Raw genomic sequence first — 144,179 nt, forward strand, 5'->3', positions numbered from 1 at the left:
TCTAACTGGTTCAAGCTAAATCAGATCGTATGAGGCGTTTATGGTGACAAAGTTTTGTTTAAAGTCATATCTGTACAGCTTTGAATTAAGTGTTTCATTTTCCAAAGATCTGAGGGGTTCTGCTACTTGTGTGTGTGGTTGTGTGAATTGTGTAGCGTTTTGATAAAACGAGCCCTGTTTTCAAAATCGTGTTTAAGCAATCGTAAAAAAAAAAAAAAAAAAAGTATTACTATGTATTTTTTAAATTTTGTACATAACATCAGAAAAGTGAATTTGTTTGGCCATGATAATCTTTTTTTTAACATTCTGTGTTATTGCTAATTACTAATCACAGTTAACAGTGTATATTGCAAAATTCATACAAAGTAATTTTTACTTACTAACTAACAGTGAGGAGTATTGCCACTGTGTCCTGAGTCGACCTTTTTCTTTTTTACTACCTTTCTATTAAAATTTCACTTTACTGGTGATATAAATTATAGTGTAGTGTTTTCAGTTAATTTAATAGTGTATAAATAATGTTCAACTTTGCAGTGCATGTTTTAGCTAGTGTCTTTTTTTCTCATGCTTATAAATGGTGAAAAACTTCTCATATTCTTTTTTTAGTGGTTACTTTGTGACTGGCCAGGGACTACAGATGAAAAATACTCTCTTGACTAACTCTGGCACATTTACATCAATGTTTGTTAATGTACACTGTCCCTATGAAATAAACCAATACACAAATAAACCATTTACTTTAGCTTTTGCCTTAACAAAGCTGACAAAAGGACACAATCACTGATGATTAAGCCAGGTGTAAGGCTTCTCCTGATTTGACCGCCCTTATCTTGTCATTGTAAACACTGGATGCTGCACTAAAGGCTGGCCCATAGCCAATTTTTACACCAGGGCGCCCAAAATGGGATAATCAGGACCCTGCCAAGTCAGTGAATCCCTTAAAACCATAAACCATAGACTCTGGAGGATTTGGCATTGTCAAAAGACACCTTTGACAGAGTAACAGAAAGCAATATAACAAGTAATGTAACTAATAACTGCTGCTGATTAGTTCTTATCCAAATAATGATATTACTTTTCAGTCAGAAATGAGTACTGAGTGACTGATAACATGCTATGCTATGTCCAAGTAAACTGCCCAACGCTGACCAGCAGACTAACCATTACAGACAGAAACACTTAGACATAATGAAATGGATTGACTGGAGAAAGGACTGATGGTTGAAATCGATGAAGACATTAACGTCATCAAAACCGTACGTCTTCCCAGGGAACACTTTAGGAATGTTGCAGCGGTCAGGTGTCTCCAGGGTGCGGGTTGAGGCCACGTGATTCACTGTGCCATTTCTTCCATGGATTTTCGTCACATTGCTGAAAATGATGCTGTGCAGAGACACCACGTCCACAGTCCCGACTAGCACTAAAGAAGGACACAAATATTAAATTTACAAATCCATATGTATTCATAGACAGCAGTCAAAATTATAAACTGATTACTGTCTTACTTTCTTTGCAAAGATCTGTTTCATTCAGATTGTTCACTGACTCAAGTCTGGACTCTGAAAGGAAACATCACACACACACACATTATACACACATTATTGCTGAAATCAAGGAACTAGAATATAAATCACTTCTGTGAGGGAGTGTCCAAGCATCACACAACTGACCTTTAATCATCCTCTTCTGATGATGTCCTGGTCGGTGCAGTGGACTGCAGCAAACATCCTAGTTACAAAGTAGATAAAAAGTATTTTTATGAACAATATAAATTAAACTACCCCTGTGAAATGAGGTAAAATTAGCAATAGGGATGTAACAATGCATCGCAAGGCAATTAAAAATCTAAAAAAATGTGTGGAAACTGAAAATGGCATCGTAATTCATTTTTCATCTCAACCTATTTCAAAGAGCCAAGCGTCTAAGACTGTGTGAAACTGGCCTGACCTGGAAAGAAAAGGGTATGTGTGCTTCTGGCTGGATATACCATGCATAATTTTGCGCAGTAGTGTTAAGGGGATGGAGGAGTGAGGATGGGAGGAGGAGATGAGGATAATATATTGCATGCTCTTGCGCTTTCACTCCTCGAACCAGGAGATCTGTCTCCTGGCTTTGAAAATCTTTTCGTCCTGGTGAATCTGCCATCATGCTGCCATTGCTTGCACTCCTGGTGCACGTGCTTCTTAAAGGTGATGAGAGCTGACTTTTTTTTTTAAAATATACTTGTCAAACATGTCGAACTATGGAGTTGTTCAAGGAATATTTTGTAACTTTTGACAAAGGTAGCTGTTTAGATCCTCTTTTCAATCCCTCTGTACTTTTATACATTAAAGATTTCCACAAAATTCAGAATTTTCCTTTAAATGTTTTCATCTTTTTAGGTATATTTTGGGTCATAGATGTAATTTGAAATGGTCACAAGTAAAGCAGCCTGGACAGTGATGATAGTCAAACCTACGTTTGCATTTTGCAAAGTGGATCCACAGCACCGTGCCTCATGTCCAAACGTGCCTAACAGTGACAGGTTGTATAGTGTCCCAGCGCAGCACTTCTGATGTTTTGTACTGTGGTAGGCGTGAATCCCACAGCAGTGCGTGTTTTCATCTTTGGGATGTCTGGGTGGAAAAACAGAGCCTGTAATTAATATCAAATCAGATGAGTGCCAAGTTATTATTATTATTATTATTATTATCCATTATCCATCCATCTTCAGAGGGTTCCACCAGACGTTCCCAACAGACCCTCACAATACATTTGGGCCTGCCAAGTCTGTCCAGCTTTCTCCTCCACCAGTGGATCCAACTCACCACCAGGTGGTGATCAGTTGACAGCTCAGCCCCTCTCTTCACCCAAGTGTCCAAGACATATGGCCGAAGGTCAAATGACACAACCATAAAGTCGATCACTGACCTCTGACCTATTATTATTGTTGTTGTTGTCGTTGTTGTTGTTTTATTTTGTAAGGAAAGAACATTTTACATTCAAAACCAGGGCTGGGAGGGTTACTTTAAAAATGCATTCCGATTAATCTGTCAACAATTTTCTCCAACAATCAATTAGATGATTGGTCCAGAAAATGGCAGACAATGGTAAAAATGTTGATCAGTGTTTTCAAAAGCCGAAGATGATGTCCTCAAATGTCTTGTTTTGTCCAAAACCCAAAGATATTCAGTTTACTATCAGAGAGGAACCTGAAAAATATTCACATTTGAGAAGTGCTGATGTCTTTGTTACAACAACGTGACATTAATCAAGTCAATAATGTCTTTCGTATTACAACTTGGTACTGTACTCTGTTGCGAAGCAGCCCTTCAACATTAATGACATCTTTATGACAAGTCCAAACTGTACTACTTTGCTTGACTTCAAGGAAAATATTAATGACACACTTATAACAATCTCATGACAGCCAATGTCAAAACCAACCACATATAACACTTTAATGTAATGTAAAAACATAAAGCTAAACAGTTTCTTTAAGTTTGATTATGTCAAGCTGTCATAACAAAAACATTGACAGGTTATGGTGTCTTGATTAATGTCAAGTTCTCATGACAAAGACTTCACATTTACATTAAAAGTGACATAATTCACTGAATGACACATACTCACTATAGTCATAAACATTCATAAAGTTCATGACATGACATGACAGTGTAATGACAGTGTTATGCACACCCCTTCAATAAAGTGTTAACAAAATAATAATAAAACAAAAAAATATTTGCACTGATTATATTAAAGTAATGAGTTGGTTTCCTCAAACCAGCATTTACACTGATTAAAAATATTCTCACAGGAAAAAAAGAAGGATTCAGCCTACAAACGTCACTGGAGAGGGTGAGGCAAGTTTCCCACAGGAAAAAAAAACTAACAGAAAGTATCCACCCAGCTAAGCATATTGGAAAATATTATGAGTACGTTATTTGATCTACCCAAGCCTCCCACTTGGATCAGTGCAAACTAATAAAATGGGAGAAAAATCTGAGATGTGAGCCAATATCTGGCTGATGTAAATTTCTGTACGGACTAAACAAGAAAACAAGAAAGTATCTCTTTGCACTAAAAATGCAGCTGACAAGCATCTTTATGTGGCCTGCTGAGCATCAGTTCATTCTTAGCCACAAGGGGCAAAACAACTCCGAAACAGGCTGACACACAGCAGCCTTGAAATATTGTCATGTTATCAGATCAAAGATTGCAAAAGAGCCATAACATGCAAATGCACAAGTATGTGACGAACAAACACGAGCAGAATTGAGAGACACGAAAACATCCGTGAACCCAGTTGGACAGACATTCCTTGGCTCGAGAGCTTGGTGCCTTTTTCCAGCTTACAGATCAAACAGAAATGAGACACGGGGTCAGTGTAAGTACTGGAATGTCCTGTCTCGCATAGCTGTCTGAAATCAGCCGCCACTCCTGTCTGGATTTGTCTGTATCCTCGCACATTCAAAGGGCGCAAAAATTAATTGCTCCCAGATGGGCTCCTAACTGTGGAAAGCAAACTCTGAACAAACACATACCAGACACTGCAAAATGCCAAGCTGAATGAAAAAGGTTTCCCTGTTTCACTGCACGTCACCAGTACTTTAATGGACATGTGTAAACAAGTATGCATGCATGATCACCTGTGTCCATCGCAGCAGATCTCAGTGCGAGGCCGATAGACTTCTGTCCCACAGCAGTAATGTCCAAGTGAGCCATGAATCTGAAACCAACATGTAGTCCATTTAATAGGGTTGTAAGGAGCGTTGACCTTTATACATTTCTCTCCATTCTCTGTCTTCATACAACAGAGAGCTCTGTGCTGTGCCAAGCTGTACAGTGTCCGTCCACAGCACTTAGAGATTCAGAGAAAATACAGTAAAGAGTGCAGCAATAAAGACACAGATACACTCACATGTAAGAACATATATATGCATGCATTCTGACAAAATATGATAAAATATAGAGCCCTAAAACAAAAAAATCTAATGCAAATACTAATCTCTACACATAAACTGTGCTCAGGTTGTTTCAGTCTTACCATGGCATTGTTACTTTATCCTTTTATATATGCAGTTGCTGTTAGCGATGCCAGTGATAGCAGAGATTCTTACCTATTAAACCCAAAACACCCTCACTCGCTGTATAAATGGAGCTGGGTGGAGCTCCGAGGTCTCTCTGCGACGTTGCACCAAAACAGCAGAGTCTTTTTTTTAACAGTGATGCTTTACTGTTAGTTCTCAAATCATACATAATTATTTGCATTAATTATATTGAACTAATGTGTCAAAACATTTTTTAGAAAATTTTGTTTTTTGTTTGTTTTTTTTGGAAAAGAGCAATGGAAACACATAAGCTGACAGACGTCAGTGGAAAGGGCGGTTTTAGTTTCCCACAGGAAAAAAAAACACAGAAAGACTGCAGAAAGCCTCCACCCAGCTGAGCAGATCAAAAAAATGTCATTAGTACATTACTTGACACATCCAAGGCTTCTGCTCAGATACGTGGCCATCACAGCAGACATGTGTATGTGGGTTATACACAGTGGGGAAAACATCACATCCACCTAAACAGACAGGCACACATATATTTAACACCTACAATTTAAAATGTCATTTCTCAAGACAATACACTCTTGCAAACATGCACATCAGAGCAAAATGTGGGAAAACACCTGGCAGATGCAGGAACATATAAATCACACATTCCTCTCATATTCTTCTGTGCTACTTTCCAGCTATACAGGTCAACAAAATACCAAACACGAAGAGTTTCCACTCTTTTATTCAGTGCAAAAACTCCCAAGCCTCCAAGTCTAAACAGTAAGGAGACGAGAGCAGAGGCTCCAGAAGTAATTACTCAGTCTGATGTGATGATTGCAGCATCAGGGGAGGAGCTGCATGTATCCACTGTCCGTGCTGCAGATGTTGCCCTTAGATGTCATCATTTCTGTCTGGAAACTTTTGTGGAGACAGTCAGAGGACAGGAAAGGTGTCGGCTGGTGAAGATATTTTAACTCTCCATTCATACTTTCCAGCTGAACAAGAGTTCACGTCTGTCTTCAGAATGCTGTTTTCTGCTGTTGAATTCTGTGCTTATTGTGCACTTTATTTTGTTTTCTATTGTTACATTATAATATTTTTTTGTGTACTGTGTGCTCTAATTGTAATTGTACACTTCTATTTCTATAGTTGTATTTTAATACTTTAGTGCTTTCTTGGCAAACCTCGGTTGTTTTAAATGTGCTATATAGATAAACTTGACCTTGACCTTTTGTTTTACTCTTTCTGTACATGCGCAACTCAACAGCCTTTAATGTGGCTTCCTCCTGTCTGCTGTCACCTTCTTTAAGGTGTGGTAATAAATACAAATCACTTCCCAAAAATTTCAGTGTAGACAAGGGTGAGGTACATTTACTTGACACTGTCCTCACAAGAAAAACAACAAGGACAACAGCCTTGTTCCCTGTTTAAGACTGACAATCAACAGGGCTCCCTAAAAACACGGTATTTCACCCAGGGGCAGTGTCTTACCTCCTGTCTTACCTCACACAGATGTTTTGGGCCTGATGGGGGTTTTCTCTGACTCACTTTGGGTCATCGAGCAAAACTGTAACCTAAAAAGTTGTCTATTAACCTAAAATTTACAGTGTACTAGTATGTACTGATACACATGTTGGTTGGATATAAAGTTACAGAGTAACAAGCTGGGAACTTAAAATAATTTATACTGTTGGGATTTTTTTTTACTTTTAACAGGCACCTATTGTGTTATAACAAAACAGTATGACCTACTGAACGACCATCAGGTGTCTGGAAAGAATTTCTATATATATGAACGTGACCAACCTTGAGACAGGCACACATAGATGACGCTCCGGAGAGAACACAGAATTTATCAAGTATTACAGTGCCCTTGGCTGTGAGATGGAGATGGTGTTTTGTTCCGCATACATGTCTATTAGGGGTGTGTATCTCGCTGACTGAGATGGATTCCATATGTATCTCAACACATGTTCAACGATATAATATATCTTAGAAATTTTTAAATGGCCAACAATTCGGTTCAGCTCGATTCAGCTCTGTCACAATACGATACGATATGATGCAACGCAAGACAATGTGTCAGTTTTGATTCAATTAATGCTACATGTGTAGAGTGCTGTTAGTTGCAAAAAGAAATCCTGGTAGTTTTACTAAATATAGTAACAGAAAAGGAGACAATACAGTGGTGTTAACATCTTATTATGAGTCTCATGTGTAACTGAGATATTGTGGCCTAAATGAAAATCTCTGAACAAACTTTAGAACTGTTTAAAATATTTTAGTAGTAAGGTGATCTGCTGCGGTTTCATATGAAGAGTGCTGTGGTTTTGATTAGTGTTGGGGAACAGTGATGCTCCATGTTACCTACGCTCTCAGTGACATGACGTCTCTGTGGGTCAGACTCGTGTCTCTGTACTCCGCTGTCAGACATGTTTTGGTGTAAATGATTCGCAGCAGTGTTTCTCATCTTTCTTACAAAACTAAAACTTATTCTACACTTGCGCCTTATGAAAGTTTGGTGGTGCGACACAATGTCGCTTCTGTCGCTGTTTTTAGCACAGTCTGTTTCAAGGACATGAAGAAGAGACACAGGAGAGGGAGGAGGGAGCGCTTGTTTTGAGTGATCGTGGCATCAGGCATCTACCTGGTTTTGAGCTCCAGTCCTGCGTGCTCTATTTTGCCCTTCCATTTTGCCAAATCGACCCTCAATCAGCAGAATCCCGCATTAGCAAAGCTGAAAATGATATCTCGGCGCCCTTCAAAAGAAAGTTCAAGAGCTCACGCTGAAGTTTGATGACCTTGAAAACAGACACAGAAGATCAAATCTACAGCTGGTTGGTTTGCCCAAGAAAGCTGAAGGTGGAGACGTGATCGCATTCCTCCAAACCTGACTGGCCGAAATCTTCGGACCAGACGTGTTTCCTAATCCCGTTGTTATTGAACGTGCCCACCGGCAGCCCGGTCAACAAGAAGCTTCTCATCATGAAGTTTCTTAACTATCAAGACAAAGTTCGAGTAATGAGAGCTACTCGACAAAAAGGAAAAGTGATCGGTGTATCAGGACCACCAAGTCATGTTTTTTCCAGACCTGTCCGTGGAGGTACAGAAACAACGGAGACAATATAACAGTGTGAAGCAGCAACTCTGGGATTGTGAACATGATCAAGTTGCTATAAGTGGGGAGGGATATCTGTGTAAGTTGGATCACAGGGGACAGGGAGGGTTAAGAAGTTCGTGCTGTTATGAATGTTAATAATAAATCATCAAATCCTCAAATAATGAATACACTTTTTGAATCATATCATACACAGTTATATTCTTCAGAATGCTCAGTGACTAATGAATCTCTTCAAAAAAATTTTGGGCAAGATGGGCTACTTACAGACATCTATAAAACTTTCAAGAACAAGCAAAAATTACCATTATTAGATATGTTTGTAGAAAACTTCAATTCTGGCAAACTTCCACCATCCTTATGTAATGCACTTATAATTTTGATACTGAAATTTCTAATTGCTAAAATATTAGCACGTTGGCTTGAAAGATACCTGCCTTTTCTTTCTGATCCAGACCAAAATGGGTTTGTTAAGGGACGCCAAGCTTTCCACTGTGTCTGCAGGGTTCTACATGTTATTTATACAAAGTCAGAACATCCAGATACAGCAGTACTTTCATTGGATGCAGAAAAAGCGTTCAATCGAACTGAGCATCAATACTTTAGTACTTTACTAGTACTTGCACGTTTTGGCTTTGGTCACTATTTTTCTAATTAAAGTTTTGTATAATAACTCGGTTGCATCAGTATTAACAAATGATATTATATCCAAGCCATTTAATCTTTCAATTTCACGCCAAGACTGTCCCCTTTCACCTCTTCTGTTTGTGATTGCAACTGAGCCCTTGGGTATTGCCATTAGTAGTAATCAGAATATTACAGGCTGCTTGTTCTTTTGTTGCCTGTGGTCGGAAAGTTTCAGAGTCGACAGAGACACAGTTTCGGCATAAACATAGTAAAAACCGCACTGTGCAAGAGGAGACAAAGCAACACTGTGCTGCTGCCAGAGGAGTGCCCACTATGATTACAGCGTGGGAATCAATTACGAAATAATATATTTGTGTGTATTTCTCACTGTCTGCCTTATGGTCTGAATAACTCACTAGATTTGTCGCTATTTTTTAAATTAATAAATTTAATACTTTGGCAGGAGAAAGAGACTCATGGGTATAGGTAGGGAGCAGACAAAACCACTGTGTTACATAATGAGGAGGAGCATGCAAGGGACAGTTCAGTGATCAGAATAATGGCAGGGACATGTCCCTACCGCCCCAATCCAATTCTGCACCCTGGATTGACATGTATGATTCCAGTAAGTCCAGAGAGAAACCAGGATGGATAGAGAGATTTGTGAAATGGTGCACTGACAGTCTGACTGAAACTCACTATCAGCACAACCAGTGAGTCATATTTCTCGTATGGTCTGGTCTGGTTGGCAACAACAGATGATTCTGATAGAACTCAAAGTTATAGCCACGACAGTAAATGATGCCTCAATGCAGTCAGTAGCCGTCACAGTAAGTCCCTCGAGGCGTTCTTGCTTGCGACTGATGGTGCTAAAAACGTGTAATTAAATTGCACACTGATGCAGTTACGACACACTATTTGTCTATAGAGACTGCTAACTCAGCTCTAACCGCCTTCTCACGTGTGCCAAATGGCAGGTTATCAGATAACAACCCACACCCATAGATGCAACCCACACACATTCACAACAATAATGCCTTCACCTGGGGAGCACTTTGTCTGGTCTCTCTCACAGCAGCGGGATTCATTCAGATTGTAACATGCCGATCCACAGAGACTTGTTTGTGATTCAGTGCTAGTGATGTACAGAAACAGAAGAGAAGAGAAAAAAAAAACAAAAGAAAAAGATAAGCAGAATAAACATATAAGCAGTACACATTACCTGAACATGATAATACAACACAAAGCATGAAAACTCACTTATTTGTACAGCAAAAAAGAGTGTGTGACACTGGTGCTAATATGACTAGTTGTCATGGTTTTGGATTTTTGTTGATTTCCTGTTTTATTTTGGTAGTCTTGCTTCTCCTGTCTTTGTTCTTTTCCCCACTCTTTTTGATTGTGATGTGTTTCACCTGTTTACCCTCCTGTCTCTCATTAGTTCTCCCTATTTAGCCCCTGTGTTCGTGAGTGTCTTTGTGAGTTCGTGCTTGGTCTTCATGTATGTCAGCCTGCGTCCTGTGTGTCTCCCTCCTGTGATTCTTCTGTTTTTTTCCCCTGGCTTGTTTTTGTGTTTGCTTTTTGGATTCTGTTTCGTTACCTCTGGATTTTGACCTCCCTGCGTTTCTTGTAAGCCCTTGTTTTGTTGTTGTATTTTATTAAACCCTTTTTGAACTGCTCTCCTTGCGTCATCTGCATTCGGGTCCTCCCCCTTATGAAACCACAACACTACGCAATGATCCGTGTTTTCATTGTTCATCTAGTAGAGCTACACGCAGGTCCACATTGTTGACATGCTGCCCATTCTAGTGGTGGAGGGTTTTTTGTTTTGTTTGTTTTTCTGACCCAGTGTTTTCTATTATTGCTTGCACACTAGAATTAAAAATAACACACAGTTAGTGAAACCTCAGCCCAGATCTGCACGATTACAAACACATTTTCAACCTCACACTTTTTTCAAAATACTAAACGGTGTTTTTCAAATCACTAAACACACTAATCTACATTAGACATAGATATTTAGTATTATGTCGCTTCTTTGTCCTATCAAAACACTGCCTTTCAAAACACCGCACAATTCAAACAGTGAATCAAACACAGTTGTCAGGTGCACAGACACTCAGCTGCTTAACTATAAACTATAAACTACAGAAAGGCAGCAGGTGAGTTTACCTGTACCAGTTTTATCAAATGTGCACCACTGGTTGACCATGTTGTATGGTGTGTTTATACTGAGAGAGGCTGCACAGAGAGTTCAGCCCGACCAACAGTGACTTGAATATTTCGACATGAGCACAGGTGAAAAAAACAACTTTCCTCTAAAATCAGTACAATGTAGGTCAGAGTCTAACTCATACATTATGTTTAGTATCCACAGAATGAATGGTCAGTTCTGATTTTCAGTGCAAAATGCAAACTTTGGAAATGCACGGATGAATTTTCATCAGTGTGTAGCACTGATTTGTGTTGTCTTTGATCCATATATTCATGTACACAGTGGTTCCCAAACTGGGGGTCAGAGCCACTGCAGCAGGGTGCAGAGGACCAGGGGAGAAATATAGAGTGAAACAAAGTTGAATGAATACGATTTATATCGGTGAAATAAACAGATACAAGTTTGATGATTCTATTCTTCTAAACTCTATTTCACAAAAAATAATCTTTTGAATCTTTTTGTTGAGCAGTGCCACTCCTAATTATTGTGAAGTGGGGGGTGCAAACTTTTTTAAGCTTCTGAAAAGGGGGCATGCCCATTGCCCGAACAATATCTCTTAAAAAAAACAGACTGCTCATCTAAAAAGTAGAAATGTTAAATGTGTTGATAGATTGAGCACAGCAGTGTCTAACTGGTTCAAACAAAATCAGACAGTATGAGGCATGTGTGTGCTGTATGGTGACAAAGTTGGGTTTTTACTCATTGTTGTACAATTTTGAATGAAGGGTTTCATTCTGCAAAAGATCTGAGGTGTCCTGCTATTTGTGTGTGGTTGGGGGAATTGTGCTTGCATTTTATTGTATTTTTATGTCAATATTTGTTTCTGATGATGAATAAAATGTGCTGTGCTTTGCTGTTTTTAATGTCATATGCACATCCTTTTGTACAACTAACAAGAGATTTCTGACCATTTTATGGTAAAACATGAGCTTGTTGTCTCCAACATTGAGTTGAAATAACCTTACTTTAGTTTGGATAAATAACCCAACAATAATATAAAAAAACAGCACTAAGATTGGGTCAAAACAACTCATTGGTAACAGGTAAAGTTAACCAAGTATCGTGTCAATGCAATGCTGATCCAGACTGGGTCAATACATATAACTACTTGATTTTTACTGTAAAGGGTGGTTTGATGATTGTCAGTGTGTGGCAAAAATAAAGTTATGTTAGTCTGTGCACGCTAATTAAAATCTTTGATTGACTTACCAGTTGGGTTGAGGTCCAGGTTTCTTTAAAACAAACAAACAAAAAACACAAAAATGTAAATGTCAGTATCTCAAACAGCAACTCACTATGTCACTGCTCTGTCCCTGATCTTCACTGATCAATGTAAGGCAATGCAATACAACATTAGTATGTCTTTAAACATTATTATGATCCATTAATGGATGTTTTTTTTGTGATAGCTTAACTTGTCATCTTAAGAAAACAAGGTCTGTTATCTTGGGACAACAAGACAATGAAGCCATTATCGAGAGCAAACAAAAGGTTTCCTTTCATAAATAATGTTTACCAGATAACAGGAACGCCATGTGAGTGTAACAGTCATTTACTGTAAACCAGCCATTCATTCTGGAAATTCATATTAGGTCTCTTACTGTAAACTTGGTAGTGAAAGGCTCTAGAATTGGCAGTGACAGAATATAGTTTGTGATGCCCACAGTCAACGCCCCTAAAGTCTGCAGGCTAGCCAAGTAGAGATTGTTACACAAAACCAAATGCGTCTGACACAAGACACGAGTCCCAGAGGGAGAACAATATTTATGCCTTATAAATAATATTGACAAAAATAAAATAGTAATGTTATGGCACATAATGGCTTTCTGCCTTTTTGCAGTATATGCTCACACTATCGACGACATGACTACAAAACAGCCAAATGAGGTCGGCTACATTATCGCATAGTCGCCAGTGAAGGGTTAGGATTAAATAGAACTGGAAACTGGCTGATGGCAAGAATAGGTTTTTCCTTCACTATTCACACGACACAGAAATTGTTGGGAAATGGGAAGCAGAAGCGCTGAGACAAAAACTTTAAACTGGTTCAAAAACTGGGGCGCTGATAAGAGTTTGATTTGTTCTATGACATGCAGCGAACAGTGTCCAACATCAGTTTCTGGCTTCAGGTCGCTGGCTTCCAGTAAAAATAACCTGTGGCCTGACCTGTTTCTCAACTACAAATGAACAGTCACGTCAACCACATAAATCAATCACATAAACAGAAAGTCATTAGAATAAAAAGTTGGTTCTTACCTGCTGTTGCGAAGCTGGGGGCACAAAGAAAGTGTTTTATGAGAATGTGGGTGTAAGAAAAACAAAACACAATTCATTACCTCATCAGTTTCAACGCTGAGGATCCTGTGTTGATGACTCATCCTGCATGTTCAGACTTTTGTACTAATTTCTCTGTGGCTCGTGGAAATTTACACTTTAGACCCTGGAAAGTCTACTGAACTGAAACCACTGAAAATGAAATCTTGATTGGACTTAGTTTAGTTTAGTCTACTCAACGGTGACAAAGCTGAACACATTCTTTCCTCAAGTAGAAATGCAGATATTTGTGGGGGGAAAAAAACTCTGGTAAAAGTAGAAATATTCATTCAGCTTCCCCTCTGAAGGACATTTCTACCAGTAATTATAATTGTGTTTAAATATAGAGAGTGGGACGAACTTGTAAGAAAAATAAATACTCAAGTAAAGTAGTACAAAGTAAGTACAGATACAGTAACTCTGCTGAAAAACAGTAACAAAGTACTTGTACTTAGTTACTTCCAGACTCTGCATCTGGTTAATGGGGTTTAGATAATTAAATAAAGGATATCAGGAATTGTAAAATTATTTAAAGGGCCTTATATTCAAGTAGGGTCTACTGTCAAAAAAGTGTCTGTAATTATTTAAAGTTACTATTTTTTAATTGTAAAACCTTAGAGAGATTTGGATGGAACTGAAGACGCACTTGATTGGTTGACACAGCAACTGTGTTCCTTGAGGGGTTTGTAGGCCTTTGGTTCACAAAAAATAAATAAATTAATTAAAAAAAATTTAAATGATATTTAGTAGAGTAAGATGCACATATGCCAGTTTGGTACTTGCATGTACACTGAACGTGCATACAGTGTCATACTGGCTACTGTATTTGTTTCATATCCTATTTTAATTGGCTGGTTTGTAGATGCTTTAATTAAAGTCTATTTTCTGCAGGATTTTATAAAAATAACAGCGTTGCAGGTTTACTGACATGTCTGTGCTTGCATATGTTTTTTTTTTATATTTACATTTTAGGGCTGCGATGCAACAGACATTCATTGCTCAGTCTGACATGCTTCAAGATATCATATAGTCTGATGTAGATTGCAACCATGATTTTATAAGACCCATCTCACACAGTGTGACATGCTGTTTTGTCACAGTGTATAAAAGTCTTAAGAACTGATGTTCAGACGTACCTGAGTTGGTGACACAGAAAGTGGAATTGATAAGATCTATCTGAAGAGTTTTATTGATGTGACAGCAGCAATGAGTCCTAGGATCAAACTGGTTCTGTCCGCAGCATTGGTGATGATTGGATTCCTTTTTCAGGATCATTCTCCTACCGATCGGACCACAACACATCTGCTTATCGGCATCAATAGCCTCTGTGGAAAAGATGTAGATGATGTTTCTTTTCATTGAGATGCTGTGTTGTTTGGATCTTATGTAGAATTCTTTTAAATACAGATTTTTATGCCTCCGCCTGCCGAAGGTGCCGGGCTGGAGGCATACTGTTCTCCAGTTGTCCGTCCTTCCGTCCATCCGTCACAGATTTTTGTTTGCGCGATAACTTTTGAACGGGTGGACGAATTTGCACCAAATCTTGTGTGCTAACACTCTATAACAGGTACATGAACTAATTAATTGATTTTGATATATTTTTGAATGACTATGTTGGATACTATTAGGTAATAAAGGTAATAGCTCTTTCCTTGCAATCTTTTCTCATTAACTGTATACTTTATCAATAAAGCAATAATTCTCAAACTCCTGGGACACTTGCAAATAGGATTTATAATGAATCAATGCTTTCAATCAGGTGTAGGGAACACAAAAAGTCACAGTTGTATGAAACTGTTGCAGGCGGAGGCATCAGAATCGACGCTTTGGCGTCGACTTCTACCCGTTTTCATTTTCACTGAATGAAAAAGTTTGTTTTGGGATTTTTGTCTCAGCTCTACTCACCGTTATCACAGAATTTGGCATTTGGTGCAGGTTTGGCTACAACAGTTGACTGACATCTGTGTTCCTTGAGGGGTTTGTAGGCCTTTGGTTCACAGTGAGCTGTAAAGGTAAAAATCAAGTCAACATACAGCACAACCTAAACATACATACATAAGACCCATCTCACACAGTGTGACATGCTGTTTTGTCACAGTGTATAAAAGTCTTAAGAAGTGATGTTCAGACGTACCTGAGTTGGTGACACAGAAAGTGGAATTGATAAGATCTATCTGAAGAGTTTTATTGATGTGACAGCAGCAATGAGTCCTAGGATCAAACTGGTTCTGTCCGCAGCATCGGTGATGATTGGATTCCTTTTTCAGGATCATTCTTCTACCGATCGGACCACAACACATCTGCTTCTTGGCATCAAAAGCCTCTGTGGAAAAGATGTAGATGATGTTTCTTTTCATTGAGATGCTGTGTTGTTTGGATCTTATGTAGAATTCTTTTAAATACAGATTTTTATGCCTCCGCCCGCCGAAGGTGCCGGGCTGGAGGCATACTGTTCTCCAGTTGTCCGTCCTTCCGTCCTTCCGTCCGTCCGTCCGTCCGTCCGTCCTTACCTCACAGATTTTTGTTTGCGCGATAACTTTTGAACGGCTGGACGGATTTGCACCAAATCTTATGTGCTAACACTCTATAACAGGTACATGAACTGATTAATTGATTTGATATATTTTTGAATGACTATGTTGGATACTATTGGGTAATAAAGGTAATAGCTCTTTCCTTGCAATCTTTTCTCATTAACTGTATACTTTATCAATAAAGCAATAATTCTCAAACTCCTGGGACACTTGCAAATAGGATTTATAATGAATCAATGCTTTCAATCAGGTGTAGGGAACACAAAAAGTCACAGTTGTATGAAACTGTTGCAGGCGGAGGCATCAGAATCGACGCTTTGGCGTCAACTTCTACCCGTTTTCATTTTCACTGAATGAAAAAGTTTGTTTTGGGATTTTTGTCTCAGCTCTACTCACCGTTATCACAGAATTTGGCATTTGTTGCAGGTTTGGCTACAACAGTTGACTGACATCTGTGTTCCTTGAGGGGTTTGTAGGCCTTTGGTTCACAGTGAGCTGTAAAGGTAAAAATCAAGTCAACATACAGCGCAAACATACACAATCAAGTTGCTCCACTGCCATTAAAAAAAAAAAAAATAAATAAATAAAAATTTAAATGATATTTAGTAGAGTAAGATGTACATATGCCAGTTTGGTACTTGCATGTACACTGAACGTGCATACAGTGTCATACTGGCTACTGTATTTGTTTCATATCCTGTTTTAATTGGCTGGTTTGTAGATGCTTTAATTAAAGTCTATTTTCTGCAGGATTTTATAAAAATAACAGCGTTGCAGGTTTACTGACATGTCTGTGCTTGCATATGTTTTTTTTTTATATTTACATTTTAGGGCTGCGATGCAACAGACATTCATTGCTCAGTCTGACATGCTTCAAGATATCATATAGTCTGATGTAGATTGCAACCATGATTTTATAAGACCCATCTCACACAGTGTGACATGCTGTTTTGTCACAGTGTATAAAAGTCTTAAGAAGTGATGTTCAGACGTACCTGAGTTGGTGACACAGAAAGTGGAATTGATAAGATCTATCTGAAGAGTTTCATTGATGTGACAGCAGCAATGAGTCCTAGGATTGTAGTGGTTCTGTCCGCAGCATCTGTGATGATTGGATTCCTTTTTCAGGATCATTCTCCTACCGATCGGACCACAACACATCTGCTTCTTGGCATCAAAAGCCTCTGTGGAAAACATCAGGATGATACTTTAAACTGTATGACTTTTACTGCAGTCACAACACAGCCCACAGGCTATTACATATCCTGCTGACCACAGATACAATTATATTGTACAAAAATAGAACAGAACAGAATACCTGTTATGTCTAAGGGATAAGGGATAAGCCACTTCACATCAGATGGTTTTCTGCATCGTGCTTTCAAATTATTTAACACAAGTTGATTATCACCCTTATAGCATGGTTATTTTCCTGTCATATAAAATAAAAGCATTCACAGATTTTTTTTTTTTTTTTTGGTGATAGTGTTGTAATCAAAGCCAAAAGTTATGACACAAGAGTTTTCCCTTCTCATGATAAAGAATAATTCTAGTCCTTTTTACAACCAAACTAGTTCTAGTTAGGAAGCGGCACTTCTTAACTAGAAGCATTGTGAGCAAATGACTGTCCACAGTGGCAGGCTTCCTCCTTCTGTAGATGAGTGAATTAGGTGTCTGATTTTTTAAAAATTAATAACTACCTTATTTTTCTTAAATCAGCCTTGTTTTTATACAGTTGGAGACAGTTTACTTACTTGTAACTCCCAAATGTTCCCTTTTTTCATTGCAAGTGAACGAAATACAAAGATTTGACAATTTTAGACAATGGCATTCCTATAGAAAGGCTGTTGTGGATCATATACAAGGTGACACTTCTTCTAAACCATGTTAATTAATTGCTCATCCTCCCTTTCAACAGTTTTGATTAGGGGAAACAGAAACGCCAAGGTTTGATTTGATTCTAACCAGATACAAAAGGCTGGAGGTATGAGAAATGTCACTGAAATAGAGCCAGACTGGGCAATTTTTCAAGCAAGTCACTAGGGGTGGGGGAAATTTCCGATTCTTAGATGCATCGCGATTCGGACGTGGACGAATCTGAATCGATTCACAAACGTCCAAATTTCGATTATTTAAATCTGTTAATTAAAGTGATACAGAAGCTTCTAAATAATGTGGAACTAAGAAGCGCGGTACGCGTCATCGCCGGGACACTTTGGGACGCGCACCTGGAGCGACACGCGCACAGCGGAAAACAAACATGGCCGACCGGCAGCCACCTCGCCATGAGGTCCGAACAGCTCCTTCTAATTTAAAAGCAGCCGTGTGGAAACACTTCGGCTTCTACAACGTCGACGGCGGAAGCGAACTGGACAAGAGCCATGTTATATGTAAGCTGTGTCGAGCTAAAATAAAATACTTTGGCAACACAACAAACATGAGAAGCCGTAACTCGATTCCACCCGACGGAGGAGTCGGGGAGACGGCAGGCTGCTGTTGCTGCGGCTACTAGTGGCTACTGTTGGTACTTTCCAGTTTGCACATATTTCCAATAGTTTAATAAAATATAATCGAAATGAATTCTTATTACAAATGCGCTGTTTTTAAAAATTGCAAGTGACGAATGCTTATTCAGTGAGACAAAAAGAAATGTGTTTGTGAAAAAGTGCATCAATATACATAAAGATGCATCAATAATCGTTTTATAATCGAATCGTAGCCCCTGAATCGTAATCGTAATCGAATCGGCAGGTGCCCAAAGATTCCCACCCCTACAAGTCACACAATTAGCTGTTCCTTAACTGGTGGTGTGAGCCTTAACAGCTGTGCTCTTTGATGTCACTATAGTTATAAGTTGGGAATTTCAAATGGTGATTAAATTTCAGCCGAACTACCCGTGCATTCAACACACACCTGCCGGCCAACCAGAAAAAAATATTGGGCCGTGATATCAGGGGTGATCAGGGGTAGCACTCCTAGCAGCACTAATTTTGTTGTATTCTGTACAATGACAATAATAGCTTTCTTTGTATTGTGTCAGAAAATAAAAGCAGATTTTAATACTGTGTAAACAAACATTTGGATCATAGGTGTCTATACTGAAAATTAATCGACACTTCCCAGACAATCGGAACTGAGAATAATTAGTAGGAATTGTATAAATTACAATGACGACACCAGTACATTTATTTTTTTCAGTGTATACTGTATGTTTATACTGTATATAAGTATGTTTTTCAGTTGTGTCCAGCTATACTCACCCTTATCACAACACTTGGCATTTGGCACAGGTTTGGTTACGACAGTTGCGTCACAGCATGTTTCACTGAGTGAGTTGTATGCCTTCGGTCCACAGCAGGATGACACCTCTTGACTGAGACCCTCTGTAATATAAGCTGTAAAAACAAGTCATCATATAAACAGAAATGAAATCCAGATACAGACACCATCACCACAGTAGCGGCTGAACGTGCGTGTTACAGCAGGGTCATGAGACTGTGATCAAAAGTAGACGGGACCCAACACAAAGCCAGTGCTCGTTTTGGTTGCCCCCATGGCTGTATCTTTGAGTCTCTATGTTTATATTACTTGAAGGAGTACATGTGTAAGAGTGCGTTGGCCTCTGTGTAGGTTTTTGTGATGTGCATATAAGGAGAAAAAGAAAGAGGGACTTTGAACTTTTACTTCAAAATCAAGCTCACATTTTGTTTCAAAATACAATTGAGTTTGAAAGCCTATGTGTGAGCATTTGCATGCGTGTGTGTGGGTAGATGAGTGATGGGTGAAACATCAGTGAGCGTCAGAGACTGCTGCCTGCACAATATAATGTCTATCCCTGGACACTGAGAGTGAGAGTGGGAGTGGAACACACACATTGTGAGAACAGGCGTTAACTCATCAGGAGCGGAACTGAGAAATCCAGTAGGAAATCCAGCAGTTCAGAGAGGGATGAAAAGTTCAGTAACGACCACATGCAAGAGCCGCACAGGCAATGACGAAATGAGAGGCACTTGAAAGCCTGTGATCAGTTGGATCACATTTTAAAGGAAGTGCTGTTTTCCTGTGGGGGTTAGAGATCTTAAACAAGAGAGGCCGCTGCTCTTTGAATATGTGCTGGCAACATTGATGATTAATACCATATGATGGGAAAAGTAACAATTCTCCCACTGAAGCAGTTCCTTGTACTTTTTATATAGCACTACTATATAGCATGTTATCCTTACTACATGATGTACCATACATCATACAAAGGTGAGTGAGACACAAAAAGAACTGTGGCAATGGTTTTGATTGTGAGGTAACACCAAAAATACAATGTATAAAAATTAGGTCTGTCAAACGAAAAAATTAACTTGATTAATTGCAATACTACTCTGTGATTAATCACGATTAATCACAGTTAAAATACTACATATTATATATACTAATATTACTTGTATTTTCTTCTATTCTTTCTTATATAGTATTGAAGGATGCAATACCGTTAATCCATTACAATTTAAGAATGCAATTTTACAGATTGGTGAAAAATAATAACACATCATAGTTGTTTATTTTTTCACATCAGCACTACATTTTGATCAGTGTATTAAATAAATGCCCATGTATCCGTCTGCAGACCTCAACTTTCACAAACAAGTCCCCTCTATACAGTCTATGGTCACTTCGTTGTGAATGGAGAATATTGTCCCCCTGAAGCTGCCGTACATCTGACAGGCCACCATCTGTCATAGGAAACGCTTGCGGAGTTACAACTAGTCTGATTGTCACTGTCACTGACACTGTCAAACCAAGAGTTTAACAGTATTTTCCACTCTTGTGTGTGATCAAATCACCGACTGCAGCGGGCGGGATGAAGCTGCATTCAAGATGGAAATATGAGACAAACCCCGCCCCGCACTGATTTGAAACGGGACACGCTATTTGATCCTGAAATATGGGATGATTCTGTATTTCAGTGGATGGGTGACAACTCCAGTGGCAACACAGACCACAGACTGTATACACAGACAGACTCTACCTAAGTCATGTAACGCAATTAATCGTGCATTTAATTTTTTTTAACATGTTATTGTTTCCAGATTAATCTCGTTAACTTTGACAGCCCTAATAAAATATATGTATATATCATATATGAGTCCTATGAACAAAGGCTACATACTGGGAGGCCCTTTAGATTAGCCAGAAGGTGCCACTCTAGCAGGACTGAAGCTATTGTGACTTTTACTGAACAAGGAAGTACATATATACACCCAGTAGCCAGTTTGTTAGCTACAACTAATGCAATATTAAACTATTTTCACATATGATGCTAAACAATGTCCTGAGAATCAAGTCGGGACATTTACTGAATTCATTCTGACCCACTAAAAGTGTGTGGTGGTGACTATATCTGCAAAGATCTGTGCCTCTGCCTGTAAATTTGACATTTGATCAACCCGAAACATTGTTATTTGATGTCTTGATGGTTTCACGAACAGCTCAGACAAATCCTACTGACTTTCACTGACCTTCAAAGCATGAGGTTAAAAAAATGACTTAAGTACTGTATGAGAAAGCAGCGATCAACAAAGAATGGAAAGCAGGCAGGCAGAAACGAGACGAAGCAGCTTCACACGGTCCGACGGCATCAACATGCTCACTCATTTCCTCTGGACAATAACCTGCTCTATTCACACATGTGGCTCAGACAGACTTTGGAGTTTGCAGGGTTAAGTCCAGGATGACTAGTGCAGACGCCTGCATTCACATATACAGTTCCTCCAGGGAGTGTCTAGTGGGGCTGTCCCCTGAAAGTCCAGGGTATGAATCATCAGTCTGAGACCCTTCGGTCAACTGAGATTCTTTTTTTCCTGTTTCAGTCAGCGTGTATTACAATAACAGGATAAAGCAGACAGAAGCTTACAAAATGCTCAGGGATAGCATTTCGATGAGGACAAGTTACAGCTCTTATTTGTAGCTGCATCATTGCACACAGAGCAATACAGCAACATGGCAAGCTGTAAATTTTACAAACCAAGTTCCAAAATCATCACAATCATCAAAACTAGTGGACAAGTGTGATAGAAACAGAGTGCAGGTGATGCACTGTCTGCCACTTCAGCTACTCCAGCGCACCCTCTGCAGTGCAGCCAGGATTTCATGCCTAAACTATGAGCAGGAGAGAACACACACTTTTATTTTCTCTGACTGTAAGGACATCTGAACTTGTCTTGACATTGTTAAATCTTACAGGCCTACTGTCTGGATAAGTGCAGAGTTGCAGTGTATGTGTGAAAGAGTCTTTAGAACTACCTCTACTATAATGCTATAATATGATTCAGCAGCACCACGGTCTGCAACATTGGGATTTAACAAAGAGACTGCAAGCTTCTGATAAGCACTGCATTTCCTTCAACTTCTGTTGTTTGTGTTTCTGTTTCCCACAAGCTGCTGAGATGTGCATGTCTCGCTCTTCTCAGGCTCTGTCTGTTTAGGTCCTCTACTCCCTCTCCTCTCTGCAGTCTGGGAACTTCTGTATTTCCAGTCCCTCAATCAGACTACTGTATCTGGATCATCGCCCTGAGAAGATTTGTCCTCCGTTAGTTCATATCCTAAAGTTAATCTCTCCCCTGTGTGTTAATCTGTCTCTTCAAGCTGTGTGAATGCTGGGGCTGCCTCTCCTGTGTCTCTGTGGTCTGTCCTCAAGATCTTCACGGTTGAGAGGAGGTTGGGTGTAGGCCTGCAGCTATCAATTCTTTTGGTAATCGAGTAAATGATCAATTATTATGACAATTAATCGAGTTAATGGTTAAGAAGTATTGCACACTGCAATTTTTTCCCATTACATTAGTTTTTTTGTTTTATTTAATAGCAATAGTAATATACAAAAGAGAAAATATCTTTAAAAATATGTCTTAAATGAACAATTAATTGATTCCTTTTTTAAAAAAAATTGCGATTTTAACATGTAAACAAAGCATTCTGGTGCACTCTGGTCAAAAAAATGATTTACTTTACTACATTACTACCTTTACTTTTACATTTGTACTTGAGTAAAAAGTATTACATAAGGTACCACAGTAAAAGTTGTAACTTTACTTAGTACTTTTATTTCAGTACTTTATGTAGGATAAGGTTTTTACCTGTACCTAAGTACCTAAGCATTTTTACATTGTTGTATTAATACTATTACTTGAGGTTAGGGTGGGCAACATTGTTTTGGTATCATTGAAAAATAATTTCATAATAGCCTTTCAGCATATTTTAAACAAGTTGTCTGAGACAGATCGAGACTTCTGCACCTCCGCTTAGCTCTGTTTTCAGCATTTAGAGAATCTGGCCTGTGACGGTGGACAGGCCAATCACAGGTATTCTCAGACCAGGGGCTCCTATTGACTGTTCTACCAGTGCAGCTGCGTGTGCACATTCCTTCTGTTAGACCCCGAATCAATGGCTGAAACTCCCACAGGAAAAGTTGCGATAAAACGAAATTATAATAAGGAGAATCTTAAAAAGAGTCTAATGAGCAACATGATCAGCCCAGGAGTTCGTCAGCTCACTTGGTTACTTTTGACTTCATCTTCAGTTGAGTTCATTCACGTCTATCGCGGGGCTTTGCGAGGGCTGAGACAACCAGGCGGAGCTGAGACACAGAGCGGACAAACTGCTGCTAAGATCCAGGGGACTCTGTAGGAGAGGGTGTATGTTTCAAATTTTTGGAATTAAAAAGAGAATTTATCTTCATTGCTGCGCTTCTGCAGCAATGATGAATCGTGGACCCAGGAACTGACCAGATGAGAGCTCAGTGTTTGTTTTTTAAACTTCTGAGATGGTGATACTGAGATCATGTGTGTGCAGGAGAGCAGAGAGGAAGATGTTTTTGAAATTCTCTTTATGTTCAGTTCTCAGTACTTCTGTACCTTCACACTGAATCTGTATGTTTTGAAATGTAGTTTCTCTCCTCTGTTGCTGTTTTGTACTGTCAAGTGTGTTTTATTACATATAGCCGATGTCTCTCGGTCCGTGCTCGCTCAAGATTGCCTTGGTAACCTGCTGTGCAAACACATGAAGCATGTGCTGCTTGTCTCGTAGGAGGGGCTCAGGATGGACAAAACAAAACCTAACTCAGATGATACTCAACAGTTGTTTTTTGGCTTTCTTCCTACTGCAGCTGTTGGATCTGAGTACTTTTTCCATCACTGTAGGTCAGTGATGAGTGTTTCAGCAGACTCTCCATCACTGTGTGAATACAGTGTTCTATTTATGGCTTCCCCCACATTAAAGACATCGACCACCACAAAATGATTTTCTGTTTTTGGAGCTCTGCACCTTTCTTTGTCATGGCTGGAAAGGAACCCTTGATTTGCAAAATTCTTGTGAGATTTGTACTCATTGTTTCTGGTAAAATAATCAAACTTGTGCACTCTTTCTCGCACTCGGTCTGTCAAACAGCATGTTGTTGTTCTATGCAGTGTTTCACACCCAAAGACTTTATTTGTGCAGACACCCAGGATTTTTATTTTTGTAATCAGTCCAAGAGGACGATAGCGTCCGCGAGTGATTAGTGATCAATCTGTTATCCTTCCCTCCCTCACCTGTTCACTCAGCGGTGAGAAGGTCTGACAGGTTCTGTTACACAGTCTCATGTTAATTGTACAGACCTACTTATACAGTTGTATAATCGTGTAAGGGCACCTGGTTGGTGTCGATGTCATTCAGCACCATGTTGGTTTTGATTATTTTAATAAAGTCCATCATTAACAACAAGCCTCCTCTACATGCAGCTCCCTGCTGCTGTTAAAACTGAATTGTGGGTGAATATATCTGTGGAAAAAACAAAACTTGTGATTATAACGTACCTTAAATGTCAGAGCTTATCAATACTCTGGGCTGAAATAATTCAGCTGCAAGCCATTTAATACAGAGTTTCAGTACCCATCCCTACACACGTGAAACACAGTGCGCGCTGTATAGCTGTCAGGATTTAAACGGAGCCTTGAGGTAAATTATTTGCATTTTAGTTATTAAAGTACTTGAGTTACTCAAGGAATCATTTCAGCCCGAGTTGTGTGACTCAGTTTGACTCATCTGGCAACACTTGTATCTGCTGGTTACAAACTCTTCAATTATGTTTTACAATCTACATATATTTGTATTTTTGTCACCAAAATTTGTTGTGCTTTTTGCTGTTCTGTACACATAACATCTGTTTTCTCTGCAGCACAAATACCTATTTTGTTACTGTACTTAAGTAGATTTATAGGTATCTGTACTTGGAGAGTGTAGTGTTATGACAACTTTTAACTTTTACTCCCTCATTTTAACACACATATCTGTACTCTCTATGCCTTATATTTTCAGAAAAGGCTTGTAACTTTAGTTTTAATATATATTGTGATGGAATTACTGATTTCAACCTAAATGGATGGACAGTTACACATGACGATTCCTTGGTGCATCCATCAGTGCTTATCAAACACAAACATGACTGATGTAACAAGATGAAACGATGAAAAGGCAGTTAGTATTTCTTTCAGTTGCTGACACTTTTTACTACTGCTGGACTGATCTTTAGATCCAAAAGGGGATACCCTCTTTGTTGAGAACTAGGTTCTGCAGAGGCTGGACAAAAGATTTTGGTAGCCTTGTAGAGACAACCAAATTTCTAACAAAAGAAACATGGCTTAATTAGACCTGAAGTTCGTTCTTGTGTTGATCACCGTTATGTGCCAGAGTATTGCTTGTGTGTCTTCTTGTGCTCTCTGTGAGAGCAAGTACAGCTGGTGCAGTGGGTGATTGGTAGCTGGTGTACTCAATCAGTATTCAGCCCCAGAATTTAAAAGCAGGGGAAGAGCTGCAAGACAGATTCAGTGGGCCATCTGGAAGACATCAGCTGGCTGACGTAATGCAGGTGTAATGCTAGCATGTGGTTGGCATAATACCGGCCTGCGGCTGCTGTAATACTGGTGTGTGGCTTGTGCATTGATGTGATGTGGCTGGTGTATTGCTGGCATGGGGCTGGTGTAATGTTGGTGTGTGGCTGATAATATAAGATAATGCTAGCGTGGGACAGGTCCAGCCATCTTTGTCACACAGATCACCCTTCCTCCTTTTCAGCTTGGCATTTGACAGTGTAGATCACAGAATACTGCCAGACCGGTTGGAACATTGGGTAGGACTCTCTGGAGCAGTGCTGAAGTGATTCAGGTCTTTGGAAGACCAGAGATACTTTGTCACTTTGGCAGCTATGAATCACACCAGCAGAGACTCATCCATCTATTTATCTCCATTAGAGTGGACTACAGTAATTCTCTCTTAAATGGTCTACTGAAAATGCCATTAAACAACTGCAGCTCATCCCGAGTGCTGCTGCTCAAGTCCTAACAAAGAGAACAGATCATCTTACACCCGTCCTAAAATCACTGCACTGGCTCCCTGTCATCTATAGAATAGATTTTAGTGCTGCCACTTGTCTATAAATCATTGAATGGTTTAGGCCCAGAGTAAATTACTGATATGCTCAGCGAATATAGACCTCATAGGGCTCTGAAGTCCACTTTCATTTGTGCCACCAGCGCAAAGCAGGATACACCTATCAGGTGTGCCCAAGTGTCCTCATTAATTCACAGGTGAGTTTAGGCCGAACAGGCAATAAACCAATCAGAAAGTCAGCTCTCATCACCTTAAAGAGGCAGGTGCGCCGGCAGCGCAAGCCGAGGCAGCATGACGACAGATTTACCAGGAGGAAACAAAGAGAAAAGATTTTCAAAGCGAGGAGACAGATCTCCTGATCATCATCATTATTAACTGGCTGAGGAGCGGGGGGAGAGAGATGGTGCAGTAGAGAGGGGAGGCAAACCGATCCAGTCTAGCCGTGAAGTTTTCTGGTTCTGCTGGCCCACCTGAGCCAGGTGGAAGAGCAGACATGGAAGAGAATGACCATAAATGAAGGTGTTTTGTGATTGTGAAGATGTGTGTGTGTTTCGGCCAAGCCTGCCGGGTGCTATCTTGCGCTGAAAGACCACAGACTTTGTGCTTTGACCAGGTTTTAGCTGGTCTAGAGTGCAAGCAGTTTTTACCTCAATGCGCTGAGCACAAGATAGCAAATGCGCCGGCCACGCCTTCGTTTTGACCTCCTGCCCACAGCGGCACAGACCCAAAGCAAGTGTATTTGCTATCCTACACACATGGCAAAAATGGCACTTGCACTGGTCTAAGATAGTAAAACCACATGCACTGGCGGCGCAACGGCTTTGCGCCGGGTGTAAGATAGGGCCTAAAGACTGTCTTTGCTAGCAGACAAGGAGTTAGATTTACTTCTACTACTTCACAATTTAAGAGGCTCGTGTGTTCAGAACTCCTTACTGCCAGTGTAAGCATCTTAATGCTGTTTAATATTTACTGTTGCCATGGTCATGATTGATCACTGCACTGTTTTCCCAGTATCTGCTACCTGAAGAGGAGCAGCAAGGTTTAAACAAGTTGCATTCCAAGATAACTGCCACTCAGAGCCTTTTTGTTTTGGGATTTTATTATTCATATTACGCAGTTCTCTCGTTTCACTCACCTCATTCAACATCTCCTCCTTTTTTGTAAAATCACAAATGCAACATTCCTGTTTCTTGCTAGTTTGACACAAATGTGCACTCCTTACCTGCTATGGTGTCTCCTTGTTTTACTTTACAACAAGTGGCATTTGCAGGGTTGAAAGCCTTCTCACCGCAGCATGAAAGTTCTGAGTCGAGACGAAGGCTATTCTCAGAGCACATGGCCTTGTGGCTGTCATTCTCTGTTTCCAGGCAAGTTTTTCTGCAAGAAATGAATGAAATAAGTCAGGCTATTATCACTGACAGTCACTGGCATTCCATACAGTATATATATATACAGTTATTTTACAGATAAGCGTAGTGTTCTGTCATGTCCATGCACATTTCATCCTTTGTAATACTGCCCTCTAATGGACTTTCTGAAAACACCCTTGACTAAAACTTTTACACAGGTAGCCATACTGGCATGTACACAGTTTATGCACTATGCACGCAGCCATATCACACAGCACCTAATACATCACATTTTAAGGTTTCAGCGAGGAGGGTTTCAACATGATTATCAGTCTTAACAGTGTACAATAAAGAGGACAGAGGGTGGGAGATGCTGGGTTGCTCAGGCTGTAAGAAGTTAGTGTTGTTAAGAAGTTGCTATTCTCAGAGGCTAACATGAGAATAGCATAACAGAAATGCCAGTTTAATTAAACCTTTAACTGTATTCATCAATTTATTATTCATCTCAAGACAATGAATATGATCAGTAATTAAAATGACAATTTGCCCATTACTGTATAATGTTTGTTTTATGTAGCAGATATGTTAGTCTGATGACACACTAGAGAAAAGCCCCACGTTTCAAATGATTAGGATAGATCCCGATAGGAGTGGTTGGGTGGATCCCCAAATATTGATATTCTGGTACTACACATACTATCAATACTAGCTATTAATAGGATTGATACCAACTAATTGAATAGTCCCAGTTTCTCTCTTCTACATTTACTGTATTTCCTCAAAGAGCAGAACAGCCAGGTCAAACTATGCTCAGTTTAGTGCATGGTGACGAGGACGTTGTGTGGTTCATATCCTGCAAGCCAACATCTGAAGTCTGGATGGTGGAGATGAGGTCGTATGACACAAGTCCAACTGGCAACACTAGATGCTGCTTTATATGGACATAGACTCAATCGTTTCTTGGTTAATACAGTGGTTCCCAGATTTTTTCTGTAAGGAAAAGTTTACACTCCCCACATCAAAATTGTTATCATGCATTAACAAAAATTGGAAAAGCAACTGATTAAAAAGGACTGAAGCTGAATTAAAGTGAAAAAAGGTCAGCATGACAGCATCAGCAAACTCTTTGTTTGTTTATTTACCCTACATAAATCATCTTATTTATCACTCTATATTTTAAACCTGGTCATCCATGCCCCTTGCAGTGGCTTTATGCCACAGCAGTTATTTCAGCAGACCAGTTAAATGTATATTTAGACATTCAAATAATATTTTCAGACCATTAAAACTTGTTATCTATGTTAAATTAAAAGTTTAATGAAAATTCAAAAACAAATTACAGAAATGCAATGTGATGTTCATAAGAACATTTTCATTAGTCTACAATCACCTGAAAATAAGAATTGTTGTTCATTATTATTTTTATTTATCTTTTAGTCTCTGCATTGGCAGTGGATCAGTGGGTGAGGGTTGAGTGTGAGGGGGGCGGGAAAATGTCAAAATATGGAGGGACAATTTCTTTAATTGTTGTATTTGTTTACGTCTGTGCAAAGAATATTCCTTCCAATAAAAATATTACTAATAAATAAATAAATAAATAAAAAAGAACTGTTGCATTTAGTAGACCAACAGACCAAATTTTATGGTCTATTTCATCAGACAGCATGGCCCTGATAAGACTGACTTTGATAACAAGTTTGTCCAATGATCTCTGCTGCTGGTTTTACAATATGATTGTTGATTGTCTGATGAATTAATGAATGAATGAATGAATCAGTCCTTCAAGGCCACCTACTCTCACACACTGACTGTGAGACACACCTAAACACTGTCACTCCATGCATTTTCATTTACTCATGCAGTGAAAAACAACCTTATAACTGATATAATTGACAGATAAGACAGAGCAGCACATTTCTTATGCTCTTATTACAACATGTGTACACATGCAGAAGTGTTAGTGAGTTATTGTGACGTACGTATGAGGGCAGACATAAGTGTTGAGAGCTGCCACGCCTGAGTGCTCGTTTGGGTGTAAACAAGCACTGTAAAACCTGTGTCAAACTCTTCATCACAGGGCAGTTATAAATATGATCCTACCATAAAACACACGCTTTTAGAATGGAGTTCGGTTCAACAATCTGCAAAAACGGCTAAATAGAGTGTCTGAAAGATATAAAATGTGACAGTTGTCAGAAACACATTACCTGACGATTCATCATTATGATTATTTTTATAGTTGACTAACCATTTTTTTCTCTATTAATCGACTAGAAGTTGTGTGCCCATAACATGTCAGAAAATGATGAGAAGTGTTGATCAGCATTTCCCAAATCCCAAGGTGACGTCCTCAAATGTGTTGCTTTGTCCAAAATTGAAAGATCACAGTCACAGAGGAGTAAGGAAACAAGAAAGCTTTCACATTTAAGAAGCTGAAATCCGAGAATTTTAACCTCTTTGGTTAACAAATTTGTCAAACTGATTAACTGATTATCAAAGTAGTTGGTGATTAATTCAGTAATCGATTAATAACTTATTACTCAATTACTTTGCAGCACAGGTGAAAACACCTCTGACACAATCAATAAGTAAGATAAATCCAAACAAACTAGTTCAGGTAAGAACTGATTCCCTACTATTTCTATTTTTGTTGTTGTTATTGATAAATATTGTGCTGTGGGATCCACCGTCTCTAAAGAATTTATTGTTCTCCTCTATTCACTTTTCACATATTGTTATTATCTGTAGACAAAGTACTCAAGAATGGTCTCAGACAAAGAGGATTTGGGATTTTATTTCAAGACCAGTTAAGACCACAACTGTGAGAACATCCCTACGCTGCCTGTGCATTGTGTGATTTACTTAACATCTTTAGTGTGACTGGATGTAAAACCGTATGCTTCGATGACTTGACCCATTTCCAATTTGACAACCACTGAGATGCCTGGCATAAACTTTTATGTGCAAAAGTGACGCAGTCTTCCCCACACATAGACTTTACTTGGGCAAGTTGCCTAGATACACTACATTTGCAACCCACTGGCCAGATTTTGATGTTGGCAAGTTGACATGGCCCCTTGGCTACACACAGCCGTCACTGACAGTAGCTGGCACTGAACATTAACTTAGTGCTGCATACAATCAGTGAAGTACTAAGTAGTACTAAGTATGATCTATATTAATAACCATGATGAGATATTTTGCAGGCTGAGGCTAAAATGAATCCGGTGCAAATAGTTTCCTTGTGAGTTCTCCATCCCACACACTGTTTCCAGAGTCCTGTTCACAAATTCTAAGCATTACACAGGAAATGTTGTGCCCACACTACAGATTACAGAAAGGTATTAATAATCACTGCGGACTCACTGTTTGACCTGCTGTATCTAAACATGCTTAGAAACATGCGATACCTGCCATCTAGAGAATATCTGTGTCAATTTTGGTAGTATTTGAATACAGAATTGTGGAGATATAGATGTTCTCCATATTTTGTGAAATGTCTATAGATTGCAATTGTTATGTTTTTTTTTAATTCTGGACTATGAAATGTCTAGAAATTAGATTTGTCTTGATAAGCTCATCCCACTTGAATCAGTCACTACTAAAATTTGTGTTTTTTGCTGGCCCCTTAGAGGTGCAGTGCAATGAGTCTTAATGTAAAAGCTTATGAGCACTCCTGAACATGCGTATCAATTTTCAAGTAGACATCTAAATATGCTTATGAGTTGAGTTTGAAAAGTTGCTATTTTGATTTAAAAAGAAATTCATTGTCTTGTAAAATCAAAACAGACAAACATATCAATCATCATAAATCATTTTAAAATAGTCTATGGATGAGTTCTCATAAGTAGGATTTTGAAAAAAATGTCAAAAAAATGACATTTGCCAATTTTGGTGAATTTTTGTCCTACTTTTAGCTGAGAAAAAATAAGAAATAAATAATGAGGATTAAAACTGTAGGGGCTTTCACCAAGCAAATACATAGACAGCACACGTACATCTCGCAGATGTCGGCCACAGATTGTGCATCTGCATTCTACTCCTAACATCTGACCATACGTTTGACAAGCATCGGCCCATATTAGGGACACTGTTAGCCAGACGCTGGGTTTATGTGCTCTATTTCAAAGTTGTAGATAGGTCGGCTCTGGGTCGGCCCACTGCATGTTATCCAACTGGCGCCACCAGAAATGAGAGCTGTTCGAGACTGAGAGATGCTACCTCATGTCAGGCACAACTGGTCTTCAGGTAAGCCCACTTTAAGCCAATATACATAAAAATGGCTATTGTGTAAATATGACATGCAGGGTTAGCAACATAAGTCGGGGTTTAGCAACATAAGTTGCTAAGCCCTGTGTGCTAACACAGGTGAAGCGCCCAGATGCCGACTCCTAACAGGCTAGCTAGCTTAGCAAACCTTAGTTGCTTATAAGTCACAGACCCAACCATATCAGCTAACTTAATTTAGCCTTTGCTAGGTAGCCATATTTCTTTCCAGCACATGAACAATCTCCGTCTGGACAACAAATCAGTGTTGAATTCAGGAAAGGGTCAGGTAATGTTAGTTAGCAATAGCTGTTAGCAACTGGTGGGTTTTGGTGTTTTTATAGCTGCAGAGCTAGCTTAAACGGTTGACTGGCAGCTAACGAAGGGAAGCTCTAGCTCTGCTCCATTAGTAAACACGGCCCACTGTAAGAATTTCTCATAGTTTGGTACTGGTTATGAGCTATTGTTGGTGTGTTTGCACTGAAAGTGAAGCTAATATCCAACTCACATAGGTATGTCTGAGTTAAGTGCAGCGTCTCTGGAAAACGCAAGAGACTCCAGTAGTTTCTGTCATGTCCCTCCAATCTATACTATTATTTTACTCACAAACAAAATTAGGAAGCTAATTTTATGGTCAAGCATATTGTTTTTTATTGTCATATTACCATATTCCTATCACATTTTAAGTAAATGCATGTTAATTTCAACCATACATAGTGAGATATTTGCTGATTGAATGATCTGACCTAAATAAATAAAGGTCATAGAAGCTGTAGAGAGGCCGCGCTGTCATCACAAGAGTATGTTTATTGTCAAACTGTTTCAGACATGGGTTAAGTGCAGGTGAACTTGCCAGTTAGATCACATGAGAATCCCTCTTGTCAGTTTTCAAGTTACCTGTTTGGGCCTGCACCAAAGGTGGTGCAGAGGGACTACTGGCAGCTACAGTAGGAGTGTGGTTTTAGGTATGACGACAGTGACGAGCCCCCATGTAAACAACTCATCTGGAATAAACAATGGTGGTGATGTCAGAGGTTAGCATAGATGCTGCGATGGCAGGACTGCCAACTTTTCAAAAAACCTTGGAGTGAGACTTGGTAGAGGCAACCAAATGCGTGAGTCTCAATGTGTGAGAGTCGGCAGCTCGGACACCTCTGTTGCCGTTCAGTCCACGATGATGCAATGAACTGGTCATAAACTGACTTGGTATCGCGGGCTCGAGCCCATGGTGGACATGATGACGTGAGCCAAAGACAGTTTAGTGCGGAGGTGTCAAACTCATTTTTGTTCAGGTTTGGTTCAGGGGCGACATACAATTTAATCTCAAGTGGGCCGGACCAGTACAATCAAAGCATAATCTATCGAGTATTCTGGCGATTAATCGAATAATCAGATAAGAAATGTTGCGTGTTCTGCATTTTTTTTCTATTACATTACTTTTGGCTTTTTTTTTTTTTTTTTTACCATTCCAAGAGGAAGACGACATCCGCGATTGATTAGTGATCAGTCTGCCCTCCTTCCCTCCTTCACCTGTTCACTCTGCTATGAGAAGGTCTGAAAGTTTCTCACAGACAAACACAGACTCTCCTGTTTTACGTATAGGCCTCCTTATACAGTTGTTTAATTTTATGAGTGCATTCATTGCAGTCATTAACAACAGTCTCCTCCACACGCAGCTACTCTACTGCTGTGAAAACTGAATCGTGGGTGAATTAATAACCCAAAATGTGAGTTAGGTTTTGTCTTTTTGTCTTTAGAAAGGACCCTGCTGGTGAAGAAAGTCAACAGATCAGATACAGACAGAGTAAGAAAATCACACTGACCTCCTCTGTGTGTCTGTACCCTACGTGCCAGTATGGAACTGGAGTCAAGCCAGCCGTCTCTCAATTTGGAATGCGCACGTATTCTAATGCTTACGGTAAATGCATTAATGCGGTGCTGTAAGGTGACAGGCAGAGCATCTCGTAGAATATAATAAGGAAATAAAAAACTTTCTTTATATAGTAAGTCCAAAGACACCAGTACTATTGGACAGAGGACTTCTCGGACAACATGTACAAATAATATGAAGTACTTTTAATGTGTACTTTTGGAGTAATCTTATGTCAAATTCTCTTGTATCCACTAGAAACATGCTTCATTCGTCTGACTTTGATCTTTAATAAAAATCATATTTTCAATAAGTAGTCAAAAACACCTGTACTATTGGACTCAGTACTTCTTGGACAACATGTCTTATTACTATCAGTACTTTTACTGTGTACTGGTGTGGTGTGGCAGCTCTGCAATGGCACCGGCTATATCAGAACTAGTGATAATTTCTGCATTGAAAAGAGTGCAAAGAAAACAAACAGTCTGGTATGACAAGTTACTGCCCTACGCCCAGAATGGAACATTGTGAGTCACCAAAGGTCACAAGCTTTACATATTTTGGCAGAACATGTTGGAGACTACAGAAAAGGAAATTCAGTCACAACATTGGATAACTCAGACTTGTTTGTCCAGCATATCCCATAGATGCTCGATTGGATTGAGATCTGGGGAATTTGGAGGTCAGGTCAACACCTCAAACTCATTGTTGTGCTCCTCAAACACAACAATGTGTAACTGAATAACTACTTAACTACTTTATTGTGTGCCACAGAAACAATCAGAGGGAAAGACAGCTATTATGAACTAAAGTGCACAATAGGACTGTTTATTTTTTTAATTTCAGAATTGGTAATATTCCCTACATTGTCCCATGCAAACATTCTATTTGTCTCACATTTGGATTGTCTGGACCTGGTCAACCTAGCCACTAGGGACTTGGACTTGGAGCACCGTTAATAGCCTAATATACTGTAGTGCTTTTAATTTGAACTCCAACTGAGATTTTGAACTAACATTGGTGGTTGCTCTGTGTAGCTAGCAGTTGGTTTGGATGGTAAGGAGCTGGCAACTCTAAGATTAGCTATGGTTTCATTCGAGACCAGAGTGGTGTTGTGAGACTTGTGAAGTGTTGTAATGTGTGTGCACTGAGCTTGGTGGTGTATCGTCCTGTATTTTAAAATGTGATTTACTAACCTGTTAGTAATCCACATTTTTCTAAATGGCCAAGATTTAGGCATGCTTTTTGGTGTGCCCTGGGCACAATAAGATTGAAAAACACTGCCCAAACCCATGACCATAACCTTTGATGGTCTCCTGATGATGTCTTCACTCTGTTAAAATGTCCTCACTTCCAATGCATTGAAAGTGCATACCGGTCCTCATTGAGTAACTGTATTCCATTATAGTTACAGATAAGATGTAATCAGGTTACAGATAAGATGTAATCAGATTACAGATAAATGTAGTAAAAGAGGAGATTATTATCAGGACTACAACAGTAAAACACATTTTGAAGAACAATATGCTACCAGCAGTGTGCACACATTACAACAATTCATGGGTCTCACAACACCACACTGGTCTGAAGTGAAACCAGGTAATCTTACAGTTGCTAATTCATTACTACAGCCAATAGTGAAAACTGATTTCACTGGGTAGATAGTTCACCTTTTTTTTTTTTGTCTTTAAATCCATCAGTCCATCAATAAATTGCACATAACAAATGACAGGTGCGAAATCTAATTTTGATGTCTTCAGAGCAGGCAAAGTCTTGGGGGCCCCAGTCATTTCTGTCACACCACTAAGAGGAGCCCACACTCCAGGTTGGGAACCAATGCCCTAGAGGGCACTTAACCTTCTTTTGTCCAATAGAATGTTACTTTAGAGGGCGCTTTACCACGTTTTATCCACTAGAAGAGCACCCTGGGACATTTTACCACGTTTTGTCTGCTAAAAGAGCACCCTAGAGGACATTTACCATGTTTTGTCTACTGGAAGAGCACTTTAGAGTGCACTTTACCATGTTACCTCCACTAGAAGGGCACCCTAAAGGGTACTTTACAAATTTTTGTCCACTGGAAGAGCCGTCATTTCCAAAGACTGGGTCGGGACCAACAAGTGGGTCACAGCAGTAGAAAAAGACTAGAATATAAAGACTATGGAGGAAATGTTGTAAAATTTAAGATTCATATCTGCAGTGCAACTTTTATAGAGCATTTAAAATGTGTCTATTTTTCCACTGATGAGAGAAAAAAAACAAACCTGTTAATTTTGTTTAGATGCACTTATTTTGTCTAACTTATGATGTAGGCTATAATGTCTTATATTGTTTTCATGATGAGATGAACTAAACTGAACCCTTTTTTTTCCAGTTAAACTCACTGATAAGTGGTTTTCTTAAGGTTATATGGCTGTTTAGTCCCGATACCTTGACTTCTTTTTCAAATTGTTCATGTGAAAATGTTCTTAGTTTCACTAACATAGCTGTGAGGTCTACTGTTATTTTTTTACGATTTGATTACACCATAGTTGAAGTGATCTTAGTCAAGATTTTCTTCTGACCACATTTCTTCCTTGAAGATGATGGTAATAATGTGTTGGACAGTTCTTAAACCAGTTTTAGTAGTTTCATCAATCTCCTTAGTTGTTTTCTTTGCTTCATGCAGGCCAATAATTTGACCCTTCTGAAACAGAGTAACATCTTTTCCACAACCGCAGGACATGTCTTCTGACATGGTTGTTGAAGAAATGAGAAGCTCATCACTGCATCAGTTAGGGTTGAATAACTTGTTGCTGGCTGAAACATATTAATCACTGCAGTAATTATCCAATGGAAGGTTCTTACCTATTTGTTAGTGAAGCAAAAACAGAAATTCACCAAAATGGACAGATGGGTTGCAAATTCCACCCACTACTCAGGCAACAAAAATGATCAATTTTGGTCAATGATCAATCAATCAAGTTAACATTTTTGCAATTATCTTGGAAATTGCTTGGCGTAGACTCAAACTCTTTCATTTTTTTAACTGGTCAATTCATACGCATCTTTTCTCAATTCTGCTTTCAAAATATCAACTGTTATGTCATTTGTTGATTTGCTGCACCACCTTTGGTGCAGGCCCAAACAGATAACTTGAAGCCTGACAAGATGGATTCTCATGTGATCTAACCAGTGTTGTGCTAGTTACTAAAAACCAGTAACTAGTTACCATTACTAGTTACTTTATTTCAAAAGTAACTCAGTTACTTTACTGATTACTTACACCAAAAGGTAATGCAGTACTGTGAAAAGTAACTTTTGAGTTACTATGAAAAAAAGGTCTCCCATTAATGCCCTTATAGCCTTCATCTCAGTACTGTTTTTGCATTGGAGATTAATACAATAGAAATTGGCTGCATGTCTTCTACAACATACCCTGCAATGGCTTTATCAACTTTTTCCTGGTTCGCAGGAGCAGTCAGTCCCTCAGTTAAAATCCAGCCGCTGTTGCTGAGGTGGTGGAGGTGAAGTGGCATCAGAGTCTGTGTCTGTACTCTTAGCTACACACACAGGAAGATTCAGGACTACACAGCTCTGGCTGCAGCTCTGTCTCTAGCCGAGACTACACAAAAAATAACGTAAAATAACGGAGTAACGCATCGTGTAGTAACGTTAACTGAGTTACTGAATTTAAAAAATAATGTGTTAGATTACTAGTTACTGCAAAAAATAACAAAAGTTACTTTGTAACGCGTTAGTCCCAGCACTGATGGTCATGATGTTCTGACACTCAGAGCTGGGAGAGATTTCTGTCTGTTATTATAAGAAAGTTGTCTGCAGCTGTTTCATGTAAAATAAAGTGCTCAACATAAACACAGGAAGTCAGAGGAGTGTTTTAAGGCGATCCTAGAGTCCCATGAACATGATCACTTCTTTGATATATTAACTGTTTCAGAACAGGTGAGAAGTGAAGGTGAATTGAAAAATTTAGAAGTTCTTCATTTAGTTTTAGTTGAACCTTTGTGACGAAGCATCACCTGGCCTCAGCAGAGGGTTGGACACTCTGTCAGATCAAGACGGGAGCTAAAAAACAAACCAGACCGAGGACAGGAAGACAAACGGCAGCCTGGTGTCGCACTCCTCTGTCAGCACTGACTGTTGATGAAGGAGGACCTGAGTGTGTGTTGGAATTGGGATGACTCAGCGGAGGAGGGACGTGTGTGTGTGTGTGTGTGTGTGTGTGTGTGTGTGTGTGTGTGTGTGTGTGTGTGTGTGAACAGCGGGACAAACAGGAGTTCACGACACTTTTTATTTGTGCATGTGTCCCAGTGTAAACAGAGGCAGCGCTGCGTGTTCACTTCCTGGACATAAAGGCTGTTGACATTTAAAGAATTATTAAGAGTCTACAGTGGTACTCTGTAACGCGTTAGTCCCAACACTGGATCTGACAGACAAGTTCACCTGCACTTATAACCCGTGTCTGAACAGCTCGGCTCCGCGGAAAATACGCAGCGAGTCTATTTTCGACGGATGGCACGTCAAGTGACACAGAGCTGGTCGAACGGGCAGGAAGTCAGGCACGGAAAACAGGGGAGAATCCGGTTGATTTTCAAAATAAAAGACCCCGTGCAGACTTGCGATCATAAAGACAGACACAAAATAAACAATTTAATTACGTAGCCTGCTTATCCATGGTAGAAGCACAAAGAGCAATGAAAGAGGACTTAATCAACAAAATCAGAGCAAGTAAACATAATCAGACGGGCAAAACGCTCCGCTGCTGAAACTTCTGAAACGCTGCTGGTATAAATTGAAGTCGCGTGCATGACGGAGCAAAACCGCAGCGCAGCCTTGACGCTAAGCAGACGCGCCTGGTGAAAATTACGGGTAATCATTGTTGCAGACCAATGTACACCCTTTCATGGAGACGGTATTCCCTGATGGCTGTGGCCTCTTTCAGCAGGATGATGCACCATGCCATAAAGCAAAAATGGTTCAGGAACGGTTTGAGGAGCACAACAATGAGTTTGAGGTGTTGACCTGACCTCCAAATTCCCCAGATCTCAATCCAATCGAGCATCTATGGGATATGCTGGACAAACAAGTCTGATCCATGGAGACCGCACCTCGCACCTTAGGGCGGAGATATACTTGCTTTAAACTACGCGTTCGCATACGCACCCCTACGCATCCCTACGCTTCATGGCTGCGTATCCTGCGTCCATTTGGAGCGATGGTTGTGCGCGTCCTCAGAAATTAACGCGACGCATACGCGAACGCAAACGCATGGTTAAACAGCAAGTATATCTCCGCCCTTACACTGCGTTTCACCTCAAAGGGCTGTCACAAATGTGAAAAATTTTCTCTCTCATAACTGGCCACAGGGATTCAAGCAAAATCGTTTTACATGCTCTTGGGTCTTGATCAGTGGCGTAGCTGACGTAGGGTTGGTGGGTTTTGTAAACCCATGGGCCCTCTTGTGGTCAAACTTTTTTTTTTAAATGTAGTGTTGCCGCGGGGTTACACTGCCGCACGGAGTGTAACGTTAGACTGGGTCACTGCATTTTGTTGCATATAAGGGGGGATACGAGCGCCACCCCCGCGCCCCCCCCCCCCCCCCCCCCCCCCCGCTACGCACGATGTGTCTTTCTCAGGTCAGTTGTCACGGGAACAAAACGCTCTGACGGAGCAGAGACAAAACAAACGTGTGTGAATATGTAAAACGGATTTAACAACAACAATAAAATTTACACCAATGTCAGGCCCCTTTAGCCTCAAAACCCATGTGGAATACAGCCCAGTTACGCCACTGGTCTTGATTCAGTTGATGCATCAGTTTTGATAATGACTGATTGAAGTAGGTGTGACTTACTGCAATAAATCTAAATTTAGACATTCACAATTGAACCACTAAAAGTCAGCTGTACCTCCTACAGGGCTGAAATTCATTCATTCATTCTTCAGCTTATCTAGTGAATTGTAGTCCATCACTCTATATGTTTCAACATCAATCAACATCTGTACCTTCACAAGTTTTCTTGTGACCAAAATGGACACAGACATTCTCTAGATGGTAGATATCAAGTGTTTCCAATTGTATTCAGATTGTTGAAACAGTGAGGCTGCAGTAATATTTAATATTTAACATGCACAACATTTTTTTTTATTTAATCTAATGTTTGCTCATATTTTACAGAAATATTTGTAATACACTCAAGAAAAACAGAATGGTATGTGTTTGTTTTCAGAACTACTCCCCTGACAGTTAAATTACTGTTACTCAGCAGTCAGTGGGTGGGGTCAGAGAGAGTGTCAGGATGTATCTGCACCAGGTTCAGTTAGGCTGCAGACTGTTGTGGAAAACTCCACATGAAACTCTTTCTCTTCTCAGGCTGTTAGAGATTGATAGGACTCAGCATTTTTTCAAAATCGCCACAATGCACTGATCACCAACACAATAGTTTGTCATGCTTAAGTGTTTGAGATCATTAAGTTATTCACTCTCATTGACCTCAGTACTTCATTAACAGTAGGTGTCCTGCAGGTCTAAAGACATTCACTATAAGGTCGTGGGTTCAAATCCCCAAGTGGACAATGTTCGCATAGATTGTTAATTCCCCCATAGAATGACACTCACTGACCTCATGGAAATGTAACAACAAAACATTTAGCTATTATCTCAAAAATGGTTTGGCACAGAGCCAAAAAAAAAAAAGCCAGAATTTCAAGTCATCAGCATCTGGTCATCTGCTTTAATTTTTTTTCCCCCGCAGCTTGGACCCTGTTAAAACCTGCTTGCAGGTCCTGTTGTATGTGATTTAAGTAAAATGTCAAAATAATATAAGGTGATGTACAAATGGTAATTAAAATGGCGACGAACGTCATTTTATTGATGATGCCTGGTGTGAATTAGAAGCCACTTTATCACTCCACTTGCAGGTAAGCTTACAGGGCACTTCATCGCGTTTTAATCACTATCGGGGATCCCTGACTCTACCCATCACAACAAAGTGTTTAACCGTAGACTATTCTGCTGGTCGGATCCCATAAGTATAGTGGGTTCCCGTTTTTTGGACCACATGGAGTAAAGTAAAACAGTAAAACACACCCACACACACACACATGCATGCAAGGAAAAAGAAGAGTAAGCGACTCACCGGTAGCCGCAGTTAACAGAGGCTGCATTTGTTCCCAATGAAGACTCTGTCAGCAAACACAGAAGTTTAAAGTTATGAGATAACAGAGATACATTAGAGGCAACTATCCTCATAGATCATTAAGCTGTGCCACACTTCAATTTAGTCATGGGCAAAATACAATCACATCTTTCAACAGATCTATAATTATTTAGGAGCACAATTCAATCCAAGCGTATAGTTTAATAACATGTAGTCATCTAAAATATCCTTATAAATAAGATACTCTTTCCAGCGGTGACTCAGACCGAACTGACGTCAGGTGCACCCAAATCAAAGCAGCAGCACAAGCAAGTTCACACCCATGCCTCCACATCACATGCTTTTTATTTCATCATCCTTTCACTTTTTAATAAAACAAGTGTAACATGTCGCCTGCTCATCACAGCACAAGACATCACACAGTGCAAGGACTCTCCTAGCTTTTCAAAACACAGGAAAATGAGATAATAATAGAATCATTTAATTGCACGTCATGGCTGAATATAAGAGAAACACACCCTCTGTCTTCCTTTAGGGCTACTTTCCAAAAACGAACAACAGACAAGTAAAAACTGAACAAATAAATCAAAGGAAAAGAGAAATTATTCTGGCACAGCTCTATGAGAAGCTGACCTTCTGTGTCACAAAGTCAGTGTAACATGGAAAATGAATGAACACTTTACTCACCATAAACTGTGGTGCAGACAAAAACCAGCCAAGCTGAAAGAATTTTATCAGATACATGATTAAATTGTTTACAATCTGTCACACAACGAAGATTAAAATCCAGTTTGTGCAAAGTGGTGCGCCTGTATCCTACCCAGTCCGAGAGCAAGATCCAGCAACATCCTGAATCCTTCCTTGACCATCTGTAGTCGAGTCAGAATGGCATGCAAAAAAAAAACAGACAACAAGAAAAACAAGCATCCACAGAAATATATCTGAATGTGGCTTTTTTTGCCCCTCCTACTTAAGACGAGCCTATCACCTCAAAACATCACATTTATAACCTGTGGAGTGAAGGTCGAGTGACGTAAGAACACAATTGACACAGCCCATAGACACGTGCAACCGTCCTAGAAATAGAAAGTCAGACACTAGGCGCTGAAGACATGGATATATTGAGACATATACAAAATCAGTGGAACAAAGGGTCTCTGTGAGCCAGTTACTGACTCGTCTTCTGAGATATTTTAACTGTCATCAATCACAATGTTGCATGCTAACCATCATTCAGGCGACAAACAAAACACGCGGTAACTGGGGCGTCCCTATGGCTTTAGCCCAGTGGTCCGACTCTCATCTGCGGCCCATTTGCTGCGCGTCACCCCCTCTCTCTCTGCTCCCTCTCCTGTCATGTCTTCAGCTATCCTCTGATTAAAGGCAAAATAGCCTTAAAATAGTCTTTTAAAAAAAGAAAAAACACTCGGTGATGTCTTATCATAATATAATTGTGATGCGCTCATAAAGAAATCCAACACACGTGTTACAGAGTAGATATACTATGAGCCCCCCTGAAGTGGAATAAATTTCATGAGGACTTAAAAATTGATTACATGATTTTTCTATCACCCTCCCATCACACATAGCCCAGAGCTTCTCAAACTGTGGGGCGGGCTCCACTGGGGTCGCACAGAGCCACTGCAGGCGGTGCGTGGATGACGAAGGGAAAAACTGCTTGAATGTAGAGAAGAAAAAAAAAAACGAGTTTGCTGGTGCTACTGTTCTGATATTTGTTTCTCTGCACTGTAAAAAAAAAAAAAATCTATTAGTTTTATAAGTTGACTGAATCTGAAATACAAATTGAAGTATTTTGTCACGTTTCAAAACAAAACAAAATTTAAACTTTGTATTAATTCAGTTGTTTGTGAGATTGTATGTTGGAAAAGCTTAAGTTGAACCAGGCTGTTCAGTCACACTGACCAACATTACAAACAAATGTGATGTGCTTTTACATTTTCTCAGGCCGATCAGTCTCATCACTTTTGACGTCGTCAAGCGGAACAGGAAGCTCGGGTGATTTAAGGGCCGTTGGATTTGAATTATCTGAGAAAATTATTTAGCTAGCCGTTTGGAATTGCAGAAATAAAATCATGGTCGTTTTGCCTGTTCCTTTTTCGACTAAGACCATCTACATCCCTTGCTTGCCACATCCCAAATAAATGATTCGGTCCTTCCTTCTGTTTCAGCCTGTTTGGACAGCGACAGATATCCTGATGATGATTTTTCCTGACTTACCCGATGCCTCTACAGAATATCAAACGCAAAAGCCAAATCAAGGTGCCAGAAACGAAATGGCAAGCAGAGAGTGAGAAAAAGGGCGACGATTTGTCGCCCAGAGTTTCTCAAAGAAAGGCAAATGTACTAATCTACAATAGGTGTTGAATAAGGAGACAATAGGCTATTCGAAAATAAAATAAAATAAAATAAAATAAAATAAATTAAAAATTAAATTAAAGTAAATTAAACAAAACAAAATAAAATAAAATAAAATAAAATAAAATAAAATAAAATAAAATAAAAAGGGAAACAGACAAGCAAAGAAAAGGCCTATACATATATGTACACATAGCATCACTTTCGTTTGTTTTCTTCTGATATTTTGACCCGCAGTGATTTATGTATGTCTGAAGAAATTCATGTGAGCGTAGATTTGCTGAAGGAGGTCGGCACAGGATTTCAACGACAGGATGATCAAACGAAAACAAACGAAAAAGAGTGCGGTTCTTCGCCAACAGGTAAGGTGTGTGTGAAGTTAAAAATATCTCTGAAATAAGCGCTCAATTAGGCTGATGATTGTGTGAAAATAGCTGTTGTTTATTTATTTAATATGTTTGTAGTCGCATTCATAGCGTAAGGGGGAAGCGTTTTTCATTCACACGTGAAAGCATTACTGAAATATATTCCTAAATCCAAAACAAGGCATGTCTTTAGTTGTCCTTAACCATCTCAAGGGTGGTTGCATAAATAACTTTCGACTATAGGTAACTCTAATACAATTTTTTTTTTTGATACCCTATAGGCCTCAATCACCTCGCTGTAATTATTTCGTTAAATGTTCTTATTTTACCATTATGCCATGATTATAAAACACGTAATTTATATATATATATTAGGTATTTCATGTATATGATCTATAAATAATGTGAACAAAAGCTCCGTGGAAACAAATGTCTGGTATAAGTCGACACACGGGATCCTTAAAATAGGAGAATCGGAAATGCCACCCATTTGACCTGCTTCATCATTTCACCGCAAGATGTCATTGCCATTTTGGGGCAATTATTATTTCCTGTCTCTCCGGATTTTGTCTTTTTTTAGTGTCTTGCTGTGATCGTTTGGAATTCTGTTCTAAGAGTCGGATTCCAGCACGAGATAAGAGAACCATATCAAACTTCCCCTATCAGAAATATGATATTCACCAAACGATTCACAGTAGCTCTTTGATCATACAGTAAAATTACCACCTTGAATAATTTTCCATGGTTTTATTCAAACCTTCTTAGGCGGTTCCTGCTACAATCTTTTTTTTTTTAGGCTGAATCTATGTTATGTGTGTTACAGAGTAGATATACTATGAGCAATAATTGGACAGACTATCAAAAATATTTATTTAGCGCCGAGGTGTTGCCTTTCTGCGCTTGCTGTATGCCCCCCTGAAGTGGAATAAATTTCATGAGGACTTAAAAATTGATTACATGATTTTTCTATCACCCTCCCATCACACATAGCCCAGAGCTTCTCAAACTGTGGGGCGGGCTCCACTGGGGTCGCACAGAGCCACTGCAGGTGGTGCGTGGATGACGAAGGGAAAAACTGCTTGAACGTAGAGAAGAAAAAAAAAAAAAACGAGTTTGCTGGTGCTGCTGTTCTGATATTTGTTTCTCTGCACTGTAAAAAAAAAAAAAAAATCTATTAGTTTTATAAGTTGACTGAATCTGAAATACAAATTGAAGTATTTTGTCACGTTTCAAAACAAAACAAAATTTAAACTTTGTATTAATTCAGTTGTTTGTGAGATTGTATGTTGGAAAAGCTTAAGTTGAACCAGGCTGTTCAGTCACACTGACCAACATTACAAACAAATGTGATGTGCTTTTACATTTTCTCAGGCCGATCAGTCTCATCACTTTTGACGTCGTCAAGCGGAACAGGAAGCTCGGGTGATTTAAGGGCCGTTGGATTTGAATTATCTGAGAAAATTATTTAGCTAGCCGTTTGGAATTGCAGAAATAAAATCATGGTCGTTTTGCCTGTTCCTTTTTCGACTAAGACCATCTACATCTCTTGCTTGCCACATCCCAAATAAATGATTCGGTCCTTCCTTCTGTTTCAGCCTGTTTGGACAGCGACAGATATCCTGATGATGATTTTTCCTGACTTACCCGATGCCTCTACAGAATATCAAACGCAAAAGCCAAATCAAGGTGCCAGAAACGAAATGGCAAGCAGAGAGTGAGAAAAAGGGCGACGATTTGTCGCCCAGAGTTTCTCAAAGAAAGGCAATCTATGTTATGTTATTTTAAAATAAGTCTCCATTCAGAAATAAGCTGACGCTTCTTTCTGAATAAAATCACATAAGTCACTTTGGACAACAAATCAAATGGCACTACGGTACCAATAGACTATTTCTTGCTTTTTCTTTGCTTTTTTTCTTCGTGATGGTTTCAAAGCAGTATCCTCGCTAAAGAAATATCAGTCTGTGATAGTCCGAAGTTTTTGTATGGCATAGCCCACATTAATATGTATATTGTACTTCTCTTACTGAAAACCAAGCAGTTTTGTTTCAGATAACCGAGGTCTAAACAGCATATATATAAAAATGAGTGTAGAACTAGGAATGAATTTTGCTAAAAGATATTACACATCAGCTGATGATAATTTATGCTTTATGTTTCAACCAACAGACGAGAAACAAGGAACAGACCAAATACGTACATCAGGAGAGACTTCGTTCCATTCTGAGTGTACAAAATATATTTATTTGACATGTGCACAATCTGGATGAGAAATGTGGAAAGTCATCGAGATGTATAAGGGTTTAGTGAAGCCGCAATTAAAGTAGGAATGCCCCGATGGAGTCTAGACACTGTTGGGGGTGAAGGCTCAGCCTGGACTCTGCATATGAAGGTTGCAACGATTCCACACTGTTAATGACAGCTGACAGCAGCAGAGAGGAGAACAGCTGGCAAGATTGATGATGATTGGCTGATGGAGACAGTGGCTACATCTGACTGGGTAACTGACAAGTGACCATACCTGTGGAGTTATATTTGTGCCACAATCCTGAGTGAGCAATTCTAGATTTTGAGCACAGCAAAATATTTAGTGAGCACAGAAAAATATTTTGAGCAAAGAAAAATATTTTAAGCACAGAAAACTATTTTGTGCAAGTCCACATATCAATTTTTGTGGAAAAATTGAATGTGAGCAAAAAAAAGAAAAAGCATCAGATTGAGCCTACAAATTTCTAATCTGTGCTAAACATGTCTTTACATGTTTGCTAATGCTATGATCAATATGAACGTGCAATAATTTCCCCTTTCACTCAGTTTCACTCTACTTAATACTTAGTACTTAATACAATATTAAAGGATATTGGAGGTTTATTCCACCCAAATGCCAAAATAATTGTGATTCATATTATCCCAATATCATCTAAATATGCCTAAAATTCTTAAAACGGTTCTAAAACATACCAGAATCATTTTATCTTACATTTTGTTCAGAAACATAGGACATGTCTTTTTTGTGAACATCCTTTTATTGAAAAACAAACAAAAAAGTTGCAATGCAATTGCAGCTTGAAATCTGCACAGCAGGGCCTAGGGGACTGGCTGACACACAAATCTATTTGTAGGAGAACCCCTAAAGGCCTCCATGACTCCTGAGAGAGAGGAAAAGAGAGGGATGCAAGAAAACAGAGTAGAAATAACATTTTATTGACTTTTGACTTTTTCCTGACCCTCCAATATTCAACCCCCAGATTGTGAATTAGGTAACAGCCCTACATACCAATTGAATGGCTTCCCTTCTCTCCTCAATTGTTTATCTATTCCTCTTTCAAATTCCTCCACTTCACTGAAAGTAAATGGACGACATGATCACTGATGAGTTAACAGAAATATTGGAAACACTTAAAAAGGGTAGATTAATTAACATAATTACTGCTTAATAAGGGTATTAACTTAGCTTTATTTTCAGGGGAATCATTGGCTTCTAAATAACTCCTAAAAAGGATGTTTTTACCCTCTGTTTGTATAGTTCCTCTCTCAGTCCGTCCCCTGAGACTGTAATGTCTTGGGCCTCAGCTGGCTTGAAGGTACGGATGTTTTCGAATAAATAACCTGATTTGAGAACCGTGTGTTGCGCAAAAAAGGTGCCCAAAAATGGAAAGCTGGCGTAACAGCAAAGGGATTTTTTTGGTGAGCTTCAGAAAAACACAAGAAACATATTGTCCATACATATCAGAGTTGAAACAAAATGAGATATTGCTAATTCAATCAGGAGAGACTAAGAGTAAAAGAGAAATGGTTTATTGGCACGTGCATGAGATATGAAACATGAACAGTCTTTGGCAGTTAGACCCCAATGAGGTGAAACAATATGTATATATATATAAATGGGGGTGATGAAGCTGTAGTGAAGAGAACCCCCCGGGGTCTAGACACTGGTGGTGGTGAAGAGGTGCAAAGCAGAGACTGATGAGGTGAAGTGGCTCCAGACTCCTGCTGCCTGGACCTGAAGACTGGAGGAGAGGGCGTCAGAGAGGATCGAGGTGAACATCTTCTGGCTGCCTGGGTCCAATGACTAGAGGAGAGAGGGGTGGAGGAGGGTCGCTCGACTGACTGAATGACAACTGATGGAGCAAAGACAGAGGCGATTTAAAGTTTTGGCAGCAGCAAATTGACTGGCTACCACGACCGTGGCAAATTCTGATTGGATAGTAAAGACGAAGGTGAACGCGCACAAACAGCTGATTAGAGGGAATAGGAGGAGAGAGCTTGAGTCAAGGAAAGTTATGAATGAAGGCAGTGTAATAGAAGGGCTTCCTGATTGAACTTACGCTGAGCTTCATTTGTAAACATTTTATCCATCACCATGTGTTGATTTCAAGTTTGTTCTTCAGACAATAATTGCTTGTTAATCTTGTCTTGCATTACTTGTTACAAATCCTTGACCGATCCTTTCCATTGTAAGTGCCTCCTAGAAACGTTCAACATCAACTTCTCCACTGAAGTCCGCTGGAGGTTGTGGAAAAAAAAAAATGATAACATTACAAAAAAGTCACTTATGAGTAATCAATTCTCTAATTAACATCTAAATAAGTCTATTTGCATTCTTACCTGACAAATGGAATACTCCCTTCTTATGGAGGTCCATGATGAAAGAATTTTGACAGTGACGAGGAGAATTTGTATGTAGGCAATAATAAACTATTAAACAATGTTTGCATTGTTTGCAAACTTCACCTGCATGAAAAACTGCCCTGTTGAAATGTGAGTCCCAATGAGCTCTGACCTTGCTCAACTTTATGGGATAAAACAAAGTGGGCCCACAGAATGGGCAGTGGTAGGCTGTGCAGCATTAGCTGTACCTTTTCAAGTCAGGCAAACACTTGCCTTTTTGGATTGTTACATGCATCTTTAAAAGAAAAACAAAAACAGAACATAATTGTTAAAAATGGACATTTAGATTACAGTCTTACATTATAATAGAGCACAAAAAATCTTCAATCTGCTGTCCTGAATTGAGCTTAATTTTTGCCCATGAAATTTGCAGGAAAGGTCAACAGCAGAGGTTTTCAAAGTGGTCTCCCCAGGGGGGACTCCAAACAGTTTCAGGGGAGGCTCAGTGAATGGGAGTGAAAATAGTACATTACTTATCAAAAAGAGATCATCTAAAATAGCCTGTGTGTGTGATTTGGATAAAGAGAGGATTTTACTGTTTTCACACTTTCCCAGAGTCAGAATAAATGCCTTCAGACAGATCTTTTTATGTATTTGATGTAGTCAAGTTATGTAAACAGCAATATCAGATAGTCAGATAGAAATCATAATCTCAGGCACCCAGGAACTGCGCAAAACTAACTATACAACTACTAACTATGAGTGGGCGCCTTTTCCTACGCTTGGTCTGAGGGGAGGCCCACGGTCAGACTTTGAAAACCCGGGTCTACATAATAATGGACTCTTAAAAATGCATATCATGTATTATCTGTTTGACTAATATGCTGGCTAGAATTATCATGGTCATCAAGTAAACACACCTAGACGTTAAATGGTGCAATGGTTTTATTCAACACCTGCACAAATTCTTTTGCTATCCTAAACATAACAAGCTGTTGCCAATGATTTTAAGTTACTATGAAATATACCTATTCATTTCTACTAATAAACATTACCTTTGCTAATTCAAGACAGCAGAATTGACTTTTAACATTAAACAAATGACACATTAGTACTCACATTTTTGATGTCATACTCATTCAACTGAGTAGGGTGTCCCTGCAGAACCGGAGGCAGGATGTCATCCGACTCGCAACGTGGTGCTGTTGTGAAAACCAGAGGATCCTAGAACTGCAGTCCTGAAAGTGCGGTCCTGAAACTGCTGCCTCTGGTTCTGCAGGGACACCCTACTCTCCTCATGTTCTTAACCAGCAAAGTTAACCACCAAGTAAGATTGCGGGAAAATAGATAAATTAGTTAAATCAACATTTGACAAGTTAAATATGCAAGATTTTCCGCAGACAAAAGGCCATTTTACTGTATGCAGTAGGTGCACACAAAACGCTGACAGGAAATCCTCATGTTAACTGGGAGAGAGAAGCACGGCATGATCTTAAATAAATAAAAAAGAAAAGTAAATAAGAAATTAAATGCACGTTTGACAAGTTTAATACATGAGCTGTTCAGGCAATAAGTTACATGAGAAGTGTACATGACTTTTTATTTACCGTGGATAATGCCGGGAGAGAGGTTCAGTGAACATTTACCAAACTTAGTCTAATAAATGAGACGTTCAGGTACTGTCTAGCTGGCTACTGACATTGTTATTGTAAAGGTACAGTCAGCTACTGTACAGACATTAGGTTGACAGTAAGCAACATCTTTATGTTCTCGGCTAGCAGAGCGAACCAAAAGTAAGACTGTGTGCAAATATTAGTTAAATCGACATTTTACAAGTTAAACACACGAGATTTGCTTGTGACAAACAGCATGAGACGTTAAAAACTTTGAATGCCAGCTCCTACTTAGCAACAGCGCACCGAACAGGGACTGTGATTGATCAAAGCAGCTGGGGGAAAGTGCCCCGGACTACAAATACTTTAAGGTTGCTTGTTAACATTAACAGTAATTCAGTAACACATGAGGTTAAAACATAATTGCACTAAAAAACAGAATAAAAACATAAATACAATAAAAATAAATTAACCCTTTAAGAGACTTCAATTCTAAAATATAGTGGTTTTAAGAAAGATTTAAACATTTTTTTTAAATTTAGAGAAAAAGTTGTCAGGATGTTGCTGAGAGGGAAGACCCTGAATCTAATGGCTCTCCCCCCTCTGACCCTATGGCCTCGATCTACGCCTACTAGAGGATGTCAGGCTGCAGTCAGGCTTGTTATATTTAGAGATGTCATATTTTCAAGTATTTAGTCAAAAGAGAAAATATCATCAGGTGCATGTCTTTGAATGAACCAATGAACCTGTTAAGCCTAACTGTTGACTCATCACAATAAAAGGTCACTCTAAACTATGAGGTTAAAATACAATTGCACTAAAACACAGAATAAAAACACACATACAATCAAAATAAATTAAGAGTATTCAATTCTAAAATATTGTGGTTTTAAGAAAGATTAAAAAAACTGATTTAGGGAAAAAGTTGTTGCAGAGAGAGAAGGTCCTGAATCCAACTCTAAGGCTATTTCAAATAGGGTTAAGTCATGACCCACCCTACTGTCCCTTTGTTAGTTGGGTAGGTTAGGTTTAGGCAACTCGGTAACTGCAGCCCTATGTGAAATAGCCACAATACACTGCCTGATAAATGTTGTTTTTGAGCATAAAACTGCACATTTAAGAGTGGCCTTTTATTGTGTCCAAGACACACCTGTGCAATAATAATGCTGTTTAATAAGCAGCAGAATAGGAGAGCGAAAGTGGAGGAGAGGGTTAGGTGGGTATTTATGCCCCGAGATTGAAGAAAACAAAGATTAAAGTGACCAGACTTGAAGCAGGTGGCAAGGAGGGAGGGGTAATGACGAGGAAGTTGTCCAAGAGGTGGAAGAGGAATGGAATCTAATGGTTATAAGACAGGTTCCAGCAGGGGGCTTCTGAAAGGGTGTTGAAGAGTTTGAGGCTGATTCTGCAGCCAAATGTGAGTCTGATGGCGAAGTAGTATGCACCTCGCTAGCGGACGCCAAACAATCACCAGAAATCAGGGTGGATGGGGAGGACTTTGAAGGTGCTTTGTTGTGACAAAAAGTCTCAGAAAAATAGGCCAGTGAGGTCTGGGCTTAAAGCCACAACACCCTAATAACCTTAATGAAAAACCACTGTTATCACTTTGTATTGTCAGAGTTTAAACCATCAACAAGAAGAATCAGCCAAAGTCTGGAAAAATCACTGGAGGATTAACAAGTTTATTGATCTCTCTGGATAGAAAAATCAATCTAATTTGGAGGCTCTAGGAGCCTCCTCCCACTTTAAACATTTTGGCTTGTGTTCAAACATATTTGTGTATTAAAATTTGCCTTACTGGACCATAATGTCATTCATATTCTAGCAAATGGCTGCTTCCCTTAGATTCGCATGAATTAACCTTATATTTAAAAAAATAATAATAATTAAATGACAGAAGAAATCATTATTTTCAATGGAAAAAACAGCTGGTCTGACAGTTAGGCTGTATGGGGGACACCAGGTGCTAGAAAAGACGACAGCAAAGACAACAGTGTGGCACACAACAATACAAATATATAGTATAAGTGCAAATCAATGAAATCAGTAGTGAAAATTTAACAAAAATAAGAAAAATAAACTCATATGGAATACAACTTGGGCTTAAGGCCATACGATAGTGCAGAATATTCTGTTTTTATGTGATAATCCAGTTATATTTATGTATATAGTATACTTATAACAACAGCAAGCATGTCACAGTAATCAAACATGTACAGTAATTGTCTGAGATGATTCACCTGAAACCTTATTTCGAGAATGATCAGTAAATAAGCCCCCTATAATCAAATGTAAAATAAACAAATTAAATCAAAACAGCTAAGAAATCACCAAACATTCCACTAACGAGTAGTATGTCAGCAACACGATCATTATGTGCAATAAGATTTTACCTTGATTTAACCAAATACATAATGAAAACATAAGTAAATTTGCTCACAAACTCCTCTTCAATTCTAACATGTCTCTCATGTTGGCACTACTTATGGGGATACCCCCTTAGATTTTTTTTAAATGGAATTTTCTAAACTGTTGTCTACCTTAACCTCCTCAAAAGAGATAGTCTTGCGAAATTCGGTGCCTTATGACGCCTGGTCAGAGTTAACGCTGACCACGTTTCTACTGGCAATTACCTGCCTTAATCACCATTCTTTATTGTAAACAATAAACCTTCATAATAGTCAACAATAATAGTCAACAATAGCTGATGACAGCTCTTCATTTGCTTCTCAAATCAGTGTGCCAAAATTTTCATTTGAAGCAATAAGACGTGTCATCAGCAAATAAAAGAGGCAGGACATTATTACAGACCCTGGGTAAATCATTCATATATATCAAAAACAAGAGAGGTCCAAGGATGGAACCCTGAGGAACCCCACAAAGCAGCTTAGCTCTATTTGATATATGTATATTTATAGATACATATTGTTCCGTCCTTTAAATAATCAGTCAACCATTTCAGAGCAACATCGTGAAAGCCATATTTTTGTAATTTAGTAATAAGGATATTGTGATCAACAGTATCAAAGGCTTTTGACAAGTCTAAGAATATGCCAAGAGAATTTTTTTTATTATCTAAAGCTGTAGAGATTTTATGAGCTAGTTGTAAAAGAGTCATTTCAGTTGACTTTTTTTTTTTCCGAAAACCATATTGATGGCTTTACAGTATGTTGCTTTCATCTAAATGTTTTTTAATTCTTGAATATACTAGTTTCTCTAAAACTTTAGAAAAACTGGGTAAAAGAGATATGGGACGATAATTACTAAATACACCTGTTTTTAGGGATAAGCTTAGAACATAGGTGAGGGGCTCAACAATAGACAAGACTACCTTCTTAACAAGACTAGCTCTTATTTCATCATGTCCTGGACCAGAATTTTTCATATCCAATATGTCATGTACTTCTTTAGAGGGCCCCTGTGCCAGAATATTCTTAATCTTCTTGTGTGGACACAGAAGATAGCTTGTCAAGTTCATCATCTCTCCACGAGCTCTGACTGGTTAATCTGGCACTTGTTTGCTTTGGTTCACTTGTTCTTGTATACTTTGCTTCCTTGGCTTTTTGCAATTTCTGTTGTGATTCCCTAAAAAGTTTAACCTGTTGTTCTTGTTGATCTAAAATTTCCTTAAGAGCTCTCTGTCTCTCTTTTTCCTGCTCTGCTGCAGATTTACATCTATTTTGTTGTGCTGCTTTCATCCTAAGATCAGCTTCTCTCTGGCTTTTAGTGGAAGAAATTTCACTCAGTTCTTCTTCTCTCTCTTCTGCCCCATCCTATTTGTTTTCTAACTCCTCTTCTTCTGTTTCTCCTTCCTCAGAATCACTGCTCTCTTCCTCACATGTCTGAGCCAAGGTCAGAGTAAAGGAGCCTTTTACTTTGCCCTCTACCTCTCGTAACTCTTTCGCTGGGTACAGGCCTGCACTAGTTGTGTGTGTAGATTCATAAGGAGGCGGGGGTATGGGCACTGACGGTGCTGGAATGGGTGTCTGCTCTTCTCCTCTTTAACAGTTGCCTTGATTTTCTTCTTCCTCTCTTATCTGATGAGGGAGGCGGGCTGGGAGACGCTGAGGATTCGCCTGGTGAATCGTAGTGGGCTTGAATATGGAGGAGCAATGAGCCGGGTGAGATGCAGACCATGGAGGAGACAGTGTGGTGGCTTGCCGGACTCACACACTTGGTGGAGCACTGGACTGTCGAAAACGGGGTCTCTGGGATGCCAACCAGCGAAAGGTTTTCAGCTTCGGCAGAGTTGGCCGCTAGTGTGGGCTGGAGAAAACTTTGGACGTAATCATTCTGGTTCCATTCAAATAAATCTTTATCCGACGGGGATATTGAAATGGAATCCATACTTAGGTGAGATGAGTGAGTGGATTAAGTAATTTGAATTGACGAATGGATGCAGTGTTTTCTGTTTGATAGCGTCTTCAAATCAATGTCATTTGGTCTCTATTCTGTTGCGGAATACGAGCAAAAGAGGAAGGGGGGGGTTAGGTGGGTATTTATGCCTTCAGAGGTGCGGTTGAGGTGTGGTCCTGCTCCTGAAACTCTGCTAGATAGATTCAATTAAATTTTTGTCAAGTGTAGAATAAACAGTTATCTCTCACTGTGTTGTTTGTCCTCTTTTGAGGAGGTGGTCATATGGTTCAAGCTTGTTTGGTGAGTTCCTTGACCTCCTGCTGGATCCATTCTTCATATACACTCACTGGCCACCTCATTAGGTACACTTTGCTAATAGAAGGTTGGACCCCCTTTTGCCTTCAGAACGGCCTTAATTCTTTGTGGCATAGATTCAACAAGGTGCTGGAAACATTCCTCTGAGACTTTGGTCATGCCATGCAGTTGCTGCAGATTTTTCAGCTGCACATCTATGATGCAAATCTCCCATTCCACCAAATCCCAAAGGTGCCCTATTAGATTGAGATCTGGTGACTGTGGAGGCAATTGGAGTACAGTGAAGTCACTGTCATGTTCAAGAAACCAGTTTGAGATTATTTGATCTTTATGACATATTGCATTATCCTGCTGGAAGTACCCATCAGAAGATGGGTACACTGTGGTGATAAAGGGATGGACAGAGTCAGCAACAATTCTCAGGTAGGTTGTGGCATTTAGATGATGCTTAATTGATACTAAGGGGCCCAAAGTGTGCCAAGAAAATATCCCCCACACCATTACATCACCACCAGACTGAGCCATCGATACGAGGCAGGATAGATCCATGCTTTCATGTTGTTTATGCCAAATTATGGCGCTACCACCTGAATGCTGCAGCAGAAATCAAGACTCATCAGACCAGGCAATGTTTTTCCAATCTTCTTTGGTGAGCCTGTATGAATTGTGGCCTGTTTCCTGTTTTAGTTGACAGGAGTGGCACTTGGTGTGGTCTTCTGCTGCTGTAGCCCATCTGCATCAAGGTTCAACATGTTGTGTGTTCAGAGATGGTCTTCTGCATACCTTGGTTGTAACGAGTGGTTATTTGAGTTACTGTTGCCTTTCTATTGTCCTGAACCAGTCTGGCCATTCTCCTCTGACCTCTGGCATCAACAACAACAACAACAACAATAATAATACCTTTATTGATATAGCACCCCTAAAAACTGAGTTTACAAAGTGCTTTGACAGACAAAGCAAAAGAGCACGAGAGCAGGATACCCAGGAGGCAAAATAACTACAGAGGGCCAAATAGGAGCAAGCTAAAATTGAAGTAAAACAAGACACAAACAAAGATACTAAAACACAGAAAAACAGTACAACACAGTAAAAGAGATAAGAACAGTAAAACTAGAAACACATGACACTAAGAATAAATTAAAATAAAGAGGGGCGAGATTACAGAGACATAACATGATGTTGTCAAGTCAATAGAAATAATGAAGGAATTGAATAAGACAACATCATGTAATATCAAAATATAATACAACAAGACAACGACATCACATAAAAGCAAGTCTATAAAAATGGGTCTTGATAAGTAATTTAAAATATGTCACTGATTCTGCATACCTTATTTCCTCAGGCAGGCCGTTCCAAAGTTGAGGGGCCCTGATGGAGAAAGTGCGATCACCTTTAGATTTAGGCCTCGACTTTGGAACAATCAGGAGGGCCTCGCCTGAGGATCTAAGGCTGCGTACCGGCTCATAAGGGGTTAACATTTCGGCTATGTAGCTAGTGGCCAGACCCAGGCAACCTTGAAAAGTGATCAGTAAAATCTTAAAATAAATTCTACAGTGCACAGGAAGCCAATGGAGGAAAGACAGGATTGGGGTGATGTGACGTCGCCTGTTAAAACCGATAAGAAGCCTAGCTGCTGCATTTTGGACCAGTTGGAGTCTGGAGAGTGATTTTTAGTGAATACCAGACAGAAGTGTCTGTAGAATATGAATGAATTAATGACTTTGTCCCTGCTGTCCCTCATACTTGTTGCCTTTGTTAGTTGGGTTGGTTAGATTTTTTAGGCATGAGCCATGTGGAGTGTTTGTTAAGTAACAAGTGTAAGTCTGTCTATGTTTGTTTTCGCAGAGTCAAACTGTAAGCCTCTCCTAGGTGTGACAGACGTACCAGCACACAACTTTGCCAGTTTTGAGGGACAGTTAAGTAGTGAGCTGGAAAATGTGTGCAAGCTCAAGTTTCAGCACAACAGTAACTGGAAGATGTGTTGTTTTTGCTGTCACGGAAGAGAGTCGTTACATTGTGCAATTTAGTTGTAATCTGTTAACAAGCATATATTTTGTGGCAAATAATGCATGACTTATCAAACGAACAGTTACAAAGTGGTACAACAACAAGGCAGACAAAAGAACAGGGGCTCATGTGACAGTGGATATCATCTATTTCAGCTTCAATCAGCAATCAAGAACGCACTGAATTTCTTCAGCTATGAATGTGGTCTGCAAACTACAGGTTGCCTACAAGTGATCTAACTTGACTGTGGTTTTTCACCACAGCCTCCCATCCACGACCCGTTTTCCTTGCCATGAGCACGCCTGCCTCCTATGGGAACAGGAGGGACACCTGTGCAATACAGGCTTGCAATATGTGTGAAAGACCTGTTTGTGTGTTAGGTGAACTGATGTGTGTTTCTGACACATGGTCACAAGGTCTCTAAAATACTTCCACAGAACAGAGCTGCATTGTAGTGCAAATTTTGTTTGGACTGATCCAGGTGCAATACCAGGTGGGGCTTATCACGCTGTCATTTCAGGTCTTAACTCGTCTTTGAAAGTTATTGTTTATGTAAAATATCTGATCAATCTTCAACAACATGATTTTGATTGGTTGCTATGTAAAAATGCATGTTTGGATATGCTATTTTGAAGGATGGGTTGCTAACGTTTATGAATTGTATGTGTTGCCAGGAAGGGACACAACTTCTAACAACCCCTCCTTTCAACCAGCCAACCAGGCTGGCATCTTTTCAGTTAGAAGTGAACTCTGTCTCAGCGCTTAACTCCTTGACAAGGAAACATCAGACTTCAGACACTTCACACATTCACGACTTTCACTCCACTATATTTCAAGGACAAATTTTGTACTTTTGACTCCACTACATTTCTTGGAAGGTTGTTGTTACTTGTTACTCTTAGGCTAAGCATAGCATTGAAGTCAGCTGTTGCTGTTTTTTCTTTTCTAAAATGCAATTGGCCACACGCTGTGTTCCTCAGAAGGAAACCAATCACAGTACCCGCTCTCAACTGGGATTGATGTAAAAGCAGAAATAATGCAAGCAAGCTTTCCCTCTTTCTTTAAAATTAAATTTCAAGATGTTACAATAATTAGAACAAGAGAAATAATTCCAGGTAGGCTTTTATTGTTGAATTATTTTTATCGGGGGGGAAAAATACCACAATTGTAATGTATACACTGCTCCTGAAGCCAGAAAAGGGGGATTTTATTATCTTTTTTCAGTGAAGGGCGCTGTTTGTTGCAGCCAACTGCTGAAGATAAATCCATCATACGCAGCGCAGTGTTACACTCAGAAGGGTTTTGGATAAAGTGTTCTTGAAGCTTCGACCTTTGTAGCAGGAGACCTAAGTCCAGCACATTTTATCTCTCCAGCAGCGCACAATATGCATCTTCACCATTTAATATTTTTAAGCATTTCCACACAAAGCTGTAGATGGTTGAGCCACAACTTCCTGTATTGAGTTTATTAATGATCAGAGGTGTTTGAATTCATGGTGGTTTGTGCTTGTTAACCAGTTACATAAGCACACTTAACACTTAAATCTTAATAATATAGCACATTCTGTGACTTTATTTGTGGCCCTTGCAAATGACAAATTTATTTGACTATGGCAGTTTTACAAATGAATTTTTTCCTGCTTTGCCTCAAGGTTGGGTGGGTCACTGCACCCCCAACTTCAGCTTTAGGGGGCATAAAATCCAGTGTCCCCACATAGATGGCCTATGGTCACTACAATGATTATGAGACAAAAAAATATATATTTAATTGATTTTAGTTAATAAATATATTTTTATTTTATTAACGATATAAATGAAATTTGCAGCCACCTGGGGGCACTGGGGAGTTTATGGCTGGTACAGGGCCTTTCTGTGTGGAGTCTGCATGTTCTCCTCGTGTCTGCATGGGTTCTCTCTGGGTTCTCTGGCTTCCTCCCACAGTCCAAAGATATGCATTAATTAGGTTCATTTGTGACACTAAATTGACCATGGGTGTGAATGTGAGTGTGAGTGGTTGTCTGTCTCTATGTGTTAGTCCTGTGATGAATCAGGAAGACCTTCTATTACACTGCCTTCATTCACAACTTTCCTTTACTCCAGCTCTCTTCTCCTATTCCCTCTAATCAGCTGTTTGTGGGCGTTCACCTTCGTCTTTACTATCCAATCAGATTTTGCCACTGTCGCGGTAGCCAATCAATTTGCTGTTGCCAAACTTTAAATCACCTCTGTCTTTGCTCCATCAGTTGTCATTCAGTCAGTCGCACGACCCTCCTCTAGTCATTGGACCCAGGCAGCCAGAAGATGTTCACCTCGATCCTCCCTGACGCCCTCTCCTCCAGTCTTCAGGTCCAGGCAGCAGCAGTCTGGAGCCACTTCACCTCACCAGTCTCTGCTTTGCACCTCATCATCACCACCACCACCAGTGTCTAGACCCCGGGGGGTTCTCTTCTCTACAGCTTCATCACCCCCATTTATATATGTGCATATTGTTTCACCTCAATGGGGTCTAACTGCCAAAGACTTTTCATGTTTCATATCTCATGCACGTGTCAATAAACCATTTTCCTTTACTCTTAGTCTCTCCTGACTGAAATATAGTAATGTGGATGTGTTGGGGCTTGATATTTTTGACCTGCAGGCTGTTTTTCACTGGAGGTATCTGAAATGTTTGACGTGGTGCAGCACCGTGCAAATGAATGTTTGATATGACTACACCCCACATGTAGTTAGTAACACAAGGTGTAACTGTAACATTCAACCAAAACAACAGCAACATCAATAATAATAATTATAATACAGCAGCGTATTAGCAATTACACAGATAACAAATAATTGGTCGAACTTAAATGCCTCACAGTTTGGTGTCAATGGGGGAGCAGCAGTCTCTTTTCCAGTAGCTGAGGGTTTCTGCATGTTTCTGATGTGCATCTGGACAGTTATAGAACAGATATCAACCTATCACAAGTAAAAACGTTATAACTTGAATTATTACTAAGTTGTAATGTATGCATAAAATAAAAGCAGCTGCAGCACGGAGAGAAGTTACAACATAACGAACAAGTAAATAATCAGCCTACACAGATGTGCCACAGGTGTAAGTCATGAAATGAACTGATAATGCATTGATCTCATTTTGGGCTCTTTTCCTTCTCCTCTTCTCTCCGTCTTCTTTGCACAAAGTGTGCATGGGCCACGACAGGTGAAAATTAAGGAAGGCGATGCAAATATATTTCTTCATTTCTTTATTTGTCTGTTTATTTGTTGCCTCAAGGCAGAAAATGAGAGGATTTATTTCTTTACTTTTATTTTTCTTTTAAGGACAACACCAGAGGTTGGTACCCTAGGTGAGTCCCTGCGTGGTCTATGCCTTCAGCTGGCCCTGTTCTCAGTACATTTTAGTAAAACAAAACAAAGCTGCATTCCTACATAAGATTAATGCAACTTTATCAGTTAACCAATCTTGATATCAGCCTGCACAATCAAGACTTTATCAAATTATTTTTTAAATTTCACTTTGAATATTTGATATATGTCAGACATGTAAATACAATGAATTATGGATCCATCTCATGTGCATCACTGTGATAAAATTCACAGTTAAATTAACTGAAAGTTTGCTGCAGGCCTTTTTTCACATTTTGAAATGTCACAGTAGGAAAACAATAGGAGTAAATAACGAGATTAATAATGACTGAATTCCATTTAGCTGCGCTATGAGTCATAACAAAATAATTGTTTTATTGCTGGGTGTATTCAAGACTTCATTCAGAGACTTCATTTAATGACTTCTCTTCCTTGGTTTAAAGAAAATAAACACTGTCATTATTATATGCAAAACTTTTCCACAAATAAATAAACTAAATGAGAACAAAAATTAAAACACTGCAGGCACAGAAAACAAACTGATTTTTATGTGGCTTCTCAAACTGGGCAATTTTGTAGCATTTAAATGACATTGTCCCAAACTGCAATTGGACTATTTAGGTGCCTTCCATCAAAGGTCACAAATGTTTCCTTTTCTTAAGACAACCATCCTTTTTTCTTTCACTTTTGATCTGCATCATCACTGTGGCCCGTCTGGATTGCATGGGAAACTGAAGAATAGCAAAATGGTTATCAGTCATTACCAAACAAGTTGAATACTCGGGATATTTCCCGATTCTTAGTTATTCTGAACATCTGTACATCATGTATCACTCCCACACATTCACAATCTTTTTTGAGATAAAATGCGGTTTATTGTTCTTCTGGCTTTCAAATTGAATCAGTAGCACTTCTGTCTAATGAAATGTTTCATCTGTACTTAAATTAGTAGTTAAATTTAGTAAGATTTTATAGTAAGACACAACAGGTGAAAATAATTTGTAATTAACCTTATTTATTTATTTAGTTTTACAAATGTAAACATTTTGAACATCAATTAAATTTGCATCTATGTCAGGTCATCCACATTTATTATCATTCATTCATATCACAGTTACAACAACAACAACAACAACAACAACAACAACAACAATAATAATAAGAACTGTATTTATATAGCACCTTTAAAAACCGAGTGTGCTTTGACAGACAAAGCAGAGCAAGATACTCAGGAGGTAATATAACATAAAGGAATAAGACAGTAACATGACAATAAGAATAAATTCAAATAAAGGGCAAAGAGTGCACATCACATGATGTTGTCTAGTCAATATGAATAAATAAAAGGAATAAAATTGATCATTTGACAAGTCAGTTTGTACAAAGCAGCTGCCATTGTCACTCTTACACTGTTTATCACAGTACAAAAATCAGATTCACATGAAAAATGATTGTAGCACAGACAAACCACTGTATGACTGGTGATTTGGCTCAGATTGCATATCCGTATCCCTGTTTCTGAATAAGTTGGGAGTTGATTATTTACTTGGGGTCAGTTGCTCACGTCAACCCTGCTGATAATACAGCCATTGGTGAAAAGGGCTGAGAAACCAAAGTTGGTTTTATCAGACCTTTCGCCTATTTCTTTTCATTCATCACATCCGGGCCATCTGGTGCACATTTGTGGGATTTGCGGGACGGGGGGGGGGGGGGTTGATTTTATGATATTATAAAGAGAAAATAACATCTCAAGAGTGACTGAAGTGAACAGTAACCAGGTACACTTGTGTTTCCTCCCCTCGAAGTGTAATATTATTCCTGTCAGTGATGTTAAGCTGTTGAGATAGTTTGCAGTGCATCATGCAACTCCCTCTGTCTGTCTAATGTTAGACGTGTGGGGCAGCATGTCTGTCTCTGTCGTGCTTACAGTCAGATCCAGGGGTGTCCTGTAACTTTGTGTCTGACAGAAGTGGGAATGAAATACAGCTATTTATCATGTTTGATGAGCACCAACATGCAGCAGCGTTTATAATCTGTCACTAAGAGAAGATAACCACGTTGCGCATGAACATGCGTTCATATGCGCATGCACACTTTCCTACAGCAGCCTCTGTGGAGTCTGTCTGCCTGTTTGTCCAGACAATACACGGACATGATGTCACTCTGAGGTGACCAGGAGTGTAAAAATATTCAGATCCTTTCCTATTGCAAAAGTACTAATATCACACTGTAAAAATACTTCACTACGAGTAAAAGTCATTCACAAAACCTTACTGAGGTAAAAGTATGGAAATATTATCAGATAAATGTACTTAAAGTAAAAGTATTCATGTTACAGTAAAATGTTCCCTGTCAATGTTACTGCTGTTTACTGCTGTAGATGTTTAAGGGTGGTTAAAGGGCTCATTTTAACTAGTTTAGAGGCCACTGTTGACTAGTTTAATCTACAGCAATGCATCATGGTCTGTAAGACCATCAAATGTCTGTAGCATCACCGTCCTGTGAGAACCATGTACAGTATCTCACAAAAGTAAAAAACTCAATTCTTTTCATACAAGATAATGAAAATTAAGTATGAATCAAGTAAAAATTATGTATGTGGTCTATAAGGAAATTGGCAAATTATGTTTTCCATACATGTTTCATATTATCTGTAGTTTTTAACTGTATGTCTGCTTTAAAGACATATGCTTTTCATGTATGAAAAGAGTTACATGTTGGTTTTCTGCATGTAAAGTGCATATAAATTGCAGGGAAATTATACTTTCTTTATATGCTATAGAAAAGTTTATTATATGTCATCTAATTAAAATTACTCAATCAGTATAAAAACATATGTGAGTATGTAACATTACATACAGGTTTTTTGTATGTTACAGGATATAATGTCATTGTAAACTATGTTGTCTTTATGCTTTTTTCTATAAGAAATCTTATATGTTAGCCTATGAAATATACAACGGCAGTATATAAAATACATATGTTTTATGTATGAATTTATACAATTTCATACAAGTGTCTATAGTGAAAAACATATGAAACCATTCCAGTTACATAAATGTAGTCTTTCAATATCTGTAATACTGAACATATGGCTGTTAGACAAACCTTTTAATTTTTATTTTTTCATTTAATAGACTTTATTAGCATTGAACACTTATTACAGCGAAATACTGCTAGCATTCAGTCAGAGCTCTGTATGTAAATTTCTCAGATTTTTCAACCCTTTTTCTTCACAGAGTTAACTAAACCGTTTTTCCTGGTACCTCTACTGTGGAAATTCCAAAAAATTCTCAATAACATGAAAAAAGTATCAGCATGAGCAAAACTAAGCAGGGCTAAGACCTGCCCACTTAAAACAATTTCCCCATAATGGGTAAAGCCAATCACTGTGACATCATAACAAAGTACCATTGTAGTTTTTGTGTTTTTTGTTTCTTTAGTGTTTTACTTTTTGCTTTTTACTTTCAGACTCAATAAAATACATCTTGATTGTAAAGCAGGATAGTAAAGCCATATCCCAAAACCCTTTCAAGCCAACAAGTTCAGGAGAGATCAGAACCTTAATCGGTCTCCACCTTGCAATGGGAGTGATGAAAATGCCAAGAGTCTCCATGTACTGGGAAGCTGGGATGGACATTGGTATTTTTCAAAACACCATGCCCCGTGATTTGCATTTGGTCAACAATTTGGAGAATCCAGCTGAGAACAATGATGTGTTTTTCAAGGTACGTCTTTTCTATGATGCCATACACAGTAGATGCTTGGAGCTTCCACTAGAGGAGAACCTTTGCGTCGATGAACAAATGGTGCCATTTAGTCAAGCATTTCATCAAAAGCAAGCCCCACCCATGAGGGGAGAAAATATACTGCCTGTGTGTGGAAAGTGGCATGACCTACGACTTCCTACTGCACCAAGGCACTACAATGGAGCTATCACAACAGCACAGGAAGCAGCTGGTACTTGGAGCTGGAGTGGTGTACCATCTTAGCCAGCGAATCACTGAGGCCAACCACAAGTTGTATTTTGACAGCTATTTCACAACGTACAATGTTCTGGAGCTGCTGGCTGAGAGGAAAATTTATGCCGCTGGGACAGCAAGGGTCTCTCGCTTTGCCAGGCCTCCTCTACAGTCTGACAAAGAGATGGCCAAAAAGCCTCGAGGAAGCTGTGATGAAGTTGTAAGCCATGATGGTAAGGTGGCGCTGGTCAAATGGTATGACAAGACCAGTTCTCATGGCCTCCAACTTCGTTGGTGCTGGCAGAATGGATGAAGTGCAGCGGTGGGACAAAAAGAAGGCACAATTTGTGATGGTGTCTCATCCAGAGGTGGTTAAGCTGTGCAATGAAGCAATGGGTGGCGTTGACCTGCTTGATCAACTTGTCAGTCTGTACCGTACAGAAATTCGGTCAAAAAAGTGGACCCTGTGAATGATAACACATGCTTTTGACATGTCTGTGGTCAACAGTTGTTTGGAGTACAGGCTGGAGGCCAAGAGGGCCAATATCCAGACCAAAGACATCCAGGATCTCCTCCATTTCAGGATGAATGTGGCCCAGTGTCTGGTGAGAGTCCATAAAACAGTGGCAGCGAAATGTGGAGGACCCAGTATGTCCCCAGAACCACAGCATGTCCCCCAGAGACCAGTTCGCAGACCATTTCAGGATGTAGGGCCTCTACCTGAAGTGCAGTATGACATGGTTGACCACGTGCCAAATTATGATGACATGTACAGGAAAAACACATCTTTTGTGACAAGTGCAACATCCACTTGTGCTTTGTGCCACAACGAAACTGCTTCAAGGCTGCTCATCGAAAATGAGAATACATGAAAACATCCACAAGCTGATGTCTTCTCAAGTTCAGGTTCCAGTTCCATTCCAAGTTAATGTGTTATCAGTTCATTATCCTACTATAAAAAGTATGGTTGTATGTTGGAAGTTCCATGATAGTTTACTGAAGGCAAAACTGATTTCAGGTAATCTTATCTACAATCATACATCTTGTGTTCATGTGCATGTAGCGTTATTTCTCTCTCTTCTTGCAGGCTCCGGGTTTTCCTGGTGATGACCTCACTGCTGTTCCCTATCCATGCTGTGATCTGTCTGTGACCCATCAAGTTCATGTGCATGTTCAGAACTCTACACAGACTCAAACACATGCAAACACCCAGTTCCAGATGTTTAGGTCCTTATTCTTCTTAGGTTTTTATGACATTTTACGCCCATCGTGTTGTGACGTCCATTGGAATGGACATGAAAGAATACTATTAAAAACATGAGTTAGCAAAAATGTGTTTTTTCCACTTTGTTTTATGTTGGAGAGGAGTCAGAATCAGTTAAGAAAAAATTGCCCAGCAGATGCAAATGCAGGTCTGAAGGGGTTAAGGGGCACAGCTGACATACTAATGTTGTATGACATTGTCAGCATCCCAACAAGTATGTGTTGTGTAATACTATATGTTTTATAGTAGTTTTTTAGTTTATTGTATAGGTTTGTGTATTTCCATCCATATTTAACACAATGACAGAATATATGACTATTTTGGTTATGGATTTCATACACTTTATGAAAAAAAAAAACATCTAAAAGGGGTCTGTGGTCTAATTTGGCTCAGTTTAGGGGTTCCTGGTGTGAAAAAGCATGAGCACCACTGATGTAGAGTACTATGGGTAAGATTATGGGATTTAGTATGTCTTAGTGTTGCTCATGCATTCTCTTAGAGCCAAGTTAACTTGTGTAGATGAGTGACTGTTAATGAAACACAGTTTAACTGACAGCTAACGACTTTCGAGCATTTTGTAGTATGCAGTGTACATGATGAAATGGTGACAAAACTGTTACAAAAAGGTATTATCTCTATTTACACGTGTAACATTTTCAATCAAGAGCTGACTTGTTTGAACAGGGCTCATGTTTCTGCTTTAACCATTTTGTTTCCATGAACACATTCCACCAATAACAGTGCAAGCTAATTAATCATCACAACAAATGTGGGACAGTCTTTAGGCAGCAGACAAGTTAGCACACGTTAAAACAGGGTGAATCTTGCCCTATTTATGTTTGGACACTAAAAACTTATTCTGAAGTACTGCAAAGTGGCCAATCTTCACTTAAAACCATTTTAACACTACTTTCAACACTTACCACTAACAAAAACAACAGTGCCTCTGTAATGAGGCCACCCTCCTTGCGGTTTCTTTCCATGATGCCATTCGATAATGACTTAGTAGCTGGAAATGGGATTCCCATGCCGGTCGTTCTTTGAATCATCATACATATGGTATTTACTTCACTGAGCTTCCTGGAATCCTCCCCCTCACCCCACGCACTGCAGCAAACTTCCTCTCCATGCGTTCTGATATGATCAAATAAATAAAATTATTGCTTAGCTTAGCAGTTAATAAATGAGCAACAGACCACCAGACAGACGATGTAATAAATCGTAACTATTGTTTTTTTTCTGACAAAATATATTCTGCTACACAGGGTATCTGCAGATTTAGGCAAGTTAAATTTAAGATTTTCATGCCATCTAGAATGAAAGAGCAATTTCATATACTGTGATGTTGTGTACAATTCTGTCACCTGTTGTTGATAATATCCACATTTCTTACAATTTTTGATGTGTACAGTTCAACATTCATCTGACAATCAATGAAGTGTAGAGGAAGAGACACTAACATCTTGTTAGATTACCTGTAGGTTACCTGTAGTCCGCAGACCACGCTGATAGTTTAACAGATGAAATGTGTTCTTGGTCGCCGATTGAAGTTAAAACTGAAGAGATCCCCCTTCTGTTACATGTCACATCTGTTCTTTTATCTGCCTTGTACAGCACTTTGAAACTGTTTGTTTGATAAATCATATATATCACCTTTATTATTATCGGACATGAAATATCCGCTTGTTGACAGATTAAAACTTCATTGCACAATATCAGACTAATTAGTATTTTATACAACACATGGTGTTTGTTGTCAAAAATTAAGAGCCAATCAGAGCCTGCTCATTGATCAGGTGACAGTCAAGCGTTTGCATTAGGTGGAGAGCAACTGTGGCGCCTGGCTCTAAATCAGGGGGTCCTAACCGGCGGACCGCGGTCCGAGTCCGGACCCACACGCCGTCCTATACGGACCCGGATCTATAACCATTAAATTATTAAGAGATTTAAAATTTTGACGGGACGCTTCTATTTTAACTGGCGCAACTTTTCTAGTCTTTCCGGCGCTGGTTTAGCTGATCAGGAAACGCACAGAACAACTGCAGAGAAGCTGCCTGTGGAGGAGACTGTTGTTAATGACGGAGTTTATTACAACAGAAACTAACGTGATGGTTAATGACATCGACACCAACCGGATGCGCTTATAAAATTAAACAATTGTCTATACGTAAAACAGGAGAGTCTGTGTTTCTCTGTGAGAGACTTTCAGACCTTCTCACAGCAGAGTGAACAGATGAGGGAGGAGAGGAGGGCAGACTGATCACTAATCAATCACTGATACTCGGACTGATTAAAAAAATAAAAATGCCAAAATCAGTGACAAACCAAACCTGGGTGTCCACACAAATAAAGTCTTTGTGTAAAACATCGCAGAGTGTAACATCGTGCTGTTTACAGACAGTCTGCTGTCTGTAGTTTGACAGAGACAGAGGGTCGTGTCTAGAAGGGAACCCTAGACCCGCGAAAGATTTTATAAGTGCATCTGGTTGGTGTCGATGTCATTAACCATCACGTTAGTTTCTGTTGGAAACTCATAGGACAGTGTCAGACAGACTTTATCATGTTTAAATCTGCTGTATGGAGTTTTATTGTTTAATGTGCGGTTTTCATGTTAGAATAAACGGCAGCATTAAGACCACATTTAGTCCATCAGTCATTTTCTGACGGCATTCTTCTTCTCCTGCTTTATTTGCAGCAACAATGTTGCTTTTTGCCGTAATGTATTTAGTATACTTTCCACAGCTCATAATTATAACAACTTGATGATTTTGACTTAAGTAAGTGGCTCGCGATCGCTTCATTTCATGCGGAATAAGAGTCAAAATGACGCAACAAACACCCCTTTTATATGAACGCGCACAGAGTCTGAAGACGAAAGCCTGGATTAACATCATGATACCCGTTATCTCTGATTGCAGTTTTAGGCTTTGTTGTGCAAAGAAAGCCTGGCTGTGTTGAGCTTCCTTCGTAGTACAGCCCCCTGCTGTCTACAATGATTTCAGTGTTAGTACGTTGAGCAATGGCTTCCAAAAATGATTGTTCGGGTGTGAGGGACAGTTAACTTTGTTTAGCTTTCCTAAAGAGGCGAGCACTGTCTTGTCAACACGGCAGCGCTTGTCAGCACTTCGGAAGTCCTCGGGAGTGTGACCAATCACAGCGGAGTGGGCTCGGCGGGAGGCGTACATGGAGGAGGGCCGGGGGTGGAGTAAAGTACACAGACCGTTTTCGCAGGATGCAGAAAACACAAGGAAGAGATGCAGCAAGAGGCACAGCGTCCTGACGATCTACAAAGCTTTCTGTGCGGGCGATCGTGTGTAGCTGCTCTATAGGAGTCCAAAATCAAATACAAAGGCCCGAAATTGAGTATAATAGGTCCCCTTTAATAATTTATTGGTTATAGGTCCGGGTCCGTATAGGACGACGTGTGGGTCCGCGGGTTAGGGACCCCTGCCCTGGTTAACCACACACAGCGTGCTGAGCGGAAAAAGTATGTCAGGCTTCTTTTTGTTTCTATATGTTTCTGTTAAGGTTTTCATTTGAGTGCGCAGTCCTCTATAAGCAGAACATACTCGGATCATCTTCAGCCTCTTGGCATATTTATTTAACAATAAAGTGTAAACCGGTATGGATGAACACTGTGTCATCTCATCACCGAAGCTAAAACAACAACAACAGGCGCTCACTCAGAGCGTGATGACGTCACGTCCTGTACATACCGTAAACCTTATACAATACAGCAGTGCAGTACATCAGTCTACCATAATACAGGGAGTAAGGGCGCCATCACATTACAACACTTAACCCCCCCCCCGCTCACTCTTAGCTCTCTGGGTTATCTGAAAATAAAATATAAAACATAATAACATAGTTTTCCTTTAGCCGTGTAAACAAAAACACTCTGCATATCTAAGTGCCAAACAAATCCTGAGCAAACTTATTTAGTTTTAGCTTGGTGGCTGGCTTTGTCATCACATCAGCAATCATTTGCTCAGTAGGACAGTAATTCCAAAATTATCCTTCCATTGTTTACAGTTTCTCTTATGAAATGGTACTTAATGTCAATGTGCTTGCAGCTTTGCCTATTCACTGGGTTTTTGGCTAGTGCCAGAGTACCTTGATTGTCTTCGTACACTTTTGTTTGTGCATATTGATTGTACTGTTCTCTTTATGTGTTTACTTCCAAAGTGTTAACATAAATAAACAGCCAGCCAAACTCCTTTTCAAGAGCCAGGAAGCGAGCGTGCTTGCTCCTTTAATGACTTCTTTCACAGCAGGTTAAGTCAGGATGACACATTGAATTGGAGTGAAACTAGAAAAGAAGATACAAAACGTACTCAATGGGTTGCTATGACAACACAGGTAAACAATCTACCGTTAAGTTGTAAATTTAAGCTATACAACAAGTAAACATGAGCACCAAGTGAGTAGAAGGTCTGTATGTTGCAGCAAAATTGTCTCATGAGCATTAACATATAAACTTGTTAAATTGGTACAAACTTACAAAAATGTCTATCAGATATCACCGATAACAAGTCTCAAGCATGTAAAGAACAGATAATACTCACGGCCATTGTTTTCTGAGGGATTCACAGCAAGGATTACACTGGATTCAACAGGAGAAACCATACAACTGCAGACTCTTCCTGTGTTTACAGGGGTTCTCAATACTTCCTACTTCCTGTGACATATTTCCTGCTTCCTCTATTTTACAGCCTTCAAAATAAAAGCTCCACAATCTTTTCCTGAAAAATACCAATACAAACACATTTTTAACAGTGAACTCGGTCTTTTATACTATACTAAACACATTCAGGGCAGAACATTGATATTTGTCTATACCCTTGAGTAGTTGCTCTAAGTACATACATTCCTGTATAGCTGATGCTAAGGATAGGTATTCTGCCTCGCAAGTAGACAGTGCTACGGTTGCTTGTTTTCTTGTCTTCCATGAGATCAGAGAACTTCCCTTACTCAGACTGGCACAATATCCTGATGTACTACGCCTATCTGTTGCATCTGATGCCCAGTCAGCATCACTATACACTTTGAGACCTAGTTTCTCTGTCTCACTTCTTTTGAAGCACAACTCCTGTTCTACTGTACCTTTGAGGTATCTGAGAACATGTTTTACTGTGTTCCGGTGTTCTTCTGAAGGTTCAGCAAAGTGCTGAGACAGTTTACTGACCACGAAAGTGATATCTGGTCTAGTGCATGTGGATAAGTAAACTTCCCACTGCCTCTCTGTGCTTTCTTGGCTCTTTGATCTTTTCAGCATCTGTACTCTAGTTTTGGCTCACATGGAGTCTCTCTGGATCTGCAATCCTGCGTTTCAAACCCCTCCAATATTTTGGTCACATATTTCTTCTGTGACATTTTGATTTGACCATCTGGTTAAAATCTATCCCCGGAAAGTGCTTCAATTTTCCCAGATCTTTCATCTTAAACCTCTCAGTGAGCATCATCTTTATACTGTTGAGTACACCCTCATTGCTAGCTGCAATGATAAGATCGTCAACCCATACAAGTAACATCACCTTTTCGTTATGTTTTTTCCTTTGTGTACACACAGTGATCTGCAGGATTCTGCACAAAGCCATTCTCAGTCAGATATGTATGTAACATAGCATTCGAATTTCTGCCTGACTACTTTAAGCCATAGAGAGACTTTTGCAACTTGCACACTTGCTTTTCACCTGTTTCTGACTTTTTCTCATAACCCTCTGGTTGCTCTATGTAGAGCTCACAGTCGATTGGTGCATGCAAGTAGGCCGTTTTAACATCCATCTGGTGTAGGATTAAATCTTCCTGCGCTGCCTTTTGCATGATCACTCTCATACTTGTCATGTCAGCTGTGGGTGAGAATGTCTCCTCGTAGTCGATTCCTGGTTTTTGACTGTAGCCTTTTGCTACGAATCACACTTTGTATTTATCTGATCCATCTATGTCACTCTTTCGTGCATAGACCCATCTGCCCCCCACTGCCTGCTTGCCTGGTGGCAACAAGGTGAGGCTGAAGGTCTCGTTTTCCTCCAGTGATCACATCTCCTCATTCATGGCATTTTTCCACTGCCTTGACTTGGTTGATGCTATGGCGTCCTGGTAAGTTTGAGGAATGTCACATACCGCTGTATAACAAGAGTCCATGCATGTTTGCAATTTGTCCACTGTACCCTCAGTCTCAAACTCCTGTAGGTAAGCTGGTTTCTTTCTGATTCTCTGTGGGCTCCTTCTTTTTACAGTCTCAGTGACTCCGCCTGGCTGTGTGTTCTCAGTCTGTTCAGGTAAAGTCCCAGAAACACCACTCTGCATTTCCTGACCTGATGCATTTTGCATTTTGTCATCAACATTTTCTTCACTGTTATTGACCTTGGGGTGTACCTCCCTATCATCATATTCTATGTATGACTCAGATGTTTGTGTTCCTTTTTCATTGACTGTTTTTGGTTGTGAACTTCACCAACCTGTGTTTTTGGACTAAGCTGGGCTGTTTTTATTGTAGCCAACAAAAATACCTCGCTCACACCTAGAGCCTAACTTCCCTTTCTCTTGTTTGTAAGCGAAACACATTGATCCAAATTTCTGCAGTTTGGATACGTTTGGTACTTTGCCTGTGAACAGCTCGTATGGCATTTTCTTTGTGCGCCTGCTGTAACACCTGTTCCTTGTATAGGCTGCCATCTGCACAGCATAGTTCCATAGCTTATTTGGTAACTTACTATCTAACAGTAAGCATCTGCCCATGTTGTAGAGGGTTCGCCAACCCCTCTCTGCTGTGCCATTTTGGTGGGGTGAATAGGGTGCAGACATCTCATGTCTAATCCTATTTTTGGTCAACAGTGCCTGGAAGTCTCGGCCTGTAAACTCAGTGCTGTTATCAGAGCGAATACGCTTGACTTCTCCGTAAGGTGCTACTACTCCACTGCATTTGGTGCCATCAGCTAACTCCACGTTTTTACGTTGTCTGGTGGTCTCTCATTCTTTGTGTGTTTAGCCTTGAAGAGATGATCTTGGTTGCCCTTTTCTTCCTCTACGACCTTTCTGGCGCCATCTTGTCATCCCTTTTTCTTGCACAGGGATTCTTGGTATGTATTATTTTTGCAATAACTGCACCACACTTTCCTGTAACACTTTCTTGGCTTGTGACCTTTTATTCCACACTTATAGCATATCACATTGGCATCTTCATCTTTTCTGTTGCCAGCATGTGCCTTAGTGGGATCTCTGCCTTGTCTCACATGCGTCTTCATCACATTATCTGTATACTCTGCCTTTTTCATTTTCTCCGCCTCTTCATAGACTCGCAGTCTTGTTTTAGAGTCTGCCAGTGTAACAGAGGTTTGAAAGATTCTGGGAGTCCACCTAGAATCATGGCAACAGTTAGTCCATCACTCATAGCTTTGTCTGCATCTCTCAGAGCCATAATGATGTTCTCTGCCCTTATGAGGTAGTCAGTAACACTCTCACTGTCTGCCATGTGTAGCTTGGTCGGCGACGTGTTCAGGTTTATTATCCTTGGCTTACTTTTTCCAGAATAATGTTCTCTTAGTATTTTCAGGGCTTTTCTGTCATCATTGGCTGCTTCATGCCTTATCGGTGACAGGCTTTCATCATCTATCAGTCTGATTAGCTCAGCGTAGCAGTCTGCATTTTTTCTCTAGCTTCAGCTTGCTGTTGTTCATTACATTACATCATTTTGGACTATTACAGTATAAATACAACAACAATAACAATAATAATTAGAAGAATTTGAATTGTTATTTTTTCAACCTCATTTAAACATATCAGTAGTTGTTTATAACATTTGTATATATACACACAAATTCAACATAATATGCATAAATGTAAAATATATAACTTTTATAACCTTGCTGTCTTGCACAAAGTGGATAGTCAAACTGGATAAAAGCACAAATACATTTAAATACATGATTTCTATATCATTTAATTATTTTTTACTTTATTATTAGCACTACGAATAATAAAGGGCAGATTATGAATCAGCACCATGGAACAAATTCGTGGCCCCCTTTTAACTTTGAGCACCTGCCCCTCCAAAGGTCTCTGCACGGCCCTGCCCACGTGTGCATGACTACAGAGCAAGTCAGGATCAAGTTGGACACAAATCTAACCGGCATGCAGTGTGCGGCGATTGCCGCTGATTGATTCTGCGCAGGCCTGGCCCATCTTGAACGAACCTCTTGTTTGAGTTATTTCTGATAGTTTTGTAGCTGTGAAATTAGCGGTTCACTGCATGGATGGATTATAGACGAGACAGCTATGCCGAAAAGGAAATTTGTTACACCTGACACAACAGAAAGAGACTGATTGAGGAAAAACGTTCCTGCATGTACATAAGTAACATTAACGTTACAGTAATTGGTAACTGGTTACTGTCCATTGTTTGGTCAGGAAAACCAACAAAACTTTCTCTTATCAGCTAATATTGTAATACTTAATGTAAGATACGTAGTGAACTATTATAGCTATAATCATTTAAGCCCTCATACAGGTGATATGTGCCAAATGTGAGCTGAAATGTTAACTTTTTCATTAAAGCATGAAACATGGTACACTTGTGCAGTGTGGGGTTATGGACCCTCCACCACCGTATGTATTTTGCATTATGTTTTAATGGACAAGAATTACAGTGAGACAGTGTATAACATTGTACATGATGTTTGTATGTTACAGGAACCGAAGTAAGTGACATTTTCTGTCTGTCTGTCTGTCTATCAGTCACCTCTCCTCCATGTCAGAACCACGGACAGCGTAGCCGTTAGGTTGCCACACACAACAGCGCACACAGCATGGTGTTAATTAGTAAAGATGTTTGAAAATTATAATATAATGTGCAAATAAACACAACAGTGGCATATTTTTTTAGATTAGTGGTAGATAAATTAAATATTATGTAAATGTTACTTCAAACAAAGCTAGTAAAATAACCCTGAAATACCAAGCATTTTATAGGCTTTTTGTAATTATATACAAAGATAGCCTAAGTAAAATTTACTAGCAAGGGATGAGTACATTTTATGTTAAAGAAAGAAAGCTATTCTGAAGTGTAAGTAAACTTTACTTGAGGATTTCCCAAGTAAATATTACTCAGAATTTCTGTGGAAATTGTTACCAAGCTTTTTTTTAAGTAAATTCCACTCCAAATTTGTTTTAGTCGTCTGTCTGATGTGTTGTGCTTACAGCCACATCTCAGACTGTTGTGTGATTTTCTTAAAACAAGACAATGATTATCTGCCTCACAATCAAGGTTAGTTACAGCCCAGAGAGTAAAAAAGTATTCAGATCTTTTCCCTAAACAAAGTACTAACATCACACTGTAAAAATACTTCATTACAAGTAAAAGTCTTGCATGGAAATATTATCTGATAAGTTTGCCTTTTACTCATTCTCACTGAAAGGACTGATCTACTCGTGTTTTTCTGGCAGACAGCTTGCCTGTCATTCTGTGTCTCCACTCTATCCAACAAAACTGTTTGGTGTAATTATTTCTCATGTCATTCCAAGTATGTGAAGACACGGTGTTATGCATCAAAGTAGAGTTTGCATGAAAATAAGGGACAAATTGCATAAAGAAGAGATCACTGTATTTTCCAATACGGGATAATCTTGTATTTCAAATGGCAACCCTACACATGAGTGAAATAAATGCATTTCATGGCGTGTAGGTTGTCCTTTACTTATAGATCTGAAATGTTTCTCAATAATCAGGGAAAGACAAAGACACTGAACAGTTCATAAAAGTGCGCTCGCAGAATGACCATCTCTTCACTGGGAAGAGGCACACGGCCAAGAGGGCCTATGGGCGAGTACCTTTATTCTGAGTCATTGCAGCCATGAGTAAAATATGATGTCACCATAAACCTTGACAAGGGCTTGACAGTGGTTGTTTAATTTTTCTTTTATTTATCAGTGGATTTAAGAGGTACAATGTACATAAATAAACATTACTGTAAATTCACCAGAGTTACCCAGGAGGCCATTTTAACTGTAGTCCCTGAACAGATGTTACAAAGTCACCCTAAAAAAAAACACAATATAGAACATAAGGTTAAAATTTCACCAAGTTACTTACCATTTATGAGCATGCAAATGTTTTGTGCATGTGTCTGCATTTCACTGATACATTTTATGACTGATATGTTGCAGCAGCTCAAAAATCCACCTACAGGAACAGATAAGCGGGAGGCCACCACAGCTACTTGTCCGTGGTCTTCGCTGAGGCATGAGGGCGTCTGGGCAGCCACAAGCCTTTGGCAGCCGTGGTGGTGCATCATCCCCTGGAGCTGGAGCCAGGCAAGTGAGAAGGAAGAAGAGGAGTCTGCACTGCCTGGAACAAGTAGCAGCTCCACACAGGCAGATGTCTGTCCTCCACCCCAAAGAGGCAGCAAACGTGCAGGGCAGCCCTGATGGCCTTCCTAAAGGAAGAGTCCAGGAAGGAGAATGCAAGACTCCAGGCTAAGCAGGAAATCTCTGGACCTTTGATGAATAAACACAGAATAATATTACATGATGTAGCAAACCAGTGAAAACAAGCACAGCTATGCCAACCCAGAACAGGGCGTGGATTCCTAAACTCAGGCTGGGGGAAGTGATAGAGGGAGTGTTTTTCCCAGTCTGCAGCCACTGGGCACATGGCAGTGGTCACACCTGTGGCCCATCAGGCCATCAAGGAAGAGTAACTGAACCAGCTTGTTGGTAGCATGGCCAGTCAGTTGTGAACAAAGGTAACAATGCTCTCTCTCCAACCAAGAGGCTGAGAAGAAGATTGTCTTTTTAAATGAGTCTGCAGTGATTGATCATGGCAAAAACATGGAATATTGGATATCCTGGAACTGTGGTGGCTCACCTGCTCTCTCTCTCTCTCTCTCTCTCTCCCCCCCCCCCCCCCCCCCCCCCCCCCCACCCCACCCCCCCCAGCAAGAAGGTCCTGAGTTCAATCCCCCAGCTCCCTGGCTGGGGCAGGACCTTTCTGTGCGGAGTTTGCATGTTCTCCCCGTGTCTGCGTGGGTTCTCTCTGGGTTCTCCTGCCTGCACAATGGCACAGGTGTGCTCTCCTGCACCTGGCATACTTTGTTCTCTGCCGAAGCACATGCCATGCAGTAAGCATTCTTTCAGCAGCCATCCAATCCCCCAGTGTCAATCACTATCTGACACTTATATTGGCTTGCTACCTGACATTACAATGAACTTAATGGGTTGACAAGTTTCAGCTGGTATGTACACAGATAGGCCTCACTGGATTCACCGACTGAACTCCTGAATGCCAGTGATCGTATGAACCTGCTCATCACAGTGATGAGGTAAGTGGCTAAAAACATTTAAATCGGGAGAAACTAAGAGTAAAAGAAAACAGTTTATTGACACGTGCATGAGATATGAAATACGAAAAGTCTTTGGCGGTTAGACCCCATCATGGTGAGAACAATATGCACATATATAAATGCAGGTGATGAAGCTGTAGTGAAGAGAACCCCCAGGGTCAACAATAAATTTGTGTTTGTCACATCACAGAAACATTTCCTCTTTATCACCCAGCCAAATTTGAATGCTTAAAAAAAAATCAGCAAGTATATAACTTGTGTCTCAAAATCATGAAAAGTTGAGGAGGTCAAGGTCTAGCCGCTTTGTTGCACATGTCGAGACATGTTTGAGCCACCAGAGCAAGAGGATGGTGACACATTGTTTTTTTTTCTTCTGTGTTGGGTTCTGGATGTCATGCTGCAGCTGAGTCAGAGAGCGCTGTGATCTGGGCACAGAGCCCAGGGACAGAGCAGGGCTGCTTGCACTGCACTGCTTGCACACTGTTGACAGTGATGTCACACACATAATATGAAGTGATAAAAAAAAAAACAACCCCCCCGCACCCTACTATGTAAGAAGTTACAACACGTCTAGCTAACAATTTCTCTAATTTTAGTGTAAGTTATTAATAAAAATGCTCAACTTTAAATGGCTTTGATATAACTGGTTTTATTTGGGATAATAAGCACGCTTTGGTTACACGATCTGGATAAATCGATTACAACTTTCTTCTGTCATAAACAAGGTGTATTCCTCCACACTAGCCATCTGAACATAAAATGTGATCATGGCCTGATTTTGTAAGGTTTTATGAAAACTAATTAAAGAGAGAGACGAGACACATTAACACACCCTCAAAGCTCCACATGTGATACTGAAACTAAATCCCTTTTCTTGACTCAGCCTGCCACAGCAAACACACCTTCCAGCAAAAACAATATAATGCCTGCATATCTCTTTCTTGCACCTGTGATCCCACCTTCTTGAGAACCAGACTAAAAAATATGGCGTTAGTTACAGGAATATATCTCATTCTCGTGCACTGTGCCTACGCTTCACCTCTCAGACAAAACAATTGCAAAAGAAAGAAATGCCTGAGGGGCACTCATCAACATAGAAAAAACTGTGTGACAGAGAATTCCAGCCAGGCAGAAACAGAATCTCAAAAGATAGTTCCATCAATGTTTTTTGTGCTCTCATAACTTCTGTCTGTGTAGAAATTCGAGTTCAGACCTTTTTCAATGGGCACAAGCATGAATTTGCTTCTTTAATTTAATTTAATTTAATTTAATCTAATTTAATTTAGGGCGGCACGGTGGTGCAGTGGTTAGCACTGCCACCTCACAGCAAGAAGGTCCTGAGTCCGATCCCCCAGCTCCCCGGCTTGCTGGGGCAGGGCCTTTCTGTGCAGAGTTTGGATGTTCCCCCCTTTGCGTGGGTTCTCTCCGGGTTCTCTGGCTTTCTCCCACAGTCCAAAGGCATGCATGCTAGGTTAATTGGTGACTCTAAATTGCCCGTAGGTGTGAGTGGTTGTCTGTCTATGTGTCAGCCCTGTGATGAACTGGTGACTTGTCCAGGGTGGGGTCCCACCCAATGTCAGCTCGGATAGGCTCCAGCAGCCCGCTACCCTTACGGAATAAGCAGTTACAGAAAATTAATGAATAATTTAATTTAATTTAATATTAACTGAAAAAAACATAAGAGTTGGGTTATAAAATTTACTATCAAGGGATTGTGATAGAAATTCCTATTTCTGATGTAATCCTGCCTGTTTCAAGGGTGGGAAACGGAGACATTGGGCAAAGAACTGTCTTGATAACAACAATCAGGCTGCATGACTAGTGGAGGAGCCGAGGACAGAGATGGATACATCTGGCTTACAGGCTGAGATGAGAGACCAACCACCACATCAGACACATGAGAGCACTAACAGACGCAATGTGATTTAAAGTCAGTCACTCAGCAGGCCATTAAACATCTCGAGTCTACACAGAAAACGGGTGAAGAAAGGGTTGTTGAGCTTTATGCTAAATACTCGCACAAGGCATACAAACAAATGCCAACACTAACACTTACCGTGCATAACTAAGACATCACTTTTCTGGTAGACTCAGGAGCCACTCAATCACTCATCAGACACCAAGAGTTTAAACCTACACCTAAGATGAGTTTAAGATATCTAAAAACAGTGGGGGCATCAGGCACATCTGTGATAGAAAGATACACAGTGTAGTGGCATAATTTTCAACATGATGCCCATCCAACACCAAGTTCACTCCATCCAGTACAAAGTTCACTTAACCTTGTTGCAGCGTACTCATAAGAGAACTGATGGGTGTTTCACAAGGTAATGTTAATGAAAAGATCAAACCACAACAACACAAATATGTTTGATTGTAAGCCAAAATGTTCAAAGTGGGAGGAGGCTCCTAGAGCCTCCTAAATAGTATATAACAGGGTGTTCTGCACCTCTTTCTTCAGTCTAAACCTGGGTTTGACTCAAGCTTGTTGATTTTTCTACCTAGAGAGATCAATAAACTTTGTGTGGCAGAACTTTGTTGCTCTTTCAGTGATTTTTCCAGACTTTGCCCGATTCTTCTTTTTGATGGTTTTGAACTTTAAAAATATACAAGTGATAACAGTGGGTTTTTATTAAGGTTTTAGGGTGTTGTGGCTTTAAGCCCAGACCTTACTGGCCTATTTTTCTGAATCTTTTTGTCACAACAACAGCTCCATTATCATGTCAGGATGAAGTTAAAGGGAAATTCAAACACTGATTTTTGATGTCAAAACACTGCCCACTTAACCTGATAGGAAGAGATTTAATGTGTTTGTTGCCAAAACAACCTCATTTGTACAGTATAGTAAAGAGGATCTGATATATGCATTCCAATGGAGAATCCCACACACTGCGCTAACTTCTGTAAACAACACTCTCATACAGGAGGCCAAAACATTCACCACAGGCACACACACATCATGGACACATATGATCTGCACTGCACATCCCACATCTCTTTAGTAGCAGACCCTGAGTTTGAGGACAAATGGTACAGAGAAGGCCATGATAAAGATAAGCTCAAGCTTGACTGGTTTTACTGGACTGATAACACACATGTTGACTCAGTAGCTTTGCCTGACCTTCTTTTCCAGAACCTGTTTCAAGTACCACTCTCTGACCCTCATGTTTCCAAGGTGTTAAATGTGCCAAGGATAAGACAGTGAACATTTTCACAGACAGTCGGTATGCATGGGGAGTTTGTCACTCTTTTGGCCAAATTTGGGCCAACAGAAAGTTTCTGACCGCCTCAGGTAAGCCCATTGCACATCACACTCTGGTTGCTGATCTCCTTGTCGCTGTGCTACTGCCTAAACAAGTTGCTATCTGTAAATGTGAAGCCCACACTAACAACCTTGACCCAATTTCACAGGGGAATGCCATGGCTGATGCAGCTGCAAAAGCAGCAGCAAAACAACCAATGTCTACTCAATTTGGTGCAATGCCCAGTTCACCACTAACACTTTGCGATGACTTACAGAAATTACAGGCGAGAGTGCTAGAAAACAACTCCCTGACACCAGCCAATTGGAAAATGAAATGCTGTGTTATTGTGCAACCTTGTCCTCTGTGCTTTCTGATATTCACAAACAGTTGAAGACAGCCCTGCCAAAAGCTACGGACACTAAACTGCATGATTTGGAGCCAGTTGACTGGGTCGTGGTGAGGGATCTGAGGAGGAAAAACTGGAAAGTACACAAGTGGAATGGCCCACCAAGTACTCCTCACCACAGAGACTGCCATTAAAGTCACAGAGAGAGTAGCCTGGATCTACGCCAGCCACAGCAGACGATTCCCAGAATCCACTGACGACTTCTCACCTAGCTTGTATCAACATCAGCAGTAAAGCCAATGCCTTCCTCCGCCTTGTGATTGCTGTGGAGAGAGGGGTGTGTCATCATTAGGACCACACGTCTTTCGAAACTCAACAGAGGCATCACACTGAATACGGGGGTGGGCCGAGGCCTCACTGCTGATAAGATGACGCCAACATACAAACCATGGCACCCGAGAGGCAGCTGGAGTCTTGGAGTTTGCCTGTTCCTGCCCACTGTCATCATTGCCCTGCCACTACTGCTGCATGAGAGGCCTTGGGAAGGTCAGAGTCAACACTACAACATCCCAGCACCCATCGCAGGTATCCTTCCCTGTTGGGGTATGGTGAACAATGGACTAAAATAGATGAGGTTGCCATGGAACTGGAACATTTGATAGCCTAGAGACTAGATCATCTACCCTCTCCCCTAAAATCTAAAGACTGAGAAATGCGTTCGTGGTCCTGCCTGACTGGAGATGGCTGGAAAGTTACATTGATGAAATTGTTGATTGTAGTTGTGATGCCTGCATTATTGGCATTTTGTGTTATTCCTTGTGATAAAGCTATGATTTCCTCTTTAATCAGCTCCACAGTCGGACAATATGTGCATTTGCATGAAAAAAATAAGATTCTGACATTTTTCCATCTCTAGAGTGGATCCCACCGTTTTATGATATTGATCTTGCTTGAGTTAACTACACCATGCAAATAACTAAGCTTGACTGGTTATTGAAAATTTCTCCTCTGATTTGCCTTGATTCATTTAAGTAAATCTACTTACATTGATAATGATATTATAATGACAATGATAATCATGATATTGATACTATTTATTGTGACTAATGAACTAATTAATCAATGGTGCCTACTGCAGATGTTGAAAAGTTATGTTGATGATGGTTGATATTGGAAATTTCTCCTTTTTACTTTACGAGCATAGAAATGCTCAAGGGGTGGTAATGTGATAGAAATTCCCATTTCTGATGTAATCCTGTATCTGCATATTGTAAGTACCTAAATACAGGACAGAGAGGAAGGCCCACCACAGGATGAGTACATTTTATGTTGAAGAAAGAAAATTGCTAGTAAAATCTACTTGAGTATTTAAGATTTAGCTATTCTGAAGTGTAAGTAAACTTTACTTGAGGATTTCCCAAGTAAATATTACTAAGAATTTCTGTGTGGAAATTGTTACCAAGCTTTTTTTTTAAGTAAATTCTACTCCAAATTTGTTTTAGTATCTTATAAATGTACTTAAAGTGAAAGTAGTCATATTGCTGTAAAATGTTCCCTGTCAAGTTTGCCTTTTACTCATTCTCACTGAAAGGACTGATCTACTCGTGTTTTTCTGGCAGACAGCTTGCCTGTCATTCTGTTTCTCCACTCTATCCAACAAAACTGTTTTGGTGTAATTATTTCTCATGTCATTCCAGTCAGTCAGTTTTCCAAGACACATTCCACTCTGAACAGGCCTCACCATGTTCACCTTGTGCTCTGCGTCATATGTACGCTGTTCGCATTGCTGCAGGGGTTGAAGAAGCGGGAGGTCAGCCTGTCAGTACTCAGACCATACGCCGCACACTGCATCAAGTCGATCTGCGTGGCCTTCATCCCAGTAGGAAGCCTCCTCTGAAGCTGGCTCACAAGAAAGCCCGCAAACAGTTTGCTGAAGATGAGCAAGTTCAAGAGAATGAATTACTGGAACCATGTTCTGTGGTCTGATGAGACCAAGTTAAACTTGTTTGGCTCAGATGGTGTACAGCAGGTGTGGCAGCACCCTTGTCTACAGTCAAGCATGGTGGTGATAGTGTCATGGTCTGGGAATGCATGAATACTGCCTGCACTGTACTGCACATGTACTGTGACATGCTGAAGCAGAGTATGATCCCCTCCCTTCGGAAACTGGGCCGCGTGGCAGTTTTCCAACTTGATAACGACCCAAACACACCTCCAAGATGACAACTGCCTTGCTGAGGAAGCTGAAGGTGAAGGTGATGGAGTGGCCAAGCATGCCTCCAGACCTAAACCCTATTGAGCATCTGTGAGGCATCCTCAAGAAGAAGGTGGAGCGCAAGGTCTCTAACATCCACCAGCTCTGTGATATCATCATGGAGGAGTAGAAGAGGATTCCAGTAACAACCTGTGCAGCCCTGGTGAACTCCACGCCCAAGAGGGTTAAGGCAGTGCGAGATAACAATGGTGCTCACACAAAGTATTGACACTTGGGGCACAATTTGGGCATGTTCCCTGTGAGGTGTACTTACTTGTGTTGCCAGCTATTTAGACAATAATAGCTGTGTGTTGAGTTATTTTCAAGTCAAGTTTATTTATAAAGCACATTAAAAACAACTGAGGCTGACCAAAGTGCTGTACAATGAAATAAGGAATATAAGAAATACAAATGGGAAAAACAACAAAGGCAGCAGAAATGACATAAAAATGCCACCCAGACACAAGTAGATAAATAGAGGAACAGATAAAATATGAAACAATTAAACAGAAAATAATAATCATAATAATGATGGTAATAATAAAATAAAAATGCATAATGTTGAACTCTTGCTCATTCTAGTCCATTAAAATCATCATATGTGTGAGCGAGTTCTGCGTGTTGGTTAATGAAGCAATAGGAGAAGATATCCGGTTTCGATCAGTATTTATTGCAGCAATCAAAGTTCAGTATACAGAGCTCTGGGTCGAGATCTTCTATTCCCTGACAGCAACAGAACACATGTCAGTTCACAAAGTCTGACTGCCTATTCTATCCTGACCCAGTTATTTATACTATGCAGAGACAAACTAGAGAAGGTTGATCTCTCTTCTGACTGGGTGTTGGCCCGCTGGTGGAGTGTGTTGATTGGCTACTTCCTCTCAGCAACAGGGTGTACGCGCCCTGTTCATCTGTGTTGGCGCCATGTTTTAAGGAAGTCAAGTTGGAGACATATCTGGCATCTACCTCTCACCTATGTCTGAACCCTCACTAATAGACATGTTTTCTCGTGTGGTTTTAACACAGTTCCTATTTTTACCTGTTAAAGCAGCACATTTTGTGCCTACATCCTGTCGTTCAGCTCTGTGTACGTGACTTTCTGCCTGTTGCCTGCAACTGCTGCACTTTGCCCTAGCATGATTATTCTTAAAGGACCAGTGTGTAATAATTACAGGAATTTATGTACATAAATGAGATATATTATATATAAGTATTTTATTTATTATTATCAATCAATGTAAACTCATAATCTATATGTTCCTGTTACTTTAGAAATAGCCATTTATAGTTACATACGGTCGGGTCGACTTACGGAGATCATAATCCTGCACCGTCTACGGCAGCGCAGAGCGGACAAACTGCACTAACAGTGACTCTTGGGAAGCCCATGGCGACCTTACGTAGACGCCGCAGCGTAAACACGGAAGTAGATGGGGAGGATAGACGCGGGTGATTGCTGGCAGATCATTTAGCATTGTGGTTAACATCGGCATAGCGTTTACACGATGGAAATCGCTGATGGAGGACAAATGTTTTTTGACGCCGAGGTTGCCTGTTTTCTGCTGGACAGGTAATTCATCCTACACACATAATTGTAGTTTGTTGTGAGATAGCTTTCGCTCGCCATTTTGTCCACTGACGGCCACTGTACTCTTGGTGAGAGAGGGGCGGTGTCGGGGTAAATCCTCTTAGTTGCAATCTAAGGTTTGAACGTTAGATGCCACTGGAAATCACACACTTCTCCTTTAATGCAACATTGTAGACATTTAATAGCACACTCATAACTGTCTAAAAGCTGTAATCAATGAATCAATGTATAAAAGCTGTAAAAAAAAAATAAAACATTAAAGGAACATATATTCACAATAAATAAAAGTAAGAGTACAACTCTAAGGACACTCAAAAGCCTGAGAGAACATGTGAGAGGGGGAACACTTTATTGAAAAGGGTAGGCTGTTCCAGAGCTTAGGGGCAGCTACAGCAAAAGCCCGATCGCCTTTCCCCTTCAGTCTAGAACGCGGAACAGCTAGAAGCAGCTGGTCCGAGGATCTGAGCGATGTGGGGTTGGAAAGAGGAGGCAGAGGAGCTCAGACAAGTAAGGGGGGTGCCAGACCGTGCAGAGCTCTAAACACGAATAGGAGAATCTTAAAATCTATTCTGTATTTTACTGGAAGCCAGTGCAGGGATGCTAGAACCGGTGTAATACTGTCATGTTTCTTGGCACCAGTCAGCAATCTGGCAGTGGCATTCTGCACCAGTTGTAGGCGAGCCAGAGAAGACTGGTTGATTCCCAAATAGAGGGATTTTGGCAATATTTCGGAGCTGGAAAAAACAACCCTTCACAACAGAGTTTATCTGTTTCTCAAATTTTAAGGTCGAATCAAAAATGAAACCAAGATTCCTGGCAAGTTTCACAGAACAGTAAATCTATACTGCTATACAGGCTGTACACTGACTACTCTAAGTTATATCCAAGTTTCATTTCTATAGTATTGTCCCTTGAGAAGATATAATAAAATGGTTGCTGAAACATGAGGGGTGTACTCACTTTTGTGACATACTGTATCTACGCTACACCCGACGTCTGCCCTGGTCACATTTGACTTTGCTGATATTACATACTTGACCTTTGCAAGTGTGACAGATAACATTCAGTATTGTCAACCAGAATTCATACAACCACAGTTACATACTCAACTCTGATTTTCACTGCTGCTGGAGTTCTTCTTCTTACAGCCATGGTGTCTCTGCAATTCTTGGTCATGGGCCAGAGTGCAGGGGGCGTCATCTATGCAAATGACAAACACCTCCCCCCCTCCAGGTTATGACCAGGAGCAAAGTTGGGTGGTTAAGAATGCTTATTGCAGGGTGTCCTGCAAAGGTGTTGGCTCAGTTTATGCAACATGTTCTTCCATTTCCTGAGATCATCAGTTTTCCGCAGCAGCTGCCTGTTCAACACCCACGTGCTGCACATTTGCTGCGTGTCGTCCCCTCTCTCTACCCCCTTTCCTGTCATATTTTCAGCTGTCTCTATCAATTAAAGACAAAAATATAATCTTATAATATAATCCAAATATAATCTTTAAAAACAGAATGTTTAGCGCATTTGGATTTGACCTCTCTTGGTCTCTTCAAGAAGACATAATATATATATATATAGGAGATCTCCTATATTAATGTATTAGTCTTAGAATTGTCCATAAACAATGCCAAAGCAGAAACATTAGAGGCCCTCAAAAGAACTGTGGAACAAGTAATATCACTGATGTGATCCATGACTGTCGATATATGTATGATTTATTTTATATATGTATGATTTAATATGTTGATGGGTGAATATGAGGGGGTACACGCTGAGCATATGGTAAAATATTAACATCAATGTGGTTATATGAGCTCCAATGACTGCAACAAATATCCTTTTTTTCTGTTTTTTTAATATTCCTATAAAACGGCAAGAGGAGGGAGGGAGGTGTCAAGGGGATGCTTACTGGCCCCCTGTTTGTTTGTTTGTTTTTTCTCTTGTGTTCTGTATTTAATTTTTTATAATTCGTGTAACTGGGGATAAAACCAATAAAAAAAATTGGTCACAAAAAAAACAACCTGATAATTATTTCACTGATTAATCGACCTTCTAGCTAGAAAGATCTTTAAACTGGGTACACACAAAAAAACAAAAAAAATAAAAATAAGAGAGGACAGAAGTGAGAGAGTATCATCAATAGGTCCATGAACTCCACCTGGATCACTCCTGGTTTCACAGATAAGTTCCCGCATGCTCCAAAAGTTTCCTTTAGTTTCCTTATATATGTATATAATTATTGTATATAGCGTTGTGTTTTGTTTTATTCTGTTTTATATTTTATCTTGTATGTATGTGTAGCATGAATGAACTGCAATTCTCATTTTGTTGTACCACCCTGTGCTGTGTAATGATAATAAATGACCCTGACACCTTGATAAACAACATTTGCAGGTAACAGAGTGCTTTACATGTATTCAATGTGTACAAGCAGCACACTAGCATCAGTGAAAAGGCCAACATTAATAAAGACAGTGACAGCAAAGGCATGCTGTATAAAAGTGAACTTCATGTCTGCGTTTGAAACTAAACTAATAATAATAATAAGTTTCTGCTAACATACTTATACACAGCGATAACACAGGACTTGTGTAGTTGTCTTAGAGGCAGTATCACATGGACCTTGACAAAGGGATGGGAGGATAGATAAAGAAAGAACAGGCAGAGGCAAAGCTTTGCACACAGATGTTGATGAGATGAAATAAGACTGCGCTGAATCATCACACAAAGTGAAAGCTTTATTTTTTAGAAGTTTCAGCATGGAAAAATTTGATGCTGTGCAATTTCCTGCTTCTGATGACTTACAGCCTGTCTTGCTGACCTATTTAAGTCGTATGATCCATCCCGTGCTCTTCACTTTCAGAATACTGAGCTCCTGTGTGTCCCCAGAATCAAAAATAAGTCAGCCAGCAGCAGGGTCTTTTCCTGCCATGCCCCCTTCCTCCGGAATAACCTCCCTGCTGATATAAGATAAGGTGACTCTGTCAAGGCCTTTAAATCTAAACTTAAAACTCATCTGCATCTGATCTTAACTGTCAACTAGTGCTTATTCTCTGATTAGTTCAGGCCTCATGCCTGTTCATATTATCTTTTCAGTGGCTCAGTCTCAGTCTCAATCTTTTTTTTTTCCCCCAACAATATGTTTATTGAGTTTTCTTCTTATTTCTTCTCTTTCTTCTTTCAGTTCAGTTAATACAGATCAGACATCCCTCCAAAACGTCCAAGTGGACAAACTGAAAATCCCAATAATCTTACATCTAGGACAGTACTCTGAATAGCTACTGTTTATCTTCTGGAGGCGATATGGTGTCATGTAAACCTTGTGTATTAGGTTAAACTGTAAAATCCTGTGTTGACTATACATACAAATGTATGGCCAATGTCCACTTCCCATTTAACTTTTGCAGTGAGAACTTTACTTTCTGTACGGCTCAGGAGTTTGTTATAACCACATGATAGAAAGCCTTTAGAATTATGTTTTCTTGCATCATAATATCTATTTGGAAATGCTGTACTGTAATATAATCTGTAGATATGTTTTTTAAACTGTGCTGCTGGAAGCCCAAAGGAGGATCTCAGTAGTTGAAAGGTTTTCAAATTGTTGTGTTCATATAACTGGGGTTGATCTATATACTTTCTGGACTTTGTGTCAATGAATCTTTTAACTCTAACACCTTTAATCTGTATTTGTCCTGCCTACCTGCATCTCTGTAATCCTTCCTCCAAGCTGCCATGGACTCAATGTACAATACATGGCTAGCATCAGTGCAATGAATAAGAATGAGTATGGTTACAATGTCATATGACAAAATAATTAAAATGCCAACCATGCAGTGTCCTTATTAATGCAAAATAAAGCTAACCAGCTTAGTGTTACTACATTTTCTTGACATGGCCAATTATATGACCTGAAAACATCCTTATAACATCTTTATCTTCATCTCATTTTTCTGGGTTGATGCATTTTGTTCATGCAAGTAACTATATTGTAGTGATGGGAATTCCGGCTCTTTTTAGCGAGCTGGTTCTTTTGGCTTGGCTCCCTAAAAAGAGCAGGCTCTTTTTGTTGCTCAAATTAATTTATTACCCAAAATAATGTAAAATGAATTACTAATGTAAAAAACATACATTATATCAAATGTTTATTATTTATATGGCTTTATTTATACACTCAACATACTCAACATGGAGGAGAGTACTACAATATTAAGCACATATTATATTAATTACTAATTTTCTGTGTAATTGTAATATTTAACACTGGATATATCAGTCTTCTGTTGTGCAATGAAGTTTTAATCTGTCAACAAGCAGATATTTTGTCTGCTAATAATAAAGATTATATATATGACTTAGATATGACTTGGTTTTACAAGGCAGATAAAAGAACAGATGTTACATGTATCAGAAGGGGGATCTCTTCTATTTTAACCTCAATCAGCGATCAAGAACGCACTTTATTTCTTCAGCTATGATCGTGGTCTGCAGACTACAGGTAACCTACAGGTGGTCTCTTCCTCTCTCTTGACTCTGTTGAAAACTGTCCAACTTGACTGTAGATTTTCGTCTCTACTTCCTGCTGCGGCCGCCTGATCTTGTCTACTTTCCAGGCGAGGCGCAGTTCATCTCAAACGAGTGTATTTTCTCACCTTTCAAGCGTGTTGTCTCTGTCTGTAGCGCATGTTCTCTCTTGTCTCCCTCCCACTTGCTTATGTGCTCACTGTGTTGTGTGTCTATAATCCCTCCCCTCCCCCTTCTACTCAGTGTGGACACACACACACGCCACCAATCATGTGCGACTTTAACAGAAAAAAAGAGGAGAAAAAACAAATCGGCTCCCAATCAAGAGCCGGTTCCTATTGTTCACTTCAAAGAGCCGGCTCTAAGATCCGGATTGTTCACGACCGACACATCACTACTATATTGAGACCACAATGGGATGTGGGTAATGGGGGCAGTCTAAGTGTGTTTCAGTATACTGTAAATTCTAACAAGTTAAGTTTACTTAAAAAATGTGCGGAAACGGATTGCCTTGGAAAAATTAAGTAAAGCAACTAAATTTTATCAAGCTGTATTAACTTATCATGCTTTTAAGCTGAACATGCAGTATTTGAGTAAGCAGTACTTCGTGAATGATGTCACTTTCCTGAATAATGTCCCATAGCAACAAACAGACCTGCCAACATTTAGTCTGACTGCTTTAAAAGTCACCTGCTGTGTCAGAAACCTGCATTCGAAAATGAAGAACACAAGGAAACAAATTTAGGTAGGATGCTAGGACCCATAGTTATAGTGTGTTCACTCCATTGCCGATTTACCTATGGTGGGCAGAAAAATCAAGGAAAATGATAGAGAGAGAATGAAACTGGGCAAACTGCATTCAAAATAACATGTTTATTTCCATTTATTTGACTTTGGTGAACTTTTCATGTGTTAAACTTTTCAAAAAGTTGGAAAAAAGTTATTGGCCAATAATAAATTGCACAATTTATGACATTAAAACTCGGCTTCAGGTCTCAGAAAAAATTAAATGCCTCAAACCTCAAAGAAAATTACTTCAAACTAGATTACAGGGTTTACAGGGTTTGTTCTGATGAGGCAGGGACTTCTTCTTCTCCTTCATTCATTCATTTTCTGTAACGGCTTATCCTTGAAGGGTCGCTGGGGGCTTGAGCCTATCCCAGCTGACACTGGGCAAGAGGCGGGGTTCACCCCGGACAAGTCGCCAGTTCATCGCAGGACTGACACATAGACAGACAACCACTCACACTCACATTCACACCTACGGGCAATTTAGTGTCACCAATTAACCTAGCATGCATGTCTTTGGACTGTGGGAGAAAGCCGGAGAACCCGGAGAGAACCCACGCAGACACAGGGAGAACATACATAAAAAGGCCCTGCCCCAGCCAGGGAGCTGGGGGATCAAACTCAGGGCCTTCTTGCTGTGAGGCGGCAGTGCTAACCACTGCACCACCGTGCCGCCCCTTTTTCTTAACTTCTTCTTTCTTTCTTTTTTTTTTTTTTTTTGTTGCCAAGATATCTTGTTCTTTTTAACCCTGAACCCTGTATATTATTTTTATAGTTACATCTACAGGGTTTGTTCTGATAAGGCAGGGACTTCGAGGCTTGGTAAAGTCCAACAAAGGTACCACCACTTTGCCTTAACGCTTCTCCCTGACTGCCAGCTTCTGCTGAGCCACTGCACACAGCTGCAGCATTGTTTGTCAGACACTCAACACATTAAGATCTGAGGAGGATGTTTGTGTGACTGAGGAAACATGACCATGATAACGCCTTAAAATGCTCTTTTTCACTGTAGAATCCAGATAAGATTATGTTTATAGATGCTACTGGAGCCTGTTACGGTTTGTTGATTGCCAGCTAGACAGTGGGCTTTCAGTTACATAAAAGGTCAATTGTTCTTTGTGTAAGCCATCATACATACCAGCAGGATGCAACCTGTTTTGTGCCAGTGCCCTCCTATTCATACTCATGTATACGTATCTAATTGCACACATACACATGCATACAAGAATAAAACGTGAGGAAACCTTGGGGTTGCGAGTAGGTCGTCACTGATAATAGCATTATGATCATTGTTTTTCTTAACCAAGATAAATCAACTATAGAGTAGGTTATCACCTCTTCTTGAGATGTAGGTTCTCCATTTTCCCCAGAGGGCATCACCTTTGTTCCTTTGTAATCTGAGACTGAAAGTCCTTAGTTCCATTGTTTGAATATCTTTATTTATGACTACCCACTGATTAACAGTGGGAGGTTCTGTATTGAGCCATCTTCTTGTTATGGCTTTTTTGCTCGCTGCCATGAAAATTTTTAGGAGGTATCTGTCTTGTTTTGGTAGTTCTATGTCCATATTACCCAGGTAAAATGATAAGCAGGTGAATTTAAAATTATACTTTAAAACGTCTTTGATGATACATTGAACTCCTTCCCCGAAGGATTTGAGAATGGGACAGCTCCAGAATATGTGTGTATGATCTGCCACACCGTGTCCACATCCTCTCCAGCATGTAGGTTATAATCCAGTCCGTCTAGACTTTTGCTTTGGTGTTATAAAAACTCTGGTACAATTTTTCCAGGAAAAATCTCTCCACAGTTGTGAGGCTGTAGTGGTGATTTGTGTGTTAATTATGTTTGTCCAGTCTTCAGAGGTAATTACAGTTCCCAATTCTTTTTCCCACTTTGCCTTAATATAGTTTGTTAAATGGCCTCTTAATTCAGGACTCAAATTTGTGATAGAAATTCCCATTTCTGATACCTAAATACAGGACAGAGAGGAAGGCCTGATATACTTGTATGACACACAAGACAAGATGAGATAGAACAAGCCAGAAGTGCTGTATTGTTTTTTTTTTTTTTTTGTTAATGTCTTTCTTTGGTGAAATTCTCTAGCGGTGACCTGCCCCAACTGCTCCTCTAATACATAGAAAGAGTAACCAGCGTCTACCTGCCCTAGCAGTTCTAGCGGTGACTGCCCTAATTATTGCACTTCTAATATATAGAGAGCAGTTGGTGTCTACCTGCCCTAGCAATCCTAGCGTTGACTGTCCTAATTATATAAAATAATTGGAGTCTACCTGCCCTAGCGATTCTAGCAGTGACCAGCCGTCTACCTGCCCTAGTAACTCGTCAGTTATACACAATATTTAGAAATACAATGTAAGAATCTTTACATACCTAAAAAGACACTTTTAAAATTTTCAACAGTACTGTTTTCACATAAAAAAAACAAAACTGGTCCCAGACCGGAAGCTTCCTGGATTCTACAGTGGTTTCCTAAACCTGCCCTGCTGACACGTCTGTCACACCCCACCCGTCAGTGGTGAGAATCTCTTCCTATATTCCTGAGTCAGTACTTACCAGAAAGACAGTGTTCTCAAGCCACCTGGTTCATTGGATCACAGCGGTGAGCGGGCCCCGGTCCTCAGGCGTCAGGCCCCCACTTCTCTACCCTCCTTTGACAGGGGAGGTTGGAGTTAGAGTCCCGGACTCTAGCTGTGCACAGTCTTCACCTGCCGCGCTGAGTTCCCGGTGTCCTCTCACACGAGTGATCCTGCCGACAACGCCAAGTTTGTGGTGGAAATTTCTGTTGAATAAAGCACGGAGTCAGAAAACTTGTCTTTCTGTAAGGTTTACTCAAGCATCTGCAGATGGACTCACAGCACAGTCAAAGAATGAACTGGGCGGAATGAGCCCAGAACAGAGAATGTGTCAGTGTTTTATACACAGATAGATGCAAGGTCAGGAAAGGGTGAGTTGCATGTCGTTATCCCATGATGGTACAGGACATTCAGAAAAACAATACAGCACTTCTGGCTTGTTCTATCTCATCTTGTCTTGTGCGTCATACAAGTATATCAGGCCTTCCTCTCTGTCCTGTATTTAGGTACTTACAATATGCAGATACAAGATTACATCAGAAATGGGAATTTCTGTAAGTACCTAAATACAGGACAGAGAGGAAGGCCTGATATACTTGTATGACGCACAAGACAAGATGAGATAGAACAAGCCAGAAGTGCTGTATTGTTTTTCTGAATGTCCTGTACCGTCATGGGATAACGACATGCAACTCACCCTTTCCTGACCTTGCATCTATCTGTGTATAAAACATTGACACATTCTCTTTTCTGGGCTCATTCCGCCCAGTTCATTCTTTGACTGTGCTGTGAGTCCATCTGCAGATGCTTGAGTAAACCTTACAGAAAGACAAGTTTTCTGACTCCGTGCTTTATTCAACAGAAATTGCCACCACAAATTCTTGTCTTGTTCTATGTATTACAAAGTCATTGTATTTCTCATGATGCTCTGATCTGTACATATTACACCTATTGCGCTCCTCTCCATCCTGGGAGGCGGATCTCCCTGAGGCTCTGGTTCTGTGACTCTCCCTGAGGTTTTTGCCCTGTTAAAAAGGTTTTTGGTGACTTTTCCATGCTCTTACCGGACAAGGGGTGTTGCACGCTGCACAAATTGTAAAGCCCCTCAAAGACACATCATGATTTTGGGCTATACACATAAAATCTGATGTGACTTGAACTTGCTGCTGAGCCACTTGCAGAAGTTTTGTTGATTTTTATCTGCTGTGGCAATCTTTATTTCTCTGTTGTAGGTAAGTAATGGAGAGAAAGTGTGACGTTTTACAGTATTTGTACAGTAGCTTCATGCATAACATGTCAGCTAGACCTTAGTGTTATTACATTTTCTTGAAATGGCCAAATATATGACCTAAGAACATCCTTATAACATCTTTATCTTCATCTTCATCTTTTGTTCATGCAAGTAACTATATTGAGACAACAGTGGGATGTGGGTAATGGGGGCAGTCTAAGTGTGTTTCAGTATACTGTAAATTCTAACAAGTTTACTTAGAAAATGTGAGGAAACTGATTGCCTTGGAAAAATTAAGTAAAGCAACTTAATTTTATCAAACTGTATTAACTTATCATGTGTTTAAGCTGAACATGCAGTATTTGAGTAAGCAGTACTTCTTGAATGATGTGAGCACTTAATATACTTAAGTAAAGTCAAAATCAATCATCCTGTTACAACTCAAAAACAATGAGTAAAGTGAACTTAAGCAAAGTAGGTAATCACTACTTTAGTTTAAATAAAATGCACTTAATATACCGTAGTGTAGTCAACTTAAAAATAAGGCTCAAACTGTGCTGTATAAAAAAAGAAAGTTCAGAATATTTGTGCACAATAGGCAAAATATTAACATTGTTTACGTAACACTCTCAATACAATAAGATCACTGAATAAAGGCTGAACATGCTGTTCATTCTGAATCTTATTAACTTAGTTCACAGTCATTTACATTCAGAGTAGAAAGAGACCACAGAGGGTCAAGACTGTGCCTGAATTATATGGAAGAAACATAAAAATAAATTACTAAAATAAAAAGTGTTTTACTCCACTACAGTATTAATATGTTCTCTTATGTCTGCAAAGTACAGTGTTTAAGTCTGTGAATCTTGGTAGCATCACAATACTCAGCTGGTAATGACTTTATCAAATTTTAGAAATTTTATCAAAAATTACAGCTCCTGTAATGTGAATAATAGTACTTGGCCATATTTAAATTAAGTGTAACAAAAGTGTATGTCATTTTCCTGAATAATGTCTCACAGCAACAAACAGACCTGCCAACATTTAGTCTGACTGCTTTAAAATTGAAAAAAAAAAAAAAAAAAAAAAAAAAAAAATCATAAGAATGTTTCCTTCAACATTGATTGTAATGGTGTTCAGCTCTGGTCGTCTGTCTTCAGTCCGTCCTCAGCCCTCACTGCAAGAACGCCGACAAGAACCTGAGTGAAGTCACCTGCTGTGTCAGAAACCTGCATTCGAAAATGAAGAACACAAGGAAACAAATTTAGGTAGGATGCTAGGACCCATAGTTATAGTGTGTTCACTCCATTGCCGATTTACCTATGGTGGGCAGAAAAATCAAGGAAAATGATAGAGAGAGAATGAAACTGGGCAAACTGCATTCAAAATAACATGTTTATTTCCATTTATTTGACTTTTCATGTGTTAAACTTATCAAAAAGTTATTGGCCAATGATACGTTGCACAATTTCTGACATTAAAACTCGGCTTCAGGTCTCAGAAAAAAATAAATGCCTCAAACCTCAAAGAAAATGACTTCAAACTAGATTACATTACAACTTAAGACCAAGAGGCCTCAACATCATTTGTTTGCAAAGTTTTTTTAAATGACCTGAAACCTTTCTATTTTATTTTTTCAGTGTTAAACCGCCCGCAAGCACTGTAGCAATTGTGGCCATTGTGTTACCATTGCCCTGGGAAATGGTGACACAATGGTAACTTCTTGCATTAAATTTAATATTTCAGTCTTGTCCTTATTGGTGAAAATATCAATTGTAGTATTAATTAGTGCACATATATGTTTCTCATATCAAAAGAAGTGCGGTGCATTTCATATAGTCTTTGAAGTAAGAAGAAAAATAATTAGAAAAATGTTACAATTGCCCCCAGTCTCCCCTAATTCAGGATAATGACTTGGTATGTGAATCATTTCTATAAAGTTTCTCATTATTAGTCAGTGTTCCCTAAAGCCCAAAATGTCTTGTTTTGTCCACAGCATATTCAGTTGTTGTCATAAAGGAGTGATGAAACCATAAAATAGTCATCAAAGCTAAATTTTGACTTCATTTTATTAAAAAAAAACAAAAAAAACAATTAATTGTTCAGCTCTACTTGCCATGACAATTTACCATGACTTTGGACTCTCTCTAAATAAATCATTTATCAATTAGTAATTTAAATAACATAATTAAACAACAGAGTAATCAATTGTGAAAATAATGACTTCTTGTGGTGTGGTTGAATACAGCATTAATGGGTCGTGCCTGACTTTATGTGAACAGAACAGTCCTGCTGTCCATCATCTTTCTCACTGGAAGCTGGTCTTCCATGATTTTCTGGTCCATCTGTTTTCTCACATCAGCAAAGTTTCCCATCCCCAATTTCAACTAAAATTAAATATAATATTTTTAAACAATTACAGACAAGTTACAGTGACAACTATATCTTACACTGTCGGACTAGCTTAACTGTTAACTGATATTTTAAGCAAGAACACACCAGTAAATGTCTGTTCATGGCAACATAAGGATGAAAACTAACATCAGCAAAACTAGCAGCACAAGCTAACCAGCTGGAGCTGCGGTCAGAGGCCTGGCCCACGTGGTACAGAGGGCCTGGTAGTAACAACTACACTGTAAGTCACTCCGGGCCCTTTAGACCGAGCCAGAGCACTTTTCTTTCGGCCTTGTTGTGTTGAGCTGCTGCTGCTGCTGACTTCTAACTGCTAAATAAAGTCAGACTCTCAAATATACACACACACTAACGGCTAACAGCTCAAAAAGTTGTTGGAGTTAGACTTGTTCTGGCGGGTTTTTGTGTACTACTAAGGTTAGACATTTATTAGCAACTACAACTAAAACAGTAAGTAGGGATTTATATCTTTTCTGAAAAGATTTTTGTGGCTTTTTGCTTTTTGCCGAAGACAGGAAAAGGAGGAATGAAAAAGAGGACTAATCGCAGGTCGGCCTTGAGTCACTGTTCCCGGGCTCCCAGATAATTATTTTCAAATTTAATTGGTCGTGACTCCTTCTTTCTTTTTCTTACTTTTTTTTTTTTTGTTGTCAAGATATCTCTTTGTTTTTTTTAACCCTGAACCCTGAACCATGTATATTCTTTTTATAGTTCCATCTACAGGGTTTGTTCTGATGAGGCAGGGTCTTCGAGGCTTGGTAAAGTCCAACAAAGGTACCGCCACTTTGCCTTTGCCTTTGCCTGAGCCACTGCTTGCAGAACGTCATCACAGAGGGGATTTTGGCTACCCACACAGCTGCAGCATTGTTTGTTAGGCACTCAACACATTAAGATCTGAGGAGGATGTTTGTGTGACTGAGCAAACAAACATCATAGTGTCCTTCATGACCATGACAACGCCTTAAATTGCTCTTTTCCACTGTAGAATCCAGATAAGATTATGTTTATAGATGCTACTGGAGCCTGTTACGGTTCGGTGATGGCCAGCTAGACAGTGGGCTTTCAGTTACATAAAAGGTCAATTGTTCTTTGTTTAAGCCATCATACATACCAGCAGGATGCAACCTGTTTTGTGCCAGTGCCCTCCTATTCATTATCCAAACCCCTTACTGTCCGCCATTAAATAAAATGTAGGCTAATTGTCTTCCCTGATTATTAATGTTGATTGCTCTCTGGTATATCATTAACAAAGCATGTCATTAATTGCCTAATGATAGATTTGACAGAATATCATTATCATTTTTTTTCCCCAGGAATGCAAATAAGCCACGCAAAAATAAATTATATTTATGAGCAACAGTTAGAAATCTGACATTTAAACTTTAGCCAACGTATAGACGAAAACATAGTTCCATTAAACTGTCACTTATGACCCACTAGAAGAGTGTGTCATTGCCTGTATCTATAGAGACCCATCCCTCTGCCTGTATAGTCTCATTTATATCATATTTTGCTTTACTTCGGACGTTTCTGGACTTCAGCCTGTGGCCTCCAGCCAACACAGCATGCAGATTTTGAGGTCAGATAAAAAGGTGGCAACCAGTGGATACATGGTTTCCATCTCTGCCTTAGAGAGTAATCAAAAGATAATGTTTCATTTCTCTGATTCACTCATTTGTTCTCACTCACGTCAGCAGTTCCTTTACTGTGTATCCTTTTGGTATAACCTCCCTGCAGACACCGGACAGTCTGACTTCGTTCAGGCCTTTAAGTCCAAACTTGAAACTAATTTTTTCACCCAGTGCTTAATTTTTAGTTCAGGCCTCACACCTGTTTACATGTTCGTTTTGGTGGGTTAGTCTCAGTCTCAATGAATCTGTTAACTTTTGGTCAATATTTTTAAAACTATAACTTTTCTGATAACCACTGCATCTCTCTAGCTCTGTTTTTGGTTTTGTGCCCACAGGTCTCCAAGCTGTTTGTCTTCCCGTCTCTTCCTTTCTCTCTCAATCTTTCTGTCTTGTGTGACTTGTCCTCTTCCAGGTCTCCGTGGTGGAGGGGAGCGTGGGTCATATGGGTCAGGTCCCACCGACAACACCTACAGTTTCTAAATGCCCGGAATCCACATTTTCACATTGATTTTATTATTTGTTTCAGAAGTTGTACTGGGAAATGCATGAGTAATAAATTAGCTATGGTCAGTGACCCAGTAATAAAGTTCTAGGTTTTCAGCACACTCATGATTTTTTTTATCAAATCATACCTTATACAGTGTGAACAGAGGCCCTGAAAGTGAGGATCACTGCACGAACTCTTTAGAAATCTGATCCAGAGCTTGGCGTGAGCTCCCTGTTGACTTGCCAAAGCTCAAACAGATATCAGGTAGGTTTAATATCTGGTCATGCTGGAAACAGTCAGTGAGAACAGACACAGCACACTGGGCTGAGAGGAGCTGAGAGTCGGAGACAGTGTGGGTGAGATGGACTGATAGAGTGTTTTTTGTGTGGAGACATGTCTGGCTGTACGAGACAACAACATGATGCACGCTGATATTGCCTTATTTATAATGTGTCACTTTCAGCATGTGTTTTCATGGCGCAATGTATTTTGGAGAGCAGACAGACTTGCAGGCGTTGCTGAAATATCATTTTTTTCACGAGAAGAGCGGAAGTGGCTGAGTATCATCTCTTTTCCAGTTTATACAACAGTATTATTAATAGTGGATGGGCTTTATGTGGGTGAAACAGGCTGAGTAGTCTCTTCCTGTCCTAACTGTGTGTGTGCGCAATGATGCACAATCTAAGGGGCAGGAGGATGATGGTTGTGACATTACAGCACACATAGACATGTTATTACAGGACCTTAATTACTGGCAGCTGCCTCTCTTCTATTAAAGTAAATTGTGAAAGAAAACAGAAGGATCTTTACAACACCCCGATAAAGAAATCATCTCTTTTGTGCCAAAAAATTGCACAGAAGAAGTTACAATGTGTCTTTGCCTTTTATATAATGATTACATTTTTTTTAGGAAAAAGCCCCCCTCTGATTTTTTAACAATTTGCACACTGTATGTTCTGTCTCTAGCCAAAACTGAGGCAGTTGTTGATCACTTGTGGCTGTCATATAAAACAGAACAGTCAATAATGACATCTATGTCTGTCATGTCATGTTGTGAATACTGAAAGAATTTAATATGGAACTTATCACTATATTGACCTGTAACTTTGAAGAACTTTAATGAAAAGTATAAAGTGTCTTGAGGCACCCCGGTAGCTCAGTTGATGCACCACATGTACCCCCCACTCTCCTCACTTCAGCCGTCCTTCCAAAATAATGCCAAGAAAGCCCCAAAAAATATTAGAGAAGAAAAAAAAAGAAAGATGCCCTCTTCACTTAGAGACTATTTTATGGAGGACTGATATGTCACAATGATATAAAATGTCATCGTCTATTTTATCCTATTAGATATCTGGGTGTAAATTTGTCGTAATTGGTGCATGAATTCTTGAGTTCGAGATTAGCGTGACCTTGGCCTTTGACCTCTGACCCCAACATTAAGTCAGTTCATCCTTGAATCCAATTGTTTGTGTCAAGTGTGAAGAAATTCCCTCGAGACGTTCTTGAATATCGCATTCACAAAGACAGGAAGGACATGAAGTCATTATGACCTTTTAAAAAAGTTGTGAATCACAAGCATCCTTCAGCATGCAATCATGACTGTGCTCGAAAAATTTAAGCTGATTGATTCAGTAGTATTCGAGATAAGCTCCAAACAAGCTGTATGTGCAGTAATCACACACACACTCACTCAAATAAATGAAAAAGACTGTGTGATGATAAGATTTCAGAGGAGATGTGGTCTGTGTGACTGCAGCTGGACTCTTAATGGGTCAAGAGGATCTTGAGAAATGAAGCCAAATGTAACAAATGTTAAATGTTATCTTGTATGGAAAATCTTCCAGCACACCAGGTTGACTAATTTCTCTGTATTGGAGCTTGACTTGACATGATCCATGAGCAGTGATGTTACCCTTTGTCTCTCTCTGTACCCCTGATTATTGTATAAGGTATTTTATTTATTAATTTATTTTTTCTTTTTTAACTTTTATTTATTTATTTATTTTCACTTTCTATTGTCTTGTCATTGTACATAATGTTTATTTCAATTTTACTTTGCCATTTTGTGGATATTGATTTTGATTTAGTCTTGTCATTTGGTGACGGTAACCTTGTTCCTGAAGAAAAAAAAAAAAAAAAAAAGTTATCTTGTAATTTGCTGTTTAGCAAAACTTGGGAGCAAAAGCAGAGCCTCTTCCATCAAACCAAACTGGCAAAGTCCATGATTTTAAGTGTCTTGGACCAAAATATGAGATTTGATTTGATCAAAATTTGCATGTATGCACTGCCGTTAAGCTGACAGTCAACATTTCCCAATTTTCTTACACTGAAAAAATGCCTGACAAACATTACTCTAGTATGAACATGAACTTTACTTGATGACTGCTGACAGTAAATGGTCTTCAGATGTGTGACCTACTGCATCCCACTCAGTTGTGTGTGGAAATGAGTCAACAGGAAGCAAAAATAACTTTCACGTCAGAGCACAGAGCAACAGATGAATATCATCTAATATGACCTAACTAGTGTCAAATTTAGCTCAAACTGTAGCTCAAAAGGAAGCAATGTGATGAAAAAGAGAGACACTCTGGGGGAGAAGGCAAAACAAATCAAAGTGACCATCTGCTGTCTCAGCCCCCACCTTCTCCTAAATATCGTCATCACCATGCTGAGATCCTTCCCATGATAATACAAGATTGGAAATGAACTAACAGTGCATTAGTCAGCCTCACTAAAACAGTTACATTTATAGCAGGGGTGTCAAACTCAATCACAGAAGGGGTCGCGGGCCAAACAGGATTAACATTTATTAAAACTATGTTTTATTCAGAAATATGAATTTGAACAGCCAGACTGCAACAACTTTTTCCTCAAAGTAAATAAGATTTTAAATATTTTTTTTTTCAACAATAACAAAGGAAAGCGAGAATATTTCAGCTCAGAATATTTAAGCTCACATATCCAGGTGGGAGTTACATTAGAAAATTCTTGCTTTTTGTCTGGACACAAGATATCGCACACTTTAATCATGCAAACCCTCAATGGCACTGCATTATATGCTCATATAATAATATTACAAACCCATCAGCCCATCAGGTACAGATGAGCATACTGACCTGCTCAATTTAACATTAAGGCCAAAACGCACCGAAAACTTCAATAGAAAAGTCAACTGTAGCTTCTATGGTGCACTGCAGGCTTCAGATTTAAAATGTAACACCACAGAACCAGCAGTATTTTAGGAAAAGGTTAAACTGCACACTGACACACACTGAGGAGATGAAGAGGAGAGACAGAGTCTGGACTCTTCATCATGACTTACAATAATGCAGCAATTAAGTATTTAAAGGTACACAAATCAGACTTGGAGTAAAAAAATCACACACCGCAGAAGTGTACATTAATATTATGATTCATGATCATAAAAAGTTTTTTATATCAAGTCGACACATCTGTCCATATTGACATGCTCTCTCTCTCTCTCTCTCTCTCTCTCTCTCTCATTTTTATTTTTACCTGGTTTCAGGTGGAGCTGGTGTTCATCTCCCTCCTCATATATTTGTGTTTCTTTGCACTGAGTCAGTTGTCTAAACAGACAAACCTGTTTACATTGTCGTTTGACAGAAACTCGCATCTTCGTGACTGCGAGCTGATTTATTTCTCGAGTTGCGCGGCAGCTGACGCAGTGCATTGTGTGACTTGTAGTATGAGTGGTGAGAGTGCTATTTACCGACGGGCCATTCATAATAGATAGCCTTGAGTTTGACACGTGATTTATTGTATTAGTTTTAGCTAACCACTTTCAAAACAACATTCATTTAATAATTCATTTAAAGTTGTGTTTGTGGTGACTTGATAAATGTAAGTGAAGTATTAGATCTCTTTCAGCTCTGTTTTTGGTTTTTAACACCTACTGAGGGAAATATCTGGTGCATGCATGACAAATTCTCCAAATGTTCCAAATGCTTTTTGTGTCAGTGTACTGTTTTGTGTTGAGCAAGTGTAAACGAACCATGACATCACCCATTGGTTTGTAAACTCCCGTCTTAAAGCTTGAAGTTGGGCATTATCGGGATAGCAATCTTGGGTTTTTTGCAACCAGAATATGTGCATTACGGACAAGAGTGTGGAACTGTTGGGTGGCATACTGTGACTTGGGCGGTGCTTGGTTTTGACATATACAAAAAATCAAATCTGACATGAGCAGATCGACTCACCTTCCCAAACTGTTACAGATGAAGGTATTAGTTGTGAAGATGGATATCTTACCTAGAAGTATTTTTTTCACATCCATTTTACCTCCTCCTCTCCCATCCAATTCCTGGAATAAATTTCATTCTTTAATATCCAAGTTTATATGGTGTGGGAAGAAACCATGCCTCAGATGCCAACACTACATAGCTATAAATCAAAGGTACCAAATTTCAAGTAAAAGTGTTCATAAATTGACATCTGGATAACACCTGACTAGTAAAGATATGAGGAAGCAACAGTTGAAAAATGACAACAGATGTTTGACAGAAAAATGCAGGCTTGTAAAACAAACTATGAGAGAGGCCAAGCTTTAAAAAAGAAACAAATAACACCAAGCGGTTTTGGAGTATGATAAATATCTTGGGCCCAATAAAATCCATCCCAATGGAATTGATGTCGGAAAATGGATCTTTTGATTTTGCTATTGAGCTTTTTTTCTTCTTTTTTTTTTGAATGTCTTTATTAATTTTCCTTTGCACAGACAACAGTATTCTTCTGCAATATATTACACTGCAGACTTGTTTTACCTGAACAAACAGTCAAATATCATCCCATCCCCCACCCCCACACACCCCTTTGTTCTCTCTTAAAGTCTCCTTTGTGTTTTGAGCACAAATACAAAGCATATGATACAGTGGATACAAAATACAATTCACTGGTACCTCTTGCAAAGTAAAGATGTACCATATATGGCAAGGGAAACCCTATTACATCAAATTTTTCTGAATATGCCTCCATCCCCAATTAGGGTCTGTCATTACACATTGTCATATTTTGGGTTTCCTATATCTCCTTTTGGGTGAGGAGGAATGAAGACATAAAAGGAGAGGAGTGAGGGAACGTGTGGTGATGAAACAAATGGGAATTTTGAAGAGGCTGAGAGAGGAAGACCCAGTCTGGGATGTGGTTTGAGTGGGAGCTGGTGCTGGTTTCAGAGTCAGCTCTTGGTTGCGGAGCACCAAGGCCACAAGACTGACAACAGGAATATACATATATGTGAATAATGATCTTCTCTGCAATGCAAATAAGCAAATAGCTGTGTGGTAAATGGTGGCACATTCTGACTGATGGAGAAATGAGGGAAATGACGACAAAGAGCATTACAGGAAGATGATGTGGTTTAAGAAAAATGTTTGTGCTAGTGTCAGAGATTAATGAATGGATGTGCAGCCTTTGGTGTGATTTAGCAAAGCATGAGTTCATTTGCATCTTCCAAAACCCAGATGGCCTGTGGTGTACCGCAAGGTTCAGTTTTAGCTAGCTGCTGTGTCAGACTGCCTCAATGACATAAACTGCTGGATGGACCAGAACTTTCTTCAACTTAACAACTCTAAATCTGAAGTAATACTGTTCAGTCCACCAAATTCCATCATTCCCATCAAAAACAGCCTCGGTCCCCTGTCCACAAATCTCACTTCCACTGCCAGAAATCTCAGAGAAATTTTTGATTCAGACCTCAGTTTCCAAACACACATCAATAAAGTTGTCCAGTCCTGTTTTCTCCATCTACGTACCAATTTCAAAAATCAAACCACTGCTTCCACATTCTGACCTGGAAAAAAACCATCCACTCATTCATATTCTCCAGACTCGACTACTGTAGTTCACTTATATTCACCAAAAGTCACTCTCCCGCCTCCAACTGGTCCAGAACGCAGCAGCTAGGCTTCTTACTGGTTTTAACAGACAACATCACATCACCCCAGTCCTGGCTTCCCTCCATTGGCTTCCTGTATGTTTTAGTATTGATTTTAAGATTTTACTGATCACTTTTAAAGCCCGCCTGGGTCTGGCCCCTAGCTACACAGCCGAAATGTTAACTCCCTACGAGCCAGTACGCAGCCTTAGATCCTCGGGCGGGGGTCTCCTAGCTGTTCCAAAGGTGACCACGCTTTCTTCTTCAGGGCTCCTCGACTTTGGAACAACCTGCCCGAGGAGATAAGGCTTGCAGATTCAGTGACATCTTTTAAATCACTTTAAATCACGTTTTAGTGTCTTTGCTTGTGTCTTGTTTTACTTCAGTCTTAGTTAACTCCTGTTTGGCCCTCTGTTGTTATTTTTCCTTGGTATCCTGCTCTCGTGCTCTTTTACTTTGTCTGTCAAAGCACCTTGTAAACTCTGTTTTATAAAGTTATTATTATTATTATTACTGTAGGATTCAAAATACACCTCATATAGAGGAATTAACAATTTATCTTTGAAATATATATAAATCAATTGGAAGGCCATTTGACCCTGCTGTTTTCCCAGCCTTCAATGTACCTATGGCCTCTGATATCTCAGCTAAATTTAATTGTTTATCCTGAGATTTTTTATTTTTCTCAGAAAGTCTGGGAATGTTAAGTATCTAGGAATTTAGTCTGGGTATCAACATCAACATTATACTTTGACCTGTAGAGATTTTCATAGAATTTTTTGAATGCTGTATTCATTTCCAACTATTCAACTATAATTCCCACTTGGGTCATCTGTGTTGGTTATTGTTCTCTCTATTTGCTGTTGCTTGATGCACCATGCGAGGAGCCTACCAGCCTACATCGTCTGCTTGTATAGCTTATTATTTGGCTTCTAATAAATGCCTCGAAGGCTTCCCATCTAGTTGTGGCAGAAGTCTGGGATGTGTTCATCTCAAAACAAGTAACAATTGTATTGAATTGAGGAAGAATTGAATCCTGCATCCATTTTGTTTGAAATCTCCACTTAGGTGACTGATGTTTCAATTTTGGCTCCACATAGATCGTAGACACAGCTGTATGGTCTGAGATGACTACGCTGTTATAGTGGCAACCTCTAACGTTAGAGAGGAGTTCTGCTGATACCAAAAAGTAATCTATTCTGGAGTAACTTGTGTATGTACTAGAATAACAAGAGAATTCTTTCTTTGATGGATTCAGGTGTCTCCATATATCCATTAAGTTCAGTTCTTTTATAAAGTAAGGCTTTCCTAGATCTTGTATGAGTGCTATCCACAGCGAAAGATCTATCTTTTCTTGGATCCAACACACAAATAAAATCCCCAGCAATAATATATTTACCTGGCAATGCTGTAATTCTCAAAAATAAATCACTGAAGAAATTAACGTCATCATTCTTAGGTCCATATATATTGATTAAATTGACTTGTGCAGAGAGAAGGCGACCTTGTATGATTAAAAATCTGCCATTAGGATCATCAATTACCCCTTCAATTTGTAGCAGAATAGACTTGTGTATTAATGTCGTTACACCTCTAGAATTAGTAGAGTAGGAAGCTGACAGGACCTGCCCTGGTCATCTGTGTTTTATCTGAGATGTCTCATTAGCCAGCAGGTGTGTTTCCTGTAAGAACACTGTCTTGGCTTTGAGCTGTTTTGTCCTATTCATAACCTGCTTTATTTTGATGAGTTCATGTTGGCCTCTACAGTTCCACGAAATACATCCAATTAAGATATCTGCCATTACTTGTAACTTTTATATTTCTGACATTGTAAAATAGGATGTAAAGGCATTAAGGATAATAAATAAAGTGGGTACCATAATATACAAAGAGAGAGACTTCCCAACCCAAACCTGAACACACCCGGTTAGAACACACAGGCAATCCCCAACCCTTGTTAAACAACTTCCATCTACTATTAGGAACAGGTTCACACCATAATGAGGAACCATTTTTCTGTCCTGTCTTTTAATCTCCTGCTCATGTTGCTTATTAGTTTGAATATAATCCACAATTTATCCTCTAAAGAATATGTATGAATACAACTTAACTCTTTCTTTCAATTTTAACCTTTAACAAAGAGCTCAAAGTGGTAATTTCGTAGCACAACTCAAGCTTATACTAGCAAGACTCAAAAGCAGAAACCTAGAGTGAGGCTTTATCAAGTTATTTAGCATTTACCAATGTCTGCGACATTCATTTTGTAGCTTGATACACAAATAAAGTGTGTAGGACGCCTTAATTGGCGACCTCCATCTCAAGTATGGGAAGAACATTTTCTACTCCTATCACAAAGCCTTTGCTAGTTAAGCTGCGCTTTATATCACTCAGTTCAATCTACGCCTAGACTGGTCCGTTTTAGACTGAAATTCTGGAGCCGCTACCTCTGCAGCAAATCAAGGTATTTCTCCCTCTTCCCCGCAACAACTGGGCCACTGGTCATCTCTGGCTTTCAAGTCCTACATTCGACCAGACATCAATGCTGTGCTGGCTAATCAAAGATCTCTAATCCCTTAATTTCAGGTAAGCAACATATAACTTGTGGTGGTTTTGTTTTCTAACTACCATCTCCTTTTCAGCTTGCTGTGCTTTGCATTTTTTTTTTTTTTTTTGTGCCTAATTCTTATGGTTTATCTCATTAGAACCATGCGTCTGCTGAAGTAAGGATGCATGACTTAATCTGAGTATCCTCTCTTATTATTATTTTAATTTATTTATTTATTTATTTTTTTGGGGGGGGGGGGTTCTCTTCACTACAGCTCCATCACCCCCATTTGTATATGTGCATATTGTTTCACCTCAATGGGGTCTAACCGCCAGACTTTTCATGTTTCATATCTCATGCACATGCCAATAAACCATTTTCTTTTACTCTTAGTCTCTCCTGATTGAACTGTTCTTATGAGGAAATTTCTTCTTAAAACCCACTTTGGCAGTTTTCACAAAGATTCTGGTATTTGCCAATGTTTTCTTATGTGGGGTTTGTTCTCAGGTAAAAACAAAATCTACAAAGAGTACATTTAACCACTTTTTTACAATTATGTGGATTTTTAATGCATTTTTTTTAATGCAGTGCTGCCTCAAAGGTCATGGGTAATCCGTGTTTTTGGCCTTTCTTAAAGGTTGCTACCTGTTGGACTATTTGATCATTCTTTTTTTATTTACATTTCACACAGCATCCAAACTGTTTGTGGATGGGGTCTGCACATTGTCAATTTGATCTTTTTTTTCTTTACAAAGCAGTTTGAACTATTTCTTCTACAGCCAACTAAAATGTAAGTCTCTGTGGAGTTGCTGTTGTTCAAATTCTTCCAGCGTGAGGTAATGTGCAGCTTCTTTTCCAAGGAGTTCCCTCAACACTGATGAAAAGAATGTTTAAATGAAGATAAAGTTGTGGGTGTTTTTGTGTGTTCTGGGAATAAACATGCTTGCAATGTGGACAGGGAAAATTCCCCGTTTCTAAAAATTGTCACTATGTTAATGAATTCCTTACACAGATTAACAAGATATCAAATGTGTTTAGATCATAGCCCTGCAATGCTATCATCAGAGAATCCATGAATGTTGAACTCATGACTCATAATTGAATCTTTTTACAACTCTATGCTTAAACCATCATCAATTCATGCTACAGAAACAACAAAACACATTGCACAACCACATTCCAGGTAATTATTTGAGATTTTTTTTATTAATTAAATAGATAAAATAAGTCATGCACAGTGGTGCAGTGGTTAGCACTGCTGCCTTACAGCAAGAAGATCCTGAGTTCAAATCCCCCAGGAGCAGGGTCTTTCAGCATGGAGTTTGTATGTTCTCCCTGTGTCTGTGTGGGTTCTCTCTGGGTTCTCTGGCTTCCTCCCACAGTCCAAAGACATGCATGCTAGGTTAACTGGTGACTCTAAATTGCCTGTAGGTGTGAGTGTGAGTGGTTGTCTGTCTTTATGTGTCAGCCCTGTGAGGGGCCAGGGTGTATTCAAGTGATCGGCTCATCATCAAGCCTCTGCAGAAGCCTGATAACAACCTGATCATCTGAATCAGGTGTGCTGGAGCAGGGAAACATCTAAAACATGCAGGGCAGTGTGCCTTGAGGACCAGGGTTGGGAAACACTGCTATAGTTCATTGTCTATATTGTATATTTCTTGTCTGGAACTATTGTTCCCTGTGAATGGTGTACCTGAAACTAAGTTATTGGACTCATGTAGCAGAGAAATAAGACATAAGACAACACCCACTTCAAAGAACTGGCCTTTGTCTGTGTTCTTGGGTAGAAAGCTACAGGCCCTGTGTCAAGTAGGGGTGAGGATATTTCAACACCACTTCAGTCAAGTTACAGCTTTAGCTGATATGACTGTTTTCTAAACAATTCTTCCCTCAGTACGTTAGTCTCTAACAATACACACAGCTGTTATATTATCTCAACAAAGATAAGACTCACACACAGGCTGAGAGGAGAAGTGATGATGTATTAATTTTAATGCATTAATTTCTCCCATTCCACGCCTGGGGCAAACCCACATTGTTCCTATTCAATCTGAGGTTCGGCTATCGGCCTGACCCTCCTTTCCATGACTTTAGAGTAAAGGCTGAGTAATGTGATACCGACCGAAAGTCCTTCTCTATGGCTTTTCCGAACTCCTACACCCGCTGTTTGAGTCATGGCTGAGGCTCCCATCCTTTGGGCCTGTCAGTACCTTGCAACTGCTTCCAGAGTCCCAGAGATTACATATCCCAGAAGGCCTCCTTCTTCAGTTGGACAGCTTCCCTGACCACCGGTGTCCACTATGATGTTTGAGGGTTGCCGCTCCTTGAGGCACCTACAACCCTAAGACCACAAACAAACACCCACTCGGGTTCAAATCAGGGAGGCCGTTCCTCCCAATCATGCCCCTCCAAGTGTCTCCATCATTGCCCACATGTGCGTTGAAGTCTCCCAGTAGGACTACCGAGTCCGCTACTGGGGTCCCATGCAGGACTCCATTCAGGGTCTCTAAGAAGGCCGAATACTCTGAACTGCTGTTAAGATAACAGTCAGAGGTCCCCCCCCCCCCAATAACCCGTAGGCATAGGGAGGCGAACCCTCTTGTCCACCGGGGTAAACTCTAACAAAGTGGCTTCAGTCAGGGACTTGTGAGTATGCCCACACCTGCCTGGTGCCTCACAACCTCAGAAACTCTGGAGAAGAACAGAATCCAACCCCTTACCCAGGAGAACGGTTCCAGAGCAGAGGCTCTGCATCGAGGTAAGCCCCCACCAGCGCTCCACCTCCCACACCAGCTCCAGCTCCTTCCCCACCAGAGAGGTGACATTCCACATCCCCAGAGCTAGCCTCTGCCACCCGGGTCCGGTCCACCAGGACCCCCTGCCTTTGCTGCCACCCGACTGGCAGCGCACTCAACCCCAGGTAGTTCCTCCCACAGATGGTGGGCCCACGAGATGGAGGAGTATTTTCCATGTAGTTTTTTCGGGCTGTGCCCAGCTGGGCTCCATGGTGTGCCCGGCCACCAGGTGTTCGCTGTAGGGCCCCCCTTCCAGGCCTGGCTCCAGACGGGGGCCCCGGGCCTTCTCCAGGCAGGGTCACTATACTCATTTCTCGCTTTTCCATGGGGTTGTTGGGGTTCCGCCCCAGTCGTGGAACAACAGACCTGCTTTTCACTCTCACAAGGATACTGGAGGGGGCTTGGGAGTATGCCTATCCAGTCTACAAATGTTTTGTGGATTTGGAGAAGGCGTATGACCGGGTTCCACGGTAGGCATTGTGGGAGGTGCTGCAGGAGTATGGGGTGAGGGGGTCACTGCTCAGGGCCATCCAATCTCTGTACACCCAAAGTGGGAGCTGTGCCCGGGTCCTCGGTAGTAAGTCAAACTCTTCTTTGGCTATGGTTCTCAGCAGGAAACCGGTGGATTGTCTACTCTAATCTCGGGGTCTTGTTCTTGAGAGAGGGGACAATGGAGCGTGAGATGGGCCAGAGAATCAGAGCAGCAGGAGGGGTATTTGCATCCGCTTTACCGCACTGTTGTGACAAAAAGAGAGCTTGGCCAGAAGACAAAGCCTTCGCCCCCTGGCCAATCGCACTGCAGCAATCATGCACCACCTGTTCTCAATTCACTCATTCATGAGAGAGAGAGAGAGAGAGAGAGAGAGAGAGAGAGAGAGAAGGAGGGAGAGAGAAAGAACTCTCACACACACACTCTGGGAAGAGGAGACATTGCAGCAAAGAAGAAACATGCAAAATCACAAATGACCCACAGGGTCATAACATATGCAACTTAATGACATGAGATTTATCCTATTACGATTTCAATAGACCTACACTATTATGGCAGCACACTGAAAGAAATGAGGAGTATAGTGTAAATGTGCTTTAAAAATGGGTAGATTCTCATAATTTTCAATTAGATTCAAGATTCAGTATTTATAATTTGTATACATTTAGTTTTTTTATTTGATTATTTAATCACATTACTTTTATTTTTAGATTTTTATTTCTATTACATATACTATTTCACATTACAATGCATTTATAATATGATTTTTTTTTTTTAATAAATGGCTTAAATATTGCTAACATATTCTACTCAGAAATGTTTTATATTTTTAAAAAATCTATTTTAACTACACAAATAAAGACAATTGTTAAGTCACACCTAGAATTACTTTAGCAAGTCAGCCCAGTTAAAACTCATTTGTGCTCCATGTTAGATATGTGTGCAGACACAGACAGTCATTAAGGGAAGTGATTCTGGCTCCTTTGATTGCAAACACTTCACACCACATCGAAAGCTCACAAGATTTTGCCAAGAAGATCTGAGAAATAAAATTGGAACCAGATGGTGCCATGCTTTCCTGTGATATCACTTCACCCTACAGATGAATTCTCACCACAGACACAGTTACAACAATGAGAAAACAACTGCTGCATGACAACACCACCACACGCCACCACAGACCACATATGTTCCCTGCTTGACCTCTGCCTGACTACTCCCTTCTTTCAGTTCAGTGAGGGTTTCTACAGGCAGAAGCATGGCCGTGCTATGGGCTCAGCTGTGTCTGCAGTAGGGATGTGTGCGATTAGTCGACTATACAATTAAACGTCGCCACCCTCGCTAGTAGGCACCAGAAATACTAGTTGTTTAAACAATTTATCCATTTATTTATGCACAATGTCAGTTATCTGTTGCCTTGAAGATTTTATGCAGCCACCCACCACTAGTCAGGGCTGTGGCACTGTCAGACAGCAGCCCATCTCACCCAGCGTGTATGTCCCGATCACCTAGGCAACCCTGGATGTTTATATAAGCAAAGTCAGACAGATGACAGCTTGTAAAACCAGCGTGTTTGGCAGTGTAAACTGAAATAACGTTGAATGTAGATTGTGACAGAATAAGCTGATATATATTCACTTGACTGGAGAAACATGCCCACATTAAGCACAGACATGGACACAAACCTGCAAGCGGAACTGCTGCTGCTGCTGCTGCTGCTGCTGCTACTACCACTGCTAACGTTAGCCACACTGTGTGGCAGGCTGGTAGCTAACGTTAGCTCTGGGTCCTTTACCTGCAGACACCATCATCCTCTTTGGTCTGAAAAGGCGAAGGATTTAGTGAGTTGTTGACATGTTTTGTAAGTTAATGTGTAAGGTTTGTATTGCACAGCACAAAGTAGTGCACATTTCAGTGGCATTCAAAGTACGATTTGGAGATTGTAAACTGTGATCAGCAGCCTCAAATGGCGCTTAATACACACAGTATTTCTCGAACAGTGTTTTCTTAGTGTCAGACTAGAGAAACAGCTCCCAGCCATTGTCTCAGACATGTGGATGACGTCTGGGTGAAAATCAAAACACAGGAGGTAGAACCCTTCACAGACCATATCAATGCAGTGGACAAAATCATCAACTTTACTCCCTTAGGACATCAGAGGAAACAGTCTGGCCTTGATGGATTGTGCAACATCAGTGTTTACAAGAAACCTCCACGCACAAACCAGTATCTCCTGTTTGGCTAACACAACCCATCCTTCATGAAAACCATCAAAAGAAACAGGTCTGAGAGAGAAGTAAAACGACCCTCATTCACACCTTTATTCAGGTGACCCTTACGGTTCACTTGATGGAGGGGTGGGTACATGAATCTCTTCCCTCTCAAAGTGTTAACGGCCCTGCAGAGGTTAAATACCTGAAACTCCCCACTAGTCAGTTAGAACTGAAGAAGCCTCTTGGATGAGAGGCGAAACGTCTTCAAGCCTACGATAACCATGCTACAACTGCCATGACCTGGATGACTGAGAATCTTCAGAGACATCTATCAGCAAAGCAGCAGCATTTCTGCCTTCACAGTCGGTGGAGGAGAAAAAAACCCCACCATGATAGTAGCCTAGCTTTACAGCCCTGTTAAGTAACACGCCCGGAAAATCTTCACATAGACATGAATGTCTGGTTTTAATCTGTCATGCAGTGCACAGACTGCATATAACAGTCTGAGTATTTCTCCCTCCTTCGTGTGGGTGACTGCATATGTTAAGTGTGGGAGGCAATTATGGGTGCAGACATCACTCAGTCAGTTAAAATTAAAGCTGAAATGTGCCAAACTGAGATATGGAAGGAAAGCATCTGTGGAATATTTGCACCAAACTGTAGTATACACTCACTGTAAGTATACACTTATCTGTACTTGACAGTTTGCCACCTCTTATACATAATATGCAATTCCAAAGTAATGTTAGGCTCTTTATTGGTAGCCTGTTTCACTATGGCCAAAACTCATTCATTTCCACCAGTCATGGACTGTTGCCCTTTCTTCTCTCTTTCCTCTCTTTCTTTCTTTTCTTTCTGTTTTTAGTAGGCAAATTTATCTTTGACTGGCGCCTCAAGTCACTGCTGGGAAACACAAAACTGAACCATTTCCTGTAAATAGAGGAGGGTGTCTGGATTTAATGAATGAATGAATTTATTTATTTATTTATTTGTTTGGTCGTTTTGCCAAAAACAAGAAAATAAAAAAAAAACTGGTAGTTTTAGTAGTGGATTCTAAACAAAATACTCCATTTTTGATGATAGTTCAAGAATTTAATATTGAAAAATTGTACACACATTGCATGCAGTGGCGTAACGTAACGTAACGTAACCTAACGTAATGTGGGTGAATGAAAGAAGTGAAAACATGCAGCTTTAAAACAGCCGACAACAGCGAAATGTACGACAGTGATATAGAAGAGGCGTCATAATGCATGACCTCTCACATATAAAAGCCAACTGGTGACGGTGCACCTTGAAATGGATGAAAATAGGTTCTGAGTGACGCTCCTTCACATTAACATTATTCATGTCTACATCTAGGCATTAGCAAATAAACAAAAATATAAGTGTGTAGGTTGATTATCAGTCAAATAAAATAATAAATGAGTTCTTCTTACACCATAGGTGCACTGTCCTTAATACATGAGTGGGAATAACTCGTGTTATATTATATCTTTCTGAAACTTTCTGACTTTTGGAAGCCGCTTTTTCTTTCTCAGCTGCTTTTTTTCAACTTGGCTTCTCAAACTTTTGAGTATGAAAAAGTATGAAATAAGGGTCTTGACTAAATAAACACTGTAGATTCCACGTGGGAACAATTACAAAAAGTGGAAGTTCCAGAACAATATCAAGGCCGACTTTACAAATAATGATGGAAATTCTTTTGATGGCAGGGGATTTCTCTGTGTAATAAATGATTGGAGTCTAGTCTGCATGGGTCCTGGTCAGTTGCTGGCCGTCATGCAGCTTCATTGGCTGCATATATTGTAGTTCCACCAGTGGCTGCACGTCACTGCTACATCTACTGTGTCTCTGTCTGTGTCTCTTGTCTCGACTGCACACTCATATGGCTGCGGGGATGCCAAAAAGGCATCGTGCGATGGAAAAGTTGATGCAGAGTCAGCTTTTGGAGAAACACAGCACTGTGTCTCCAGCTTTGATGGTCACTGTCTGGCTGCAGTTTGTGCTGCAAAATAGCTACACAAGAAGCTTTATTTTGTTTTTTGTATTTTTGCGTGCTAATGTATTTGTTTGACAATTATGTTTTATGCTTTATGTTCTAAGCACAACCAAACACCCCACATCCCCACCCATCACTGCAACCACTGATTTTGTCTGAATGTGGCTTTTGAGAGTGAATTAATGTTTCATTAAAACCAATGGAAGCACCACTTGTCCAGAACTGGCCAATCAGGAACTGGTACCAATTTAGTACTGGTATTTTCGAGAGATCTCAGTGGTCAATATCTTCAAAACTCAGCAGTTCACAACAAAACAATATACGTACATGGATAAACAGCACTACAGGTAAGAGGGAAAATGCATATTTTGGATTTTGGTGTGAACTGTCCCTTTAATGTAAAAGCAGGATTTTACTGTTATCTTTAGTTGAGGTGTTTTTTTGTTTGTTTGTTTTAATCGGACTGTCATTAATTATTACTAATTGCTAATAATTACTAATTACTTTCATCATGGATCAGTCCGATGACTAGTTTCTCCATTAATTGATTTATTGTTTGGTTTGTTAAAATTCAAAATAGTGAGGAATTTCATCACAATTACTGAGAGCCCAAAGTGACACCTTCATTGTGAAGGTCTAACAGTCTAACAGTCTAACATTAAATATTATTGTTATTAAATATAGTAATTATAATAATTAAATATTAAATATTTTAAATGAACAGTTATTATTTTTACACTTATTATTTTTTTTAAAGGAACAACAGCAAATCTACACATTTGTGAAGCTGGAGCCATGAAATGTTTTTTGCATGAAAAATGACTTAACATTTATCAAAACAGTTGACAATTAACATAAAATAAAAGATAAGATAAACTTAATTGATACCACACTGAGGCTCACAGCTCAAAAGTACAAGTAGAAAAATAATGAAGGAGAAAAAACAAATAAAACATAATACAAAACAAAAAAAACTATGCTCAAGCTGTATACACTATATACACCTAGGCCTGGGCGATATAGCCGAAAAAACTATCACGATAGTGAAGTTTCATATCAGTTGATATCGATAATTATTGATCGTGTAAGTTGTGACTGATATGTTGTGTGCTCCAAAGGGTGGAAGTGGCTGAGGAGATAAAATATGTTTGTTGTATTATATTGCAACAATATTACAGGGATGACTATTGGTGCTTTCACAAAATGTGAGATTAATTTATAAATAATCATCAATAATGTGGATATAATGCCTAAGTGAGTAAAGGCAAATAATAGACAGGGGCGGTTATATTAGATTACAGTATAGAAGGCAGATAAAATTAAAATAAGGCATTCCTAAATTGCACAATTAACATGATCGCACTTCGCACAACACACAGTGCTATGAAACTCTATTGATATTTTACAAGAAGAGCACTCAGAAATTTTTAACATATATCATTTTTATTTTCTGTGTTTTTCTTACTACCCAATTGTTACTATCTATTTATCTATTTGTATGTTTTTTTCCTTTCTTTTCCCTTTTGTATGTGTCTCTGTTATCTGATTTTTGTGACACTGAATTTATGAAGCATTATCAACACTGTTTGATTTTCAAGCGGTACAGTATTTATTTACTTTGGGACCAAAATAAAGTCTCCTGTGACCCACCTGTGAGTCATGAGCCAGGGTTTGGGATGGCTGCTGTAGGCCTACCTTTTAGTATAGGGCTCTCCTGCCTCCTCCAGTCCACGAGGCGGCGGTGTTGCAACTTTAAGCTGCTCTGCGCCAATAAATCACACGAAGAAGAAGACGACGCCACAACAGCGACGTTGCTCTTGCGCTCTGCTGGCAGCTGTTGAAAACGGGAAGGAACAATCAGTAAGTGTTAAAATAAACGATAAGCGGTTTAATTAAACCCTAGCGCATCTTTATTTACACCACATCATTGTCTTAGCCTCTGCGATGAAGAAGGAAGCTTGTTATGTGGTCATATCGTGTCGTTTTAGCAGCTTTTAGCAGTTGTTAACTGAACAACAGCAACGTGCTCTCACCAAGCTGTTTTAACAAAGTTAACAAACTTTAGACACAAAGTGACAACTCTTCACATTAAAGAGTGTCGTTGGTTCGTAGGACGACCTAACTTTATGCTTTGTAGGCAGATATGTTTGATATCAGGTAGCTTAAATGTCAGTGTTAGCTCTTCCACATACTGTTACTTCAGTTCAAGCTAAAGCTAAAGGAACTGTTTTATTAATATCCTGTAGTCGTGTCAAGTTTACTGTAACATACATCCACCATTAAGCTTGTATTATAGACACAAAACGCAAGAAATCCAAACAATACAGTACACACGTCTAAATTCGTGTGCATTGAAGCTAGATCGTAGTTACCATTGTTTTTCTAATGCCATTAAACGTGTTTATATCAGTAATGTTCATAAAAACATAGTTGCGGGTAATGACTATTTTCACTTTTTTCCAAATTCACCATTTCATCATTTAGTAAGCAAGTAGTATGAAAGTCAAAAAATGTGGGAAACTGACCGCCACAAGTTCCCAAAATGCAAGGCGATATTCTCTGATTGTTTGTTTTGTCTGAACTGTTAAAAAATGTATAGTAAATGATAATGATAATAACTTATGACATAACAAAGAAAATATTTTGGGCGAACGTGCACTGAACGTACAGCATTTCTGCCTGATGAACGTTACTGTGAACGCGTTCATCCTGATGTCTGTGAACGGCACGCTCATTCAATTTAACTTCGTTCGATAGGGTGCCAGATTTCCATAGAGCCCGGCTAAAACGCACCGTAAACAGGCCTTAATATGTAACGGAAAAAACACCCAATCTGGCAACAGCAGCCACCACAGTGTCTCACCGCCCGCATGCGTCATCAAACCACAAGACAGCATGGAGGCGTCAACAACAGCAACGTGCAGCAGCAGCACTACCTCAGACTCCTCGTATGATCATTTAAATAGTTGTATGAGAAGGTCGGTGAGGATTCCACTGGGAAAAATCTTACATTTTTGTACAAACTTCGCCCGCCGGGTTTCAAAAAGCAACTCCGCACATCAGTTACATCAACAGCAAACCTGAAACATACGGTGGCCGACAAGTGCAAACGCGCTGCATATACAGACAGGTGCTGCAAATACAGAAACGCGCTGCATATAAGAAAACAGATGCAAAAGGAAAACGCTGCAAATACAGAAACGCGCTGCATAAACAGAAACGTGCTGCAAATACAGAAACGCGCTGCATAAACAGAAACGTGCTGCAAATACAGAAACGCGTTGCATACAGGAAAACAGATGCAAAACGAAATCGCTGCAAATACAGAAACGCGCTGCATAAACAGAAACGTGCTGCAAATACAGAAACGCGCTGCATATAGGAAAACAGATGCAAAACGAAAACGCTGCAAATACAGAAACGCGCTGCTAATGAGAAAACAAATGCAAAAAGAAAACGCCGCATATACAGAAACGCGCTGCAAATGAGAAAACAAATGCAAAACGAAAACGCCGCATATACAGTCACACAACGGAAGTGCTCCAGGCCTCTAGGGACAGTGCTGAGCTTTCCCCCGAGAGACAGACAACGGACGAATCAACCTGCGGAGGAGAGGAATAGGCCTACGTGAAATGGCACATATTACTAGATAAAATCCTTACTGTCTGTTATGTATTATGCACTCCCTGTACTTTACTGTTGTTTTATGTATGAGTGTTGTCATGTTGCTTATATGTCATGTTTCCTTGTATGTCTTCAACATGACAATAAAGTTTGTTTAAAAAAAATAAATAAATAAAATAAAAAAAATCCCGAAAGGGGAAACGTAATTATGAAGAATAAACATCCCGTAACTGTTTTTTAAACTAAAAAAAAAAAAAAAAAAAAAAAAAAAAGGAATAGGCCTATGTGAGAAGTAGAAAGTTATTGGTGAGAGGAAAATTGGAGGCTTGAGAGGCTACATGAAAAAGTATTCTTTTTTCTTTTTCTTTCTTTCTTTCTTTTTTCCACATGTGGCCCTCATCTTTTACTGTATTATGAAAGTGCAGCTGATTTACATTTTTACATTTTTGTTTGTTTGTCGGATTTACATTTTCTGATTTTTTGCCTCTCCCGCCTCCAATTTTCCTCTCACCAATAACTTTCTACTTCTCACGTAGGCCTATTCCTCTCCTCCGCAGGTTGATTCGTCCGTTGTCTGTCTCTCGGGGGAAAGCTCAGCACTGCCCCTAGAGGCCTGGAGCACTTCCGTTGTGTGACTGTATATGCGGCGTTTTCGTTTTGCATTTGTTTTCTCATTTGCAGCACGTTTCTGTATATGCGGCGTTTTGTTTTTGCATTTGTTTTCTCATTTGCAGCGCGTTTCTGTATTTGCAGCACGTTTCTGTTTATGCAGCGCGTTTCTGTATTTGCAGCGTTTTCCTTTTGCATCTGTTTTCTTATATGCAGCGCGTTTCTGTATTTGCAGCACGTTTCTGTTTATGCAGCGCGTTTCTGTATTTGCAGCGATTTCGTTTTGCATCTGTTTTCCTATATGCAGCGCGTTTCTGTATTTGCAGCACGTTTCTGTTTATGCAGCGCGTTTCTGTATTTGCAGCGTTTTCCTTTTGCATCTGTTTTCTTATATGCAGCGCGTTTCTGTATTTGCAGCGCTTGTCTGTATATGCAGCGCGTTTGCACTTGTCGGCCACCGTAGAAACAGCACATTGAACTCAAACACCCGGGTAGCCTTTCAAGCAATGTGCAAGCGAATAAAAAAAATCAAAAGACACTCCAATGTTAAAACTGATAAAATAATTGCTGTCTGTGGTTTCTATATGGGCTGTGGCAATAATTTTGAGAAATAATAGCTCGCAGCAACATATTGGGAAAAAAACAACAACTTTGAACTAGTTCATTTTTGGAACTGTGAACTTAGTTCAAAATTTTGAATCATGAACTGAACTAGTTCATTTTAAAATTTGTGAACTGAATTTTGAACTAGTTCATGTAGAAAGTGAACTTTCCCAACACTGAAATCACCACATGGGAGACGTTATATTTGCATACTGGCTTGATTTGACCTTAGGGCTGCTGTTAATGAATATTTTGATGATTGTTATAATGTCAAAAAAAAAAGAACCCTCACAATTTCTCAGAGCCCAAAATGACATCTTCAGATTGCTTCTTTTGTACAACCAACAATCTCAAACTCAAAGACCCTCCATCTTTTTTTATCATGGGTGACAAAGCAAATGCCATTTTTGCCTGAAAACTGACTGAAATTATGAATTCATTCTCAAAATAGTTGGCAACTAATTTTCTTTCGAGCGACTAATCCAGCAGTTTATCAATAGTACTAACTACTAAGTTAGTACTGATTGGTCAGTACTACTAAGTACTGACCAATCAGTACTAACTTAGTAGTTAGTACTATTGGTCAGTACTACTAAGTACTGACCAATCAGGAACTGATACAAATTTAGTACCAGTTCTTGATACCCATCCCTAGTTTTTGCTGTTCAGGCTACTAAGTTGTTGGTAATCAGGCAGCAATGGTTAATATAATTTATTTGAAAAAGTTTCAGGTTATTAATTACTTTAGTAGTAATATTAGTCATAGTGGCAGTAATAATAATAATGATACATTTTATTATTTAATTTAATTTTATTCTTAATAATATTTTTATTGTAATATTTACAATAAAAATATAATATCAAAACTGAAAAACAACAGTAAGAGGAGATATGAGTATTAGACAGTGTTTTGCTTTATACTGTTATCAGTTGGTCATGATTTCTAAGCATTTAAGAGGATTTTACAGATATATCGAAACTGCACAGCTTGTCACATAGAGGAACATATTATTAGTGTGTGGGGCGACCCCTGTCTGTCCATATCAGTTAGGTCATCACTGAAAAAATCCAGAAAATAATCTCCACAAAAGAGTGGTAACCCTAAAGAAAGATAATCTGTATAAAATGATGTAGCTAGTAAATAGAATTGTTATAAGTTTGCTTTTTGAGAGTTTGTTTTAAGTGTGTAAGCACCTTTTTCTCTTGATTACAATGTATTGAACAAAAATCCAGATTTTCAGTTTATAATTTAAATTTAGATTTTAAACATATACACCAAATTACTGTCTTTATCAATTGGCCGATTTTATCAGCAGATACGGGCCTGATATCGGCCTTGCACAGATATATTGACATCGCTGTATATATTTTCCTATCTGCACCAATATGGCAATATTTTCAGAACATATAATGCAATAAACAGTGTTTGGGGTTTTAGATCATAAATGTAGAACATTTCTGAGGACAAGAGGAGATCCTTGGCAGGTCTAAATGCTGAGAAGCTGCTTCTTGTTTTATAACCTGCCCCCAATTGCCCCTAATGTTTATTTAGCTAATTATTTTAGTTTTATTTATTATCTTGTATTAATTTCTAGAATCGCTTGATAATGTGTATTTTAAATTATTTATTTTAAATTAAAGAAAATTCAATTTAAGTACAGGGCTCTACAATAAGGATTGTCCAGTTGCCCTGGACAATTAAAATGCCATGTCCTGGACAAGTAAATCTGGCAACTCAGTTGCCAAGTGGTAAAAAATAATTTAACTATTAAACTACTTAAATAATCAAGTAATCACTGAAGTATTTTTCATCCAAAATGGTAGAAAATGCAGTTTGAAGCCTCACAAATATGGAGATTTCAAGATTTTGTTTGTTTATTATCATATTAAACTGAATATCTTTTGGGTTTTGACTGACAAATTTAGACATTTACTAACAGTACCTTGGACTTGGGAAAACTGTGATGGACATTTTTGACTATTTTCTGACATTTTATAGGTGATTTATAGCTAACGTTAACTGCCAGCCTGACACACAGTGCGGCTAACATTAGCAGTGCTAGTAGCAGCAGCATCTCCGCTCGCAGGTTTATGTCCGTGCCTGTGCATGATGTGGGCACGTTTCTCCAGTCGATTGAATATATATATCAGCTTGTTCTGTCGCAGTCTACATTCATCTGTCCAACTTTGCTGATTATAAACATCTGGGGGTTGCCAGGGCGATCAGGGAACATGTGCTGGGCGAGAGGGGCTGCCGTCTGACAGTGCCGCACCCCTGACTAGTGGCGGGTGGCAGCATAAAATCTTACAGGCAACAGATAACTGGCATCATGCATGAAAGAAATATTGATAAATACTTTAAACGACTAGTATTTCTGGTGCTGACTAGCGTGAGTGGGGATTTTTGATCGTATAGTCGACTAATCGCACGCATTCCTAGTGCACGGTCCACAAAGGGAAGGTCTGTTTACATTCCAGCTCAAAAATTCACTGTATCGACCTCCATATCTGAGGGTTATTTTCTCTCTAAAACTGATGTCAGTCTTAAAAATCCCATGAGTCAGCCTCTTATTGTAGGGACATGTTCTAGCTGTTTTAAGGATTTTTGCTTTTCTTTAATAGATATATGCTGAAAGCGTCAGCATGGCGACACGGGTGCCTGTGCTCCGCCTGCCAAAAGGACCCGAACCCAACAGCCGTGGATTTGACCCCACATCACCCCGCTTCGTTGCTCTCTGCCGGACCTCCATCCCCGCCTCTGCTGCGTCAGAGGCAGATGCTGAGCAGCTGCAGAGGGAGCAGCACGCACGATCTGTGCTCAGAGAGACTTTCCTCCGATGTCTCCTTGCCATGACCAACAAAAAGGTCCAGTTCCACATGTACGAGAAGGTGAGGGTGGAGGCCACCTTCGGAGCATCTGACATTGACGTGCTGAACTTTCAGGTGTCGGACCTGCACACTCCTATTGGGGTGCAAAAGGAGGCGCTGATCAGGAGTCAGGATGTCATTTCACTCAGTTTTGATGTCTGAACACGTGATGCTTTTGTAACCTGTTTATTTGGGATAAAGAGGCACTTTGGAGTCTCGTTTGTCGTTGCAAGTGAGCTCAATTTCACACTGTGTAAGATAGTTTCTAAAACGGGTGATGATGTTGCTGTTCATTGCTGTTTTCAGTCTTGTCTGTTTAGTTCAGCCAATCATACGGTCCTGTGTGACTGCATTCAAATATCCAACGCTGACGAGCAGTCACCCCTTTTCACCACAAGAGGGAGCCGTCTGCCTGCGTTTGAACATCATGTGAGCCCTTCTTCAGGTTTTACCATTACCGTGTGTGATACCATTGAGAGAATCAAATATCAGAAGAGGTATGACCAAAATATTGATACTGTGATGATAATTTATTGATGACTTCTAGTGCTTTCAGAATATGTTTGCCTAGAAGAATAACTTGAGCATTAGAGGCATTCAGTGTTTATTTCTTCCAGCTGTAACAACCTAATTAGTGCAGAAAAGTGTAACACTTAACGGTAATGTTGGTTTTATGACCATGGAATCAAATCGATCAAAATGTCTATCATTTCTGCTCTACAACTGTCTTCCTTTGGGAGATACAGAGAGAGGTTATTACTGTTCTGGTGTTCAAGTTGACGAGTTATATCTTCTGTCGTTTAATTCTTCTTGCAAGGCAGGTCAAACATTGCACTTTAGATGTTCTTTTGAGTTACCTGGTTTTGTATATGAATGTCCATTTTGTATTCTGTTTAATAAAATGAACAAGTTTGTTACAAATATATTAATTGTTTTTTTTTGCAAATTCAAATGCCTGAAGGATTCTTGTTGCTTAAAAAAAATGTTAAGTATGTAATTATATATTTCACAGTAATTTAAAAAAAACAAAAAGAAGTAAAGCAAAATGGAGCACGCAAATTGAATTTTCTAGTCACTGATGCAAAGTCTTTAACTACAAACAAAACTGCTTATAGTTAACGCTTAACTTTAAGTCCCCCTAACTCTATGTATACATTGAACAAATGATATATAACACAGAATGTAGCTGTAAGCAGGTATGATTTTATTGATGTTTTTCAGCTTCAAGCTCTCCTGTAGGTGAGTGGAGTTAGCTGTATAAACAGATAATGACACACTTGTGTTGGTGTGAAATATGGCTTATAGGTGACATAACTGTTGACAAATTAAACAAGTAGCTGCCCTGCTGCTGAAGGGCCTTTGAGAATGTCCATCTGGTTTGCTGTACTGTAGTTGACTCTGACCTCTGACCTTCCTGCAAGTGGAGGAGAGCTAAAGTGAAAGTTTTTTATTCATGGAAGTAATTCAGTGTTCTGAGAATTTACACACTCAAATGGATCCTAAAACCCTTCATGTTACATTGTATGAGTGTTCTGGCTAAGTTCAAGTGTTTTGTTCAACACAACCTCCAATGGAGGCCTATTTGCTGTTAACATATCCTGATATTCAAGGGTGAAAAACCCTAGTAAATGGCCAATGATAACACAGCTGATAATAGCATTACCAAATAATTTAGCATCTGCCTACAAAAGATTATTTATGACCAGCATGAAAAGGTCATTCTTGACATTGAAAACAATATTTTGACCATTTTTTTTTAACTTGAGGTCCATTTACTTAGGGAAAAACTACCAAGGGGAACTTGAATTAGGGTGGTCGTCTTATTGTAATCCATAGAGCAATAATCTAGGAATTCTACAGAAATGTGTAAGTAACTCAAAGTCTGTGACACAGTTATGAGACAATAGGCCCCTGGGCACAGATAAAATGCTTCTGCCCCTCCAACACCGGAGCAACACACCGAGAACTGTGCAGTGGAGGATCCAGAGATTGTTCCAGGTTGATTGTTTCACCCCTTGGCTGCACCACTGGTTGTTTTGTATCTTTTGTGCCCATTTTGCATCTCTCTATTGTCATTTTACATCTAATCTCTTAATTTTTTTTTTTTTGCATTACTCTCAGGTTGTTACTATCTCTTTGAAGTAATTTGTTGACTATTTGTGATCATTTTGCATCTTCTCGCGATGGTTCTGCATCCTTGTGTAACCATTTTGGATGCAGTTATGATGGTTTTGCATCTCTTTGTGGTCATTTTGCATCTTTTTGCAATGGTTTTGCATCTTTGTCTAGATGTTCTGTGTCTCTTTTTGGTCACTTACCTTTTTGCGATGGTTTTGCATCCTTCTGTAGTCATTTTGGATCTGTTTATGGTTGTTTTGTGTCTGGTTGTTTAGTGTCTGTGGGATTATTTTGCTTCTTTTTGTGGTAATTCTTTTGTGATGTTTGTAATGTATCTTTGTTTAGTTGTTTTGTGTCTCTTGTGGGCCTCCTTTGGGACCCTGGCCCCGTGCCCAGTAGTCTTGTTCAGCAATACATCCATGAATGCACAACTTCAGTCATATCTGATCCAGTAAACACCAGAATGAACAATAAATTAATTTTGTTGTTTTCAGCCGCACATCCAAAACATTTATACGGCGGGATATTAACCTGAATTAAAGTAATTGGCCCCCAAATATATGGGATCTCAGATGGATCAGGTGCACATCAGATCATTTTTCCTGAATGGTTCAGTGCTCTAACACAGCCAACTCTGAGCCCATGTCTGATGGCAGCAAAGGTATGAATTAGTTATTTAAATCCTTGGTCACAGATCTGATACAGGAGAGCAGATTCATCATTGTTTAGCACCAGCCTCTCGGGCAGAGGGAGGAGGGGGCATCAATACTATTTAATCTTCCTAAAAGGTGTATTTTGCGAGTTCTCAATAAGTCATTTTATTTGAGTGCCATTAGGCGGTCGTGCTGTGCCTGTGTCTCTTTTTGTACCTGAATTATCTGACCACTCAGTGGAGACAGTCATCAATGAGGCAGTGACTCATCCTCCCCCCCCTCTCTCTCTCTCTCTCTCTCTCTCTCTCTCTGTCTCCCCCTCGCTCTTGCCCTCCCTAATCCAAAATATGACTTAAACCTCACATGACGTCATCGAGCCTGTGTGATTCAATCAGGAAGCCCTCAAGGACAAGCAATGTTAATTTCATATACACTGACAGGCATGCTGTTCAATGACCAGCAGCCCTCAACTCCCTCAGTTCTCACTCTCACCTCTGTGATGAGCATCCGTCACATCAGCTGGAGCACAAACATGAGCACATCCTTCACTCCCAAATCTCACACTTATTACTCCGCTACATGTATCCGATGGCTGTAGTTTGATTGTGATTTTGATTTTACATACAAAACGTAAGACCATATGATGCATATGAGGAGCTGTTAACATTAAACTGCCCAACAGTGTAAAAAATAGTTAAAGTCGTTAATCCCACTTTAACCAGCTACAACATTAAAATAAAACAGATGAAATTTAGGAGCCAATTTCAGCCCACTTTTGCTTGGTTTTGAATGCAGTATTTTTACATTTTGATACTACTACTTTTAATTAAAGGGACAATTCACCCCGAAATTAAAAAAAATATACATATTTTTCTCCTGGCCTGTAGTTATTCACCTAGAATTTGTTGTGTGTGAGTTGCAGAGTTTTGGAGATATTGGCTAAAAAGATGTCTGCCTTCTTTCTAATATAACATAAGGAAGAATAAGGTGAGTTATTCCTTTATTACTCCCACAGCTGGGAATTTTTTTATAACAGGACTAAATAGCAGTTGGCTTGCAGGGCTTAAAGCACCAGAATAATACTTGAAAAGATCTAACTTGATGATGTTGGCCAAATATCACTTATAGGCTCATATTGTGATTTTGCATCTTTCGGCTTCATTGTTTGGGTTTTGTGGCCATTTTCAAACATGCTGCTGGATTCAGTGGAATCTTTGCTGTGACAGGTGTTGTGTGTTTTTGCGGCTTGTTTCTGCTGCTCCCAAGTGGCCAAAAAATAAAATACAATAAAATAAACAATGAATGGAGATTTAATATGGGATCGATCAGTCTGCTACATGGGAATCCCTGCATGGCTTTTTAAAAAACGTAGTCAGTATTTTTAATGTGGCCACAACTGCCAGAAATGTAACACTACTGACAGTTTTCGTGTGGGATTTATCAAGAGTGACTTCTGTGTGGCTCCGCTTGCTTTTCAAATTTATAGGTGCGCTAACTTTGTTGAATTAAAAAATACAATGCTGCATGTACCTGAGTCTTCCTAAAAGTGTCTGTATTTTAATTAATTATTTTTTTTAATACATAGAAAAAGATTTTTTTGGTTTCATTTTTGACTTGATTCCAGCCTTTTCCCATTGGCCATAATTATTTTTTGTGATTGTTCTAGGTGGAAATTTGTTATTATTAATGTGGAAATGTTTCTAATCTGCTAGAACAGATTTAACTGTTTCTCACTCTGAATAATTCTAGATTAATCTAAAATTTGAATCTGATCAGTGATGGTTATTATCCTACAGAAAAATACTTCTGTGAATCATGCAGTCATTATAGATTACTACATGCGATGGCATGCTTAAAAATATATAAATATATAAATACATTTTACAAAATTTACATTTTGGTGTTATTTCATTTTTTAAAAAGATAAACTAGCAAAATAAAGGCACTAATCTTTTAGTCTATTATTAGGTATTTATCATTAGAGATAATAGAGTTTGTCAGAGGTCAAAATGACCCCTTATGGCCATTTTAGTTGTTATGGAATTCTGGCATTTCTAGTGTTAAGATATGAACAACTTATTGAGAATGCATGATGTTTTAAACATGAAATGTCCATAAGAACGATCTCATCTGAAGAACGTAAGATGGATTCATGCTGTGTAATTTGTTGCCGTGTGCCGGGACACACTGTCTCAATGTTATCTGCTCTTACTGTTTGTCTTTCCTGACAGTCTGCTTCTCCCTGATTTCAGTGGAAAAACATTCCTGACTCTTAGAATGCAAGTGTATTTGTGTGTGTGTGTGTGTGTGTGTGTGTGTGTGCGCGCGCGCGTGTGTGTAAGTTATGATGGTACGAGGAATCTGCCCTGTATAACGTCGCTGGCCAACAGGAAGCACATTCCGCTCCTTCCTGTTTGTGGCCCCTGTCTCACTTCCTGGTAAGTGTCTGATAACTTACAAAACCACTTAATCACCCTTTTCGCCCCAAACTGCTGGCAGCAGACTAAAATAATTGGGCAGTGACCTCATGATCATGTATTTTTAGGAGAGGAGATGATGATTCATGTGATAACATTCATTTCTATGAAACAAGCATCAGCTCAGCTATTATTGTATCATGCTTATCTAACAGTTGTAAACAAAAAGGATGACAATGATTAAAAAGTTCCTCTGAGTTGTCACATAGAGTGCACAAGAAGGCTGCATGAATCCATAAAATATGAGTCACGTGTTGATGGAGGGGATTTACACAGTCAGCTGACTCTCAGTCCTCTCTGCTGGCTCATTACAAAACAAAAGTAAAGCTGAATGGCTCTGTATGATTGTCTACTCATAATTTCACTCCATCCTGTACGATACTGTATAGTACTGTATTTGTTTTCGGTTCGGTTTCAGATCATTTTCAGGGTGGATCTGCTTGTTTCACTTTTGTTTTTATTTGTTTCAGAATAGGTATTATAATACCAACACATCACTTTGTGAAGGCAACTGACTTCCCAGTCTCAATAAGCATCATGTTTCACCAAACTGACAAAGACTAAAACTAAAGTCTAAAGTTAACTAAAACCTTGGTAATAAATTATGAGATATCGGTTTGTTTCATGGACTTGTCTGTTCACTGATACCCAATACAGCGTTTTAGGCTGTATCAGAGGGATTTCTGATGTTTGTGTTGTTACAGGAACAACCCTACTGTATAGAGACCTAAAAAAAACCAAAAACTGCTTAAAATCTCACAATGTAATGAGACACATTTGACTGATACAAATATTGCAACTCATTATAGAGTATGAATGCATCGATGAGGGAGTGCTTTTAAAACATTATCATTATAATCACCAGAAGTGTGATTATAAAATCATTCAGCCAATGCCATCTATTACCCCAATGAAAAAAGCCATCTTCATCAATGTAAACAGTTGAATCATTGATGAAAACATTTCCTCAAGTGTGACTGCGTGCTGGTATTTACTGTTAAGTGCTCTCTGGAGGTGTTGTCGACGCAGCCAGACAGGCAGACATGAGAGGAATGGCTGAGTCACAGTCGGTCCCCAGGTTTTGTTTGACTTGCTACCGGGGGGGAATGTTGGAGCAGCTCCAGTGATTGTGAAGGCCAGGCGCTGTGTGGCAGCCTCACTTCCCCGACTCAAGTGGCCAGGGAGATAAAGAGGCTGGCAGGGGGAGCGTGCCAGCTGGACCCCACCGAGCAGCGGCCTGGACCCCGAACATAAACAAACCCTTAAACTGTGAAACATTTGATTTTTTTTGTGTTTAGGGTGAATGTAATGTGAATGAAAGAGCATATTCAGCTGGTTTGCTTTCGCATGAAGTTGCCAAAATATTGAAAATTGATTTAACACTGGTAGGTAAACCAGTCAAAGCACCGGTTTTCTTTTCTTCTTCAAAAACTAACTTCATGACCTGCAACCATGTGAAGTCACTGACTGCTGTCCAAGAGACACAGGTTGTGTATGTGATCAAGATGTTGCCACGGTTTTGTTAAAAAAAAAAAATGAGGCACACATATGCACAAGTCAAGTCTAGACAGGAAGACATATGAGGAGGTGGGAGGAAGAGGAAGTGCTCATTAGCGTGAGATTAAAGTTATCTTCATTTATCTATAAGTCTGTAGACTCCATCGTGGTCCACTCCCTTTCCCACAGGAGTAAACACAGGAAGATGCTGCTAATTAGTGTCTGCGATGCTGAAGACCCACTGGTATCTGCACTGGTTGGACAGATCCACCATCTGCGACCATTAATCCTGACCAATCGCAAGTGGCACTGCTGGCATTTTGATGACTGGTTTGAGTCTTACTGTGGGAAATGTGCCTCAAATGTTTATCTCCAAACTTAAAACATGCAAATGCCAAACTTGTGAATAAAAGAAAAGTACTTTTTTTCTTGTTTAGCATTAAGAGTCTACAACTTACATTTCATTGTGCAACTTCGTCTTGTAGAATGACAAATAAATGAACCTTGAACCTTGCAATAGTAGATCCATAGTTTATTTTAAGCCATGCTATAGGCGCAGCTCTAGAGGTGACGTGCCGGTCGGTTCAACACTTGTTTCGATTAAAACGTTTCAGCACAGAAATAAAATGGCCACACAGAACAACTATGCTGTGATGTGAATAAATGTAACACTTGGTAAATAAATAAAACTCAACCCAATCAATATTTTCTGTTATATTCATTAAATATATGTCTATATGGAGTTATAAAATGAGTTTACGTCAACAGAAAAATTCATGGTACACCTAATGTGTGTTTTTTAGAAATGATACATGTTATTAATCACTCAGTCAAGCAATTATTTCTTGAATATAAATATATCAAACGGCTAATTACATAATCTTGTTTTTAATACAACAAAAACCATTAAATATTTCCTATATGTTTAATTGAATAATACTATTACTTTCTGTGCATCTGATGGAGCTGAGCGATATGCATTTATCCATTATTGACTGATCCTGCTTTTATTTGTTGTCTCAGGTTATTTCTGTTACTGTTCAAAATAATTAAAATATTTCTCCTGATTTTTGTCTTGACAATTTGAGCTAAATATGAGTAAACTGCGCTCACTTCATATTCATATTCCGTTCTTATTCATTTTTTTTCTGTACTATATTGATGTTTGCCAGTGCAACGGTCATTTTTCCACAAGAGGATCATTATTTCATCTCATTTTATCTCACGTCCAGTTGTGAGTCAGGCTCATTAACACCCACTTCATATGAATGAGGCAGCAGCTTCGACGTCCAATCATTTACTGCCTCACCTCTCAAACATGATTTGAATCACAGGTTGCACAGAAGCCGGTTAGCCGGTGCCTGCCATGGAAGCAGTTTCCATTTCAGTGCAACAATCCTTTAATTAGACAAAAATAGGAAGTAGTCATGCGGTATTTGAGAAGTGGTTTCCCGTTGGAACTGGCTGCAGGCACAGACCCAATCCTAACTTCTGCTGTGTGTGCCCACTCTCGAAAGGGATCATATTATTATTATCAGCATCTTATGTGGGGAAACATATGGAAGCTCTCCAGTGAACAGAGATTCCTTTAGAAATGTTTTGGTGACCTTAAATCAATAATTTCTGTTTAAATACATGTGCTTATGGAGTTTGTGAGGGAGGTTAGTTGACGGTGCTTGAGGGGAAGCTGCTCTGGCAGAGGGGGTGGTTGTCTGCTATAGAACTATTTAATCAGGAGGAAGATCACATACTTGTGAAAGTTTATCTTCCTGTGCCTATTAGCTCAGTCTGAGAGACAGAGCAACTGCAACAAACTTTAGCTGCTTCCCACAGTGATGAAGAGGTGTTGCTGAACACCGGTGGTAGAATGTAATTAAGTGCTGTACTTACATACAATTTTGTGGCACTTGAACTTTACTTTAGTATTTCCTTCTTCTGCTTCTTCGTACTTCTTCTCCATAACATTTATCTGACAGATGTAATTGTACACACACTTAACATATAATGTATTGCTCCAGATTAAACTGTCGAACAGGTACTTAAAACCCCTTACATGTTAGAAAGAAAGCTGTTCTTGAACCATATGAAGTACATGCATGGTTTTGATCTCTTTTGAAAGGTAACGCTCTGAAGTTTTTACCCCAACAGATAGACTCAAAAGGGCTACTGGCATTAAGTAATGGAAGTTTGAACACACTGAATTTTTTTATTTCTGCCTGAATGTTTTTTGCAAACAGATGCCTCCACATGACCTATAGCTGGGACCTATTAAGACTCATTTATGCTCCCTTTACATCCAAAAATAGACACAAATGTTTTAAATAACTGTCACTATCCACATTCTTCCATGCATCTTTTGCTTTGGAATGGGACATCCACTAGAGGGCGCTGCTCAGAGTCAACCCTGAAGAGCCAAAAGTTGTCACAAAGAAGAAGCAAAGACAAAAGTGTCTGACAACAGCAAACATGGCAACGCTACAGGAGGCTGTGATAATATACCTCCTGAGAAAGAGGCAAAAGCAGAGCCAATGTTACTGACAGTGGTGGTCTATGTACCATTAAATACATCACAACATGTCTTTTTGAGAATGATTGTCACTGTCACTTACAATACTATTGGATTTTTAAAACGTCCTTGTCATGTCCTGTGGTCTCTTGTACTACTGGTTACACTGCTACACTGCCCCCACAACCACCGAAGTTCAAAACTGACTGCGAGTATAACACAAAATTTATATATTTACTTATGTTTTTCTAAGGCTTTGTCTAGACATTTTCCAAAAAAGACTTCCACTTCCACAGCATAAACACATTAAAGTGGTTTTTTCCCTTTTTGAAACTATACTTGCTTATATATCCTAATCTAACAGGGAACAGGATTTCTTTTATTTGTATTATAGATAGACTCAAGTTACAAATGTGATGACTTTAGACTTGACTTGATCAAAAAAGGCTTGCAACTCGACTCGGATTTTAACAGCAACTCATGATTTCACTTGGACTTGAGGCTTTTGATTTGAAAATATGTGATATCTTCTCTCAATCCAAAAGATCAGAAAGTATGCTATTTAAAAAGCGTGCCACAAAGCAGTTAATTTCCCTTCATTTCCTGAATCAATTAACATTAATAACATTTATTTTGAGCAAGTCGACACTTAATTCGGCAGATCCACTTTGATCCAATCAAGTTGCAGGAGAGAACTATAAAGAACTATAAAGAACTAACGTTACTGAGTCTCAGTTATGGTTGTCAACAAAAAATGAACCGCAGTATGTAAAACATGCAGAGAAAAAGATGATGCAGATGAATATGAAGCAACTTCTAACTTCATTCAACATTTGAAGCTGCACAAGTCCATACTAATATTAACATAACAAACTAATGCTTAGTGGATGTTAGCGTAGCAGCTAACTAATTTTGTAAATCAATGAGGCTGGAAACTCTGTTATTTCATGACTTGTTAAAGGGATAGTTAACTTGGAAATGAAAATTTAGTTATCTACTCATCCTCATGCTGATTGAAGGTCAAGTTTTGTTTTTAGTCCACAAAACAATGCTGGAGTTTCAGGGAAACGACGCTGCAGAACCTCCTAAACAATTTAGCAATTCAACAATTTCCCACCATACACTGAGTTCAGGCAGTGTGCAAGTGAACGTGGCTCCATGCTAAGGATCTACAGTGAAGATTTAGGCCAAAAACTGGTCACCATTCACTTACATTGTTTGGGAGATTCTGCAACACGGTTTTCTTGTGAAACTCCAGCAGTGTTTTGTGAAGTAAAAAAAACTAAACTTAACCCAGAGACACAACAACAACAGGGTTGTGTTAAAGTGGCATTACATTTGGTGAAGAGCACATTTTGACTTGTTTAGCCCTTGAAACTCACAGTGTATGACTTCGGACTTGGGTGCAAAGACTTGAGACTAACTTGTGACTTTTATTGTTGACTTTTACTTTAGTAAAGGGTCTGAATACTTTTTCCACCACTGCTGAACACCTTCCTCCCTCCTCCTGTCTCAGCCTCCACTTCTCCTTCGCTTCAGATCACCTGTTTGCCTCTCCAGTTTAAATACAACTCAGCCCACTCACCCTCAACAGCTTAAAACACTTAAACTGAGTCATTTCACCTTCTCCCGCTTCCCTCCTTCTTGTTTTCTGTCTTCATCAAAACAGCATTTCTACTGTGGACTCAGAGGCTCAAGTAATTGCTTATAATTTCATTTAGACACGCACTCACGTCCAGCCCAGCGCCTTGTTCCTCCAGACTCCAATCTCAATATCTGCCTCACTTGTTTCCTCCCTTCCTCTCCTCCTCTCTTTCTTTTATTCTTTCCCCCAAGAGACATGATTTACTTGTGTCAGGGACAAGGACATCTGCCTATTAGCAAGTGCCACTGACGTAGGCATCGCCGTCCCCTCCTCCTTATTATCCCCCTTCCTCATCCGCCTTCTTCTCCCGCTCCTCCTCCTCCTGCCTTACTCAAATTGGGGTCACCAACCTTCATCGTGCAGGCTGGTGAATCATCAGTGGGACTCGCGCCGCACCAGGAGGAGGGACACCGCCCGCCCAGGATACTTCCGTCCTCCTTCCCAAATTACCAGGGTAACCCGACATTGTCTGCTCTCTACTGTCACATCACTCTGTCGCACAAAGAGAGGAATAAAGAAACTGAGGGAGAGGTGGAATATGAATGAGGGGCGTTGTGTTTTAAAGGAAGCCGGGACGTGTGAAAGATACAGTATAATGTCTACATACTAATATCAAAGCTCACCACCTTTTTCTTTCTTCATTAAACAGCCATTGTACTGTGATAATATAGTCACCCCATTAGTACTCATCTCATGCATGAACAGGGATGGAAAGTAGATACAAGATGTAGCTGATACCCCACCATTACCTCAGCATTTTCTGCTATATGTTGTCTTGTGTCTAACATTAACCACCATGGTTCTCAGTGAGGTCCTGGACCAAAGAGCAACAGTTTAATAACAGGTTACTTCACCCAAAGTAGCTGTCCTCACTTGCCTCAAGTGGCAGCCAAGGATCCCAAGATTCTGCATCTAACAATGTACGTCCAATGTCAGTGTTCGGTACCATCACTGGACGTAGTGTCCCCTTCATCAAGCAATGCTGAAATTAAAGGTATACAGATTCAGACTGGTGGATCAACATGTAATATGCAGGTATTTTCCTTCCATCACAGACCTGCAACAAACATTAATTTAATTTCTGAACACTAACCTTTGACATATTTTATCTGTCATCATCACTATCCATCTATATATATATCTCTAAACTTAAGCACAAGTGTTTCACAAAGTGAGAACATTTAAAACTGCCTTAGACCAGTGTCCCTGCTGTGCGCTTGACTGTAACCCAGGATTTTGCAGAAACATCCGAAATTGTTATTAAATGGAGCTAAAATGAATATTGAGTTCTGTTAAATTTTTGCTAAGTGAGTAAGTGTCTGTTTATGAGTCGTAAGAAGTCCTTAATTACCTTTTAGAAGGCGTAGATACTTACTTAACAGTTCAACTGAGCAATATGTTCATGGAGTCTGGCAGACAGTGAGGCAGGCAGTTACTGAACTCCAGCTCCAGGATGTGTGTTATAAAAAGCTGTTCAACTTCATTGTCAAAATATAAGGATGCTCTCATCTTGCGCTCATGTAGGTTTAGTGTCCCTGCAACCTGCAGGTAGCCTGTCTGAGTTTCGAGTTTGGTGACTCTCTCTTACATCTTGAATTTGGACTGCAGTACCTATTTTTTGAAAACTAACTGTAAGTGTTACATCTATCACTATTAAGGTTTGGTTAATGACCTTGAACACGATGAGGGGTGTTTTCAGTTTTTCTGGTTGATTAGTGGAGCTGTGGTGGACACCAAACTTCATGTTTTATTAGGGATTATAATCTATCTCTAATCTATCAGGTGCAACAAAGCTAACTGGAGATTCACTCAAACCTGTATGTGCCCACAAAGCCCTGGGAAAAGTCAAGTGAGAGTATTTGTCTGGGTGAACCAAGGGTGTACAAGGCCTTCAGTGTCACAGGCAAACAAACAATTTGTCAAGATTAGTGAAAGAGATCATTTAAAAAAAACAAGGAAAACCTTTTAATTTCCTATACGTGACAGGAAATGAACTCCATTCTCCTTTATGAAGGTCAAATGCAGACACACACCCATCTATAACCTCGACTTTTCACCTTACTACATTAAATCCATACCACTTTCTATATATGTATATATACTGTATATTATATTACACAGTAATGTGTGTGTAAACAGGCAAACATAAGGAATAAAAGGAGGAATGAAAACTAAAAATAATGGACAGTTAAAATCCATAAAATACCAAGGATTAAATATAAAAGCAATTTGAACAATAACACTAAATTACGTAAAGCATTTAAAGAAATACTAATATACATAAAATGCTGCCTATAAACTAAAAAAAACAAACAAAAAAAACTGAATCAGACAGCACATATGCCAGTACCAGTGTAGACTGATATAGCTGTGCTATGCCAATATCTGATCAATTATATCTGCCTAGCAATGTATTGGTTGAGCTCTACTCTAAAATTACATAATAATACGAACATTGTTTTAACTTTAGACTATTTCTTCAGGTCGTTGGACAAGAAAAACTGCAACTGTATCTCATGAAACTTAATAGACTTTCCCATTCTAGATGTTCAACACTTTATGCAAGGATTCATGTTTGTCATCTCTACGTATAAAAACAACAAGATCTTACACAGAGCCCCACAAAACAAAGTAGAAACTTAATGTTTATGTTCCTTACCGAGAACCAGGCTCTTGTTTTTCTTTGGCCAGTGCTCAGTGTTTATAACTGTTCAGAATGCAGAGAACGGCAGGATTGTGTGTGTGTATATGTTACGTGTGTGTGTCCACAGAGGCAAAAGGTCAACTTTGGCTCGGTCCAACAGCACATCGACTTGGCCGCAGCTTATTTGCTGATGCTATCTGTGAGTAGGAATCTGAGTAAACAGTGAGACTTGATAACAAGGAGAAGATCTCCGCTCTCTCCTTCTGTTCTCCACCACAAACATCTGAATGCCCTCAAAACCCAAATCCTTGCAGAGAATAAACCCTTCATCATCCCTCCAGCTCTTTTACTTCATGCAAAATCTTTATTTAAAATCTCTTTAAACCCACAGACCCCTCTCTATCTGTTGCTGTCTGTCTCTGTGCCAGAGAATGTAAGACTTGAGTGCCCTTTTCCTGTTGTAAAACTGCCAGATCTCTGTCCTTAAGCTCGGTCCTGTTCTCCTTGCTGAAGATATCAACGGACACAGCTGTCCTGCCTGGACAGACAGCCACATCCTGCCAAAGATAGTAACACAGAGATGAATCACTTGATTACTTTATTCAAGCGAGAGATGTTCATTCATTTTAGTGCAAACTAGCACAGAGCACTGCATCAACAGGACATATCAGTTTACTGGACATACAGATGTTCATGCAGTTGCTTGTTTGAAATATTTTCTTTCACATTTTGTTCTTTTCAAACATCCAGAGAATCTGGAAACGTGTCCAACCCCACGACCTGTTTCAGGGTCTGATGAGAGTCTGGGCTGCGTGCATGCGTGACACCGCAGGCCACACCTGGACACATCTGGACTGGGGAGGGCAGCCCTGCTTTGACCCCAGCACATCTGGACCTGACACACTTAGAGACAGGAGATGCATAAATAACACTCACACATATGTACAGTGTGTTCTTCATGGGAAATACACAAACGCAGACAGGCATGCACTTCTACACCAGGAGAACAAACAGACTGTACATCCTCATACATGTGTCGTGTGTGTATTTAAATGTACACACACACACAGAAAGACAAACTATATGTTAAATCATGTGATCACACACACACACACACCAGATGCAGCTGGTCCGTGCTGCCGTGTCATGAGTTGTGAGCCTGTGTTTTTATTTTATGTATGAAAGGAGACTTGTGTTTTATCACACTGCCTCAGACAGAAATATGAGCAGGTGCTGCAGCTGTTTGAGGAGGATTTTAACCTCCCAGAGGAGCCCACTAACAGTGCAGACAAGACATCCCAAATTAAAGTTCTGAGCCTCCCGCAGGGTCGACCCATACGCACAAAATCACCTGTGTTGTCAAAGACTTTAAAGGAATAACTGGTCGTCTGAATTTAAAGCAAAACAGAGTGGTCTGAGTTTACATAAAAATAAAAGTACTCAATTCAGAAAAAAAGGCATGCAGATATTATTATAAAGTAGATCATTAGATTATTATTACTCATGCCTGAAGATAAAAGCTATTTGACATCAAATAATGATCATTTTAATTAATGATTAATCTAGCTGTTAATGTCTTGATTAATTGATTGTTTGGTTTGTAAAAATTCTGAGAATATTAATCAAATATTGTCACAATTACCCAGAGCTAAAAGTGACGCCTGCTTCCTTGTTTTTCCATTTGTTTTGTTTCTATTATCATTATTATTGATTTCTGGTCCTTTTATGCCTTTTTTTTTTTTTTTTTTTTTAGAAATTTCAGCTCTACTTGTCTTAATCTGTAAAGTAATAAAAGTACAGTAAAGTACAGTAGCTCAAACTCGTACTTGAGTAAATCAACTTAGTTCCATACCACCACTGTTTTATATTTCTTTCTTTTCTTTCTTTCTCTTTTTGAACAATCACCTTTTTGAAATGAGTGTAAATGAGTGTTACCTAAATATCCTGTACTGGTTTGCAGCCAGCTCCCATGAATTTTGTTGGCTGCAACGACACCTGTTGTTAGCAGATTTTATCAGCTATAGCTAGCTAGCGTGAGCTAATAATAACAACACTAAATCCCCGCTTGTTGGCTGGCTGGAGATCCTGGAGTGTTTGACTTCCTCAAACCAAATAAAGAGCAGAACAGAGTCACTAATGTTACCATAAACTGTGATAACATCTAGGACCAGCTCCTACACAGTGGATGTGTTTGTCTTGAACAGGGAACGTAACCTGTAACCCAACAAACGGGATGAAAATCCCCCTGCTTCAAGTCAAGTCAACTTTATTTATCCACAGTCAAGCTTTTCATAGCAGGTCTAGACTGTACCTTTTATAACATTATTTGGACTTGGTAAATGAACTTGCATTTATGCAGCATTTTTGTAGTCCATCAACGACTCAAAGCTCTTTTTCAACTACCAGTCGCCCCAGAAGAAAGTGTTTTTTCAAGCCTGTGTCTCCAAGACATAAATTAGATCAAATTAGGAACAATATGAGATATGACCATTTTCTCATACTTCTTAAATTTGAATGCTCTGAAATAGTCTTTGTCTCGTCTTAGCCTGAGACTAATTTGAGCCCAATTCACTACACTGGTCTTAAATTTGTCTTAAATAATCAACCCTGAACAGTGAGGTCTAAAAGAAAACTCGGTTGTCTTAAGACAAACATAAGAAACAGAAAAGACGATCGTGAGAAACAAAATTTTCCTCTGAAACAGTCACATAACACACACAACATACACACCTGAAGACAAAGCCATGCGGGGCAATCTGGTTTTCAATATTCGGGAGAACACTCTGTGGTCTGAAGCGTTGCTTACACTAAACTAACTGAGAATTTGGGAAATGAATGAACAGTTTACTTTATTCTGATACATTTGATGGTAACTCTGTATTTTAAAACACAGGCCCTATTTTTACATATTTTGGTGTCTAAATGACCAGTCATTTGCTTCAACCAGCAGCCACAAATCAGGCAATGTAATCCTTGAGGGTAACTGCCACTGACGAGCTCAGATTGTTTTTCTAAGTGCCAGTCATCACATAGGACAGGACTGGATCCATACAAACAGAGACCTTTTTGTTACAGTGTAAGATCCTTTTTGTTTAACCAGAAGCATCTGTTTTATCACTCACTTCAATGCCATCAGACTCCACTGACAAAAACAGTCATTTTTTCTCACAGTGGGAGCTGCTAGAGTGGTTCAACTGGTCTCAGTGGATGAGTCCACGTAGTTGTAGTTGGCCAGGTGTGTTAGTGTTCGTAGCTTATGTTACAGTAAAGAAACAGTCTTTTATCCATTCCTCACACGTTTGCTCTTGTATTGTTGGTTTTGGAAAAGCTGAAACTGTCAAAACTATAGTATATTTCTGACCAGTGCCCTAAGAGGTATTGAGAAATGTTGAGACATTCAAAGCTTGGGACAAGGTTTAGCAAATGAACTCATGCTTTGCTAAATCAGATCACATCCGTTCATTATTCTCTGACACTAGCATGAAACATTGTTTTTCTTAAACCATATCATCTTCCTGTAATGCTCTTTGTCGTCATTTCCCTCATTTCTCCATCATCGGTCAGACGGGAGAATGTGCCACCATTTACCACACAACTATTTATTTATTTGCATTGCAGGGAGGACCATTATTCACATATACGTGCATTCCTGTTGTCAGTCTTGTGGCCTTGGTGCTCCACAGCCAAGAGCTGACTCTGAAACCAGCACCACCTCCCACTCAAACCACATCCCAGACTGGGTCTTCCTCTCTCAGTCTCTTCAAAATTCCCATTTGTTTCGTCACCACACGTTCCCTCGCTCCTCTCCTCTTATGATGTCTTCATTCCTCCTCACCCTCTTTGACTTTATTTCAACCTCTGCTGTCTTCTGATTTTATAGTCTGTGTTTCAGTTCAGCTGTAGCTCATCCTGAAGCTCTCTGGCATCTGCAAAGTCTCTCCCACCCATCCTTATCCTACTATAAACTGTTTGCGTGCAGCGCAATTGGGTTGTCATGGCGACGGGGCGGGCTGAGGGGTGAGCTGCAGGTGTTCCTGTTTGGGTTTGACGGCTCGGCGCGCTCAGCCTTTCTTATTTTTAGTCTCGTGGAGAAGTCTGCTTGTGGGCCGTGTGGGCCACTCGCTTGTTTGTTTATTTACTTCAGATGGCCAATCACAGGAGCAGGTTTGTGTCAACATGAGGGGCCAGCTTCCTGTTATTACTGACCACACACACACACGCACACGTATGCATATACAAACCTGTAATATATGTACTGTAATTGTATGCAAGCACGCAGACAGACACACGTGCTGTATAAGCATATATTTGTAGAAATGTGCACAAAATGGTGAACAGATTGCAACACACAATTGCAAATGTCCTCTGCATGTGTTTGCTTGTCTCTTAAATACACATTTTAATAGTTTGTCTCGTCAGCAGTCTCAACTGACAAAAAAGCTGGCCCACAGGTATGATAAATGATCTTAAAGATGTTTTTTTGAGCTGTAAATTAAATTATATTCCTGTATTGTGATGAAATACATTAATTATGTATGTTAATATTGACATTTCTTAACAAATTTATAAAAATCTGCATTTAAGGAGTTGAAAATGGCTCAACATGCCATCTACTGCTCTAAAACATTTTGCAAGGCCAATGCTGACATAGAGCTGGCTGTTTGGGACTTATTTACGTCATGAAACTTATGTAAGAAAATAATGGTAACGCCCTCTAATGAGAGTTGGGCAACCCACCTCCTCCAGCACCACTTTTATGTGGGAGTCTGTGAACCAGTGCTTTTTTTTTTTAATCGATACACATTGTTCAACACATAACAATATGTTAGTTATGCCACTAGGGGTCTCTCTTTACCTTGCGAGACAGCTGGATTCATGAGCTCACAAAATCACGCAAGAATCCATTTTGCCAGGCTTCAGGTTATCTGAGGTTTGACGACAGTGTGACGACCGTGAGACGCGTCCATGGAAGCGGCTTGTCTCAAACAAACAATAACAGCACCTGAAGATGTAGATACTGTGATAGCATCAGTTTTATCAGAACTGGAGAAAATTTCTTCATTGAAATAAGAGCAAAGAGCAGAACTGAAGGCTTTTCTCAAAGGACAAGATGTTTTCGCTCTTCTCCCGACCAGCTTCGGTAAGATTTTGATTTACCAACTGGCTCCACTGGTAGTAACCGGACACACCAGATGGTTTGTTATGCAGAGCCATGTGATCTCGCAAAGGTTATTCTCCTACTACACCATATGGTTTGTTGATCTGATTGGTTGAAGATGTTAGACGTGACCTGCCAAGTGTTGTTTGAGAGTGCCGGCCCTTTTCCTTACCCAGGCATATTCATGTCCATGTTCATGGACGAGGTAATGTCAAAGTTTTATTCACATTACATTTAGTCACATGCGCTGACTTCCCTCCTCAATCTGACATGATGTTTCTGATGTATCTCTTGTTTTCCTGTAAATTTTATCAACCAGTAATTAGCTACCAACAGCTAGCAGGAAATGCACCATTAGGCACCATTGAACAAATTACGTATTTCACTGAGTTCGAACATCGTTAGGAATATTTGGTATTATCTAAGTATACAGCTCAGCAAAATATATAATAATGTCAGTGTGGAAATGTTACACATTATAGTTTTCACAGGAATTTAGACTATTTTCTGCTGCATTCTTCTCCGTGATAATGATCCCAAGATAAACAGTAAGTCTATGGCTACATGCTAACATTTCCCTGCAGACATACAGACAACGCAGAGCCTCTCAGCCTCTCTGAGCTGCAAACCGTTGACTCAGCTACCACACAGAAACTCTTACAAAGGGCCATGATATGAATATATTTCTAGTGACTCAAAGCTCCAACAGACTTTCTCTGTTTTGAAGGCAGACAGACTCTGATAACAGCTGCTCATGGCTGGTTAACTCTGACCTCAGCGAACAGTCAGTTATCCAGTTTGAGTTCAAACATGGAGTTAAAGTTATACAGTAAATCAAATCAATCAGTCAAGCTTTATTTGTTCACCACCTTTCATACGGATTAGAGCATTTCAAAATGCTTTACAGATGACAGATAAGCTGAAAATAAGACAAATGTAAACATTAAAACAAAAAAAACAACAACTAAATGTTCAGAACAGTTATATAATTGTTCTCACCATCTATTTGATGATGGTAGATCATCTTCATCTCTGAACTCCTTCAACAAGAACATGAAAAAATCCTGAAAAAAATGTTCCTTCTTATAAAGAAAGAAAGTTGTTGTGTATGTTCGCCTCCGTTATTCATTATCCACTCTGCTGTACGCTCCAGGAGGCCCGTCTTTGTTCAACTGTGTATGACCCTCACAGGGTGTGTGCTAGTAGAAAACAAATCTGGCATCTGTGTTTGCTGGCAGCTGGTTAATGGTCAATATACATCGACTATATTAATAGTGTATCAACTGGTGCAGGAGCTGGAATGTGTTTTAGTAGCTGCTGAACATGCTCAGAAACCCAGAAGTGCTCACCTGCATCAAAACTGATGTAAGAAAATGTAACACCATGTTTTTATTGGTTCTGACTTTTGCTGTTGTGTGAAAACTTTTTTTTTTTTACTTTCATGAATCACTGAATGCCCCTCTGTTCAGTAAAACTCATTTTCTAATTTCAAAATGCATTTAAACTGAATACCAAACCATTAAGCTTGGTTATTAAGTTTGTTTATGACATGTTTTCATTAATTGATATTATATAATTAGAATTTCCATTTCCTGACCATGGTCTAACAAGAATCAAAACATTGTCTGTTTAAATAAATTTGAGGTTTGGAGGCAGTAGGTATTTGTTAATCTTTTCATCAGCCAACAGTCTCCTACAATACATGCCTATTAAAGTTTGCAGCCGATTTAACACCAACATTTTCTATTTGGTTTACAGTAACCAAGTGCAATAAGTGGTAATCATTTGATCACTTTAATTGCACTGTATTTATGGAAATTACAAAATTGCAAAATGACCATTTGAAAAAAAAATCAAAACTGGACAATTACTGATTATTTTGTCTTGTTTGGTACACGACCTACAAGATTGTGTTTTGACAGTTGGAAATAATTTAACTGTTACTAAATGATACAGTACAAACCAGAGCAGCTGATGCGTGCGGTTTAGACTGCACAGGAACACGCACGATGCACGAGAACGCAGCTCTGAAATTATGAACGATACACTCTAATTAAATGTTTTCCTTAATCACAGTGCTGCTCCAACTGCAGCAACTGTAAACATCTACTGCTGTTTTATACATGACAAGGACTTGACTTACGTTTCCTGCACAACAGGTTTCTCTTCAATGAATTCAGAGGATGTTTATAAGGAGACAGAGAGAGAAGAGAGAACACAGCTCACCTTCCATGAACCCACAAGGTGACGTTTTTACAGTCTGCACCAATAAAGAAAGGTAGTTCTCTTCGGACAGGAGTGATCCAGCAGTCTGTGTGTGTGTGTCTGTGTGTGTGTGTGTGTGTGTGTGTGTGTGTGAGAGAGAGAGAGAGAGAGAGAGAGAGAGAGAGAGAGAGAGAGAGAGAGAGAGCTCCCTCTGGTCACTGAATTACTGAATGAATGTGTGCAGCAGCAGCAGTAGTAGTTTCTGGAGTGTGTAGGTGGGTGTTTGAATGAAAGACGAGTCCGTCCCTGTTTGAATGTCCTTGAGCAAGATAATGAACGCCAGCACGGCTGCTCGCTCTCGCTCTCTCTCTCTCTCTGTCTCACACACACACACACACACACACACACACACACACGTACACACACTCTCAAACACACAGACAAAGGATCCATCTCTGCCTCTTCAATGACCTTGTCTTAAGCATCTGCAAACACGATATGACTGAAATGTACTGTGGAGGAGGAGTGTGACCATGAAACTTCCTGTTTCCCTTCGTTTTTCATTTCTCATTTTATTTGTATTTATATACATTTACCTTGTGTTTGCACATGGGCTGCCGCTTAATAGTCAACTAAACTGTCGAACAAGCTAGGAGACAAGTCATTTATCCATTTAGTTGCAGAGAAAAATCACCACAAATTCCAGTCTGGAGCTGCACCTTGTTGTCATGCCTATTCGGCTGTTGCGACAGGGACCTTTTTTCTTGCGCATTGCTGCTAATTGTGCTGTTGCTGCCATTAGCAAGTTGGCTGTGGTCCTATTAGACTGGGATACAGCCTCTGCAATCTACGGAGGCCGGTTGACAGGGAATACAGCACCTGAGGGGATTTACTGTTATGGCAGGTCCGAACAGGCTCTGACTCTGAGGACAATGAAGACATGGCGGTTTCAGGTGTTGAGAGGAAGTGTAAAGTGTTTCAGAAGCGAGTTTGAAATTTAGCAGCTCTTCTTGTAAGCACACATCATCCATAGTGTTGATAAGTTGATGAATATGTGTTTTTGTGAAGTTATAAGTTATTCATTTTAAATTAATATCATAAACATGCAGCATGGCTTACACTGATGAGTATTGGTCAACAAGGAGAAACTTTAGTCAGGGGCAGCCCTAGTTTGTTCGCATACATTCTCATATTCATATTATTTTTGATTTACAGTTATGTTGAAGTGATGTATCAAATAGAGACCATCTTATTATGAAATCACAACAGCTGCGCTTCCAGTCAAAATACTGACATTTTGACTCACAGCGGTTATTACAACAGTATTACACAAGAAATGAGTACTCATGGTTCAGACCACACTGATCTCCAAGCCTGGCCTTTATTCTGATCTGAATTTCAAACCTGAAAAGTTTTGTACTTTGCATGGTAGTGATGCTGTTACATTGACAAAGGTTAAGGGCACAGTCACGCAGAGGTAAATGCATGGAAGTGGCCAATGAGAGGCACGTAACATATACATCTTTGCTATCAGTTGAGGCTACGACTAACTGTCAAAGTTCACCAAAGTTGTTATTTTCAGCACATGTGTGTGGATGTTGTGTGTTTGGTGTGTTTTCCCTATACAGTGGACAGAGCCTCTGTGACGTCAATCATAGATTTCTGAACACTACAAATCTGGTTGCACGACACACATCAGGAGCAACTTCACAGATTCTCTTCTCTCTAATCTCAAACCATCCACGCACTACAAGAACTGAAAGTAATGCCATGTTACACACCACAGGATTTTATCAAGATTATCGTGCCAGAGGGAGCACGATCTCATGTGATTTCATGAAGAATGTGATCTGTCAGTGTGATTTCATGTGGAAACAGATGTAAACAATGGAGATGCACATAGCGGAACAAATCACTGTAATAACGTTAATGCTTTTCCATGAGAAAAAAACAAAAACAGACCTCAAATGAGTCTGGATAAGAAAATTTTGGGGGAAACGCAGTCAACATGGCATGTGTATTCTTCAGTGAGTTTTAATATCTGTTAACTGTACTATACAAGCTAACATTAAGAGCTAG

The 144,179-nt window shown here is 39.6% G+C and overlaps 2 protein-coding genes across 2 annotated transcripts; one reads left to right on the forward strand and one right to left on the reverse strand.

Moving 5' to 3' along the window:
* Positions 1-232: 232 nt before the first annotated feature.
* Positions 233-56,009, reverse strand: LOC146328732 (uncharacterized). Its single transcript, XM_084716681.1, has 18 exons — positions 55,861-56,009; positions 41,583-41,764; positions 40,875-40,920; positions 27,473-27,627; positions 19,098-19,232; positions 16,833-17,021; positions 15,438-15,626; positions 15,209-15,307; positions 14,440-14,628; positions 13,247-13,260; positions 12,200-12,222; positions 9,819-9,910; positions 5,463-5,554; positions 4,632-4,711; positions 2,459-2,615; positions 1,671-1,728; positions 1,506-1,559; positions 233-1,420 (listed from the first exon to the last, which is right to left on the reverse strand). Exons 1-18 carry the CDS (start codon positions 56,007-56,009, stop codon positions 1,164-1,166), a joined length of 2,160 nt encoding a protein of 719 aa, XP_084572807.1. The 3' UTR covers positions 233-1,163.
* A 59,197-nt stretch (positions 56,010-115,206) lies between these two features.
* gemin7 (gem (nuclear organelle) associated protein 7) lies at positions 115,207-121,487 on the forward strand. Its single transcript, XM_084716486.1, has 2 exons — positions 115,207-115,353; positions 120,952-121,487. The coding sequence occupies exon 2, from the start codon at positions 120,973-120,975 to the stop codon at positions 121,357-121,359; it is 387 nt and encodes a 128-aa protein (XP_084572612.1). The 5' UTR covers positions 115,207-115,353; positions 120,952-120,972; the 3' UTR covers positions 121,360-121,487.
* The last annotated feature ends 22,692 nt before the right edge of the window (positions 121,488-144,179 follow it).

This window comes from Lutjanus erythropterus, chromosome 4 (assembly GCF_056507025.1).
Source record: "Lutjanus erythropterus isolate fLutEry1 chromosome 4, fLutEry1.hap2, whole genome shotgun sequence".
NCBI classification, from domain to species: Eukaryota; Metazoa; Chordata; class Actinopteri; order Lutjaniformes; family Lutjanidae; genus Lutjanus; species Lutjanus erythropterus.

Coding starts and splice junctions, on each gene's coding strand:
- gemin7 (XM_084716486.1), top strand. CDS start 120,973: ATGGCGACACGGGTGCCTGTGCTCCGCCTGCCAAAAGGACCCGAACCC.
- LOC146328732 (XM_084716681.1), bottom strand. CDS start 56,009: ATGTTAACCCCTTATGAGCCGGTACGCAGCCTTAGATCCTCAGGCGAG. Junction 15,308..15,437: donor TTTCTGTGTCACCAACTCAG/GTACGTCTGAAC, acceptor TTACCTTTACAG/CTCACTGTGAACCAAAGGCC. Junction 4,712..5,462: donor AGAAGCCTTGGATGTGTCAA/GTAATGTACTAA, acceptor TGTTGGTTTCAG/ATTCATGGCTCACTTGGACA.